The 143,308-nt window shown below is 46.8% G+C and overlaps 3 protein-coding genes and 1 long non-coding RNA gene across 8 annotated transcripts in view; 2 read left to right on the top strand and 2 right to left on the bottom strand.

The window, feature by feature from the left end:
- Positions 1-903, bottom strand: part of LOC101939240 (tubulin alpha-3 chain) — a 9,450-nt gene extending 8,547 nt beyond the window's left edge. The window contains exon 1 of one of the 2 annotated variants that reach the window (XM_005311841.5): positions 764-903. In XM_005311841.5, the coding sequence (XP_005311898.3) occupies positions 764-766 (3 nt within the window). In that variant the 5' untranslated portion in view covers positions 767-903. The remainder of the gene's footprint in view (positions 1-763) is intronic. The other variant, XM_065552415.1, reaches the window with a different exon arrangement.
- A 27,655-nt stretch (positions 904-28,558) lies between these two features.
- NET1 (neuroepithelial cell transforming 1) lies at positions 28,559-102,921 on the top strand. 3 transcript variants are annotated; one of them, XM_065552375.1, is made up of 12 exons: positions 28,559-28,808; positions 68,334-68,400; positions 72,655-72,714; positions 95,140-95,247; positions 96,123-96,290; positions 97,129-97,191; positions 97,711-97,807; positions 97,950-98,026; positions 98,526-98,783; positions 99,496-99,666; positions 100,351-100,537; positions 100,896-102,921. In XM_065552375.1, exons 1-12 carry the CDS (start codon positions 28,657-28,659, stop codon positions 101,294-101,296), a joined length of 1,809 nt encoding a protein of 602 aa, XP_065408447.1. In that variant the 5' UTR covers positions 28,559-28,656; the 3' UTR covers positions 101,297-102,921. The 3 variants fall into 3 exon arrangements, with proteins under 3 accessions (XP_065408447.1, XP_005311899.2, XP_065408457.1); XM_005311842.5 differs by lacking the exons at positions 28,559-28,808; positions 68,334-68,400; positions 72,655-72,714 and adding an exon at positions 89,091-89,353; XM_065552385.1 differs by lacking the exons at positions 28,559-28,808; positions 68,334-68,400; positions 72,655-72,714 and adding an exon at positions 89,726-89,871.
- Positions 52,123-65,944, bottom strand: LOC135972799 (uncharacterized). Its single transcript, XR_010589323.1, has 3 exons — positions 64,790-65,944; positions 57,342-57,441; positions 52,123-54,174 (listed from the first exon to the last, which is right to left on the bottom strand). It is a non-coding gene; the product is annotated as an uncharacterized LOC135972799 (long non-coding RNA).
- A 142-nt stretch (positions 102,922-103,063) lies between the features above and the next one.
- CALML3 (calmodulin like 3) lies at positions 103,064-133,876 on the top strand. Of its 2 annotated transcripts, XM_065552394.1 has the most exons (4): positions 123,420-123,973; positions 127,715-127,737; positions 128,611-128,628; positions 132,658-133,130. In XM_065552394.1, the coding sequence occupies exons 1-4, from the start codon at positions 123,552-123,554 to the stop codon at positions 133,113-133,115; spliced, it is 921 nt and encodes a 306-aa protein (XP_065408466.1). In that variant the 5' UTR covers positions 123,420-123,551; the 3' UTR covers positions 133,116-133,130. The 2 variants fall into 2 exon arrangements, with proteins under 2 accessions (XP_065408462.1, XP_065408466.1); XM_065552390.1 differs by lacking the exons at positions 123,420-123,973; positions 127,715-127,737; positions 128,611-128,628 and adding an exon at positions 103,064-109,266 and having other exon boundaries at positions 131,256-133,876.
- The last annotated feature ends 9,432 nt before the right edge of the window (positions 133,877-143,308 follow it).

Genomic DNA, 143,308 nt, shown 5'->3' with positions numbered 1-143,308 from the left:
AAAAAAGTTATTTTGAAAACTCCTTTCCTTCACATTTTACAAGATTATAACATCACATTCGACAGTCAGCATTCCACAGACTTTTTTTAGAAAAATATACTTAGAATAATACAAGTCACCTTATTGTAAACTTTCTGGGTAGTTATGTAGATTGCATGCATTTGTAAAGCTTGTATATTAAAGCATTTGAGTGTCAAAGTGTAGGCTTTTTAGAGTCAAGATTACATTAGAAATGCTAAGGGACAGTTGTAACTTTACTCATTTAACAGACAAACCCTTGGGATTACAGTAGACAAAGGGAACATGGCAGCTCATAAGGAAAAAATTATCCTCTGCAAAATCCATTAGTTTCATACATGGTTACTGTTGCTGAAGTGTTAATTTCAAGGGGAAAGACCACAAATATACTGTACTTTAAAAACTTTAGCCTGCCAGAAAACATTTGTGCCTCTATATAGACCAGTGGCAGATATAAAGAAAACCTCAACTCCTATGAAAAGTTAAACACTTAACAACTCTACAGGCACCAGCTGAAATCTTCGAGAGAAAAACCAGAGTGAGGGGGCCACTTAGAGTAATCCAAGGACTAGCTTTTACCTTATAAGGAGCAAACTGTTGGTTCAATAAACTACAAAGCAAGCAATAATTAAATGAGATAGCTACTTTGAATTAACATCCACAGAGGAAGGACTAGGTGTATAGATCAGTAGCATTTAAGAACCATGTACATTAGCACTAATACAAATAATAATGCATGCCTTACCATGATGGCTTTGTACGCTTCCTAAGATTTAAGCAACCCAGCTGCCTCCGCCTCTCTTCCTGGAACTTTATATCCCAGTAAGAACTGACTCCACCTGAATGTAAAGAAGCACTCTGCTCATTTAAAGGGGCAGAGACCCCCTTTTGGGGCTGGCCTGAAACACAATCCCTTAGGGGCCGGGTTCTGTGCTGACTTGTGCTTGGAGCAATCCCATTGATTTGAATAGGGTTGGGGGGGGGAGGTCGTTTGGCCCCAAGTGTTTTCCAAAGGGGGATTTGAATGAAAAGTAATTAAATAAATAAATAAAACATGAGGGTTTTATTCTAGCTGAAGGGAAGCTTGAGGCTGTGTCGTAAGGATAAACTAAGCACTCCCAAGCCACAGGCTGGCACACGAGCGTGCCCGGTTCTTATTATTTAACAGTTATCCACATCCTGATTAGTAACAAAGCTGTCAACGCTATCTTGTGTCCTGCCTACTGGCACGTTATTGACTTGAACTGGGACCATATAGAACATGGTTGCAACCAAAGTCCTGTAGTGGCACCAAATCTTGTATAAAGGGGGTCAAATGAGGTGTCTAAGACAAGGTTATGGCTTGCTGGTTATGATTATGCTGTCTTTATGTGTGTATCATTTTGTAGTTGGAGTTATGAATATTGGCTCTGTACTGTCTGTACTTCAAACTTATGCTATGCTTCTGGGTGACATCCCAGACAAGTTGGTGTTAGCTCTGCCTAGCCTGCTTGATGGCCCATTAAGGACCACCAGCTATACAATGGACCCATTGAGAGAAGGCAGATACGCCTTGTAACTCAGCAAAGTATGCAGGAAGGCGCCCATGTGACTCCAGACTCCATTTTGCTGTAATTTTCCACAGTGAGAACAAAGAGGTGTTCTTGAACCTGGAAAAGACTATAAAAGGCTGATGCCTCATCTCCATCTTATCTTCAATCCTGCTTCTTACTTCTGGAGGGACTTTGCTACAAACTGAAGCTCTGAACAAAGGACTGACTGACCCATCCCAGCTGGGGATGTATTCCAAAGACTTGATTTGAACCTGCAGTTTATTCTATCACTGCTACAAGCCTGAACCAAGACTTTGCCATTACTGTATGTAATTGATTCCATTTAACCAATTCTAGCTCTCATCTCTGTCTTTTTCCTTTTTTTGAATAAACCTTTAGATTTTAGATTCTAAAGGATTGGCAACAGCGTGATTTGTGAGTAAGATCTGATCTATATATTGACCTGGGTCTGGTGCTTGGTCCGTGGGGATCAGGAGAACTTTTTTTCTTTTACTGGGGTATTGGTTTTCATAACCATTCATCCCTATAATGAGTGGCACTGGTGGTGATGATGGGAAACTGGAGTGTCTGAGGGAATTGTTTGTGTGACTTGTGGTTAGCCAGTGGGGTGAGACCAAAGTCCTCTTTGTCTGGCTGGTTTGGTTTGCCTTAGAGGTGGGAAAACCCCAGCCTTGGGCTGTAACTGCCCTGTTTTAAGCAATTGGTCCTGAATTGATACTCTCAGTTGGGTCCCGCCAGAACCAGCATCGTTACACCTACTCTATGAGCATACTCCTGCAAGTCAATCTGTGCCAAGGACCCCACTGCCATCCGTGGGATTCCCACCTGGGCATAGGAGTCTGCCCGTGAGGAGTGACTTACAAGGTCAGGCCTATGTCTGTCTTATTCTGCTCCCCTTTGTGACAGCTGGTGAAATCCAGCCCTGCTTAGAGCGTTCGCACCGGCTTTGTGCGTCACCGGCGGCCCCCATCCTGCAAACATTGAACTCTGACATCCATGGAGCTGCTCCCATTAGAATGATGCATGAGCACAAGTGTTCGCAGGTCTGAATTTGAGCCCCCCAAATAGGAATAAAGTGGTGCCTAGAGCTTAGGCAGGTCCTTGGCACAGGAGTAAATTTCATCTGTCAGTAACTCCTCGCTCTGTGAACAGTCTCCTTGACTTCAATGGGCTTGTTTGCACTGTCTCTCTAGCTAAGGCACTGATCTGGCCCCCATTACCATGGTATCTGAGCATCTGACAGGATTTCATGTGCTAATCCTGCAAAAACCTTGTGAGGGAGGATGGGCCTATTACCCCCATTTTAAAGATGGGAAAACTGAGGCACACAAAGACTAAGTGACTTGCCCAAGGTCACACAGGAAGCCTGTAGCAGAGGAGAAAATGTGAACCCAGGAATCCTATATCTGAGACTAGTAGCCTAACCACTGGACTGTCCCCTTAGAACTAGCCTCAAACATTCAAACCAGTTTTAGAACTGGTGGCACAGAACAGGTGTAAACAGCCTGAAGTGTTTTTAATGAACCAGTAGCAAGACCAGTTAGTAATACTAGAGGGCCCCCTCATGTGTCCGCCCCTTTGTAACCAGTTTAGTATAAGCAGTTCAGGCTGTCTAGGTCTGGTCCTGGGCTCAGACTCTGGCTTGAGCCTAAACCCCCCTCCGTCTACACACAAGTCTCTCAGACTCAGACCTATGGGTCTTAGGACCCTGCAGGGGAGGAGAGTCTGAGCACGAGTCAAGCCAAGACCCAGGGTTCGAGCCCTATTGCTTTGCAATGTAGACGCAGGCCCCCTCCCCCAACTCGAGTCCCGGAAGTCCACCAAAAGTATCCCACAATCCCATGTGGTCCATAGCTGACGAAAACATTTGTACCAAATTCGACTGGGGTTTGAAATTTTGCACAGAAATATGGCAAGGGCGGAGTGGGGGAAGGAGGATGGCTGGGGCATTCTCTTTGTTTTCATGCAGCCATAGCTGGCTATGTCATGTGGAAGTTAACACAGTAGCCTGACGATTCCCTCATGAATTCTGACCCAATCCTGGGTGCTGAGAACTGCAAACTTTTCCCGTCGCAGGAATTCCAGACAGGTAATTTCACATTTCGGGGAGGGGCGTATTTTCCAGGGCCACCTCCCTAAGTGACCAGCCCACTCCACTCCCAGATGTGCAATTCAGTCACTATTCATTTGAATACTTCAGTTGCATATGCTGCAGGTACCCCACCAACAGCGTCGAATAACATCTCCCTTTGGGGGCGGGGCCTCAGGGAAGGGGCGGCGTGGGGGCGGGGCCTCAGGGAAGGGACAGCGTGGGGGCAGGACCTCGGGGAAGGGGCGGTGTGGGGGCGGGGCCTTGGGGAAGGGGTGGCATTGGGGCAGGGCCACGGTTTGGGCACCAGTGGCCCCCCACACACACACTTTTAGGGAGCTTCTGCCACTCCTGTGTGGAGCTATTTGAGACAATAACCCTCTGTGCATTGTCCTGTTCCAGCCCCTCGACCTCTGCTGGCTTCGGTACCTCCACAGCTCACCCACTCTGCAGCAGAAGCCTGGGCCAACGTCCCCACCTGGACCATTCCAAGAGGAAGCGTTTCTGTGATAAGCTGCTGGGTTGAAGTTCTGGACAGGGCCATCAAGCCGGTGCAGAACCAAAGAGAGAGGACTGCCGGCGAGAGGAAAGGCCTGGAGAGAGGCAAGAGGGAAGCTCAGGCTGGCTGCACACCTTGAGGAAAGTGGGAGCAGGCCTGTGCAATGGGGTGAGTGGGGAGTGTTGGGGGGCTGTAGGAAGAGGGGGTGTTGGTGGGCTGTGGGCTGGGATTTTGGGGGAAAGTGGAGGATGTTGGGGGCTGGGGCCAGTGGGGCTGAGATGCCAGGGACTGCAGCGAGCGGGATGTATGTCAGGGCTGTCATGATAAGTGGGGGCTGGCGGAGGGTTGTGCTGTACATATGGGGTGGGAGGGGCATCTGTGTGGGGTGGGGTATGTATGAGACGGAGGTGCTTTGCTAAGCAGCCCCTATTAATAGAGCCCTGCATGGATACAAAATTTGTATCCGCATCTGAGCCGTGCTCTGCAAACATGGTCTACAGATATCTGCATCCGCGGAGGTGGCGATCTGAGGATATAAAGTGGATAGCTGCAGATTTGGAGGGCTCTACCGATTCATGTCACGCAGCGCTAGCAGCAGCAGAGCTAGAACGAGATCACAGCAGCACCTCATTTGACCTAGCCACCCCTTGGAGGGTGACGGGGAGGGGCAGGAGGGTGTGGCTGGGGCTGGCTGAATCAATTTCGAAATGAAAAATCAAAAGGTACAAACTAGTTTCGTTTTGCTTTTTTTCAAAATGAACAATTTGCCCCAAATTGACACACATTCGTGAAATGTTTCGGCGTCGCTGACTCTGCATTTTTCACCCCCCAAATAGTTTGGGTTGAAAAATTTTGCCCAGCTCAACAGGTGACGCAAGAAAGTTCTACAAGCCGAACAAAGTTCTTCCAGGGAGGATTCCACGTCTCGGGGGGGCCCCCATCCCACTTTATGTATATTTTGCCGTATCAGTTCTTCTGGCCTTAGTTTGTACCTCGAGAGCCGTTCCTGGGCAGAAACCTGTTACCAGGGTGACGCTGACCTACCACGGTACAGCACCATGGATATTTAAGGTGGGATAGGAAAGATAATTCTTTTGAGAACATGATTGGAGAAAAATGGAGGTGAAGTCAAGATTGGCGGGCCATGGTGGCGCCTTTCCTTTGGTGGCAGGACCACAACTGGGATATAACAGACACACCGTGCTGGCAAGCATAGGCGGCAGGTAGGGAAGGCTGTGGGAGGCTGTGCCTCCCCAAACAGCCAGGCGTGGCCCCACCCACACTCTGCCCCCAGGGGCCCACTTCAGTGGTGCTGCTGGGCTCCAGGGGCCTGCCTTCCTGTAGCTGGGGAGACTGCAGCAGCACCGCCACACGCTCTCCCTCTCGGCTGCTGGCACTAGCCAGCCTAGGGCGGGGGCCACAGTGAGAGTGCTCTGGGTTCCAGGGGGACTCCAATGTGGAAACTACAGAACCCGAATCACCAAAAAAGAAAATCAACCTTCTGCTGAGTTCTGCTGACTCAGATGATGAAAATGAACATGCATCGGTCCGCTCTGCTTTGGATCGTTATCGAGCAGAACCCGTCATCAGCATGGAGACGTCTTCTGGAATGGTGGCTGAAGCATGAAGGGACATATGAATCTTTAGCGCATCTGGCACGTAAATATCTTGCGATGCCGGCTACAACTGTGCCATGTGAAAGCCTGTTCTCACTTTCAGGTGACATTGTAAACAAGACGTGGGCAGCATTATCTCCTGCAAATTGTAACCAAACTTGTTTGTCTGAGCGATTGGCCGAAGTAGGACTGAGTGGACTTGTAGTTTCTAAAGTTTTACATTGTTTTATTTTTGAATGCAGTTATTTGTATACATAATTCTACATTGGTAAGTTCAACTTTCATTATAAAGAGATGGCACTACAGTACTTGTATTAGGTTGTAATAAAAAATAAATATAAAATGAGCACTGTACACTTTGTATTCTGTGTTCTAATTGACATCGATATATTTGAAAATGTAGAAAACATCCAAAAATATTTAAATAAGTGGCATTCTGTTATTGTTCAACAGTGCGATTAATCACGATTAATTGTTGTGATCGCTTGACAGCCTTAGTTTTGACACAAGCTGGTGCAATTCCATTCACTTCCCTGAAGTTGAGTCCAGCTATGGCGGGACTGAATTTGCTCCTTGCTTTCGAAGGTGGTGGATCTCAGGATTCTACTTCAACTGGGCTACTCCCTTGTGTAAAGTTACTTGTGGGTGCGAGTCAGTGATGTCTGTGTCCCCAGGGGTCCACCCGCATGGATCCAGTTACAGGATTGGAGCCTTTGTCATTGACCAAATGGACTATATTAGAACCAGCATCCTAAATGTGCAAGTCTCCAAATTCCAGTGCTATCTATTTTCCCCACTATTCAAAACACTGTAAAGCAGAGCTGTGCAGAGGGTGGATGGTCTCTTTCATGAAGGATTTTGAGAGATCAAAGTTTGGCTTCATTCCACATTGGAATGAAAACCAACCATTTCAACGTTCTCGGAGAAGGAAAATGCTGAAGGAAAAAAAAATCTATTTTTGGTTAATCAAAATGTTTCAAATTCTTTTTTTTTTTTTAATTATACATGTGTATTGGACATGATATTTGCATTACAGTATCATGCAAAAATTTTAAAATTTAAACCAAAAGTCATTTCAAAACAAAAAATTGAAACATTTTGTTCTGAAAGTTGTTGGAACCATTCTTGCTGGTTTTCATCTAAAACAAAATTCTAATATAACTCAGTTTCCAAAATGTTTCAATTTTGACCTCCCCCCCCCCCCCCCCCCCCCCCCCCCCCCCGCCCCCAGCATGTTTCTGGCTTGCTCAGCCCCTATCCCCAGCAGCTGGGGCAGTGATGGGCCGCCCCCTGCCCAGGCCCTGCTGCCGGGGACAGGGGCTGAGTGAGCCAAAGCTTCCCCTCCCCCACCCTTTTTTGCTGCCCTAGGCGGTGGAAGGTCCCGCCCCTGAAATGCCGCCCCTGACAGAGGCGGTGGAAGTTCTGGGCGCCGCATTCGCCGCCCCCTCAAATGTTAGTGCCCTAGGTGACCGCCTAGGTCGCCTAATGGGTTGCGCCGGCCCTGGCTTGACCCCTGTCCTCAGCAGCTGAGCCTGGGCAGGGAGAGGGCCCTCCTAGCCAGGCTCTCTCAGGCCCGAAGCGGCTCCATCCCGCCCCCCCCCCCCCCCCCCCCCCCCCCCCCACTGCCAGAGAGAACGGCCAAACATGCTGGGGGGAAAGGCGCCGGGAGAAAAGGACAGAGCCCCTCTCCCTTCCCAGGAGGCCAAACTGGGGGGCACTTGACCCCCCACATCTCTACCCTACGCGTCACCTCTGGACTTAACTACCTTGAGTAATTTTGTATTGTCTGCAAACTTTGCCACCTCACTGTTTACCCCTTTTTCAAGATCATTTATGAATAGGTTGAACAGCACTGGTCCCAATACAGATCCTTGGGTGACCCTGCTATTTACTCTTCTCCACTATGAAAACTGATGGGAAACAAAGGGTAGGAATAAACTATCTGTTAGCCTGCTAGTGATCCATGCGAGGAATTTCCTTCTTATCCCAAGACTGCCTGCTTTGCTTAAGCGCCTTTGGTGAGGGACCTTGTTAAAGGCTTCTGAAAGCACGCTTTATCCACTGGATCACTCTTGTCCACATGCTTGACGACACCCACAAAGAATTCTAATAGATTAGTGAGGCATGATTTCCCTTTCAAAAACCTGTGACTCTTCCCCAAAAAATCATGTTCCTTTGTTTGATAATTCTGTTCTTTACTATAGTGTCAACCAATTTGCCTGGTCCTGAAGTTAAGCTTATTGGCCAGTGCTTGCCAGGGTGGCCTCTGGAGTTTTTCTTTCAAGCCACGTTACATTAGCTATCCTCCAATCGTCTGGTAGACAGGCTGATTTAATTGATAGGTTACAGATCACAGTTAGTAGTCCAGCAAGTTCATATTTGCATAGATGACTTGTGCCTCCCGATACTGAGGGGCACAATTTAAAGGGGAGGACACATGTCCTCTCCTTTAGTCTCCTCTTCCCAGTGAGAGCCTGGGGCTGCCACGCTCTCCCCACCCCACCAGAGTTACATGCAGGGTGGGGGGCTCTATCCTTCTCCTGCTGCACCTGCCCCCCGGCACACTCTGCCCCTGTTCCTGACAGACGGGATTGGGCATGGAGCAGCTTCTCATGAAGGCTGAAGCTGGTTGCTCCAAGTCGCTGCTCTGTGCAGTGCAGCGGCTGCCTGAGAGAGAACCTAGCTGGGACGGCGGCCCGCCCCGCCTGGGCCTGGATGCCTGGGACGGGTCGAGTGAGTTGGAAATGTGCCGGGAGTGAAGGGGGGCTTCAGCTTGCTCATCTCCTGTTCCCAGCAGTTGGGCCTGGGCAGCGGGCAGCCTGCCGCCACCTCCCCAGCCAGGCTCTCACAGGCAGCGGCCACGCTGCACAGAGCAGTGACCCAAAGCAGCCAGCATCAGAAGGAGCTGGTCCTGCTCCCTCTGCTCCCTGCCCGGGCTCGGCTGCCAGAGACAGGGGCCAAGCGTGATGGGGAGGCAGGCGCAGCCGGAGGCAGGAGGCGTGCTGGAGGGCAGGCAGAGCAGGAGAAGGACAGAGCCCCCCGGCAGGCCAAGCAGGAATCTAGGGTGGCACTTGACCCTGCATGCCCCCCTACGTGCCGCCTATGCATATTTTAATTCCTTCAAAACTCATGGGTGAATACCATCTGGTCCTGGTGACATATTACTGTTTAACTTATCAATTTGTTCCAAAACATCCTCTATTGACACCTCAGTCTGGGACAGTTCCTCAGATTTGCCACCTAAAAAGAATGGCTCAGGAGGGGAATCTCCTTCACATCCTCTGCAGTGACGACCAATGAAAAGAATTCATTTAGCTTCTCTGCAATGGCCTTGTCTTCCTTGAGTGCTCCTTTAGCACCTCAATCGTCCAGGGGTCCCCCTGACTGTTTGGCAGGTTTACTGCTTCTGACGTACTTTTTTAAAAAATCGCTGTTTATGTCTTTTCCTAGTTGCTCTTCAGTCTTTCTTGGCCTGCTTTATACTCTTATACTTGACTTGCCTGAGTTTGTTCCTTTCTATTTTCTTCAGTAGGATTTGACTTTGTTTTGTTTTTATCTTTTCATCTCTCACCACCTGTTATACTCTTTAGCCATGGTGGATATTTTTGGTTCTCTTACTTTTTTACTATTTGGGGTATCTGCATAGTTTGAGCCTCTATGGTGGTGGTGGTGGGTTTTTTTTTTTAAGTTTCCATGCAATTTGCAGGCATTTCATTGTTGTGACTGTTCTGTTTAATTTCCATTTAATTTGTTTCCTCTTTTTTTTTTTTTTGTGCATAGTTCCCCTCTGTGAAGATAAATGCTACAGTAGTGGCTTCTTTGGTATCCTCCCCCCTCCCCCCCCCCCCCCCCGCAACAAGAATGTTAAATTTAATTATACTACGGTCACTATTACTCATTGGTTCTGATCCATGAGGTGACTATAGCTGATCCAGTGCTCAATTTAAGCGTAAATCAAGAATTGTCTCTCCCCTTGTGGATTCCAGGACAAGCTGCTCCAAGAAGCAGTCATTAATGGTGTCTAGAAATTTTATCTCTGCATCTCTTCCTGAGGTGACACATACCCAGTCAATATGGGGATAGGTGAAATCCCCCATTATTATTGGGTTTCTGACTTTGTAGCCTCTAGTCACCCAGCTCAAAAAAGATAGATTAGAATTGGAAAAGGCCCAGAGAAGGGCAACAAAATGATCAAGGAAATGGAATAGCTTCCATATAAGGAGAGATTAAAAAGAATGGGACTCTTCAGCTTGGAAAGGAGATGACTAAGAGGGGATGTGATAGAGTTCTATAAAATTGTGAATGGTGTGATACAGTGAATCATAGAATATCAGGGTTGGAAGGGACCTCAGGAGATCATCTAGTCCAAGCCCCTGCTCAAAGAAGGAGTAATCCCCAACTAAATTCCCAAATCACCCCCTCAAGGATTGAACTCACAACTCTGGGTTTAGCAGGCCAATGCGCAAACCACTGAGCTACCCCTTCTCACCCCTCAGAGAGAAGTGTTAGTTACTCCTTCACATAACACAAGAACCAAGGGGTTCCCCAATGAAATTAATATGCAGCAGGTTTAAAACAAACATAAGGAAGTACTTCACACAATGCACAGTCAACCAGTGGAACTCATTGCCAGGGGATGTTGTGAAGGCCACTGTGGCTTTTAAATCCTAACTCTTCCATCGCCTAAAGCTTGATGACTAACTGTGGTGCTTCAGTATCAGAGGGGTAGCCATGTTAGTCTGGATCTGTAAAAGCAGCAAAAGAGTCCTGTGGCACCTTGTAGACTAACAGACGTATTGGAGCATGAGCTTTCGTGGGTGAATACCCACTTCATGAATCTGACGAAGTGGGTATTCACCCACGAAAGCTCATGCTCCAATATGTCTGTTAGTCTATAAGGTGCCACAGGGACTCTTTGCTTTAGTGCAATTCTAATTTTCATCTCAAAAAGATACTTAAGAAATAAGTGCAAGTGTTTGTTTTTTTAAAGATGAAAAATACAAGATGGCTTTTTAAATGGCCGAAATACTTAGTCACAAAAGAACTCCAATCACCTGAGCCTTTATGGCTTAGCCTTAAAGCTTTATTCACAGATTCCAAGGCCAGAAGAGATCATTGGGACCATCTACTCTGACCTCCTGTATAACACAGGCCCTAGAATGTCCCCAAAATAATTCCTAGAGCAGATCTCTGAGAAAATTGTCAGATGGCGAATCCACCACAACCTTTGGTAACCTGGTCAATGTAATTTATGACACTATAAAGGTCTAAGTTGTCTTGAATCCTCTAGATAGCAATCTTTTAAGGCAGTATAAGTGCTTAAACTACTAACATTGCCAAGTGTGTAAATTCTACAGAATTGGTTACTTTGAATCCTGAAGGCCAACAAGTGCCTACTGACAAGTGTTTTAAACTGTGTGCTTAACAATGCATATGATCTTTGTTGTAGGAGCGGCAGTGATCTGTATGCTACAGGTCTGTTACACCTTCTCCCCCTTTTGTCTCCTCTCCCTCTTTGAATACCTGTGGAGTGGCTTTCTCCCTCCCCCCACCCTGCTTGTGGGATGAATGGCTGCTTGAGCAGCTGGAAGATCAGAAGAGTTCCCAGGTAGACCAGGTGTCTGGCACTCTGATTAGGCGGCACTCACACACCCAATGCATGGACACTGCCCGAGGTGGAGTTTGACCAACCAGATGCAGCCAAGTCATCTCTAGTCGCAGGCCATGAGGAGCAGGTCCTGAAAAGGGGAAGGGGCCAAGTGCTTGGCAGTACACTCACAAGCTTGTACCTCCCATGAAGGCCCTTCACCTGGACCGCCTGGCCAGTGGTTCACCACATTGCACTTCATTGTGCCTCGGGAAGACTTACCTTCATTGCACCATCCATCGCTGTGCTGTGGGACACTTACCTTGAAGGATCCTGACATCTCCAGTGCCGTGCCTGTCCTGGGAGCGTGAGTATGTGAATATGAGTGTGTGCCCCCCACTTTTGAGCTTAGCTATCTGTATAATAAACGTGCTGCTTTCTGCCAAACTCTGGTGGGTCATTAGTCCTCCCTAAGCTTACTAGCTGGCCCAATTTCAGGTAACATTACTGGGGGAGGATGCAGTCAGCTTAGTGGAGGATTTGACCCAAGAGTAGGGGTCCCCTGGTGCCCCCTGCTAGTCTCTTGAGTGGCTCCAGCTCAAGCCTGTGTGGGGAAAAAGTAGTAGGCTAGCAACCCACTGCAGGGAGAAAAGGATGCTGCTGGTAAGTATGCCACTGTGGGGTAAGGGGGGGAGGAAATGCAAAGCAGGCCGAGCGAGAAGACACCCCCGCTTGGGGAGCGGTGCCGCCGCCCAGGGTGTTAGAATGGGCCCAAAAGAAAGGGGCAGACCCATGGACGCAGGGGCGGCTCTAGGTACCAGCAAAGCAAGCAGGTGCTTGGGGCAGCCCATTTGCAGGGGCGGCAGGGATCCAGCCTGGGAGCTGAGAACCAACAGGGGGCCCTGGGAGCTGTAGTTCCTTGGTTAGCTCCCTGCCTATAGAGCCAGCCCTGGAGCAGGGAAAGAACTACATTTCCCAGCATTCCCTTGGCCGCTACCAACAGGAAAGGGAGGGGGAGGGAGTGAGGTAGCTGAAACCTCATGCTGCAGCTTGCTGTGAATGGAGAGCTCACCGCTAGAGCGGGGTGGCCCTGGGAACGGGGAACAAGCGTGCCCAAGGAGTAGAAGGCTTTGGCCCAGCTATCCCCTTCTGAAGACATCCCCAGACTGGATTAGGGATACTGCTGTGACCTCACCTTGCAGCCCCCAAAGAAAGAATTGGGTGGACTAAATGGACAGTGCCCCTCTCTATCTGAAGCCTAGCAAGGGAGGTACGTGGATCCCACTAGAATTTAAAATGAAAAGTAAGGGAGGGGAGGTCCTGGACCTGGGCAGCTTTAGATACAGAACCAGGCACATAGGAGGATTTCCACGTCTGAGCCATGGAAGCAGAAAATGATTTGTCCTTTCCAGATTTAGCTAATATTCAGAAAGGGAATCTAGCACCTGCCCTCCAGATTTGAACACCTCAACATTCAGGAGTGCTCAAGCTCAATTCGGGCAGCTGTTATTTCATTTCTCCTAAATCAAATATACTGATCCACTGTAACTTGCTGTAGAAAAAGTAGGATAGAATTGAGCAAGAAATGCTCCCCAGTGGTTATTAGGACTGGAATTGCTATTTTCAACAGCCATTGCCTTTTTTTTTTTTTTTTAAGTTTTATTTGTTTAAAAGGAAGACAGTGATATTGCATTGGCAAATTCCCCATAGAAAGAAAGAGTGGAGCAAAAGAATAATAAAGGCACCTCAACTTTTCCTCATTTATGTAGGACAGTCTTATAATATGCTTCCAGATATCCTCCAATCACACAAGCTGAAAATTGTTCCACTTTACTGCAGTTCTGTAACCATATGGGAACCAATCCTTTCTGTGTTCTGTGCACATCCAAAATTCCTGCTCAATGACCCGCCCTGGGAGCAAGTTACCAGTGACCCAGGACTGGGGTGGAAGGAGGGTACAGTTGGCAGGGAAGAGCCCAGGGCTGGGGTGGCAGAAGGTGTGTGGGTGGGGGGCACTGGTGGGGGGGAACTCAGAGCTGGGGCAGCAGCGGGTGCGGGGGGAGGGGGGTTGTGATGGGTTGGATCACAGAAACCCCCTTGGGAGCTGCCACCAAATGTGCAAAGACTACCCCTGCTTCTGTTTTCCCTGCCAGCTCAGGACTCCAGCACCCTGTCTTGCTGAGCCAGACACCCCCATCTGGCTCCAGACACCGACCCAGGGTCTGAATCACTTGTCCCAAAGTTGCAAGTTTACCTGAAAACAGCTCACAGAAGTGTGCTTGTCTTTAGCACTCAGATGCCCAACTCCCAATGGGGTCTAAACCCAGATAAATCCGTTTTGCCCTGCATAAAGCTTATGCAGGGCAAACTCATAAATTGTTCGCCCTCTATAACCCTGATAGAGAGAGATGCACAGCTGTTTGCTCCCCCAGGTATTAATACATACCCTGAGTAAATTACTAAATAAAAAGTGATTTTATTAAATACAGACAGTAGGATTTAAGTGGTTCAAAGTAGTAACAGACAGAACAAAGTAAGTCACCAAGCAAAATAAAATAAAATGCGCAAATCTATGCCTAATCAATCTGAATACAGATAATCTCACCCTCAGAGATGCTTCAGTAAGCTTTTTCTCAGACTGGACACCTTCCAGGCCTGGGCACAATTCTTTCCCCTGGTACAGCTCTTGTTGCAGCCCAGGTGATAGCTAGGGGATTCTTCATGATGGCTCCTCTCTCCCCTTGTTCTCTTCCACCCCTTTATATATCTTTTGCATAAGGCGGGAACCCTTTGTCCCTCTGGGTTTCCACCCCCCCCCCACTGGAAAAGCACCAGGTTAAAGATGGATTCCAGTTCAGGTGACATGATCACATGTCACTGCAAGACTTCATTACTCACTTGCCAGCCCACACATATACAGGAAGACTCACAGGTAAATACAGCCATCTTCAGACAATGGGAGTCGTCAAGATTCCAAACCATCCTTAATGGCCCACGCTTTACATAATTACAATAGACCCTCAGAGTTATGTTTTATACTTCTAGTTTTAGATACAAGAGTGTTACATTTCTACAAATAGGATGATCACACTCAGTAGATTATGAGCTTTGTAATGATACCTTACAAGAGACCTTTTGCATGAAGCATATCCCAGTTACATTATATTCACTTATATTTTTATAAAACCATATAGATTGCACAACGTCACAGGGTGGAAGGAGGGTACAGTTGGCAGGGAAGAGCCCAGGGCTGGGGCGGCAGGAGGTGTGTGGGTAGGGGGCAGTGGTGGGGGGGAGCTCAGAGCTGGGGCAGCAGGGGGTGCAGGTGGGGGGTGGGGTAGAGCCCAGGGCTGGGGCAGCAGGGGGGTGGGGGGAGGCCCAGAGCTGGGGCGGCAGGGGGATGCGGGGGGGAGGCCCAGAGCTGGGGTTGGGGGCAGCCAAACATTTTTTTTGCTTGGGGCGGCAAAAAACCTAGAGCCGGCCCTGCATGGATGCCAGGGGCGGTTCCACCTGGGAGTACAATTCCTGAGCTAGAGCTCATGGTGGATAAATATGTACTGATATACAGTCCCGATAAGTTGTATAATCCAGCCAACCTCTAATAAATGACCATGGACCTAGTCCTCATTGAACAGCATGTCCTTCTACATGCCAGCTTGGTTCTTAATACTTTTCTTTCGAGTTGAGGGAGTCAACTGGCTGAAAGTTCTCCTTTGAGCAAAATCCTTTCTCTTTGCACAGAGACCAGGCATTGGGGAAACCTCAACCTACAATACTAGGTGACCCCTTATACTGCCACGTGGAACTTACGTAGCCCTGTACAAACCCTTCCCCTTCTACACACCTCTGCAGTGGCTGAATGCTGCGACTGTAAGCCTGTAATTAATGTCAGTTTTAAGACGTCAAAGTCTGAAGTTCTGGGCCTAATGCTCTTAACACAATAACGCTTCAGATCTGTAACTCAATCTCTTGTCTGACTGGCTAGAGTGATCTACTGGCTGAAGAATGGCACACAGCATAAGGATCCTCCATACTACTTGTAACTATACTCGACTTGCTAGATGGCCTTGGACAAGTCGCAACTTCTTTAGTTCCTGCTTCCTGACCCTTATAAAGGGATCGCTGTACCTACCGTTATACATGTAATGAGTTTAATGTCTATGAGCCTTGGCTTAAAGGTTCTATGTACTAAAAGCTTATTAAAATGCCATGACCTAGTAAAGACAGACTAGTAGGGGAAAATAAGTTTGCACAAATAACAGTTGGTGCTGGAGAGCACATGTCTTCACGGTATATACACGAGCCCACGTGGGAGAAATGGACTCTGCTTCCTTGTCAGGAGCTCTTCATGCATTAATGACAAGGCTCTTGCTCAAATACTCGGTTAAATGAGAAGTGGTGTCTTTCCGGTTCAACACTGGTCCACATAATTGCACTGCATGACGGCTTGGTTTTAGCCTAGGTTTAAAAGGACGAGGACTAGAATTGCTGAGGTGTGATGCCTCAAGCCTGACCTGCGAGTATGGATGGGATAGGGGAAACCAGCATAACATCAACCCTAACGTACATCTGACTCCTGTCGGTGCTGCAGATCTTCACAAGGAAGGTGTGGCTTGCTTATTCCAAAAGTGAGCCACAAACTGTGGCACTGTTGAAAGGGTGCCAGGAGATAATTACAGAAAACTAAAACAATGACAAGATTGTGGAGAATGTCTCAGGGCAGGTCTTCACTACGGGGGGTGTCGATTTAAGATAAGCAAATTCAGCTACGCGAATAGCGTAGCTGAATTCGACCTATTGGAGCCGACTTACCCCACTGTGAGGACGGCGGCAAAATCGACCTCCGCGGCTCCCCGTCGACGGCGCTTACTCCCACCTCCGCTGGTGGAGTAAGAGTGTCGATTTGGGGATCGATCGTCGCATCCCGACGAGACGCGATAATTCGATCCCCGAGAGATCGATTTCTACCTGCCGATTCAGAGGGGTAGTGTAGACCTAGCCTCACTCTTTCCTTCTCCAGTCCAGAAGGAGTGTATTTCTGTCCATATTGGCCAAGCTGGAGTCAGATGGGCAATTCTTGTTGGGAACGATACTGTCTAGAGCATGGGTTCCAGCAGCCAGATGGCAGCATTCCTAGTGATAAAGCAACTGAACAACCTGACTCTTCCTTTGGGACCTTCTTCAGTGAGACTGGATCTGGAAAGCACGTGCCTAGGGCAGTGTTCATAGACCTGGGACCACCAGCCATTGGTAAGAAAACTGCCTCTATAGAAACTCTGCCAGGATAGTTTGATCCTCTTTATGATAGGCTGGGGGCAGGGCAGAATTGCCCTCTCTGCTCTGCCACATGTAAACAGGGTCATTCATCAGTTGGAGCCACTTCTCCAGGTACAAAACAAGCTTTTTAGACTCGCCACATGGCTCAAAACAGGGGCACTCAACCTCTTCCGAAGTGTAGTCCATGTGTTGGCCAAGGTTCTGATGGCTCCTCTAGCGGGGTGGTCACCCGCTCCTGTCATAAAGGGCTTAAAACAGCCCAGGAGAGGGCTGTGGCTGGAGGCAAGCAGCCCAGGCGGCTTGGGGAAGCAGCCTCAGCTGTGGCCACACCCCAATCAGGGCCCAGCTGGCGCTTATAAGAGGGCAGTGGGCTAGGAGCAGACAGTCACTCTCTCTCGCCTTTGGAGAGGGAGGGATCTGGCTGCTGGGGAGCGTACCAAGGTACCTGAGGTGGAGCAGGGCTGGGGGAAGGCCAGAGGGGCTGGGGAGCTCTGGCTTGGAAACCCCCCAGGCTGCTGGCCTAGCCTAAGGCCAAATAGGTACTGGGGTTGCAGGGGGCAGCCCAAGGGTAAGCAGAGGCAACAGGTCCAAACCCTCCTTGCCTGTGATGAGTAGCTTATATACTACAGTCTGCCCCAGTGAATGGGTGCTAGATGGGGACTGGGCAATTGCCATATACTGAGGCAAGGTGGGGATAGGGGGTGGGGGTTTCCCTGGAAGGGGGGGGACCCAGAGACTGTGGGGTTACTGCCAGGGGGTAGCGCCCCAGTGGACAGGGGCACTGGGGTCCAGGAGGGACACAGGGGCCCAGCGGTAGTGAGACACTGGTTGACAGAGGGCATTCTGGAGGCTGGAAGCTAATTCCCTGAGAGACCAGCAGGAGGCGCCGCAGGGGTGAGTCCCACACCGTCACACTCCCTTCCCTATTGCAACTGGGTGGACTACTTCCTCTCCCTCTTAGTGTCTGGCAGGTTCTTCATGACCATTACAGCAACTAGTTACATGGGAAAACTCATGGGACAGTATCTTAAACTACAAAATCTAATGTCATAACCATGATCTGTTTTAAAAAAAACTACACCAAGTGTGCAGGGAGAAATGGAGTTAAGAGCAGTCTGTTTAATCCTCGTTCCCACTGCCAGCTGGTCCCATCACACTTTTTTCTGGTTGTCTTCTCCCACTGAACATGTTTCTCTGCTGTGTTTGGTTTTCTTCTCCCCAGGATGTGCTACATAGGTCCTAACTTTTTTTTTTCCCCCCACCCTGACCTGGGTAGCAATTTCCTTTTGCTGTGAGGGTTGGCAATTTCCCAGGGAAAAACTAATTTAGGACAGGGGGCTGGCAAATATTGGTGTAAGCCAGGAAACAGGGGGAAATAACTGCATCAGTATCCAGCAAGCATAGAACAAATCTCTTTAAACTTGGATACCTCCGCTCAAAGCTGTGGAATAGGCTCTGTCTATCCAGTTGGTCTTCTGCTACAGAATGCTACAGGACCAAGTGGCCCTGGACTGGTAGTCTGCAACTCTGATTACTTCTGATTTGCTTAATGCTTCAAGCCTACAGTTCTGCAGTATTGTCACTTTCATACATAGGCACCGACTTTGTGGGTGCTCTAGGGCTGGAGCACCCACAGGGGGAAAAAATAGTGAGAGCTCAACACCCACCCGCAGCTCCGCCGATTGGCTCCTCCCCCTCCGTCCTAGCATCTCCTGCCCTCTGAAATCACCTGTTCAGCGGCATGCAGGAGGCACTGGGGGGGAGAGAGAGGAGTGGGGGCAGGAAGGGGCAGGGGGAGGGATGGGAATGGGGCTTGGAGGAGGGGTGGAGTGGGGGCAGGGTCTGGGGCGGAATGGGGGTCAAGCACCCTCCGGAACAGAGGAAGTCGGCACCTATGCTTTCAAACATCAAATGCTTTTGACTTTTGTTTACGTAACATTGAAAACTGAAATGAGTCATCATGACATGTATAACTTCCTTTAGAAAATACCTAACCAAATGCGTCGTCCTTCTGATGTTCGATATTATAACTACATAATACGCCCACTGCAGTTTTACTTTTTGTTTGTACAGTCCTAAATCTAAAGATCTACTGCCTTATGTAACCACAACTCGAATATGCATCCGAAGAAGTGGGCTGTAGTCCACGAAAGCTTATGCTCTAATAAATTTGTTAGTCTCTAAGGTGCCACAAGTCCTCCTGTTCTTTTAACTCGAATATGTAACTGAAACTAATGAATGTAGCATACATGAATGAAACAGTTTTTAAAATAGAAAATATCTTCAAGTGGGACTGCCTAGCTTTTCCTAAGGCAGTAAAAACCAAGATTTTTGCCTGGTAAAAAAAATGCCCCTAGCAAATACCATGCCATCCTGGCTGCTGTTGGCTGATAGTAGCAGTTCCTGAAGTTAGATCCGATCTCCTCTGCACAGAGGCAGCCAGGGTTCCCTTGTTAGCATTGTGAATGCTTCTACAGGCCTCCAGGCTCTTATCCAAGTTTTTCACTGCTGCAAATACCTCCAGGTAATGGCTGACAGTAAGCAGAGCCCTGCACTGTGTCCGTGGGCCCCAGTTCGGGATCTCTGGGTTAGAATAATTAAATTGCATTTACAACTTTGCAGATGAGATTTGAACCGGGACTGATTGCTCACTGTTCCACCCTGAGCAGTTCATCACTGGCAATAGGGTGACCAGATGTCCTGATTTTGTACGGACAGGCCTGATACTTGGGGCTTTTTCTTATATAGGCTCCTATTACCCCCACCCCCCCCCTCCTGATTTTTCACACTTGCTGTCTGGTCGCCCTAACTGGCAAGGAGGAGGCTGCCAATAACTATGGGAGGGCCCTCTCCACCGTTGGGAAGGAAATCATCGATCCTGTTAGTGAGAGGGCACATAAAATGGCAAGTCGAGAATATGATTTCCTCTTCAAGTGAAAGGGGTAGGAGGAGCAGCAGTATTTCTTTCTTATCAGTCTATTATGGGGTAGTCTGCCACAGTGCTACATGTTTTCCAAAGATAGATGAAGTCTTTCCCTGCCTCATGGGTGGTGGGTATCAAAGGCCAGTAGGGTTGCCAACTTTGCAATCCCACAAAACCGAAAACCCCTGCACCAAGGTCCCGTCCTTTCCCGCCCCTTTTCCAAGGCCCCTCCCCTGCTCACTCCATTGTCTCCCCCTCCCCTCCCGTTGCTCATTCTCCCCCACCCTCACTCACTTTCACAGGGCTGGGGCAGGGGGTTGAGATGCGGAGGTGGGGCGGGTGAGGGCTCCGGCTGGGGGTGAAGGCTCTGGGCTGGGGTAGGGGGTTGAGATGTGGGGGGTATGAGCTGTGGGCTGGGGGTGCAGGCTCTGGGTAAGGCCAGAAATGAGGGGTTCAGGGTGCAGGAGAGGGTTCCGGGCTGGAGCAGGGGGTTGTTGAGGTACAGGAGGGGGTGTGGGCTCAGGGGTGGGGCTGGGGATGAGGGGTTTGGGGTGCAGAAGGGGCTTCCCGGCTGGGGCAGAGGGGTGGGGTGCAAGAGGGGGTGTGGGATCCTGGCAGCGCTTACCACGGCTCCCAGGAAGCAGTCGCCAGTCCCTGCAGCCCCTAGACGCATGGGCGGCAAAGGAGGCTCCGCGCGCTAGCCTCGCAGCTCCCATTGGTCGCGGTTCCCGGCCAATGGAGCTGCGAAGCCAGCTCTTGGGGAGGGGAGAACCTCCCTCCCCGCCCATGTGGCTAGGGGCTGCAGGGACCTGGTGACCACTTCTGGGAGCCACACGGAGCTAGGGCAGGCAGGGAGCTTAGCCCCGGGCCCCCACTACACTGCCGACCGGACTTTTAACGGCCCAGTCGGCAGTGCCGACTGGAGCCGCCAGTGTCCCTTTTCGACTGGGTGTTCTGGTCAAACACCGGACGGCTGGTAACCCTAAAGGCCAGGGCAGGCTAAACCTCCCCTGATCCAGGCCGTGGCCCTGTCCATGTTCCCTCAGGAGGCCCCACCCTCCCTCTCCCTCTCCCCTGAATCCGGCTGGGGCTCAGCTCCAGCCCACGGCTAGGAGCCAGGGCCCACTGCTGGCCAGGGCCGCAGCCCAGCCCAGGGCATGGGGGGGAGTCGGGCTAGTGGCCTGTCCTGGGGCATAGGGGCAGTCGGGGTCTCGGGCGGAAGGGGCGGAGGCACTGGGCTAGCCCCTTCCTGAAGGGGGGGGTCACCTGCCACCCATACCCTGAAGAGCATATAGCTTAAATGCAAAAACAGATGGAAGGGATGGTGGAGGAAGGAAGGTGTAACCGACACCTGAGTTTTCTTGTTGAACTGTAAGGTCAGGCTTCCCTTCCTGCTCTCCCTCCATAATTCAGCCTATTTTCCCCCTTAACCTCAGAAATTCCCAGTGTCCTTATGCTCCTCCCTCCAACCCTTCCTCTACAGAGATGAGCTGTGTAATCAGAAATTAAGTAAACAAGAGGCCTATGTCATTTTAGCTTTCTGTGGATTTTGTGAAATGGCTGCGTAAAACAGCGGTGGGCTTATACTTCAATTTGTGTTTGGTTATGAGGCCTTGGTTTGCCCTTGGAGAGTTGTTAGTTTTAACTGGATTTTGATGTGGTGACTGGAGTGGACTAATGCAATGCCTTAAAGTACTCCAGACTCTCAGAAGTTTTACACAAACATTAGCTAGTGCGTAAATGACTGAATCTCATTTTAGCTGGTCACTGGCATAGCTACCATGTAGCTGTCCTTGATTCAATAGGCCAGACAAACATGTCAGTGACAAAGGTGCAGGGACCACTGCATCGTGATGTTCTGCAGTCCAGCTTGACTGGACTGAATCAGGCAGCAGAACAGAAAATGAGTGGCACTGGAGCTGCCGCGATGGAAGGCAAACAGAATGGAGTTGCCAAGGATAGTGACAGACTGAGGAGGCTTCCCACACTGAAAGACAACAGCTGCTCAAAACTTCTCAGTAATGGCAGAAGGTAGCAGCACGGCGGAGAAATAAGGCATAAGCTGCAAAAGGGAATGGGTAGAAACAAGGTCTGAGACATCCATACAGATATGTTGGTCTGAGCAAGGAGAGGTGGAGCTGTGAACTTCAGTACATAATTCATGGGAGTAGGTGAGAGCCCCCGCCTAGGATCTGATTGCAAAGAGGAAACAAAAGGGATTTGTGGATCCCTTTGAAACACCTTCAGGGCAGGAAGAGGCTCGTCAAAGGTAAAATCTCGGAGTTCAGCAAGGCAGAAGAAGACATAAAATGTTTTTTTCACCATAATCACAGTTCCCCTCAGCCAATGGCTCGTGGGGCGGACAGTTTAGGCCCATCAGTTTCATAGACAACTGTACACAAGGGAGTGGTGTGGCCAGCTTCACATCCAACTGCATTTGACTGCCCTAACCTGATGGATCGGGTACCCATTTTGCAGCTGGGTGAATTGGAGGAGGTCCCTCAGTGTGAGATGGAGTGCCTTAACCATGCAGCCACAGCTATTGCAGGAGCCTGGGTCCTGCTAGATCACAGGTTTGAGCTGATGTACGTGAAACGGGCCTTTGTGCATTGGTATGTGGAGGAGGGGATGGAGGAGGGGGAGTTCTCTGAAGCCAGGGAGGAAATGGCTGCTCTCGAGAAGGACTATGAGGAAGGTGGGTTGGATTCTGCAGATGGGGAGGAAGTAGATGATGATGACGAATGTTAATCCTTAACTATAAAGAAAAGGGAGACTATCAAATGTTGGCTGAATGAGTCCAACCTACTGACCAACAATTAAAGTGGGAACAAAAGGCTAGATACTCCACAACCCTGCAACTTGTCATACTACAAGTCAGCAACTCAACAAAATAAGCAAAGCTGATTCTATTCTGAGTCTGTCTGATCTTCTCAAACCACATCAAGACTTGAAATCTGACTACGTGGGCTTTGCAGGAGACTTTCATGCTGACAATAAATCTGATCTATCTAATACGTTCTTCCTGCCTACCCTTCATTCCACCTCTTGCAGTAGCAGATGTCCGGATGACGTACCATCTGGCCTTTCTGTACCCCTCGAACTTTTGCTTAGACACTCAAAGTTATGTTTGCTTAGCCCTATGGTGAACTCTAACAAATAAATCCTCGTACCCCAATCTCTTGCAACAGAACATTTAACTTCATTCTGAAAACAGCTGCACATCTGTGGTGTGCTCTCTAGCAGCCTCTGACTAGTCTTGTCACTTAGCAAAAGACCCTATGCAGCAACTTACAGCACTGAGATGCATACTGTACGTGTACCTTTCCTGGGTATCAAAGTATTGTTGAACAATTCCCAAATGGAAGTGGGGACTGTCTTACAGCAGACCACATTCATCTAGTCTTCTAAAAGACTCTTCCATCATAGCACTGGTGAGAGACAGAAAGCTAGTGTTAAGGCTATCCAATCTTAGATGGAATCAACTTGCAATCCAGTCTTTATAATTTTTGTTAAACTTTTCTTTACTAATCCCAGAGTGCCCCTGTCCTCAGCTGTCCCTCAGAGGAAGGTAGTAACTGTTTTTTTCTTCTGTGTTTTTTTTTTTGTTTTTTGTTTTTTTTTTTGCTGGTATGAAGACCAGCCCAAATAGGAGCAACTGTCCCTGCAGGGGAAATGGTGAAAGTGACAGACTAAGGGCTGTCATGCCAAGACAATAACAGGGTTCAAAAAAGAAGTAGATAAATTCATGGAGGATATGTCCATCAATAGCTATTAGCCAGGATGGGCAGGGATGGTGTCCCTAGCCTGTTTGCCAGAAGCTGGGAATGAGCGACAGGGGATGGATCAATTGATGATTGCCTGTCGTGTTCATTCCCTCTGGGGCACCTGGCATTGGCCACTGTCGGAAGACAGGATACTGGGCTAGATGGACCCTTGGTCGGACCCAGTAGGGCTATTATTATAGACTCTAAGGTCAGAAGGGACCATTATGATCATCTAGTCTGACCTCCTACACAATGCAGGCCACAGAATCTCACCCACCCACTCCTGTAACAAATCCCTAATGTATGTCTGAGTTATTGAAGTCCTCAAATCGTGGTTTAAAGACCTCAAGGTGCATGTTCTTATGCGCAAACTGAAAAAGTAAATTGCTTCTTTCAACCAAAATAGCAGGTGTTTGGAATAAGAGGTGACAATGTAAGGAAGAAACGTATTAAAGTCTTCTACTTAGATCATATAAAGCACTTGCTAGTACAAGAAGCATGAGAGAAAACCATGGCAGACCTGCATAGATGGCCAAACTTGACTTCTGTTGTAAGAACTGGCTAATAACAACTCTTCAACACTAACCCAAAATAAACATCCATTGTCCTCCTGCCCTATCTGGGGAAGCTCAGGCAGGTCTACACTTAAAAAGCTGCAGGGGTGCAGCTGTGCCACTCTAGCACTTTAGTGAAGATGTTAGTAGGCCGACAGAAGAGCTTCTCCCATCAGTGTAGTTAATCCATCGTAACTCTCCCATCAACATAGCATTGTCTACACCAGGAGTTAGACTGGTATAACTGTGGTGCTCAGAATTGTGGATTTTTCACACTGCTGAATAATGTAGTTATACTGATGTAAGTTTGTAGTTTAGACAGGGCTTCAGTATCCTGTAAAACTGGGTGTCAACTAATGTAGTTTATTTTAGTGACTTTGGGCATGTTTTGACTACAAAATTAAGTCAACCTACTTTATGTCAGCATACGGCCATCACAGTAATTACATCGCTTGTGCATGTCTACAGCTTGCTCTTTGTTGGCCATGTGCATCCCCACTAGGAATGCTTGTACTGATTGTACTCTCAGAGTGGGGCATTGTGGGATGGCTTCTGAAAGCAAGTAACAGTTGACATAAGCATAGTGTCAAGTATAAGGGGTCAAGTATCAGAGGGGTAGCCGTGTTAGTCTGAATCTGTAAAAAGCAACAGAGGGTCCTGTGGCACCTTTGAGACTAACAGAAGTATTGGGAGCATAAGCTTTCATGGGTAAGAACCTCACTTCTTCAGATGCAAGTAATGGAAATCTCCAGAGGCAGGTATATATCAGTGTGGAGTTAACGAGGTTAGTTCAATCAGGGAGGGTGAGGTGCTCTGCTAGCAGTTGAGGTGTGAACACCTCAAGTATAAGGGGGTAGCTGTGTTAGTCTGTATCTACAAAAACATCTGAAGAAGTGGGGGTTTTTACCCACGAAAGCTTATGCCCAAATAAATCTGTTAGTTTTTAAGGTGCCACCGGACTCCTTGTTGACATAAGCATAATACAGTGACACTGTGTCAACCTAAATACATCGACAGTGACTATGCCTCTTGTAAAGGCGGAGTTAAGTCAACGTAACAGGGCTGTTACAGAGGTGGGAGCGAAATTTTAGTGTAGACACTTCCATAGTTAGGTTGACAAAGGAGGGTTATGTCGACCTAACTCCATAGTGTTGACCAGGCCTTAGTGGATTGAATTGCACCACGATCCTTTACATTATGCTAGAAGTCCATGAAATGGTACAGATAACCATCAGATCCCATAATATCATTGCAAAACACTTTCATTTGCCTTCTAGTAGCTTTTTTTTTTTTGCTTGTTTTTTTTGTTTCCCCTTTTTCTTCCTGTTTACAGTTTTTAAATTCTAAGCTGCATGCTAAAAGTTTTCAGTGCTAGAGGGCAAAACTTCTGATTAAAATAGTGGAAGTTGGCAACACTGATAAATCTGCAAAAAAATTTCTTAGGTGACAGGGCCTATGCTAAAACCAAAATGCCCCAGAGGGAGGAAGCAGGCTTGGTTGTGTAAAAAAATCTGTAGAGACAAAATCAGAAATGGCATTAAACATAATATTTAGCATCCTGTAGATTCTAGCAGTGTATGAAGTCAGTAGCTCAAATCCTCATGCACTAGATCAGGGGTCTCAAACACACAGCCCGCGGGCCGCATGATTTTCTGCGGCCTGTGAGCCCTCCCGCCCGTCCTCCCCCAGTGTTTACCAGAGTGGCTCCGGCCAGACATGCACCGGGGGCAGGGTATGCTCCCTAGGGTGACCAGATGACAGAAGTGAAAAATCGGGACGCGGGGGGGGGGGGGGGCGGAGCAAAAAACAACAATAAGCCCCTCCCCCGTGCGTGCCTGGACCCCCCTCCCCGCCCCCCCAGCACCAGAGGGTGCGCTCAGGCCACGTCCCCCAGCCCCCTCCCTCCACCCGCTCTCGGCCAACTGCCACTCGCCCCCTCCCGCTCTACTTGGAACGTACCAACGCTGCAGATGGGGCTGGGGAGCCGATGACCAAACACACCCCACACTGGGGCTGGACCGGCACGTGTGGGAGAACCCACCCGACAGGACGCCGGGCTACTGGCCCTTTAAAGGGACGGAGAAACGTCCGGTTCATGGCCGGATCGCGGTGCCCACAAGTGCAGCCCCATGGCCCTGCCTGAGGGCCGGCCCCGAGAGCACTGCCTCCACCGCGGCCTCCCCATGGGTCTCCCGTCCCTGCAGCATCATCACCCCACCCCGCACGGGCTACCCAGAGCAGCATCGGACCCCCCGTCCTCCCTCCCAGAGCCTGCCTGGCACAGTCCCTCCCCGCCCCCCCCCCTCCGCCTGCAGTGCTAGCCTCAGGATCCAGCAGGCAGGTCCCGTCCGGGGACCCCAGCACCCCGCACCCACTTACTGCTGCACTCTGGGTCGGTGCAGCGCTTGCACTCGGCGAAGCACCGGTCCAGGTGCTTGGCGGCCAAGCAGAGGGGCCACTGTGCGGGCAGGAGCAGGGCAACTAGGGCGAGGAGCAGGAGGGAGAAGCGGGGCCGTGCTGCAGCCATGTTCACAGGGCTGGCAGCGGGGGGAGGAGGGAGTGTCCCTCTGGCTCCTGTCCGTGTAGCTCCGGCACGGGTCAGGTTGCTGCTGGTGCCTACAAGCCCCGCCCCTGCCTTTGTGCGTGCCTGGGGAGTGGAGCTGCAGCACTCTGGAGGTGCCTGCCGGCCGGCCAGCCCAGCAGAAACTCAACTGCACTGCCCCAGGGGCCGGAAGAAGACGTGAGCAGTGCTGGCTTGCCGCGGTACCCCCGATATCGGGACAAAGTGCGTCCCGACCGATGTAAGGTCGGGACGCGGGACAAGTCCCCTAAAATCGGGACTGTCCCGATCAAATCGGGACGTCTGGTCACCCTAATGCTCCCTGCCTGCCCTGCGCAGCTCCGGGAAGAGGCTGGAACGTGGGGAGGGGGGGCGGAGAGGCTGTGTGTGGTTGTTGCTTCAGGCAGCGCCCCCAGCAGCTCCAATTGGCCGGGAACGGGGAACCATGGCCCATGGGAGCTGCTGGAGGCGGTGCCTCAAGCAACAGAAACACACAGTCCCTCCGCCCCCCCTTCCCCACGTTCCAGCCTCTTGCGGGGGCAGGGCAGGTAGGCAGGCAGGGAGCCTGCCTGGCCAGATCCTGCCCCCCGAACTCCTCTTGCAGCTGAACCCCCTGCCCTGAGCCCCCTGCCGCACCCTGCACCCCGACCCCCTGCCATACCCTGCACCCCTCCTGCACCCTGACCCCCGGCCTCACCCACACCCGTTCTGCATCCCAACCCACTGCCCTGAGCCCCAAGACGCACCCCTCCTGAGCCCTGAGCTCCCTGCCGCACCCTGCACCCCAACCCCCTGCCCTGAGCTCCCTGCCGCACCCTGCACCCCAACCCCCTGCCCTGAACCCCCTGCCACACCCCACACTCCTCTTGCACCCCAACCCACTGCCCTGAGCCCCCTGCTGCACCCTGCATTCCTCTTGCACCCCAACCCCCTGCCCTGAGCTCCCTGCTGCACCCTGAGCCCTTGCTGTACCCCACACCCCTCCTGCACCCCGAGGGGGCAGAGTTGAGGTGGGGATTTCCGGGGAAGGGGTTGGAAGGGGGGCAGGGAAGGGGTGGGAAGAGGTGGGGCCTCATGGAAGGTGTGGAGTGGGGGCGGGGCCGAGGGCGGCAGGGCCGGAGGTGTCAGTAATGCGGCCCTCGGGGCAATGCACTAGTCCTCATGTGTCCCTCATGGTCATTTGAGTTTGAGACCCCTGCACTAGATAATATCATGGCTTGCTTTTGTGCAGCCTCCTCTCCTCACTGGCTGCTTCCCCCCTCCTGTTTTAATATCCTCAGCTAACAACTAGTTTCAACACATTAAAACTTGGAACAGCACTTATACTGCAATTACAAGCAGCTCCATTGATTTCTCCTTATGTGAGCGTGGCCCTCCAAAATGATACATGCCAGGGCTAGAGCCTAGTTTCCTTAAGGCAGCAGGGTGCAAAGAAATGAGAGCTTTTGGTATGTCTACACTGCAGCTAGGTGCAAACCTCCTAGCCCCCAGGGACAGACCCATGCTAGCTGGGCTGGAGCTACTGTGCTAGAAGTAGCAGTGGGGGACTGGTGCGCTCAAGCTTTGGGGGGCAAGCGCTGAACAGCTGGAACTACACCACCCTCACTTATTTTTAGTACCCTGGCTAGAGTGCCGCTAGCGCCAGCTGGCCACCCCAGGCTGGCTCCCAGCTGCACGGCAGGCACATTACATGCCCCTTATTCCCCACCATGACCCCCCAATTCTCATGGGCTCCAGAGCACTAGGGTTATTATCAAGTCCTTGGCAGAGAGGCAGCCCTGGTTGTGGGGATGGTGGGGCAGTAGGATCATGGGTACCGGCCAGCTGAGGCAATGTGGGCAAGGGGAGGAGGGGTAAGGCACGGAGCAAAGAGACCTGAGCTGCCTCTCTCTGCCCCTCTGATACTCTCTGCCTCTGTTTCCCCTCCCCTGTCTACAGGGCTTCACAGCGCATGTGCAGCACGGAGCTGCCCCGCCCCCTGCTCCGAAGCTGAGTGCTCTCCGGCTGGCCCCGCCCACTCCACGCTGCCGCGATCTCAGCCCGGCCCCTCCCTGCCGTCTCCTAGCAACCATCGCCAGCGCTGATTGGCCCGGGGGGTGGCCGCCGCCATTTTCAAACCGCTGTGGGCCCGCCGCCGCCATTAGCCCGTGAGCTGAAGCGCCCCGGCCCGGCTCCCCCTCCTCCCGCCCCGGGGCTGCCCAGAGCCAGGCCTGGGCATGGACAGCGGGCCCGGCCCGTGTGGGGACAAGCCCCCCCGGAGGAGACGGAGCAGGGCCAGCACCAGCGCCCGGGCCAACCGCTCCCCCGCGGCGGAGACAGAGACGACCCCGGGCGGGATGGGATCGGCCTCGGCCGCCTCCTGCAGCCGGTAGGTGCAGCCGCCCCCAGCGTCCTCCTCCCCCTCCGGGCCAGGGACCCCCCACCCCCAGTTCCCGGCCGGCCCAGCGAGGGGGATCCGGGCACTCCTGGCATCTCTCTTGCCTGTGTAGCAATGGAGCGTTTCTCCTGGTCCCCGCCATCGAAGGACCCATGAAGAGGTGTCGGTGGGCAACGGAGGAAAGGCTTTAAATGCAGATCTAGCGTTGGCTGCTGGGTATTGACCCGGGCTGTGTTTCTGTTTATTACTATTATTTATTGCTTGTTTTGCAAGGCTGCCTAGAAATCCCAGTCGTGGATCTGCCGCCCCCCCCCCCCCCCATTGTGCTAGGTGCTGTACAAATTGAACAAAAAGACTGAGGCTGCTCTGAAGGTGGCCAGCCAGGGGAAAGAGAAACTTTTTTTTGCCTCTTCCTTTGTAAAAGAGGCATAAAAAATACCTGAAAGGCTTTCCCCCCTGCCTGTATTATTTAAGGTTTCAGAGTAGCAGCCGTGTTAGTCTGTATCCGCAAAAAGAAGAACAGGAGTACTTGTGGCACCTTAGAGACTAACAAATTTATTAGAGCATAAGCTTTCGTGGACTACAGCCCGAAGAAGTGGGCTGTAGTCCACGAAAGCTTATGCTCTAATAAATTTGTTAGTCTCTAAGGTGCCACAAGTACTCCTGTTCTTCTTTTTGTGTATTATTTAAAAATAACACTACACAGTGAGGTGTTTACTACACTGCCTGGATGACACCATAGTTTGCTGGAGAGCTAGAAGGATTATGCCATCTCAAACAGAAAGCAAGTGACAGGTTTCAGAGTAGCAGCCGTGTTAGTCTGTATCCGCAAAAAGAACAGGAGTACTTGTGGCACCTTAGAGACTAACAAATTTATTAGAGCATAAGCAGAAAGCAAGTGAAATCTGAGCTAGGAAGTGGTTTTTAACTGGACTTTTAACACCTAGTGTGTCTCAAGTGTTTTAGTCAAATAACTCCTTTGATATGGATTCAGTATCTCCCCCTTCCAATTAAAAGCTGAGAAATCTCGCAATTAACACTGGAAACCTGAGTCCACCAGTGAAGTCAGGACTCTGAGTCTTCTTTCCTTTGAGGGGTGGGAGGGAAGTGACCCTTAACTTTTTAAATCAGCAGGTCCAGATAACTTGTATCCAAGAGTTTTAAAAAAGCTGGTTGAGGAACTTGCGGGACTATTATATTGGTTTTCAATAAGTCTTGGAGCACTGGGGAAGTTCCAGAAGCTACAAGAAAGCTAATGTGCCAGCTTTTAAAAAGGCTGAGCAGGGATACCTAGCTAATTATAGGCCTGCCAGCCTGACATTGATCATGGGTAAGATAAATGGAGCAGCTGATATGGGAACCGATTAATAAAGAATAAAAGGAGGGTAATGTAATTCATGCAAATCAATATGGGGTTATGGAAAATAGATTCTGTCAAACCAGCTTGATATCTTTTTATGAGATTACAAGTTTGGTTGATAAAGGTAATAGTGTTGTCATACTTGGACTTCTGGAAGGCATTTGACTTGGTACTGCATTGCATTTTGATTAAAAAATTAGAATGATATAAAACTAATATTAGAGACAAGGTGGGGGAGGCAATATCTTTTATTGAACCAACTTCTGTTGGTGAGAGAGCCAAGTTTTTGAGCTACACAGCGCTCTTCCTCAGGTCTGGGAAAGATATTCTGAATATTATAGCTAAATACAAGGTCAAGCAGTTAGATAGTTCAGTGTAAGTAGTTACAAGGTCAAACAGATATAGAATATAGCTACTTATACTGAAACTATCTAACTGCTTGACCTTGTATTTAGCTGTAATACTCAGAATACCTTTCCCAGACCTCAGGAAGAGCGCTGTGTAGCTCAAAAAAAGCTCTCTCTCCAACAGAAATTGGTCCAGTAAAAGATATTGCCTCACCCACCTTGTGTCTCTAATGTCCTGGGACAGACACAGCTACAACTGCACTGCATACATAAAACAAAGATGGCACATGTAAAGGGATTAAAAACTGGCTAACTCTTGGGTCTCAAAATGTAACTGTAAATGGAGAATCCTCATCAAGCAGGTATGTTTCCAGTGGGGTCCTGCAAGGATCTGTTCTTGGCCCTATGCTATTTAACATTTTATCAATGACCTGGAAGAAAATATAAAATTATCACTGATGAAATTTGCAGATGACACACGAATTGGGGGAGTGGTAAATAATGAATAGGACAGGTTAGTGATTCAGAGCTATCTGGATCACTTGGTAAGCTGGGCGCAAGCAATGTTTTTTTGTTTGTTTTTTAATACGGGTAAATGTATATATCTGCGAACAAATAATGTAGGTCCTATTTACGGGATGGGGAACTGTATCCTGGGAAGCAGTTATTCTGAAAAAGATGTTGTGGTCATAGTGGATGATCAGCTAAACATGAGTGCCCAGTGTGATGCTGGAAAAGATTATTTTATCTCTGTTTTGGCACTGGTGTGATGGGTGCTGGAATACTGTGTCCAGTCCTGGTGCTTACAGTTCAAGATGGATGTTGATTAATTGGAGAGAGTTCAGAGAATGATTAAAGGATTAGACAACATGCCTTAGTGATAAACTGAGTAGATTGAGCAATTTGAGTCTAACAAAGAGATGATTAAGGGATCACTTGATTACAGGGCTGGTCTACACTGAAAATTTACATCAGCATAACTATGCCAACCTAAACCCTGGTGTACACAGAGCTAGGTGGACGGAAGAATTCGTCCATCGATCTCGCTACAGCCCCTCAGGGAGGTGAGGAGACCCTTTTCTGTCACTGTCGTGTCTACATTGAAGCGTGACAGTGGCACAGCTGCAGCATTGCAATTGAATTCTGGAAGCTGAAGCTAGACAAATTTCAGACTGGAAATAAGGTGCAAATTTTTAATAGTGAGAGTAACTAACTAATGGAAGGATTAACCAAGGATCATGGTGGATTCTCAATCCCTTTTAAATCAGGATTGGATATTTTTCTAAAAGATCTGCTCTAGGAATTATTTTGAGGAAGTTCTGTGGCCTGTGTTATAGAGGAGGTCAGTCTAAATCAGGGGTAGGCAACCTATGGCACGCATGCTGAAGGCGGTATGCGAGCTGATTTTCAGTGGCACTCACACTGCCAGAGTCCCGGTCACTGGTCCGTGGGGCTCTGCATTTTAATTTAATTTTAAATGAAGTTTCTTAAATATTTTAAAAATCTTATTTACTTTACATACAACAATAGTTTAGTTCTATGTTATAGACTTATAGAAAGAGATCTTCTAAAAACGTTAAAATGTATGACTGGCACGCGAAACCTTAAATTAGAGTGAAGAAATGAAGCCTCAGCATACCACTTCTGAAAGGTTGCCGACCCCTGGTCTAAATAATCACAATAGTTCCTTCTGCCCTTGGAATCTACGAATCTGACATTACAGCTAAGAGTTGTATTAATGTCTTGTTTAATCCATCATTCAACATATGTTTGTTTGTTGGTGATGTTGATTTGTCTGTTTTATAATCTGTTTTTTTCTTTTTTTTATGATTATGCTATTCTGGGGACTTGTTAAACTTTGTAGTTGTTTATATCCTGTCCGTCATAAAGATATTTGGGAACATTTACAAATCTCTTGCCAACAGTTTGTAACAAATTAGACCACTTTGTTATTACTGGTGATCCTTGTTTTCTGTGATTAAAAAACAAAATTCTTTGATTTAAAAAAGACTTCAATTGTCATTTTTCTGCAATTAAAATGACATGCTATATAGGAGGGCCACATAAACCGAAGCACAGCCTTGTGTGGGCCAAACAGATTCTGCCTTCAGAACTGGGCAGCTGAAGAGTGGCAGCTGTTGGCCAGGCACCCAGCTCTGAAGGAAGGAAGGGTGGCAATACCCAGTGCTTTATTTGTGCCAGGGCTGTGCCCCGGCACCTCTGGGCTCGATGTGTCAGTTATGAAAGTTTATATTAAAAAAAAAAAAAAAAAAAAAAGCTTGAGCTACGGCACCTTTTTCATTACAAATTAAGCCCTGGCAATACCATACTATGCCACCCTTACTTCTGCACTGCTGCAGGTGGTGGCACTGCCTTCAGAGCTATTGCTCTCCACTCTGCCTTCAGAGCTGGGCAGCTGGAGTAAAAACAAAAGATTCTCTGTAAAAATGCAAATTGTGTTTTTCCTCTAGCAAGTGGATTTCTAGGATCCCTGGTTATTACCATTCTCCCCCAGCTACTAACTCAGAGCTATGGAAAGTCAAGACAAAAATATTCAATCTGGCTTTCTCTTCTTACTACCTGTAGAGTTAGGAAATGATTTCTACAAATATACTAGCTGATGTGGAATGTGCATAATTCTAGTATTGTGTTCTGGGAGCAGTTATGGCAGTATATTTGTTTAATGTGTACACTTTAAGTTGGTGAACAGTGTCAAAGGCCCACAGAGCATCAGAAAGGTGTTTCTTTAATTGGCCAGTCTAAATCTAAATAGATAAAATATTGTTTAGAGTTATTTTAAAATGACTGGCTTTAGTAAAACATCTTCCACTCTGGATGGCACAACTGCTTATGCAAACATTTTAAAATTAATGTTAAAAACCTTATTCTACAATAAGCTGGTATGGGTCAAATTGTAGCATAGATGGGGATGACCGTGCTGAAGTCTTTAGGTTGCTGTATAAGCTGATAGAACACTTACTTACTATTTGTATTATCACAGTGCCTAGCAGCCCTATTCATGGACCAGGACTCCATTGTGCTAGTGTAAAGGCTGAATCCCCTCTCTGTCACGCCGAGTGCAGAAGTGGGGGCCCGCAAGGATTCTAAAAATTAATACTGACCACTCCAGGCTTGTATTAAACTCCCAAGGTTACAGCTTTTCTCTGACCTTGGCTTGGTAAACGCTGCCACCACCCAAATGTAAAAAAAACAACCACCTTGGACCAAGGAAGGAGCACTTGAGAATTCCTCCCTGTGGGGTACCTTCAAGCCTTTCCATGCCACTCTCCTCCCCACCTTCCCCCCCTGCCCACTCCAGGGAAGAGCTGAGAAAGAAAACAAATGAAATTATCTGTTGCCACCAGCTAATAAAACAGCACATGCACAAACCTCTTAGGACACCAAAAATCCAATCCTGTTCTTAAAAAAGGTAAACTTTATTAAAAATAAAAAGTAAAATACATCTGGAATTTAGGCTTTTGCTAGATTTTAAAAGAGCAATTCCAAAACTCAAGCACCCAAAATTGCTTGTAACCTTTAAGCTGAACCCCCAAGAAAGCTAACAAATGCATCTGGGGGTAAGCACAGAGGAGTCCGCAAGCCAATAAGAAATAACCATAATCCTGTCTTTTTAGACATTCCTTAATTTTACTTGCATATCTGAGGCTCCAGATAAGTAGGTTCGAGGTATGACTTGATAATCTATAATCATACCTGGCTTAAAGCTGTTTACAGCATTACTGCCCCATGTCCCTGCAGCCCAGAGAACAACAGACAAAGGGAAAGTTTCTTTCACAATTTGAAAAAGTTCTACCTTCCCATTGACTCTTTCAGTCAGGTGCCCACTCCTTTTCTTTTCCCTGTGGGCTTGTTAACCCTTTACAGGTAAAGCAAGCAGAGAACAGACCAAGAGGGATTTTACAGCTAGCTGAGTGTCCATCAAAGGGAGCTACTCTTCTCCCCCCGCCCCCCTTTCATGTATCACAGCTAGTTACTGTACAAACAAAATGACTGTCCCTGCGCAAGGAAATAATGCGACTATTTTGTGGACAGGCTGTGTCGTCTTGTCTTAGGCTCCAGTCCTGCAGTTTGATCCATGCAGGTGGAGTCCTGTGCACAGGCAGACCCCAAAAGGAGTTGCAGCTGGAACTCTGTCCCCACATGGAAGGTTGCACCACATCTGGCAAGTTTATGTGCTGAGTAAACTCACACTTGATGCTTTTTAGTGAAAGATAAATAAATCATTAAGAAACCAGAAAAAGGATCAGTTAACATTTCAAATGTCCTCTTATTCATGGTCAGCCATTCCCTGCAATGCTGAGACCTAAATTACATAGCACTTTTATTGTAGCAGTGCCCAGAGGCCCCAATCGGAATCAGGCCACCATTGTGCTGGGTGCTGTACAAGTACATAGGCATTTCTTGTGTAAGATGACAAGACACATGCAATGGTAGGGAAGAGAAAAAATAGTCACATGCAATTTTATATATAGCTATATTATAAATAAAGAGCAAATTGTCCTCAGTTGTTACCTGACTGACCGTCATTAACTGGATGGCTTCTTATAGGCATCACTGTTAAGAGGTCAGCCTTGAGGAGGATTAGAAAGAAAACTGTAGTGATACATGGAGTGCCCTCCCTGAACTGATCCATGAAGACAGGACAGTGTGGAGAAGAAACAGTTGTTTGTCAGCTTCTTAAGGCTGGCATCACTGATGTGAGTGGGACATATGAGGCGAGTGCTCAAGTAAGATGATGTGGCGCTATGAAGGAACTTGAAGGTGAGGACATGAAGCTTAAATTTGATGTGGTAAAACAGGAGGAGTCACAAGAATGATTCAAAGTAGTGTGTGTGTTAGATGTGGTCAGAGCAGCAGGCAAAAAAAAAATCTTAGCTGCATTCTGCATGAACTGGGGAAGGATGATGTGGTTGCTAGGAAGGCCAGAGATGGAATTACTGTAATCATGATCGAAGATAAGGGCCTGGCTGTCTGCACAGAAAGAAAAGGATGAATTTTCAGGAGAGATCTGAATGAAGAATGTCCTTCCTGAACTAGTATGTGAAGTCACTGCCTTTTTTCTCTTTTAAATCCCTCCCAAACACCCTCTTCTGCAAGTAACTCTCCATTTAACTCTTATGTTTATTCATTCTTTCCAGTTATCTCATGCTTAAAAAATCTGTTATGTTGGACTGTGATTCATCATTAACTTAGCAGCCAAGTAATACTGATGGCGATGCCATTGTCTCTTTTTTCTTCTTTTCCTTTCTCTTTAAACCCCCTTGTTGTGGCTTGTCTGAAATGAGTGTTTAAGCTCCTTCGGATAGATATTTCCTTTTATATATGTTAGGAGCTGCTACCAGCCTCTTGTAGGTTGGTAAAACAATGAGAAACAGTGCAAGGTTTTACTGACTTCGATAAAAGGAAAAACAAACTTGGTTGTACCATTAACAAATAACATAATCCATAATTTGGAAAGCTGAAGTGCAGCTTTCCAAAAATCTAGACACATTTTAAAATCTTCTGTTACAGCCACACCTTACTATATTATTTTAAGAGAATATTTAACAAGAATAGTAAATGTGAAATCCTAATTGTTTTTAATTATTTCAGAGTCTGTTACTGCACCTGAGTAGTCTTGTCAATTTTGTGATTTTTTTACAATCTTTTTGTTTTCTTTCCCTGTTACTATAAGACCCACCCTTTTTGGCCTCCTTCCATTTTCTCCCTTGGTTTCCTCCTCCTTTTCCCTGTTTTGTTTTTGTTTTTCCCCCTGCTTCCCATGCACACGGGAAAACATAACTCTAACTATCCATACAAAATGATGTGGTCTAAATTAGCTGTTACCACTCCAGAAAGAGATCTTGGAGTCATAATGGCTAGTTCCCCGTAAACATCCTCTAAATGTGCAGTGGCAGTCAAAAAAGCTAACAATATTAGGAAAGGGATAGATAAGAGCAAATATCATAATGCCACTATATGCTGTTCTGGTTGTCCCATCTCAAAAAAGATATTAGAATGGGCAAAAGAAGAGAGAGAGGTAACAAATGATTAGGGGTATGGAACAGCTTTCATACAAGAAGAGATTAAAAAGATTGGAATGTTCAGTTTAGAAAAAGAGGACTTGGGGGTGGAGGGGGGGATATGATAGTTTGTAAAAGCATGTATGGTATGGAGAAAGTGAATAGGGAAGTGTGTAACGTGAAAGGGTAAAGAACTAGGGCTCATCTGATGAAATTAATAGGCAGTAGGTTTAAAACCAACAAAAGTAATTCACACAACTTGTTGCCGGGACAGTTGTAAGGCCAAACTTACAGTTGGGTTCAAAAATAATTAGATGAGTTTATGATAAGTAGGTCAATCAATGGCTATTAGCCATGGACAAGGATGCAATCCTATGATTTGGGTGTCCCTAAACCAGGGGTTCTCAAACTGGGGGTTAGGACCCCTCAGGGGGTCGCAAGGTTATTAGATGGGGTGTTGTGAGCTGTCAGCCTCCACCCCAAACCCCGCTTTGCATCCAGCATTTATAATGGTGTTAAATATTTTTAAAAGTGTTTTTAATTTATAAGGTGGGAGGGGTGTCGCACTCAGAGGCTTGCTATGTGAAAGGGGTCACCATTACAAAAGTTTGAGTACCACTGCCCTAAATCTTCAACTGCCAGACATTGGGACTGGGCAACAAGAGATAGATCACTAGAAATTGCCCTGTTCTGTTCATTCCCTTTGAAGCATCTGGCACTCTGTCAGAAAACAGGATACTGGGCTAGATGGACCATTGGTCAGACTGAGAATGCCTGTTATGTTCTGTTGTCAACATACAGTTGCATAATCTGTTATTCATGCTACAATTGTTAATATTCTCAGGGCAACAATGTTACTGATGACTTGCAAAATACTGTATTACTGTTTTATAATTGTGTGAAACTCAGGGTGGATAAAAATGTTATCACTGCTGAAGCTAGATAATCTTAGTCCCCTGAATTAAAGGATAAGCATAGGATATTTCTCAAGTGTCAGTCTACTCAGTTAAACCCAGAGTTCCTCCTGTGAAAGAATAAATATCCAGGCACCCCTTTCACTTACCTCAGAGGACTCTCAACATACTCGCAGGCAATTCCCAAAGGAAAGGACTTTCCAGTCCTAGATAGCTCTTGCAGAGTTTCGCTGTTGAGTTAAATCCCAGATGCTGAGACAGGACTGGTTGAGCCCAAAGCAAATATAAAGATTAGGAGTGATGGGTATAAGCAATCCTGAGACCTCCAGTGGGCCATGGGGTCATGTGCTGATACTGAGGTGGCCTCCCTCTTCCTCCTGGTTTCCACTTTATATAAGTGTTACAACTATTATTAAAAATTACTACTTCAACCCCCCAATCATATCTGAGTGTAACCCTCTCCCTGATCCCCCTTCATTTAAAAAATACATCTGAATTTTTATTTTTTTAATCTGTTTAAAATTAATTTTGAGGTTGACAATTTATAGTCAGCCCTAACTGTACTATAATCTATTAATCATTTATGTATAAAATGTGTTGGCTCAACGAGCCCTCCTCAAATTGTAATGTTAAAGGATGCTGCTTTTCTAATTATATACAGAACGGGAAAGACAAAAATCTTTAACTTTTGAGGTTGCAACTTTTATAGAACTTGAGTTAATGTCATGTACTGCATTAAGTATCTATAGTTAGTAGAACCTCAGTTTTAAACACCACTTACAAATGATGAGTTATATGGAATATTTTTCCTCAGCCAGGGGAAGGAGTCACACAATGAAAGTGACATCAATGAAAACATGTTGACATCCTTTCATATTCCCATGCCTTCAGCGCTTTGGAAATCACTTTGGAATGGTTTGAAGGACAAGAAGAAATCAATGCCGTGCACCATATTACAGTTTCATGCACCGTACCTACTGTACTTCAGAGAAGTTTCATTTTATTCACTTTTTTACTTTTATGAACTCAATCACCAATTAATTGGTGTAAAATAGGGGTTCTACTATGTTTTCTTTCTTTACAATGGATACTGGTATTTGTATTTTTCCAAATACCTTTCCTCTGTTTCTGTTGTGCAGAAAAGCTTTTGCCTTGATTACTTTTGGTTTCAGTTTGTCTAGCAGATTTCTTCATTTGGATTAGTTTATTCAAAGTTGAGAAACTGATTGAGAGTTGAGAATGCAGGAAAGCTTGTTTTCCTTTTCCAATATAAGAATAAAGAATAAGTTCTACTAATTCTGAAGACTTGAAGGACATTGGGCCAGATTTTCAAAGATATTTATGCACCTAAACATGCCGATAAATGCTTAGTGGGATTTTCAAGATATCTAAGCAGGTATGGCACCTAACTCTCCTTGGTTTCAATGGGAGTTAGGCACCTAACCTTTTTATGCACTTTTGAAAATCCCAGTAGGTACCTATCTGCATCTTTAGGCATCTAACTATCTGAAAATCTGTTCCATAGCAATCGGAAACAATCTGTCACCTGTAGTAAGTGAGTTAATACTTTTTGTTTGATTAATCCATTTTAAATGCAAAACTTCCCTTGATAAACTTCAGAACATTTTAAGGTAGCTTAATTTAATAAAAATAAATTTTAAATGTGGTTTTGTACATATTTAATTGAATTTCAGTTTCCATCTAAATGCATCCTGAAACAAATCCTGATTAAAAAAGACAACCATTATCTTGCAGTAAAAAAAACATTCACTATATTCTAATGTCGTAAATGTAAAAATTAAGACTCTGAATAAATGTATGTTAAGCTATATAATTGTTTAAATATATAGATATACTGTATCTGCCTAATTGGCAAAAAGTATATTTAGTGTAAAGGCTATATTTTATTGCAAATCAACTTGTGAATTAACGTTTTTCTTTTTTCTTTGAAAATAACTGAAAAGTACAAATGCCCAAAACAAGATTGAAATCCTTGATTTAAATCAAGGTTTCCTGCTGATTCATTTAAATCATGATTACAATCTTATTTAAATTATTTTGATTTAATTCACTGCATCCTGCTGTAACTTCCACTAAAGTTGATGGTAATTATGCTTGCTGACTGAGGATAGAACTTGGCCCCAAAACTATAAATTTTGGATGGACATAAAACCACTCAACTCTTACCATTACAAATGTTACAACTGTCAATTTCATAGTACAACAGCCATTATCATGGTCATTTAATAGGATTGTAAATATAAAAGTTTCTTGTTTTGACCTTACAAAAATCAGTGACTTGTTTTAAATCAAGACATTTCTAAGATTTTAAAAATAAAATAAAAAATCAAGGGGTGGAATCCTGACCCCCAGTGAAGTCAAAGGCAAAATTGTCAATGCCTTCAATGAAATCAAAATGTTTCTGCATGTTGAAGTGAATGTAATACTCATTAAAGGTACCAGTCTATTTGACAGCCCTGGAAACTGACTTGAGGAAGTCATCGTTGAAAGTGTCAAGAGTTTAGTCCCCATTATGAATTCCTATAGGCAGCAGTAGAAGTTTATTGCTTGAGATTAAGGCAACTCTGTTCTCAGACCTCAGTTACCAGTTGGCTAATGTTACTTGTTGCCTCTTTTTCCCCTTCATCCCCTTTCCTAATGGATCCTCCACTGTATTCTATTCTTCCAGTCTAGCATCAGCCTGAACTCTACTCTTCCCTGCTCTGTGTGAAGGGCAGTGAATGTGCAGATTGGGGTAAGTGGCAAGCCACTGCATTGTGGAAAGTTTGGAGGAAAGTATAGGATCTGCACGGAAATGGAAAGTAGTGACAAGACAGCAATGAGATTAATATGTGGAAGGAAAGACTTTCTAGAAAGGAACATGATTGAGATGAACAACCATTATGAAGCAAAAGGATTGAAGGAATAAAATTTGAAACTTAACAAAGAGTGGTACAGATGAAGGCACAATGACAAAGCAACTGAACATAAGTTTAATTCCTCCACGAGAACGCGTGAGGTGTTTACAATGTTCATGACTGCTGTCTTGAGCTGAGCGGGCTCCATGCTTGCCGTGGTATGGAGTCTGCAGTGTTCACCCAGGAAAAAAGGCGCAAAATGGTTGTCTGCCGTCCATTACTTTCATGCAGGGAGGGAGGGAGGAGGTGAGGCTGTACCCAGAACCACCTGCGACGATGTTTTTTGTCCCATCAGGCACTGGGATCTCAACCCAGAATTCCAATGGGCGCGGAAGACTGCGGGAACTATGGGATAGCTATGGGATAGCTACCCACAGTGCAACGCTGCAGAAATCGACGCTAGCCCCGGTACTTGGACGCACACCGCCGAATTAATGTGCTTAGTGTGGCCGCATACATTTCGACTTTATACAGTCTGTTTCCCAAATTCGAATTATATAAATTCGGATTAATTCCGTAGTGTAGACATCCCCTAAGTACCTAAATCTCTTGTATGTTGATTCAGTTGCTTTGTCTCGTCATATTCTTGAACTTCCAAAAAGCAATTAAAATTCACAGCTTAATATAGGGCAAACTACATGTTTATCTAGATTTCCCAAATGTGCCTTCAGTTTCAATTATTATTCGGACTGTGACGGGAATTGTGTCCCTGGTTGATATGTGAGAGTAGGACTGGGCCTTCACATTTTTAGATTGCTTCAATCTGCATGCACTACTAACTACATCTGGCAAAAACTGCACAGGTCCCATGCTCTTGAACAGTTCCTGGGAGGACCCCTTGGTGTGCCAGAGCCCCTTTGTGTTACTCTTTCACTAGTGTTTCACTGCCTCCTGGACTGAACCCTGGAGCCTTCAGCACCCCTACTTCAGTGTGAGCTCCCTTCAGCAAGTCCACCTGAGTTGGACACCTAAGACACTTGTACATCCAAAGGGTGCAATGTTACCCCCCACCCTCCCAAACTGGAGTGACACTTAGTGTTGTAAAAACAGTAGGGTTAATTAGAAGTCTGGAACATTACTGTAGAAAGTCCTTGGTTAACATAGAGAACAACAAGCTACAGCATAGTCCATCTTGGTCGGTCCAGAGCACAGAGCCCTCTGGCCCTACTTTTGTCCCAGTTGAGGAGAGTCTCCCCGCTTCCAGCAGGCCACACTTAACAACCCTACCTAGCCCTCTCCTCGGTCCTTTGTTGTTGTTCCTGGGCAACCATTGTCAGCTGTTCCTCCTCCTCAGCCCTTTGTTCTCTAGCTGGTCAAAAACAAAGCTGGCTTCCTGTGGTGGGGTGGGCTATCCATAGTCATCAGTTGCTAGGTACCAAATGTCCAGGCACTTGGAGTGGCCATTGTCGTCTCAGACTCTCCATGGGCAAGGGGCCTCAGGCCCCAGAGAAGCTAGGCATCAGCTACACGTGGGCTGTAGTCCACGAAAGCTTATGCTCTAATAAATTTGTTAGTCTCTAAGGTGCCACAAGTCCTCCTGTTCTTCTTTTTATAGAAACTTGTAGCTTGATACTTACACCTTAGATCAAAGGAGCTCTAAGAACCTCAAAAACTGAGATGCCAACTCAATATAGTAATTTCACCAGCCACTGAAATGTAGCCCTCTAAGAGGAAGCATACCGGTATGGCTATTTTGCACTGTTGCACATTGCTAAGCATAGATTATGAAAAATACTGTATTGGGCTGAAACTGAAAGGGAATTTAGGTGAATTATGGATTGTTCCCCATAGCTTTGGCTGTCATAGATACTGGTATTGACTGCCTCTATTCTTGCAAAAAGTGCTATGGAAACTTTAACTGTGAGTGATAAGAACCCTTTCCTTTACACGTCCTCTGAAAGACCACCTCCCAGCAGACCAATGCCACGTGTATCATGGTGAGGGAGTGTCTCTTTACTAACTGATAGGTCTCAAAATGTAATTGTAAACCAGAATCGTCATCAAGTGGGTGTGTTTCCAGTGGGCTCCTTCAGAGACCGGTTCTTGGCCCTACGCTATTTAATGTTTTTATCAGTGACATGCACCAAAACATATAATCATTGATAAAGTTTGCAAGTGACACAAAATTGAGGGAATGGTAAATAATGAAGAGAAGCTGGAGTCAGAGCAGAGTGAGGCTGGGTAGCGCTCCTTCCTGCCCCCTATGGGGGCTGGCCCGGCCCCACCACTCCCCCTGAATGTTCCTCTACATCCCGTTTGGGGGAACCACTGGAGTAAGCAGTGGTGAAAGGTTCCTCTTCCATACCAAGGCACATTTTCATATTGCATCATAAATATATCAATCAAATAGAGAATAATAGTAAAAAGAGGAGGAATGTGGCTTCCTCTCAAACAATCCTTTAAATGGTCACTTGGATTTCTAGGGAAATTGTACCTTAATTTCCTAGCCACATAACTTCTCTAGTTCCCCGTCAGTTAACTAAAATAGAGAATAATTCTCAACCCCTCTTTTATGGTAATTCTAATTAAATATCTCCTTCAATGTGACTGGCAAAAAAAAGAAACATTGGGCTTGTCTTTTTCTCTTTTATGATGTATAAAAAAGGCCTGAAAGATGTATATAAAATATGCACATTTTCCGGTTTTGGTTCTAGCCTTGTTTTCCTGGAAGGACATCTAGAGAACTGATACATTTTTATATAAAAGTCAGCGATGTCATGCAAGTAATACCTAATTGAAGGGAGAGTTAATTGTTGTTCAGTATGTCAACTGCATTCTAACACGTTTAATGTTTAAATGTCCAAATAGTTATTGGGAGAAAAGCTGCATGTGTTAAAGTTTCAACATCTACCTTCAGTTGAAGGCTAAGAAAGTTCACAATAAACAGCTGAGCTCACCAGAAAAACAAGTGGACTTGATACTGCTGATACGTCTAAGATTAAAAAACCCAAACCCCCACACCTTTTAGGCCTTTGCACATCAAAACAAGCAAAAAGGCCATTAATTTAAGATTTCTCTTAGCAAGCCATCTTTAACACAGGCAGCTTGTCACCTCAAAGTATGCTGCTGAGAGGGCTGTTTCTGAAGCAGAGGCGCATTCACCCGCACATCTACCAATGTGATATATGCCATCATGTGCCAGCAATGCCCCTCTGCCATGTACATTGGCCAAACCGGACAGTCTCTATGCAAAAGAATAAATGGACACAAATCAGACGTCAAGAATTATAATGTTCAAAAACCAGTCGGAGAACACTTCAGTCTCTGGTCACTCAGTTACAGACCTAAAAGTCGCAATACTCCAACAAAAAAACTTTAAAAACAGACTCCAACGAGAAACTGCGGAATTGGAATTAATTTGCAAACTGGACACCATTAAATTAGGCTTGAATAAAGACTGGGAGTGGATGGGTCACTACACAAAGTAAAAACTATTTCCCCATGCTAATTTTTTCCCCCTACTGTTACTCACACTTTCTTGTCAACTGTTGCAAATAGGCCATCCTGATTATCACTACAAAAGTTTTTTTTCTCCTGCTGATAATAGCCCACCTTAATTGATTAGTCTTGTTATAGTTGGTGTGGCAACACCCATTTTTTCATATTCTGTGTGTGTGTGTGTGTGTGTATACATACACACACACATATATACACAATCTTCCTACTGTATTTTCCACTGCATGCATCTGATGAAGTGGGTTTTAGCCCATGAAAGCTTATGCCCAAATACATTTGTGAGTCTCTAAGGTGCCACAAGTACTCTGCGTTCTTTTTGCTGATACAGACTAACACGGCTACCACTCTGAAACCTGAAGTAGTTTTAGGATTTCAGAAAATGATCTAAACATAATCCCTTCCCCCCACACACTAAAAATGTGTATATAAAGAGAACATGTGCTGTTAGAGTACAGTATAGGGCATTTCAGAAAGTGACAAGTGTGATGTTCCTAAAAACTGAATGGAGCTAGAGTTAAAACTATGCAATGGGGAAGACTGTCCCATGGAAACTAAATTAAATGTATTCATGGGCCACATCAGTAGAGCCCTGTGCAGATACAAAATTTGTATCCGCATCCGATCCGCAAAAATGGTCCGTGGATACCAGCAGATGCAGATTTGCAGGGCTGTATGCATCATAGAATATTAGGGTTGGAAGAGACCTCAGGAGGTCATCTAGTCCAATCCCCTGTTCAAAGCAGGATCAAAACCAAATAAATCATCCCAGCCAAGGCTTTGTCAAGCCAGGCCTTAAAAACCTCTAAGGATGGAGATTCCACCACCTCCCTAGGTAACGCATTCCAGTGCTTCACCACCCTCCTAGTGAAACAGTGTTTCCTAATATCAAACCTAGACCTCCCCCACTGCAACTTGAGACCATTGCTTCTTGTTCTGTTATCTGCCATCTCCCCCATCAATCCTTACATATAATTAAATGGTTTCATCTCTGTTTAGTGGGAAAAGGTCCACAGAATAAAAATCATGATTGCAGTTGTTGCCGGCTGTTGATGGTGGTGACAGTCTCAGTAAAGAAGACAAATCTTGAGTGGGCCTGGAGACTGATCTCTCCTTTCCCCTTTAGAGGTAGAAGAGACAGCTTGTAGAGATGTTGCCTTTTCCCTTTTTAACAAGTACCCTGTGGAGTATGGAAAATAGTTTCCCTTGGCGTTAGTCAGAAACTTTTAATTGAAAAGTTAGAAATACCAGTTAATTATCTTTGATGAACCAAAAGACGGAAAAGGGATAAACACCTGAAATCTCATCGCCCTCCAACTCCCTTCAATTTGCAGTTCTTGTTTTTCTTTTGGAAAGTGTTGTTTTTCCTGTAACAGTTATGCAGAAACTTTTTAAAAAGCAAATACAATATCCAAATTTATTCTCAGTGCATTAGAACATCAGACAAAAGCTGCTTGTACTCGGGCACTGGTAGAACATCTAATGGAGCAAATTATGGACACAGCAGCCCACCTCTGAGAGCCGGGTTGCTGAGTCTGTAATATTTTAACCTCAAGAACTGCTATCCAAAAGTCTTCAGTTGTTCTTAACTGTTTGTAGTGGAGTGTAGGATGAGAGGCTGAGTTCTCAGGTAGTGGAGTTTTAAACCATTTAGGGTTTTAAAGATTGACATAAACAGATTGAATTGTACCTGAAAATGAACAACACTTGAGATCAAATATGGTTTCCTGAACTCCCGGCCACTTGCCCTTGCTCAGGAAGTGGGCAGTTGTATTTTGTACCAGTTGTAACTTCCTGGCTGACTTCAACGGCAACCCTAAATGGAGCACTTTGCAGTAGTCTAGCCAAGAGGTAAGAGGCAGAGATGATTAATTCAACGGCCAGAGTGGATGCAGTCTTCTAATTGAGTCATAGATGTGCACTGTGGGCCAATACTACTACTTGAGAATCCAGTAGTCCAGAGTCTGGTGAAAAGAAGACATACACCCTTAAATGGACAGAGGCAGTGTCTGCCATCACTTAAACACTTCCTACCACGCACAAGCATCATCTCCATTTTATCTGGATTGAGTCACAAACAATTCACCTTTCTCCCAGACCCTTATCATGGTCAGGCTGGGGGAAAGTACGGAGATTGTAGAATCTAGGTGAATGTACAGCTGAACATCATCTGCATTCTGATATCGCCATGCAATATATCTCAACCGTCCCTAACGGCTTGAGGTGCAAATTGAGCTGGAGGGCTGGGATCACAAATATGAGGACTCTTGGGGTAGCAGCACGGCTGTCCCCACCACATACACAATCTGTTCACAATGGATTTGGGTTTCTCATTTTCCTCCCCCATCATTTCTGCACCCCTTGCTGTAACCTCAGAGAATGCCAACTTATTACTACTCTTAATGCTATACCTCCTGCATTAGAGTAGCATCTGCCAATCCCTGTCTCAACCATGAATGTGATGGGGCTGAAATGCCAAACTATTTGAATTGGAAGTTAAACATTTAAAAAAACCAACTCTACTGAAAAGACATGTTTGAATAGGTACACTCTGTGTTCTGTCATGCTACATCTCTCTGCTTATATTCGTAAACCGAAAACAACACAACTAAAACGGGAGGGGAGACTATTGGTGTGACTAGAATATAGGGAATCTCAGAATATGCAATTTGGGTCTTTTGTTAAGACTCATATTTTTAAAGTTACTTTAGGAAAGGTGCTTGCTGTGAATTTTTAGCCACTGCATAAGGGAGAGAATGCAGTTAAATTTTCTTCCTCTGGGTGTCAGTATAAGATAGCGAGAAACTTGATATTTTAGGGTAGACTTAAAAAAAAGTAGAAACTTAGTGTTTTGTTTCTCATGTTTGCTTGTACTTTGAGCTCACTATTTATATTAAAAATTCAGCAGTTGGACTACATGTAGATTTCATTTGATTTTACTAATAAGGGGTAGTGTGTAATTAGTTTTTCCCAATATAAAAACAAAAATAGCTTCTTGAACGTAGTAGGGTGATATTTCCCTCCCCTCATTGTATGATTATTCCTTTCATGAGAGTCCTCTCTTCTGATCAGTCTCCTTCTAACCCACACAAGCTAAATCCGGTTAAAGGTGATTTGCAAAGGAAACCTGAAAATTGAGCCAAACCTAGAAATATATGTTAACCACCCTAGGCTCTTTTGTGTGTGGGGGGCTCACTGGGAGAGGAATGTAGTCAGGCATGGGGTGGTAATCATCACATAAGTCTAAGCTTTTAACATAAAAAGAAAATCTGTACATTCTGCTGGGTGGTACCAGGTTCACTGCAGATACTCCAGAATGCATCATTCTGGTTGTGGCACTGAAGAGAGTACAAAACTCCACTATTGTTACTGAGTGGCCAGAGAGATTGAAGTGTTCTACTGGTTCTCCTCCTCTCTGGCCACTCAGTAACAGACCTGAAGGTGGCAATTTTGCAACAGAAAGACTTCAAAAACAGACTCCAACGAGAAACTGCTGAGCTTGAATTGATTTGCAAATTAGGTACCATTAACTCTGGCTTGAATAGAGACTGGGAATGGCTGAGTCATTACACTACTTGAATCTATTTCCTTATGATAACTATCCTTAACCTCTTGTCAACTGTCTGTAATTGACCATCTTGATTATCACTACAAATGTGTTATTCCTGCTGATAATAGGTCATCTTAATTAGCCTCTTAAAGCTGGTATGTATGGCATCTTCTGTGTGTGTGTGTGTGTGTGTGTGTGTATATATATGTATACACACACACTCTTATTATATGTTCCATTCTATGCATCCGATGAAGTGGGCTGTAGCCCACGAAAGCTTATGCTCAAATTTGTTAGTCTCTAACGTGCTACAAGTACTCCTGTTCTTTTTATGTATTTTATGATCACACAATACTGCAAAATGTGTTCTGTTCCTGTACTATATTTGGGAGTACTAAAAACTACATTTTTGTAAAACTGTAGCTTTATTAGACAGCCAAGCTGGGTGAAGTAATACCTTTTATTGGTTCAACGTCTGTTGGTGAAAGAGACCAGCTTTTGAGCGGCACAGAGCTTTATGTATGTAGCATTTTGTATTATTATTTAAGCTTTGACCTAATTTGTAGTGCATTTCCTGTACAATTTGTAAAAGAACCTCAGTGCAGTGCTCTTCCCTCAGTTTATTCAGATTTTGTCTTTAGCTTGATTACTGCATATAAATGTGTGTGCAGCATACTGTATATTGCATTTTGTATGATCATGCATTGTAAGACTCTATTGCAATACTAATACATATGCACTAGGGGGCAGAGTTGAGGTTGCTCTGGGCCCTAGATGCATTTTCATCCCTGTAAATAATTGTTTGTGATAACGTTTAGATTAGAAGACACAGTGAAATCCTTTCGTACTAACGCACCAGAAATATTCTCTCAAGCTTGAATAACCAGTAGTAGAACAAAGCAAGGTGAATTTTTCAAAAGGGCTTTCTGTGCTCACAACTAGTGGAATCTCTCTTCTTGTTTCCCTAAGCCAGGGTCTTTTATTAATGACTTCTTGCAACTCTAAAAACACCCCCAAAACAACTCCACACTTTTTATTCAAAATAACTGAAAATACCCGTGAAGCTTTTATTACATGAAATACCTACTCTGTGATTCTACTGGAATATCAGTTTCCAAATCTCATTATTACTTCTGTAACACTTATAAAACTCTTGCCTACCTCGCCTTTAAAAATTGGAAGTCAAATCCTACTGAGGAAAATAGAAAGGAACATAACGTTGGCAAGTTAAGTGCAAAAGTATAATTTGGGTTTTTTTTGTTTTTGTTTTTTTTGCCTGCCTATGTGAAGAGCCACTAGCAAAAGACACAAACTAACAGGAATAAATAAATAAATACGCCAGAGCAGGAAGGCTGTCAAACCATCAGTGGGGCCATTGGATGATTAAGGTGCTAAAGGAGCACTCAAGGAAGACTAGGCTGGACTACACCATTGCATAGAAGCTAAATGAATGAATTCTTTGCAGGGTTCAGAGTAGCAGCCGTGTTAGTCTGTATCCGCAAAAAGAACAGGAGTACTTGTGGCACCTTAGAGACTAACACATTTATTATGCTCTAATAAATTTTAGTCTCTAAGGTGCCACAAGTACTCCTGTTCTCTTTGCAGGGTGTTCCCTGCAGAGGCTGTGAGGGAGATTCCCACACTACTAGTGCCTTTCTTTTCAGGTGACACATGTAGGGAACTGTTCCAGATCAAGGTGTCAGTAGAGGACATTTTGGAACAAATTGATAAAGTAAACAGTTATAAGTATTCACCCAAGAGTTCTGAAGAAACTAAAATGTGAAATTGCAGAACTACTAACTGTGGAAATGTACCTTATCTCTTAAATCAGGCTCTATACCAGACGACTGGAGGGTAGCTAATGTAACACTGACTTTTAAAAGAGGCTCCAGAAATTATAGTAAGGAACAGAATTATGAGATATATAGATGAACACAATATGTTCGGAAGAACAACAAGGAGTCTGGTGGCACCTTAAAGATGCCACCAGACTTTAAGGTGCCACCAGACTCCTTGTTGTTTTTGTAGATACAGACTAACACGGCTACCCCCCGATATGTTCGGAAGAGTCAATGTGGCTTTTGTAAAGGGAAATCATGCCTCACCAATCTATTAGAATTATTTGAGGGGGTCAACAAACATATGGACAAGGCTGATCTCCGTGGATATAGTGTACTTGAACTTTCAGAAAGCTTTTGCCAAGGTGTTGGAATTATTATTTATGAAGGATATTATCATGACATTAATTTAACCATAAACTCCTTTATTAACTACAAAGGCCAAATTGTATTTATACAATTGCTTTAAACATGCCTAAAAAGCCTAAATAATAAGCAATTCATGGGGATTATAAACTAGGCAGGACGTGGCGGGGGAGAGTACATTACAACCATCCTCAACCACTGAGCAGAGGATGGTTGTAAACATGCCTAAAAAGCCTAAATAATAAGCATCCAAACAGTAACAAAACATTTATTAGCATTTGATCAAGATACTTGCAAACAGGCTAAATCCACCAGGGGTGCTTAGACCCATATTAGTCAGCTCCAGTGTGGTCAGGCAGGTATTAGCAATGAACCCTTTAAGCATTTACTTCTTTATATCCTTTAACAAAGAAGTGATGTCATTGCCAGTTACTATCTTCAGCTAGAAACCAATTTGAGACAGTTCACCCTTATTTCCAGTCTTAATCCAGATAAGATTTATAACCTCCTTTCTCCCCAGGCCTTTCTTCCCTATCTCTTCCCCTCCTTACTGATCAACTGTTTTTCCTTTGCACCTGGATTCACATAGGCCCTATTCTTTGAAATAACCCTGTGGGTGTGGGATGATCCATGTTGGCTCTTTTTAAGGCAGATTCTCTGTCTTATTTAAAAACATCTGCAGTCACCCCTATCAGTCAGAGGCCATTTTAGAAATGCCCTTTATTTCATTAGTCATTCTTTGAACCAGACATCCTCCCTACTTCATTCCTTCTGGCCTTATAACTCTTTATTTTCAAGGCCTTTCTTTTACTTGCTAGTTAGGACCTTTCTTTACAACACATATTTCTTTAATTAAACTTAAGCTAACTTCACTTATCTAATTCTGGGCAAGAAACTGGCAGATGAAATTCAGTGTTGATAAATGAAAATTTATGCATGTTGGAAAACATAATCCCCAACTATACATGCAAAATGACGGGGTCTAAATTAGCTAATACCATTCAAGAAAGAGATCTTGGTGTCACTGTGGATAGTTCTCTGAAAACATCTGCTCAATGTGCAGTGGCTGTCAAAAAAGCTAACAATGTTAGGGACCATTAAGAAAGGGATAGTTAATAAGACAATGCCACTATATAAATCCATGGTTCTCCCACACCTTGAATACTGTGTGCAGTTCTGGTTGCCCCATCTCAAAAAAGATCTATTAGAATTGTATAAAGTACAGAAAAGGGCAACAAAAATGATTACGGGTATGGAACAGCTTCCATATGAGGAGAAATTTAAAAGACTGGGACTGTTGAGGTTGGAAAAGAGAATACTGAGAGGTGATATGATAGAAGTGTATGTGACGGTGTGGAGAAAGTGAATAAGGAAGTGTTATTTACCACTTCACGTAACTCAACAACCCGGGGTGACCCAATGAAATTAATAGGAGCAAATTCAGAACAAACATGAGGAAGCATTTTTTCACACAATGAACAGTCAACCTGTAGAACTTGTTGCCGGGGGACATTGTGAAGGTCAAAAGTATAACTGGGTTCAAAAAAGAATGAGAAGTTCTTGAAATATAGATCCATTAATGTCTATTAGCCAAGATAGTCAGGGACAACAACCCCATGCTCTGGGTGTCTCTAAACCTCTGACTGCTAGAAGCTGGGACTTGACAATGGGATGGATCACTACATAAATTGCCTTCTTCTGTTCAGTCCCTCTGAAGCATCTGGCGGCCACTGTCAGAGAAGAAAGGAGACTGGGCTAGATGGACCATTGGTCTGACTCAGTATGGCAATTCTTATTATCTCTCCAGACAGCTAAAACTCTTGTCCAATCCCTCCTCATTTCCCATCATGATTAATGCAGCCAACTCTTCTCTAGCCTCCCAAACAGCCATGTTGCCTTCTGTTTATCCAAAATGATCTTGGCAGCTGTCTCTTACTTGCTCATTGTCCCAGTCCCTGAATGCTTCCACTGACTCCCCACTTTATCTTACAAAGTTCAAGATTCTTGTCCTAAACTTTCAGCCCCTTCACTACTCTGCTTCTTCCTATTTTTGTTGTTTGTAAAATCTTCGTTATGATCAGGTATAGCAATGACCCCCGAGAGTGCCCACGCCAAGTTCAGGACTGGAATAGTAGATGAATGGAGTGAGTGTTGAGGAGAACGAAACCTCTAGGCATGTACAAGGAGGAAGGCTATTTGGGGAGCGAAGGGCAGCATGAAGACACAGTCACAAGTGAAATGAGGAGACTCCAATCTTGTCTAAGCATAAAGTTGCATCAGTTGCACAAAAATCTGTCTTAAACCAGTTGAATAAAAACAGTGCAAACCCTGTGTGTGGAGACACACAGGATTGCTACTGGCTTAATGATCTGTCAACAGTGACTATCTGGCAGCATCAGTTGTTTAATTGTTGACATGCAGAACTGCCTAGAAACCCAGCAGTGAGAGGAGGGTGCTTGCTTACCTTGCATTTGGTAAGAAAATAATTTAAAAGGGGCTGCCCCAATAGAAAGTAAACATAATACAATAGAAATAATTTAAATCGTAAGGCCAAGGTATATCTTTAATTCATCAGATTTTTAAAATGTGAGGTCAGTGAGTGCTGCCATGCCACCCACGCTCTAAAGTCTGTGTTTATCTTAACATCTTTTTCTTACATTGTATAGACATTACGCTTAACAGCCCCACCCAGCAATAGTTTTCTGCCCAACCGCCAAACCTCAGGCATGTATTCTCCTTGGCCTTCCATAGTATCTTCTGATTTTCGGTCTCCCTGCTTTCCCCCTGCTCTGTTTAGTTTATGGGCCCCTAATATTTTTCTACTATGCTTTCCTTAATCCACCTGCCCAAATGAAATCCCAGTTCTTCGGTGCACATTCTCTCCAGCCTCCAAAGCAATCTGGATGTTCTTTTTCCAGCCTCTCACAGGATCAGAAGGTGATTTTTTTTTCTTTCCCAGCAGGATGAGGAGGAGGGATGGCTATGCACAGCAGCATCCTGTGTGCCTCCTAATTAGGAAGGGATGATGACATGACCCTTCCCCTCCCCCCTCCAGCTGAATGCCACTGTGTACACAGAATCAATAGCCACTCAGTGCAAATAAATATTATCTGGATTGCTTTAGAGCCAAGCAATGTATTGTTTGTTTTTATACTGTGTTCTTGCTATCGTTTTGTAGCAAAGGGTAATGAGGGTTGTCTAAATACAAAAGTTATTCTATTTTAACTATACTGGTACAGTTAAAGCTACACACGCTCCCTAGCGGGGAGTTATACTGGTATACGGGTGCCTTATATTGGTATAGTTTATTCCTGTACAACAAAGGGAATACGCTATACTGTATAAGATATCTTACATCAGTTTAATTGCATCCACACTGGGGTTGTACTAGTAACTTTTTATTTATACTCGTACCACTAACAAATAGTTATACCAGTGCAAAATCTGTGTAGACCAGGCCTTAAATAAGAGAGATTCTGCACCAACCAACTTTAAAAGTGTATCTTTTGTCAACTGGTCTCTTGTGATGGCTTCTAATGTTTTTTTGGATCAAAATTTGTTCCCACAAGAACTCAAAATAGCTATCTAGCGTCGAATCTAAACATTCGCAGCTGGCATAGCACTTGGGAGTGGAAATCTTGCTCTCATGAGTTCGGGGCACATTGAATTATTTGGTCCTTGTTACTCTCCCATGAGAGCATTCAATGTAGGTATTTGAGGCTTAAGTGGAGAAAGTGACATTAAAGTACAACTAATGTCGGCTAGTTCTAGAATATGCTTTTTGCCCTCTGACTGGAAACGTTCTAGTTTGAAGTTCATTTGAAACACTGAATGAGTTTTATGCTACAAACTTGTGTTGATGCAAATTATGTTGGCACCCAGCTGTCAAAGTTTGTTTTTTGCTTGGCTGTCTGCATTGGTGCTGTGCATACTCACCAGGAATGCTTGTGTCAATACAAAGTGCAGTGCACCACCGGTTGGTATCCCAGTGTGCCATACTCCGCTGTCTGGCGCGATGCCTTTTGGAAACTTTTTGCGATTCTTAGGGGTAGAAATGAGTTGTCCAGGGATCTCTGGGAGCTAGGGGTCAAGTTCCCAGAATGTAACTTTTTCCATTCCATAATGCCATCCATATTCCATAATTGTCATGCCTTTTTAAAAAAAAAAAATCCCACAAACCCGTGTGGCACTTCTCTCTGCCTGCCGTCTCTGACAGAAGCATGATGCCCTCAGAATTCTGCACTAGTCTCACAAATGTTGTAAATACAGTACACATAATCCTCTGGTATTTGCATAGCTGCAGGAAGAACTGCAACAATGGGGGAGGTGACAATTTCTTTGAGGACAGATTGTTAAGGGATATGGTGGAAAAACAACTCAGGGTTGATGGTGGCATTTGCGGAGCAGCTGCAGATGATGGGCACAAGTCATAATGCAAGTTTGGGACAACGAGCAGTGGCTGCAGAACTTTTGGGTGCAAAAGGCCACGTTCATCGATCTATGTGCCGAGCTCGCTCTAGCCCTCCAGCCCAGAGACACCAGAATGAAAGCTCCACTGATAGATGAGAAGTGATTGCACTCTGGAAGCCTGTAATGGAAATCATTTTGGAGTTAGAAAATCCGCACTGGGGTCTGGTGTCATGCAAGTGTGTAGGGCCATTAACAGTCCTGCATAGCTGGAGATGATGACTCTCGCCAATGTGCGAGATGTCCTGGATGGATTTTCAGCAGTGGGTTCCAGTGCGGCTGCAGATGGCACGGACATCCTTATTTTGGAATCAGCCCACCTTGCCACATAGTACATCAACAGAAGGGGCTACATAGCTATGATTATGCAAGCGCTGGTGGATCACAGGAGATGTTTCACTGGATATGTATTCATTACCCGCCGGATTGGCGGGCAGCGATCGATCCAGCGGGGGTCGATTTATCGTGTCTAGTCTAGATGCGATAAATCAATCCCCGAGCGCTCTCCCGTCGACTCCTGTACTCCAACTTAGCGAGAGGCACAGGCAGAGTCGACGGGGGAGCGGCAGCAGTCGACTCACCACGGTGAAGACACCACAGTAAGTCGATCTAAGTACGTCGACTTCAGCTATGTTATTCCCCCCTCCCCCCCCCCAGTGTAGACCAGGCCACTGATATCCGTGTGGGCTGCTCAGAGAAGGTGTGTGACGCTCACATCTTTAAGAACACAGGACCGTTCTGAGAGTTGCAAGCAGGGACATTCTTTCCTGACCGGCGGATAACCATTGTCAATATTGAAACGTCAGTAGTCATTCTAGGGGACCTAGCCTATCCTTGCCCCTCTGGCTCAGGAAGGCATACACTGGCCACCTCGGCAGCACCAAAGAAGGATACAACTCTTGGCTCAGCGGGTGCAGAATGATTGTTGCAAGTGCTTTTGGTAGATTGAAGGGATGCTGGTATTGATTACTCACTACATTGGATTTCAGTGAGCGATATATCCCAATGGTTATAGCTGCATGTTGTGTACTGCATAATATCTGTGAGGCAAAGGGGGAAAGGCTGCTGCCAGCATGGACTTTTCAAAGGCAGCAAATAACTGCTCCACCTTCACCCTGGCAGCAGCTTTTCCCCCTTTGTTAACTTGCAGGTGGGCTGGGGGTCATCTTTAAATGCAAACATTGTAAGGAAAAATGCATGCACACATTTACCCAAGATTCCTTCATCCTACTCATCCATGCTTGGCTGGCAGGACTGGCTAGACTGTGGTGGAGTCTCTAACCGAAGTTCCCTGTAAGTTGTGCGGCCACGCAGCAGCCTATTTAGCGCCACGCAGATGCTTAGGGAACCCGGCCGGGGAAAGGGCACCCCTCTCCCAGCTGCAACCTAGCCCGGCCCCTAACCTGCCGCGGCCAAGGCGCCTCTATCTCAGCCCGAACCCAGCCATGGATGGGGTGATGCAGCCCGAACCCAGACAGCCTGGCTGGAATTCAGACGTGGCCGGGGTGGTGTGGCCCAGGCAGCCCGACCCAAACCCGGGCAGCTAAGGCCGGCCAGGCCCGGATCCAGCCGCAGCCTGGCCCCAACCCTGGCGGCCTGGCCCCAACCCTGGCGGCCGGTCCGACCCGAACCCGGGTGGCCCGGCCTGACCCGAACCTGGCCTGACCCAGCCGTGGCGTCCCTCCCCCGGCCAGACCTACCAGGGCTGTGAGAGGGGTGCCTATCCTGTGGCCCTAACCCCGGAAGTACCGCAGCAGGGAGAGGCGCCTCTCTCCCCCAGCCCAGGTGCTGATGGGGGGAGTCCTCTCTCCCTGTCGGAGCACCCTCCTGCACCCCAAATCCCTCATCCCTGGCCCCACCCCAGAGCTTGCAGCCCTGCCGGAGCCCTCACACCCCTGCACCCAAACCCTTTGCCCCAGCCCTGAGCCCCTCATCCCCAGCCCTACCCCAGAGCTTGCACCCCCTGCCGGAGCCCTCACACCCTTGCACTCCAACCCTCTGCTCCAGCCCTGAGCCCCCTCCCACACTCCGAACCCCTCAGCCCCACCCCCAATACATGAATTTTGTTATGTGCACCAAAATGAAGGTCATGTGTCACACACAACCTCCTTATTGGTGCACATAACAAAATTCATTCCGCACATGGGTGGGAAAAATTAGAGGGAACACGGTCTCAAATGTGTCCTGACCTGTGCCATGCCTGGCCCCCACCCCACCTCACTTCACTGCATCTCCCTCTTCCTCCTTCACAGCAGGGGGTCTTTGTCTCCAGCTCCTCCGGTATCCACAGCAATTTGTGGGGTGCCAGTAGGATATCCAACAAATATGGCATGCAGCTCACTGTAACAGCACCAGGACAATTGTTGGCCTCCCTGGCCAAGTATCCCTGATGCAGCCACTTCACTCACATGTGGCAAGGCTGCTGATCACTGTTGTACCCCTTTGTCTGCATCCCATGTGCAATCTTTTTGCAGATGTCCACTTTTCTACAGCTGGTCCATAGCTGTGCTTACACAGCCTCTTTTCCTCCCAGGCCCAGAAGATCCAATATCTCCAGTCTGCTTCAAGCAGGAGCATATCTAGTGCACGCAGACAGCATGGTCAGATGGTCCATTGCACACAGCAAGAGAGAGAGCTGCTAGATGTGATCGCCAAGGTGGGCAGTCAGGAAAAATATCTGGCAGGTTTTAGAGGGGAGGAGGAGAGGAGGCTTCTGGTCTCTGTGACCTCTGGGCAAGGGAGTTTACAATTGTGACCAGAATGGTCTCTGTTGCAGGGAATGGAGCATATGTGGGGCAGCTGCTGGAGGACCGTTAGGGTTGACACAGATCACACAATGTCTACAATTGCACTGTATCCCCCTCAGTAGGGCGACCATGGCTCCACTCTATTCGGAGAGGTGGTTTTACTGCATCACTGTAATGGAGAACTTACATCAGTTGGAGACCAATTGGAGCGTGTAGACATGTACAAATAGGTCTATGTCAGGTGACTTATGTTGATCTAACTTTGTAATGTAGACCAGGCCTCAATGGCATAAATGCTGTTTTCATAAACTTTTAATAGGAAAGTTTTTGCACCTGGGCTGTGGCTGGAATTTTTCCTTCGGAGTCCTGTATTGTTGATAGATATCTCTAAAACGTTCTCTGTCTACACCAATGGTAGAAAAGTGGATCCAGAGTAGATATGATTTAATGGGTAAGGGGGGGAGGAGTTAATGTTGGCGTGAGGGTCATTTTTAGCCATTATCCCGTGTTATAACTGAATGTTTATGCACTGTGTACAAACCTGATTGACAGTCTGGTCTGGTGCACAAAAGGCTGCTTGATTAGGGGCTGAGCGCACATAAAACCACCTCCATCAGGAGCAACACTTGTCAGCAATTATCCTGCGACAGAGAAGAGTGCATGTGTTAGCGCTGACAAATGAAATGTTCTCTGTCATCAGCTGTGCTTCTCCTCCCCACAGGTCTACTCCCTGTTGTCTAATCCCCACCACCAATTAAGCATTAAAAAACTAAGAGGAAACTACTGCACAAATAACTTCGTTACACATCCAGCATGCCTGGCACATGGTTAAACACTCAAGTCTAGAAATGCCAGGTATACATGGAATCTTAATTCTTCTCCCATATGCATCATACACTTTTATATTCGCATACTATTTCTCAATTATAAAACAATATCTACAGCTTGAGAACTGGAGCTCTCCTCCTACGGATCTTTACTCACCTCTCTCCTTGAAGACCTAAAGAGGATATCGATGAGCAATAGCAGATCTTTGCTCCTGTTCAAAGATATGCATGGACCGAGGCAAGGCCTAATATACAGCCCAGGAAATGACTGGGCCCTGGCATGGGATGCCACCAATGTGTAGAAGATGTTCAGGGCTGATGACCTGAGGAGGCACTATGCCAAACAAGCTGGCTTAAGCCCCTGCTTTGAGGTTCAGAGGGGAAGGAAAAGGTGCTCCTTTCTCTATAGACAGCAGCTCCCTTTCCCATGCTAAGGGGAAGAAAAGGAGAAGACCCTCTTGAAGCTCCAGATGGGTTTTAGTGGTGTCTCTGGTTGCTGGTCTGGTAAGATCTGGCATCTATGCAGCCTCTGTTTCCATACAACCATAGACTCTCTAGAATGTTTGTCTCCGAAAATGAAGAAGAAAATCTCTGCTCTCCGGCCAGTGAAGAAGTGGGAGATTTGCTCCTTTGGTTTTGAAGGACGTCCAGAACAACCTTACAACCCATTCATTCATCAAATATATTTTTCCAAGAGCAGAGTGCGCTACAAAACATGCCGGATGAGGTGCTGCAACAACTGTAAGCCAAAGAAACGGCCCTTGTGCACCAAACACAGTAGGTCACTCACAGCTTTGGAGCAACCAAAATAGTTTATGGATTTGGGGGTGGGGAAGGGGTGGATTGCTGAAACTGCTACTGGAAATTCATTATCATTTTTTTCCTTTGTAGAGAGGCTAGAAGCCATATCCTAGCAACAATTGTTAGGGAATATAGCATTTACTGACAGGTTTCAGAGTAGAAGAAGTGGGCTGTAGTCCACGAAAGCTTATGCTCTAATAAATTTGTTAGTCTCTAAGGTGCCACAAGTACTCCTGTTCTTCTTATAGCATTTACTAAATCTTGGCTTGGAATAGATATCCCATTGGGGAGGGAAGCCTGAAGGGAAACTGGAAGGAAGATCCTTGGACCATAGCGGAAGTCTGCAGTGAAAAGATATAAGAGAATTTAAGGGCTTGTCTTCATTACGGGCTAAATCGGTGCTGCAGCGGGATCAATTTAGAGGGTCTGTTGAAGATGCGATAAGTCATGGAAGACAGTCTCTCACCGACATAGCAAGGTGTAGACACCACTGTAAATTGATCTAAGCTATATCGACTTCAATTATGTAACTTAATTAGTGTAACTTAAATTGACTTACCTCATTAGTGTAGACAAGGCCTTAGTGATGAAATTGTGGTCAGTGTATGGGGATTGCCATATTTATTGGGAAAAGATGGCCAAGTCACAGCTATGTGGAGGTCAACTTTGCAATTATCCCAGGATAGCAGTGCCTGGTTAATCTACTCTGGCCTTATCTGCTGATATGGTCAACAGTGATAGCTAACCTCTTCAGACAAGTGGCCATAATGTTCCACCGAAACAAAAAAGCAAATTTTAAAAGAGAAAACCACAGTTCCCTCTCAGCCTACACCCTCTTTGTGGGTTAGACATGCTCAAGGTGGTTAAGGAAGCTTCCTTAAGAAACAGAATTTGTTCCAATACAGATGAACAATGTAATAGCTATTTCAGGGTGTCTGAAAAGTACAAGAAGTTTTGAGATCAGTAGTAGCAGCACAGGGTCCTATCCAAGAAGGAGTTGGATGTAGGTTTTTTTTATGTTCTCCGTTTAACCACATCATCCAGCAGACTTTTTTTTTCATGGCTTTGCTATTTGAAAGCTCAGGCTACTACTAGAATTACTAATTACTGATTCTTGCCTGCATATTTATACCTGCCTCTGGAAATTTCCATTACACGTGTCTGACAAAGTGGGTATTCACCCACAAAAGCTTATGCTCCAATATGTCTGTTAGTCTATAAGGTGCCACAGGAGTCTTTGTTGCTTGTGCCTTTTGAGATCTCAAATGAAATGTCATTCACTAGGATAATCTGTTTCAAAATGCTTGTATTCCTGTAATATACATAATCAAATAGCATTTAACTGATGTGAATGGTTTGTATTTAAACCGAAGATCAAGCTCCGGTGAAAACAAAAAAAGGTTGGGAGTGAGAGGGGAAGGAAATAAAGAATTGCTGCCCAGTCTAAAGAATTTATTTTGGATCTTTAATTGGACTTAAGGTTAAGGGAACTGCCAGATCAAAGTGTTTCTGCAGTTTCCTGGATAAGCCATGAAATGTAAGTACAAAGAATGGGTGCAGACTGACTAAATGGTGCTGACTAAGTGGTACAGATTTAAGTAAAAAAATAAAAATAAAACATGGAGGAAGAAAGCTACATGAAATACGAGTTGGAAAGAAGTTGCATTCGCCAGGATAGGTACAGGCTCCCGTGTGCTAATATACTTAAGGTTGGAAGGATTTGATTTTTATCAGTGAAGGTCAATATCACCATACACATCCAAACAAACAAAAATATTTCCATCAATAATGATAGAAATTTACAGATTGACAAAGTAAGAAAAATGCTGCTTGACAGCTTATTAGATATCCTCATTAAATAAATTATTGTCTAACACTCCCATAAGTTCCTGCAACTGTGAACATTTAAATGGATCATCAGAAAAAATACATCATCTGTCAAAATTGTTGTTGTGTTTTTTTTTTTTTAAGTTGAATTCTGCCAAGCCTATATATACTCTAGTCCAACAAATCCAAATCCAAGATGGGATGCCCATCTTGTACACCTTTTGGATTTTTACATATGCTATTCTGGTCAAACAGGATTAAAGGCATGGAGACCTGATACTCACAATATTCTATACACAGTCTTTTTTGCCCCACCCTACCCCCAACAAGACTTGAAACAAAGAAGACTTTCTTTTCAGACAGTCAAAAAATCAGTATAAACATGCATAAGTAGCCATTATGAAAATAATTTGACCAAAACATTTGGTTTTCTAAGATCCTCCTAGATGATTACAGGAACTATACTGCAGATGTACCCATCTGCAATGTCTGCGTAGCTGTCAGGCTCACAGAAATGGCTGCATGTTGCTGAGCACTAGTCTTTATCCCTTTTGTACTGGAATTTTGAAGGACATCACCTCACTTAGTTTTGAGATGAGATCGTTGGCCTAGATCAGGGGTGGCCAACCTGTGGCTCCAGAGCCACATGTGTCTCTTCAGAGGTTAATATGCGGCTCCTTGTATAGGCACCAACTCCGGGACTGGAGCTACAGGTGCCAACATTCCAGTATGCCGGGGGGTGCTCACTGCTCAACCTCTGGCTCTGCCACAGGCCCTGCCCCCACTCCAATCCACCCCTTCCTGCCCCCTCCCCTGAGCCTGCTATGCCCTCACTCCTCCCCCCTTACCCCCAGAGCCTCCTGCATGCCACAAAACAGCTGATCAGGAGGTGCGGGGAGGGAGGGGGTGCTGCTGGGTGGGAGATGCTGGGAGCGGGTAGAGGGAGCTGCTGACATATTACTGTGGCTCTTTGGCAATGTACACTGGTAAATTCTGGCTCCTTCTCAGGCTCAGGTTGGCCACCCCTGGCCTTGATGGTTTCTGCTGTTGTCTGGGCTTGAATTCTGAGGGCAAATTCTATGTTCTCATAGCTCCTGTTGACTTCAGTAGAAGCCACTTGTGTATATCAGACAGTCCTAATGTTTACTCCAGGAAGACACTGAACAATGACAATACTTCCTTAGACATGTAATCTGTCACACTTGATTGGTTCTATCTGCTAGGCTTTAATGTGAAACAATCTTCAGTGATATGTTAAATAGTAAATTGCCCAAACTTCCACCAGGAGGGTTATTGGGGCCACTTGTCTCCTCCCTGCTATGTTGCCAAACCTGGTTTGGTCCCTTTTGCCTGCTTAAATATGGGTGTCTGATTTTGTGAGTCCTTTGCGGATTACCTTTCAGATACAATGCTAACGCCCCATTTTTCCTTTCTGGATTGCATTTTGGCAATGAAGCTGCATTTTCCTTTGGCATGCAGATCAGGACTTTAGTAGGCAACACAATTTTTAATACAGAATCATATGTTTTTAAGCACTGTGGAAAAGGTAAGCATGGCAGGACTGATGGAATTATTTTTGGCTGGTTTTGGTAAGCACCTAATTTCCTTAAGCAGAGACAGGACACCAAAGCAGATTTCTCTATGCTTTTGGGGCCGTCTCAATATCCTTTCTCTAGTTTGGAGAGCTTTGCCTCCAGAGTATAGTTGCAGCTCTTACATCTGGAAAATGTTTAACTTGTTCACCTAACCTCCCCTGTTCTCCCTCCAAAGTTAATCTGAACCAAGGGAAAAAACGTTCCTTTAAAACAAAATGCTCCCTGCTATAGCCTACTAGTGGTCACTTTCCATTGTTCTTACAAGCCCCTCGTTAACTTGGAGAAAACACCTGGTGCACGTTACTTGTATGCCTGTCTTTCCTCAAACTGTATCCGCTCAGTCTATCCTGAAGGGAGGGATACTGGGAAGAACAATACAAGATAATTATCTATTAGGAGGAGTCTCCTTTCAGGAATCAGAATGAATAACTAACCACGGGTACTAGTCATTCACTTCTGGCAGGTTTCAGAGTAGCAGCCGTGTTAGTCTGTATCCGCAAAAAGAAGAACAGGAGGACTTGTGGCACCTTAGAGACTAACAGATTTATTAGAGCATAAGCTTTTGTGGACTACAGCCCACTTCTTCGGATGCATATATTCACTTCTGGGTTTCTTAAGGGGAGGGGTTACTTTTCTGCAACACTCAAGTTGTTCAGGAGAATTGGTCTCTAAGGGTCTGTCTGCACTGCCGCTGGAAGTGAGCCTCCCAGCCTGGGTAGACAGACTCCCACACTAGCTTGGCTTCAGTTAGTGTGCTAAAAACAGCAGTGTGGATGTTGCGGTTCTGGGGGAGACTCGGACCAGCCACCCAAGCTCAGATGCAGGGGGGTCAGGTGAGCTTGAGAGCCTGAGCTGCCACCCAAACCACAACATCCACACTGCTATTTTTAGTGTGCTACCTTAAGCCGAGCTAGTCTGTGTCTGTCGACCCAGCCTGGGGGCTCGTTCCCAGCTGCAGTATAGACGTACCTTAAGAGCTTGTCTGTTTGGGGATGTTATATCAGATTAGTTTGTTCACTCTAAGTGCAGCAGTTTAACTATATCAAACTGAAGTGCTTCCACCCTGCTTTGTTATGGTACCTTCCTTGTTAAGCCTTGCATCCATGCACCTCTGCGCTTGTTCAAATTAACAGTGCAGCATTCTGGGCAGATATACTATGGTGCAATGTGCTACTGTACAATTCTATGCTCTGATTTTTCTTGCCATGCATTGTGGGGTGCCTATGAAAAGCTACAGGAAATCTGGGGCTTGGGGTCAAACTAACAAACTCCCATAATTCCTCTCCTGGCATCCCATTATTAATCTATATTTTGCCAGTGCCATTTTTGAACAGCTGTCTGGCAACATGGAGAATGCATTGCTGAGCGCCACAATCCTGATCATGAACAGGGTGACACATCTGTATTGACAGTCGCTTAGGCAGATGGATTTGGCTCTGTGGCTCCATACGGCTTTGGATGCCTTATGCCGCAGCAATACAGCTGCAGGAGGAGGAGAAGCAGATAGATGAAATCAAGCCGTTACTTCTGCAGGGCATTTATCTGGAGCAGCTTTACTCAGTGGATTACCCTTTGGGCTCAGTTGACTAGCACTGGCAGGTGGGACAAGATAATGATGCAGAACTGGGATGACCAGCAGTGATGGCGGAGCTACAGAATGACAAAAGCCACTTTCCTAGAAATCTGCAGAGTTCATCTTTGAGCTTCTCCTCAGCATGGAGAAGCATGTGGCTATCGCTGTCTGGAAGCTTGCCACACCCTGTTGCTACCGGTCAGTAGCTAACCCAGTTGGCTGTTGGTAGATCAACCACTGGGGCTGTTGTCATGGATGTTTGTAAGGCTATGACAAGGGTGGTGCTATGCCATGTCATAAAGATTAACAATGCACAGGAGGTTATTGATGACTTTGCAAAGATGTGCTTCCCACACTGTATGGCGTTATTGATGGGACACGTGCCTATCCTTTGCCCCCTACACCAACCTAAAGACTTCACCAACAGGGAGGGGTATTTCTCCCAGGTACTGCAAGGCTGGGTTGATCACCATAGAAAGTTCACTGTTATTAACATGGGGTGGTCTGGAAAGGTCCAGGGTCTTTAATAACTCAGGCCTGTTTTCTGGAATGACCAAAGGAATTTTTGCACACTCCACCCCCACAGACTCTGTGGTCATTAATGGATCAGTGGGAGCAGGAGGTGGTTCCCTGTGAAACTCTTCAGCAGAGTTCTATCAAAATATATAGTGTTAACAAATGTAGCACCCTCTCTCCACCTGGTTGCCTTTAATGCCAATCTGCTTATAGGTTTTGATGGACAGGTCTGGGTTCTTCTGTATCCCGCCACCCACTCAGCAGGGTGTATCTTCTTTATTTTTCCCTATGAATTTATTTGGCGGTGCCTTCACCTACCTCGCTCCTGCCTGGCAGGGTCACCAGGGCAGCTTGGGAGGAAAATTCTAACCACAGGGTAACCCTCACTTACTTGCCAGATAGTTGGAGACTCCCAAGAAATAATCAAATACATACAATGTATTCAACACAGTAATTATATTAAACAGGAGACAACTGTAACATAACAAGGTAAAACACTATTTTTAGGGTCACCGGTGCCCATGCTGCTGATACCCCTGACTTTCCCAGTCAGGGGACCTGATGTAGCAAATGTAAGATTAGTGTCCTGTTGATATGCATACTTTGTAGGGGTCCTTGCTGACCTATGACCATGATATCTTCTCTGCAGTGGTTTAGCAGGGTGGCCGACTGGCTTCAGTATAGCCCAAAGGACTCATAAGTGGGAGAAGGTGGTAAGTCCCTCCACAGGTTTAATACACAGCAGGTTATAAAATCCCCAAACCCTCACTCCCTGGCTTGAGGACACAGTTCAGGGAGTAGGGGGTCCCCAAAACAATTTCCCTGACTAACTAGAAGATGGTTCACTCACAAACTCTATGAATGATCCTCAGGTTCAGAGCTGACTCTGGACTCCTCAGTCACTGCAGAGGGGCTTATCTCTGCTGGCAGGGATCATCTTCAGGCAGGAGTCAGGCTGCTTCAGTCCCAGGATTTCCCTTCCCCACAAAGGGGTGCAGGGCTCAAGGTGCAGGTTACACAACTACACTAACATCCAAACTGTAGTCTCCCAGCCCAGTGTCCAGACACACTGCTCACAGCAGGCCTGGACTAGCAGCCAGAGCAGAGCTGACCATGTGGTGACTTGTCTCACCTAGGGAGCTGGAGAGCTAACTCAGCCTGGCTGGGGAAGTTTCCCAGGAAAACTCTACAAACTGGGAGTCATCAGGGGAGAGGGAAAAGCCCAGCTGAGGGATCTGCTGTCAGGTCCCTAGAGGCCAGTTCTCAGGGGGAACCCTACATGCAGGCCTGGGACTCACTAGCTCCCCACACAGCCAGTCCTGCCCTTGCCCTGGCTGGCTCCAGACTGACTCAAAAATGGCTTCTCCCCTTTCCTGAACTCCCTGGGAAGGGCCTCTCACTCCCTATTGGTTTCTGGGCAGATTCTGGGTCTGCTTTGGCTCCCCCTCCCTATCAGGGACAGTGCCTCTCCCTGAGCTGCCAGCAGACAGAGCCCCAGGAATCTAGGTCATCTCCTTCGGGGTTACACAAATAACGGGGGGGAAATTACACTAATTTAAGATTTTTGCTTGGTTTTGTTTTTTGTTTTGTTTTTTAAATTCAAGACCAATGGAACTATGACATGGCCAAGTGACGGAGTGCTCACAAATTCTGTAGGTGATGCACTTCAAGGTGTTCTTCATCTCCAGAATGGTTGATTGTTGTGGGAAAGACCAGTAATTAGGATGGGGTGCAGTGCTGGACCTTTGTAACAAAGATGCTCCATCACAGCTGTTTGCCTCTGTATCATGTCTCTTTGCAGGGCCATGTGCTCCATTTTAGTCCTGTGAATGCTGCAGGAAACCATCACTCCACACGTCTGTCTTTGTGGCCCTCTGTTGGGATGCAGTCACTATTTCCTCAAAAATATCCTCTCTTGTCTTCCCCAACCCCGCTATTGGAAGTTTGTCAGTCTCTCAGTCCTTTACGCATGGACCATGGCACTGTAGGTGCTAAGGGAAATCAGAATCTGTAATAGATAGGGTTAAACATTTCAGTCCAGTGAACTGGAATTTTCTGATGAAACTATGTTTTGTCCAACATTTTCAAACTAGCTCTAGTCACAAGCTCACAAAGAAAATGCAGCACAGTAAAATCTTCCCTATTAGCTGATCAACTGGCTATGTCAGAAAGAGGGAGCAACCCATTGTTTAGGACTGGTAGTTTGAGATGCAGAAACTAAACTTGGGCAAAAGTGCCTCTTAATACAATGTCCAGAATAAATTAAATGTTGCTGGAAATGTACTTTAAATCCACCAGACTGAAATTTGGAACACAACTTGTTCGGTCAGCACAGTGCTAGTACTGTAGAATGATTTAGATTAGGGATCTCAAACTCAAATCATCTCAAGGGCCACATGAGGACTAGTACATTGGCCTGAGGGCCGCATCACTGACACCTTTTCATATAAAGGTACAAAAGCCCCCTCCTCTCCCCCCCGCTGCCCCCAGTCCCACCCCTACCCCACCCCTTCCATGAGGCCCCGCCTCTTCCCTGCCCCCATTCCAAACCCTTCGCCAAAGTCCCCACCCCAACTCCGCCCCCTCCCTGCCCCTATTCTAACCCCTTCCCCAAATCCCCGCCCCTGCCCCGCCTCTTCCCCGCCCCATTCCAAACCCTTTGCCAAAGTCCCCATCCCAACTCCGCCCCCTCCCTGCCCCTATTCTAACCCCTTCCCCAAATCCCCGCCCCTGCCACGCCTCTTCTCCGCCTCCTCCTCTAAGCGCTTGGCTCCCCACTCCGTCCTGGAAAGCGCTAAGCGCCGCCAAACAGCGGGAAGCGCCTGGAGGTAGGCAGAGGAGCAGAGACGCAGAGCGCTGGGGGGCTAAGGGGAGCGGCAGGTGCGGGGAGCTTGGTGGCCACAGGAAATAACTCCGCCATGTGTTTGAGACCCCTGACTTAGATGGATACCATGGTGGGGTGGCCATATCGGTCCCAGGATATTTTTATTTAACTTTGTTCTGAATATATTGCTTTTCGACAGTTTTGCTTTGTTGATGAGGATGACTTATTGTAAGAGCAAGCCTCAGTTCTCAGTTGCAAGTTTATGCAAAAGAGGACCTGCAGCTTCCATTCATTTCATCTCCATTGAGATTGGAAAATGAGACCGGAGGTTTTTTCTTCTCTATGTCAGGATTGGTGTGGGATGTTTAGTTTCCTAAACTTGTATAGTTAGGAAAGTTATCACTTACTGTAGCTGATCGGTTCAGATTTTGACCTGTTTAGTCATGCTGACTCATATTGTTTCATTGTGCTCCCCTGTCTATAGCCATCTGTTGTTTCTCATTTTTTACTTTGAGAGTAACCACTTTGGGGCAAGAACCATCTCTGTTCTGTTTTTATACAGCACCTATTACAATGGGGACCTGTTCCTTGAGGAGGGCTCGTGGGCACTATGGAATATAATAAATAGATGGCAAATGGGGGTGAGGTTGAGGTGCAAGAGGTGCTCCTCTTGCCCCAGACAAAATTGCTCATAAGGAGTGGAGTATTCACCCACTGGCTCTGTGGCCTGTAATCCTTTAATCCAGAAGCCCATCAGAAGAGAAGTCTGAGACCTTGTATACACTACAGATTACTTCGGTATAATTTATGTCGCTCGGGTGTGAATAATCCACACTCCTGAGCGATGTAAATTATACCAACCTAAGCACCGTTGTAGACAGAGCTATGTCAGCTGGAGAGACATAGCTACTGCTTCTCTTAGATCGTCTCCATCACAATCGCTGCTGGGTCCAGCTGAGCCGCAATAAGTGCTGTAATGTAGGTGTAGCTTGAGTCTCATGGTTGTCTTCATACGGGAAGTTTTAGGGGATTTGGCACCTGAGTTGGATTCTCAAAGTCCTGGCAGGGTCTTCTCTGATTAAGTTAAGAAGTAGCAGCCTTCTGATCTGTCAGGCAACAATCAAGGTTGTTTGGGCATCCTCTCAAATCGTAGCTCTCTTCGGGTTACAGTTGTGCCTCTGAGGGAGAATTCAGAAACAGAAGACTGAATCTCAGATGGTATCCTCCTGGTATTGGTTATTTTTTTTAGCATGGTCTACCCCCTTGGGATGGTTCTATTCCAGGCCAGGTTCCATCCATTTGGAATGAGGTACTTCATGTTGGACTTCTACTGTAAGTTGATTACCTTGAGCTGAAAAAATCCACAGGAAATGTGTTTTGTCACAGAGGTTACAAGTATTTAGAGCTGATTTGGGACACTTGCTCAAATTTGACAGGGTTAGCATGGGATGTTGTTACACCACAGGATTTTAAAACCACTAAAAGGGAAAGGGGGAATGAATTGTAGCTACTTTCTCAGTTGCTGAAACAACCCAGACTTTATTTACCTTTATACATTCTCAACTCACAGATATCCTCTGCGACGAGGCAGCTCTTTCACATTTCTAACTCCTGGGCCCCAGTGGGACTTCACTCTGGTGAGTAAAGCATGCACTGTATTTGTATATCAAAAGCTTGTTAACAATCAGAAATAATCTAAATAAATAAAAAGAAGAACAGGAGTACTTGTGGCACCTTAGAGACTAACAAATTTATTAGAGCATAAGCTTTCGTGGACTACAGCCCACTTAAGCTTATGCTCTAATAAATTTGTTAGTCTCTAAGGTGCCACAAGTACTCCTGTTCTTCTTTTTGCGGATACAGACTAACACGGCTGTTACTCTGAAACTAAATAAATAAGGTTCCTTCTTCCTCGATAAGGAAGAAAGAAACATATTGTTTGTTCTCTTTCTGGTTAGGCAAATACGAACGCTTCCTCACTGAGACATTCCGAGACTCTTGAGTAGCAAGTGAATCGTACATAATAGAGCTGATCTGCCTTGTTGGCCTTAACTTGATTGTATGCTTGTGGCTCTCTGAGTGTCAAGATGGTACTTGCTGTTGTTTTTATTTAGGCTTCAGCTTTTGCTCACTTAGCAGGGTAAATGTGACTGAGCTGGTACTCGAAACAGGATTTAGAATAGGACTACAGAAGTAACATGTTGTAATACTGAAAAGCTGTAGCTTATTTATGGGTATAATAACTGAAGCACCCATAAGCCTTACTGTGGTAACCCTTGTCCTCTATTCTCCCTATTGCCATCTTTGGTTTGCTTTACATTGGTCACTCTTCAGGGCATGGGCATTGAAGTGTCATGTATGTTTATGAGGTTGTGTTAATAATAATATAGTGAAGTAGGGGAAATAAAATGTTGACTTTTCCAAAAAAAAACTTTCTAAGGTTTTATCTGATGGTTACAGATTAACTTAATATTCATTTTTGAATCGCAACGATTAGCCCTACAAATTATATCCTCTCAAATGATCCTGCTCTAGGGTCACATATTGAAAGCATTTGACGCAATGAACTTATTTATCTCTATTGTCTATGTACGTTTTTCTCTGCTTTTTTGGCTGTTTGTATACTAATGTTTTATTCTCTAACTCTAAATTAGAGTTAGTGTTACTAGATTGCATACCCCACCAATGTAAACTGCAAAAATCAAGGAGACTGGTGTTGAATGAGTTAACTGTTTATCTGCACTCTGCCATCAGTTCCCACTATCAATCTCAATTACCTGCTCTTAATCTCAGTGCACATAGTTTCTCCTTCATCCTGAAGAGCCAAGGGGCACCCTAGAACTTCAGCTCTACTCTGGAGGCAGCTTCTCTTTCTGGCAAGCTGCTTGTGACTTGCTAGAGACAAGTTCTGGATGGATCTGAGGAAATATTTCAGACTGGGACTTTCCTCCACAGAATTATCAACTTTAAGGAGGGTTCATGTATATAGAGGACGTCCCAATTTTACTTAAGTGAGCTTGGATAGGTGACAAAAACAGCTAAAAGAGGGCATGGATAATGGAGGATGAATCCCCGAGTCCTGTTGCCCACGAGTCTCCACCCTTGCTGCAGAGTCTATGTCCACATCTACAGTTGGAAGGCTTTGCCCGTATAGTTATACCAGCAAAGTACATCTAGTGTGGATACCCGCAAAACTAATTTTATCACTAGAGTTTATTCCAGCCAAGGCCCCTCCTTCCCCAAGTGAAATAAGCTATGCTGGTGTAATTGCATCTACATGAGGGTATTTTACTGGCATACCTATATTGGTCACCACATGACACTTCATCACACCCCTGAGTGAAATAGTTATGCTGATGAAGTTTATAGTGTAGACCTGGCCTAGTTCTCTGGTTCCAGTGTGCAACAGAGCCTCCTAATTCGAACTCCTTCCATGCCTGCATTAGCCCTCCTCTTTCAAACCTTCCAGTGCCTGTACACAATCAGGGCCCAGGGGTCTGAGGGTAAGTCATATTGAAAGTTAGGTTGAACCTTGACATTGATGTGAGACCTGCTCATTGGAAACCTTCGCATGTTCTCGTGTTTGAAACCAATACTGACCATATTGTTTTTAGAGAGGCAAGTTGGGTAGGGTGACCAGATGTCCCGAGTTTATAAGGACAGTCCCGATTTTGCGGGCTTTTTCTTATATAGACACCTATTACCCCCCACCCCCGTCCCAATTTTTTACACTTGCTATCTGGTCACCCTAAAGGTGGGTGAGGTAAAAGATAAAAGATGTTACCTCACTCACCTTGGGACCAACAGGGCTACAACAACACTGCAAACAACATATTGTTTTTGTTACAAGAGACATTTGTCTGAAAACAAGGTCTTTGATCTTTGGGGAGTTTCGGTCCTGCTGCACATTCCTCACCTAAAGTTCTATTCCTCTTCTAGGACTCCCAGGTTGACAATAAGCAGCAGAAAGGAACTTTGTTCTTTAGGTATTTGCCAGCTATTTTCATGGTAATACAGAATGAGTGGGGGGAAATGGGATGACTAGAATTGTTTGCAGAGTTTTGTTTGCTTTTCTATGACATATTACTGGATCTCTACATTCCACCCCTAAGGGTTATTTAATGCTAATACTAATGGCATTCTTTTGTGTCTGTCTTTATGCTGTTTTGCTTACTTGTTTTGGAAAGACTTTTCCCTCAGAGTTTCATTTAAAAAATGCTCATGCTTTTTTCATTACCTCTGTGGTAGCCTGAATAATACTTCCTGACTTTTTTACAGTCTAATACCTTTCATAGAAATATATTTTCCACATGACCTGAGTTTCTCAAGAGGGTTTACATATCATGTCTTTGATTGTGACTATTGCTAGCCAGACACATAATGTCATAAAACAGTATTCATCATGGTTTTCCTTCTGCTATGCTGGTTAAGCCTTCTGGTTTGAGCAGTTTGAACAGGTGGGTTTTTTGGAATCTGTTTCTGTCCTGGTGCCATGTCAGAATGATACAGCTGGCTCTGTTTTGAAACTATGTTGGGCAGGGGGAAGATGGGGAACTGGGCAATGCAGTACTTATTACCCAAGTCTAGCCAGTTTAAAAACAAAACCTTGGCTTTGCTTCAGAGCCCGGGGTTGGGTCCAGAGCAGTGTATTGAAGACATTAATATACTTGACTTGCATAAAGGGAGGGGGGAATCTTGAAACCAAAAAGATGTGGTGTCTTAAAGTCTTGTATTGTTGCAAGTTCTAGTCAAAAATCTATTTTGAACTTTTTATTGAACTTAACCTAAAAAACAAATACGTACCTGCACACATTATCAAGCCAGCCAAAAATCTCTTCTGAAATAATGACATTGAGTTCCATATAAGCCTCACAAATGAAATGCTATACATAAATATTTTATAAGAAGCTTTTCCTCAATCAGCAAGTGGACCTCAGTCACCCTACTGGAGAGTTTGTGTATTGTCTTTTAGGACTAAAATATTCAGACAGAATATAATGACTGAAATCCTTGGAAACTCTAACTTCTGCTTGGTACTCTGGTTAGATTAAACTGCTGAGGAAGGTAAATACTAATGAGAGCTAATGGATTTCTGTACTTTTGTAATTAATATTTAAACATAAATTTGTCTAATATGTACTGATAAGACTTATCGGGGTGGGAAAGAGTTGCCCAGTGGTATAAATGAAAACACTGTAAAATAAAGCGTGGGGTTCTTGGAACTAGAAGATATCCTTATACCCAAGTTTTACTCTCACCAACATTGCTGGGATTTTCAGGGCCTCTTTAGGCTCCTCTGAGGAGCCCATCCATGCAGGTGGGGGTACGTCTTGGGGAATAATGGTATCATCTAAGTCCCCTTCAGGGTTCTAAAACCCCAACTCCCATTGACTTTCAGTGGGAGCTGGCACCAGCTGTAGCCCACGAAAGCTTATGCTCTAATAAATTTGTTAGTCTCTAAGGTGCCACAAGTACTCCTGTTCTTTTTGCTAACTCCCTTAGACTCCTTGCAAAATCCCAGCTATGTTATTAACTGCTGAGCTTGGAAACCATAAAAAGTATCTCATTTCATTAAGTAAATACCTGAATCCATTCAAAGTGCTAACTGCCACATGAATGCACTTCAGTCTCCATTGCTTTAGTTTTTCCTTGTTGTCTTTTGGTTCTTTCTTCACACTCCTAATTATGGAGAGCATAAAGGAACAAGTAAACTTATAAGTGTATGATTTGTGGATGCCATTGCAAAATTACTCGTGCAATTATTTTTACCCACAGTTCTGCAGGTGCAGTAAGGAGGGCATCTTTAGGTTGGTTGCAAAATCAGGCCTTGTGTATTAGCATATATATAGTATAATCAAATGGTTAGATATGACTGGTTTCTTTTATTACAGAAAAGGAAGCGGCGAGAGAAAGATGATGATGTTGTCAGTCTCTGCAGCCTTGATTTTAAGGTAAGTCGAGCATTGTATTGTTCAACGTATTGTTCTATCAGGTTCAATTGTCCTGCTATTGTAGTTTAGCTAGCCCCCAGAAATTCCCCAATGTTTAATGTCTTGTGAAAGAAACCCAAGGAAGCGTATGAACACGTTCAAGTGATGGGCACTCGAGATGTAAAATAACAGTGGTAAAAATGACCCTTCAAATTCTGCTTTAATTCATATTTCACTTAGGCACACACTATTGCACTTCAAGCAAACTGGACTTTATGATGTGTGTAACTCTTTCATATAGAAAACTTAATCTTTTATAACAGTGTGTTTAAGGTTAAAATGTGACTCAAGTAAATGTTCTGGGTGTTTAGAGTCAGAAATCTGCTTCCAGGCAAACAATCCAAGCCAATTCTTTGGAAAGGGAAGATTGCTTGTTGTAGTTTAGCTGTTCTGACTATTTGACTGTAAGCGAATTCTCAGAGTAGGGGGGAAAAGAGGGATGAAATATTCCTTCTGGGAAGTAGTAATTTTTGAGTTCATAGCTAATTAGTCTATATGGCTTTTTAATCTTGGTTTCTAGTTTTTTGGTGGGGGGTTGTTTGTCTGACCGACACTCACCTCTCTACATCCTTTGTTGCCATGATTATTTTTGTGATTGTGCACTATTTTATTAACTTCCCTATGCTGTGGTTGCGTGTCAGTCACAGCTTGCTGCTTTCCAGGAATGATCACTTCTATGCAGAAAAAGGCCTCTTCTACAGTGGAGTCACTGCTCTGGACAAGTCTCTCTCCCTATATTTTTCTGGTATTTCAGTACATGTTCCTTCAAGTCAGGGCAAGAAAGAATATCAGATAGGGCTGCTGTGTCACAATGATAGCTACACATTGGTTGAGTTTGGGGTGGGGGGGGATTCGGTACCAAATTGATGTCATTTTCTGGGCTTGTCTATGCTATGGGGACTACAGCGACATAGCTATTCTGCACCAACCCCATAGGGTAGATGAAAGATACAGCAATGATCTGTCACTATAGGTAATCCACCTCTCCAAGCATTGGTAGCTAGGTCAAAAGGAGCATTCTTCCATCAACCTAGCTGTGTCTACACCAGGCATTAGGTCGGCATAGTTTTGTCACTCAGGAGTGTGACAAACACTGTGACTCCTCAGATTTTTTAGGAGTGGTATGTTCAGTAAACGTACCAGCAGAAGGAACTTAAAAAAAAAAAAAAAAAAAAGCCTCCATTCTGCTGGATTGGATAGAAATACTCACGAATTATGAATCACATCCACAGCGGTGGATCACTGGGGAGGTGAGGGGGGAAATTGAAAATTATAGGTAATTTATTTGCCTTATAATAGTTTTAATAGAGACTTCTGCAGGAAGGGAAAAGTTCCAGAGCACAAAGAGTTAAAAGCTCATACTGTGTCTTTTGTTTAACTTGACCTTTTACCTTGTTATTTTTAAATGGTTAGGCTATCCGTGACACTCTTACTTGATAGTTCTGGAGTCGCACCTACAAAATACACTGAGGCACCTTTTTAAAACTTTATTTATAGCTCTGATACTAGTTACCGTACAGCCTGTCCATAAGTTGTGTGTATTTAATGTATGTACGTGCCTTTTAACACAATTGGCAAGGTTTAGAAAATCCTTAAAGCCATCAGAGTCAAAGCTTTAGGGCAGTGGTTCCCAATCTAGGGACGCCGCTTGTTCAGGGAAAGCTCCTGGCGGGCCAGGCCAGTTTGTTTACCTGCCGTGTCCGCAGGTTCGGCCGATTGCAGCTCCCAGTGGCCGTGGTTCGCCGTTCTCGGCCAATGGGAACTGCAGGAAGCGGCGGCCAGCACGTCCCTTGGCCCGCGCCACTTCCTGCAGCTCCCATTGGCCAAGAACGTCGAACCACAGCCACTGGGAGCTGTGATCAGCCGAATCTGCGGACGTGGCAGGTAAATAAACTGGCCTGGCCCACCAGGGGGCTTTCCCTGAACAAGCGGCGCCACTAGTTTGGGAACCACTGCTTTAGGGTAAAATTTCCAGCAGCACTTAAGCAACTTAGGTTCCTAAGTGCCTAAGCAATTTTTGAAAATGGAACTTAGGGTTTGTCTACATGTCCTGCAGTTCGGCGTAGGGGCGTGTGAATGGCAGTGCGTACCAAAGTGCTGCACTATAACTCCCCTGTGTGGATACTGTGGGAGCAAACTAAAAGGCACATAGTTCGCATTAGCATAGTCCTGTTTGAAGAGGATTCCATTAATGCGAGCTAGGAACCTTCTAGTTTGCTCCCACAGCATCCACATGGAGGAGTTATAGTGCAGCATTTTGGTGCACATTGCTATTTGCACCCCCATAAACAAAACTGAACCACAACAGCCAGTTTAGACATAGCCTGAGCCTCCTAAGTGATTCTGTAGGGTTACCATACGTCCGGATTTTCCCGGACATGTCCAGCTTTTTGGGCCTCAAATCCCAGTCCGGGAGGAAATCCCAAAAAGCCGAATATGTCCGGGAAAATAGGGAGGGGTGGGGCTTGGGCCGGCGGTGCTCGGCCAGGGGCCACCGGCCTTGGCCGGGGCCGCTTGGCCAGAACCGGGGCCTGAGCCGAGCTGGGCCAGAGCTGCCGGGGCCAGGACGGGCCGGAACCAGGGTTGGCGCCCCAGGGCCCGAGCCGAGCCGGGCGGGAGACGCCGGGGCCAGAGCCTCTTGGCCTGGGCTGACCAGCCGCCAGAGGGAGCTGCTCGGCCGGGGGGGCCGGACTGGGCCGCGTCGTGCCCCACCCCAGCTTACCTGCTGTCTCCATGTTTCAGGCTTCCCGCAAACATTTGATTCACAGGAAGCAGGGGGAGGGGGAGGAGCAGGGGGACGGAGTGTTCAGGGGAGGGGGCAGAGTTGGGACGGGGAAGGGGCGGAGTTGGGGTGGGACCGGGGCCCCGTGGAGTGTCCTCCTTTTTTTAAATTCAAATATGGTAACCCTAGCTTCTGAAAATTTTGTCTTTAGTCTCACCAAATTCATGAGCTGTTTTATCTAGATTTTGTAGCTATTACAGTGAGTAGGTAAAAATAAAAACAAACACACACACACACACACACACACAAAAACTGGCCCCATAAAACCTAGCTATGTCTGTATCATGTGAATAAATTGTAAGGCCAGATGGGACTATTAGGATCATTTAGTCTTACCTTCTGCATAACACAAGCAGTGTACTCCTATCCCCATTTTACAGAGGGGATCTGAGGCACAGAGAGACTTGCCCAAAGTCACACAGGAAGTCTGTAGTGGAGCAGAGAATTGAATCCAGGTCTCCCAAGTCCCAGGCTAGCACCCTAACCACCGGAGCGTCCTCCCTTAAATTAAGTATATATAACTTTTAATGTGGAGGAGTAATGACCATATCTTGTACAGGCAGATAATATTTAACCTGAATTTAAGGATTTAGGTGTGTCCCTTAATGTTGTTAAAAACTAAAATGTTCTTGTTCAGTGTTCTATGTGCCAATAAATATCCAGTATTCTAGATTAAATGGAGGAGCTTTTGATTTTGTTTTTATCCCTCTCACTCCCCTGAAGTTTTCCCTCAAACTTTTAAAGATAAACTTAAAATAGGCCAAGTTTAAGCTGTTCACGAATGTTATACTTCTCCCACTTTTGAGGCACACAAGAAACCCTTTGGTGACCTCAACCCTTCCCTAGCCTCTTTAGTGGGCGTAGCAACCATAGACACTGTGTTTTGTCATGCATTTTAACTGTTCCCATTACTTTTTCTGAAGTAAATCCTCTGCTTGTACAGCACGCTGCATTGTCTCTGTACTGTTCTGTAAAGGGTGGAACGATTCATTTAGAGAGCACCTAGGCTGTGGGTTCTGAAAGCATGTATTCCGATGTTTATTAGCAACCAGATTATGACCTTTCTGTATCTGATAGGGAGTAGACCAAGATTGACGGTATATCTTGCCAGAAGCAAGATGAAGCCATGCTGAGTAACATTCATGAATCAAGTCTTGCCGGGCCTACAGTTCTTTAGTGAACATGGGTTGCTAATGTTTGGGAAAATAGAGTTCTCCTTAGGTGCTTGGGTATGTGAAGGTACAGCTTTGGAAAAGGGAATTGTGCAAAGGAGATACAAATGAGCCTTATATTCCTCTCCAACCCTTACTTTTATGGGACCATCTCATGTGAGTAAATGTTACTCAATATGAGGAAGGGCAGAGCTTGTCCACACGCGCTCTAGAGCTACATCAGTATCGTCAACAGAGGGAAATTATTGCCAAGAAACTCTAGTGTAGACAGTCACGGTCTTTGAAGAAAACAGGATGGACAAGACCTGAATTTCTAATGTAGAAAACAAGCTGAAAAACAAAATCCCTTCTCAGGCCACATTCTTCTTATTCTCCAGCACTTGGAAGCTTTAAGTCATTACTGGATGTTTTTGTAAACAATATGCTGTAGTTCAACCATAAATTAATTACTGGGTTTAATGCAGGAATTACTGGGTGAAATTCTATGGCCTATATTATGTAGCCGATCAGACTAAACGATCACAGTGGTCCCTTCTGGCCTTAAAATGTATAAATCCATGTGTCATAATGATGTACAAAAGGAGCATAAATCTGATTCTTCCCCCCTCTCTCTCGCTCTCCACCCCCGCCAACTGCAGATGCGTTTTAAAAGAGAACCATATCAACTTTTGTCAGGTGTCGTAATGTAAATTCATGCAACAACTTGCCCATTCATGAGTTGAAAAAATGTGTTTGGAAATAAACGTTAAAACTAGCATTTCTGAGATTGGCTGCTAGTCAGTACCACACCTCCCTATAACATTTGAGACATGAGCAGTACAGGAGCTTATAGCAATTGTGTAAACCAATTTCTCACTTGTGGTAATACTTTGCTGTTGAGACAAATTTTATATTTCATAAATGTTACAGGCTTCTACAGTAAAGTTCTTCTAACGTTGCATCCATATTAGCGGGATGGAAACTGATTTATGATTTCATATCCTAGGATCACATACATCTAGAGTCACAAATATAAATATTGCGGTAACTGTCTGCCAACAGAGGTCTCAAATGCTAATTTTAATTAAAAATTGAAGGACAGGAAAAAAAACATCTGGTCTAGTTCACTTCTGTTGTGTGGAATATTTGTAATTGTTTATTTTTATTCAATTCCATTATAATTATAGAGCCTTCTCATCATACCAATAAAATTCAGTATTTCAGACTGCGTGTAAACACTTCATGTGACCCAGTAATCTACTGATGTGTCATGTACTACTTTTGTCTGTTTTCAAGTATACTGCTCCGAATTTTTGACATAGAATATAAATATCTGCAATGGAATGTTAAACACAGATCATGGCCAGTAAACAATTCGACTATACAGATGATGGTGGCTGACTTTGTTCAAGTTACAAAAATACAAAGAAGCATGAGATTGCTTGAATGTTAACATGAGTTTGTATTTATTCAAGTACTTGCGTGTTACGCGTGACAGTATATATGAGATGTTAAAAATAGCTAATTAAAACCAGTATTTCTTCTTCGAGATGTGTTGTTCTTGTCCATTCAACTTAGGTGTGTGTGTTCGCCACAGGCACCAGTGCTGAAAGTTTTTCCCTCAGCAGTATCCGTTTGGGAGCGGCTCTGGCGCCCCCTGGAATGGCGCGCACATGCCGCAGTATATATGGTGCTGCCGGTTCCCCTCACCCTCGGTTCCTTCTTGCCGCCAGTGATGGAGCTGGAACTGTGGCTGCTTCAGCTAGTGCTGTTGCTGCTTGTTCGTACAAACGAATTATCTCTTGTATTATAGTGTATATAGTTTTAGTGTTAGAGACTTTGTAGGTCCCAAACGGGACTTTGCCTCAAGATGGGGCATGCTCCAGTCCCCAGGTTTTAAGCCCTATGATCGCTGCAAGAGGCCCATACCCATTAGTGATCGACACAGCAGTTGTCTGCTTTGCTTGGGCGAAGGACACATTAATGAGAAGTGCAAAATGTGCAAGTCCTTCAAGCCAAGGACTAAGGAGGAGCGCGGTATTCGTTTAAGAACGCTCCTTATGGAGTCGGCCCTCACCCCAGCACCGGAGCACGCTCCGACTCGGCACCGAGTACCATGATCTACCAAGTACCATGACCTACCGGGACCCGCAGCGCCCCACCGGGACCATCCACTGGCCAGCACCGGTCCCCGTCCATGGCTCCGACCAAGAAGGTGGGGCGAGGCCGGGCTCCAACCTCCCGCAAAGGAAAGGATAAGACTGGGTGTGAGCAAGGTCCCATGCCTGGCAATTCTTCACCCACGTCAGGATCTCAAGCCCAAGCTCTGGTGGAGCAGTGTAGTCCAGCCTGCTCTCTGCCGGCCACCTCGGATAGCGACAGAGGCCTCGGTCAGCTCCGGGTACCCTCTATCCCACAGATCCTTCAGGCAGTGCAGGAGATCATGTCCCTCCTGGTCCCATCCACACAGGCTCCTGTGGTTCCCCAGTCACACTTTGGTCACCACTTCAACAGCACCATTCCCCGTCGCGGGGAACATCCCACCAGCGCTCGCCCTCCCATAGCCGCCACACATCTGACCGTGAAAGGCAGACACAGCACACCCCCATTCTGTCCCTGAACCTTGGGCACAGGCAGAGAGGCTCGAGGTGCAGCTCACCGGCCACTGGGCACAGATCTTTGGAGGCATGCGCCTCCCCTTCCTCCCCAGCAGGAGTACTGGTCCCAGCACCCAGTATCTCCGAAACCACGATACTGGTCCAGGGACCCGTCACAGGATCTATGTTACCATTCCTTGTACCGTCACCGATCCCCGAGGAAGGCATCACCGCATGCGAGTGCTTCTGGCACTGGGCCCATTCTGACTCCCATTCCCGTTTCTCATCCCAGTACCGCTTGTCAACTGTGAGATGTAGATAGCCAGCTCCAAGCCGTCATGGATCTGTCGAGCGCTACCGGTCCCTAAGACCTCACTTCAGATTGGACTCCGGGTGGAGTGACTGGCACCGGTCAGGTCAGAGCCACTGATCCGCTCTGTCCTGGTCTCCTCGGAGCGACCGCTCAGGATCCAGCCCTGGTTCAGAGTGAGGTTCCCTGACGGCGGGACAAGCTCCGGTACTGGTGATACCGGCTACATTGTCGGCACCAAAACCAGCACAGTGGCCTCGAGCACAGTGGCCGGCGCCGTGGTACCATGGAACCCGTGGGGGTTCACCCAGCCCTCCCGGGCCGCCCGCTCGGTGTTCGGAGCCTCGGAGAGACCAGCTGCCTCTCTCTCCTGCCCTCCTCCTTAAAGCCTTGGGTGTGAGGACCCCACAAGTTCAAGAGGGAGCAGGGGAACAAGCCACTGGGCCACCAGTGGTTGTGCAGAACCCTACGGCACCAACATCATCTTCGTCATTGCCAGACAAGGCTATAATGGGGCCCCCTTCCCCCGGTTCCTCCAGATGATGCTAAAGCGCACGAGGAACTACTGAAGAGGGTCTCTGCCAACCTAGGTCTTCAGGTGAAGGAGCTAGAATAGCCTTCAGACTCTCTGCAATATCCTCTGCTCCACAGCATTGGCCAGGGTGGCTCTGTCCCTTCATGATGGGGTCTCTAAGATCACTAACGCCCTGTGGCAAATTTCCTCCTCTCTGCCACCTATCTCCAAGAGGGCTGAGCGCAAGTACTTTGTGCCATCCAAAGGCCACGAGTACCTGTACACCTACCCTGCTCCCAACTCCCTAGTGATAGAAGTGGTTTAACCACAGGGAGCGACAAGGTCAACCCAGGGCTACAGCTAAGAACAAAGACTCCAAGAGACTAGACTTGTTTGGGTGTATGGTTTATTCGTCCTCCAGTCTCCAGTTGAGGGTGGCCAACCATCAAGCCCTCCTGGGACACTGATTTTAACATGTGGCAAGCCATGGCCAAGTTCAAGGGCTCTCTTCCTGAGGCTTCTAGGAAACAGTTCTGGCTATTATAGAGGAGGGCACGACTGCGGCCAGGGCGACGCTTCAAGCGGCATCGGATGCAGTGGACACTGCTGCCAGAACCATGGCCTTGGCTGTCACCATGCGCCGGGTATCCTGGCTGCTCCTCTCTGGCTCGTCCACGGAGGCTCAGCAGTCGATGTAAGACCTCCCCTTCGATGGGCAAGCCCTGTCTGTGGAATAGATGGACAATAAGCTCCATGGCCTAAAGGACTCCCGCACGACCCTTAAAATGCTGGGCCTGTATCTTCCCGGCCCTGCCTGCAAGCGATTTAAACCACAGTAGCCTCAGGGCCGGGGATCCACCCTCGCCAGCAACCTTCCCATAAGAAATCCAGAGGCTACAAGAGGTGTCCCAGCCAACAGCCTTCGCAGGCCTCTGTCGAGCTCAACCCGCAATAAGCAGGCAGGCAAGCGCTCGTTTTGAGGGTATGCCCGAGGGCGACCTACCAGACTGTTCCCAGGATCCTCCCTCCCCCATTTTTGCCAACCACCTTTCTCCTTTCCTCCCTGCGTGGGCATCTATAACATCGGACCGATGGGTCCTCAGTACGGTGGCATGGGGTTACACCCTTTAGTTACTTTCTACCCCTCCTTCCTACCCCCCCATCCCTCTTCAGGGACCCTTCTCACGAGAGTCTCCTCGCGCAGGAGGTAGAGGGGTTACTGCAGCTAGATGTGGTGGAGGTCATTTCTCCAGAGTACAGGAACAAGGGGTTCTATTCTTGCTACTTTTTAATTCCAAAGGCCAAGGGCAGTCTGCAACCTATCCTGGACTTGTGAGACTTGAACCACTTCCTAGCAAAGCTGAAGTTCCGCATGGCCTCCATCATCCCCTCCCTGGATCCAGGAGACTGGTACACCGTCCTCAATCTGAAAGATGCGTACTTTCACATCTCCATCTTCAAGGGACATAGACACTTCCTCTGGTTTATGGTAGGTCCCAACCATTATCAGTTTGCGGTCCTCCCGTTTGGCCTAGCGACAGCACTGTGGGTATTTACCAAGTGCATGTCGGTGGTGGCTGCTTACCTCAGATGTTGGGGTATCCAGATCTACCCGTACCTCAAAGACCGGCTAGTCCAGGGCAGCTCCAGGTCCGAGGTCCAAAGGCATGTCGCAATGCTGTTAGCCACCTGCCATCGCCTTGTCCTGTTGGTAAACAACAACAAAACCACATTGGTTCCAGTACAGAGGATAGAGTTCATCGGAGCAGTGCTTGACTCAACTTGCGCCAGGATGTTCCTGCTGCTGGAGAGATTCGGGGCACTGACGGACCTCATCACAGAAGTCTCCGCATTTCCCCTGACCACGGCCAGGGTTTGCCTGTGCCTACTAGGTCATATGGCAGCGTGTACATATGTGCTGCGCCACGCCAGGCTCTGGATGCAACCCCTGCAGCAATGGCTGGCAACGGTCTATTCCCAGTCTACGGACCACCTGGAAAAGGTCGTTACCATCCCCGCAACGATACTTACCTTGCTGCGATGGTGGACCGACCCCAAGAATGTCCTGGAAGGAGTTCCCTTTGTCAGCACTTCTAACTCAGTCAAGTTGGTTTTGGATGCCTTGGACCTCGGCTGGGGGGGCGGGGGTGCACCTCAGCACCCTCCAGTCCCAAGGTATGTGGTCCCCAGAGGAAACGACGCTACACATAAACATCAAAGAGGTCGGGGCGGTCCTCAGGGCATGCGCGGTCTTCCTACCTCACCTGTTGGGCAAAGTGTTCGGAGTCCTGACAGACAACACACCCTCGATGTTCTACATCAACAGACAAGGGGGGAGCGCAATCCTCGGCCCTCTGCCAAGAGGCACTCCGTCTTTGGGACTTCTGCATCGACCATGGAATCCACCTAGAAGCGTGTCACCTTCCGGGTGCCAAGAACACACTAGCAGATCACCTAAGCAGGGACTTCTCCTCTCACCATGAGTGGGTGGTCCACCCGCAGGTAACCGGCATGATCTTCCAGTGATGCAGAACTGCCCAAGTGGATTTGTTCGCCACCAGACAGAACAGGAGGTGCCACAAGTTTTGCTCAAGACGAGGTCTGGGCAAGGGCTCCCTCTCAGATGCCTTCCTCCTGACATGGGCAGGAAACCTGATGTACATGTTCCCTCCAATTCCACTCATCAGCAAAGTCCTAGCAGAAATCAAAAGAGACAAGGCTCAGGTTATCATCATCGCCCCAGCGTTGCCTCGCGAGCACTGGTTCAGGATGCTATCAAGCCTGTCAGTGATCCCTCTATGGCTCCTGCTGAACCGACCGGACCTGCTGTCACAGGATCACGGTCAACTCTTGCACCCCAACCTCGCATCCCTCCACCTTATGGCGTGGATGTTGCGTGGCTGAACCCTGAGGAACAGGCCTGTTCAGAAGGGGTCCAGAAAGCCCTTGACTAGACAGATTTACCTGGCAAAGTGGAGGAGGTTCTCCCGCTGGGCGGCTGCACGGGGCATCTCCCCTTCGCATTCTTCGGTGCAGTCGATCTTAGACTACCTGCTTCATTTGAGGAATCGGGGCCTGGCACACTCCTCTATCACAGTGCATCTGGCAGCCATTTCCACCTTTCATCCACCCATACAGGGGCAGAGTGTTCTCCCATGACATGATGGTCAGGTTCCTCAGAGGTCTCGAGAGACTTTTTCCTCAAGTTCAATCCCCAGTCCCTCAGTGGGATCTCACCTTGGCTCTCTCCATGCTCACGGGCCCGCCCTTTGAGCCTTTGGCCTCGTGCTCCCCGTCTCACCTATTATGGAAGGTAGATTTCCTGGTAGCGGTGATGTTGGCGAGGCGAGTCTCCGAGCTGCGAGCTCTGACTTCAGGACCGCCGTACACAGTCTTCTATAAGGACACAGTCCAGCTCTGGCCCCACCCAGCCTTCCTTCCCAAGGTGGTGTCTACTTTCCACGTAAGCCAGGACATCTTCCTTCCAGTCTTCTGCCCTAAGCCCCATGAGACTAGTGAAGAGAGACGCCTTCGTAAGAAGGGCCTTGGCTTTCTACCTAGATCAGACAAAGCCTTTCCGTAAATCGACTCAGCTTTTCATCTCTACAGCTGATAGGATGAAGGGCCTCCCAGTGTGCACGGGGAGGATTTTTAACTGGATCACCTCTTGCATTCGGACCTGCTACGAGTTGGTGGGAGTCCCTCCACCGCCGATCATCAGAGCCCATTCGACCAGAGTGCAGGCATCTTCACAGGCCTTCCTGGTACACTTCCCAATCCAGGACATCTGTCGAGTCGTGACGTGGTCCTTGATGCACACATTCATGGCCCACTATGCCAGCACTCAGCAGGCCAGGGACGACACTGGGTTCGGCAGAGCGGTGTTGCAGTCTACACGTCCATGAACGCCTACCCACCTCCGAGGGGTATTGCTTTGGGAGTCACCTAAATTGAATGGACATGAGCATGCACTCAAAGAAGAAAAGACAGTTACCTTTTCTGTAACTGGTGTTCTTTTAGATGTGTTGCTCATGTCCATTCCACAACCTGCCCTCCTTCCCTACTGTCAGAGTTTCTGGCAAGAAGAAACCGAGGGGGGGGGAGGGGAGGACCGGTGGCGTCCTACATAGAGTGGCATGTGTGCGCCACTCCAGAGCGGGATACTGCTGAGGGAAAAACTTAAGGCACCAGTGCATGTGGCGAGCACATACACCTAAGTTGAATGGACATGAGCAACACATCTCAAAGAACACCAGTTACGGAAAAGGTAACTGTCAATTTAGTTAGGTTTCAGCATCTAAGAATCTGAAATTAAGCTGAAAGTTATTTTTGTCGTACTTTACATTTTGAAAATGAATAAAATGTTTATTCTGCAAAAGGTTATGCATACTTCAGTGTTCCAGGAGACTTTTAAGCCAAACATGATGAAATGCCACAGGTTCTTTCTTTGAAGAAATTGGATCCAGTTGTCAATTAACAGACCGATTCACTGCTCCAACAGCATAAAGGGACCTATAAAAGCTGAAAAATCTGGCCAATGAACCCCCAGTCTTAGGGGACCCCTTTATTGCACCAGCTCCACCCACCTCCTCACAGCCACTGGTGTAATAGGTGGAACTGAGACTTATGCTCTTTGATTCTTCTCAACTGCTAGAAAGGCCTTTTGGGGTTGCTGAATGTAAGTTAAAACAGCCCTGATTTATGCTACACAGTCCTCTGACCAGACCCAGAATGTAGGGATGTCTAAAGGTGGCATTGATGATAATAATGCCTAGCTTTTAATCTGTAGCTCTCAAAGCACTTACAGTCATTTTAAGGCATTTAGCCTCAGAGCACCCCTATGAGGCAAGACAGTTCTGTTATCCCCCTTCTACAGCAATGCTAAGTGACTTGTCCAAGGTCACCCAGGAAATTTGTGGCAGAGTGGGGACTTGAACCCTTAGCTCTCAGGTCCTAGTCTAGTGTCTTAACAATTGGACTATCCTTCCTCCTAGTCTTACACTTAGGGTAGCTTGGCTGGAACTGATAATCAAGCCCACTAGGATTTATTTTAATCATATAAACTACTTAAAATGTTCTTTGGGGCATTTGAACACTTAAACTATATAAAAAATGAAATCAATCTATTAGTAACATAAACTGGAATACAGCATATTTTCTCTTCTCAATGGTACGTCTAGATCATTTATCAACCTTAAATGTACTTACACTAACTTGGTGAATGTTGGGTAAGAACATAGGCCCATGGTAATGCTGTTTTTGCCATGTTACTGTACGTCTCTCTGCTCTGCTCAATGATGAGTGCGTGGAGTTTGCCCAAGTGTTGCCGCTGCTGAGAAATATCGAAAGATATAGGTATATAGGAGGCATTCAAAAATCAGCCCATCCATTACAATGGCAACTGAGAGCTGCATGCGGTTTAACTTGTGGTATTAAAATATCAGCATTCCCCACAGAAGATCCTTAACAATGCATTGTTATAAATGAACCATATATGCCTAGAATGTTTCCCATTAATGTGCGTCATATAAGAAGGCAGGCAATGTGCCATGATAGATTTTTCCATATGTGTCACAGTAAGATCTTTACATTTCCGTAATGTAACTTACACATAATACATCAGCCTTGAGTTGCATCACCCCAAATCAGACCTAGACACAAGGTGTCATGTAGAAAGGCATGCAATTGAACAGGGATCTTCCTGCAGATGAGTCACATGCTTCAGTAAGATATGGCATCAGGTCCTTTCCCTGAGAGCTCTGTAATAAGAAATTATATTTAGCACTTGAATAACAATTATGCAATACTTTCTAAAGTGCTTTCAAGATGCAGGACATTGTGTTCTAAGCTGCTAATTAATAATTAAATACCAGTGCTCATGTGTGAGATTCCACATGCTTCCTCTTGTATGACTGTCCATATCAGAACCTTTCCTTTGTTAACTCTGTGCAGTTCTTAAACATTTAAATCAATAAACGGTAGCTTCCAGCGGGGAGAAGCTACCATTGGAATTCCACAGGAAGTGGTATCAGGACCAATAGTGTTCAATGTCCCTCACCTCCAATTCCTGACTATATTTAATCATTAAAACTTTCTGGCTACACAAAAACTACTTGGATAAGGGAGAAATTGGGGATTCTGAGACGCTTCGAAAGAGCTAATCAAACTGGATAACTGAACAAAGATGTCCGCTTGCTGCCCAGCAGCACGCTTCATTGGCAGTTTGGTTTTATAACAATGGCAAACAAAGTACGTATCTGAATGCACTAAATGGAAATAAACTACTGAAAAGGGACATTCCCATATAAAAGACTTAGATTGCATCTGGGATTGTAAAGTCCTCTAGATCCACCAGACCTACTCATCTTGGTCCCTGCTGGCTTTAGAATCTGTAATCTCTGACTCTTTAGTGAGCACAAGAATCCTTCAGTGAAGAATAGCATCTGTTCTGCTCCTGCATAAAAATGAAGCAGAGTGAAATAGGCAAGGACCTTCTGTTGAGGGGAGGAGATCTCTGTAGGGGAGTATCAAAGCGAGAGTGATGGAGGGAGTAGAACATGGAAGGGGTTTGGCCTACTGGTTGTGCTTCTAAGTTAGGAACCACGGTTGAAGCATTGCTTCCTAGGCCAGTAGGGGCTGGCAGAAAGCTCTACCATATAGCAACCACCATCTAATCTGACTGAAAAATCAGAATGATAATGGCCAGGTTTGTGCTGGAAAGGTTTGCTGGTATAGCTAATGCTGGCAAACCCTCCTAATGTAGATGCAGGATATACTGGCAAATGGGTGATTTTGCTGGTATAATTTATACCATTTCTCCAAGTGAAATAAGCTGTACTGGCAAAAAGGCATTCTTCTGTTGGTATAACACACTAGGGCTGTCACCAGTACAGAAATGTTGCCAAAAATCACCCCTAACTAACATTACTATACCAGCAAAAGCTTCTAGTGTAGACGTGGCCTAAGACGGTGGGGAACAGTTCAAGGTGACTTCAAAGTGGAGAAAAAAAGCACTTTCTTTGCTTCCTTTTGTTCTGACCTTTTAAAGTTTTTTTCCCCCCTACTTTAGAAATATCAAATCTTCCCTGTTCTCATTTGACACTTGCCTTGGAGTAGCCAAGTGAACTGGGAGCTTTCCAAGTAGTATGAAATTTTTCAGTGTTCCTCTTCCAACTGATAGGCAGGTTGGTTCAATAGCTGTTATGAGAAAGCAAATGGAAAACAGAAGTTTTTAACAGTCATAATAAAAATCCCTGCTCTCAATTGCTCAGGTTTCACTTCCTTCTGTATTGTCAGAATCCAAGTGGTTCTCCAGTTGTCCATAGAATCTGCTGTGAAAATCAGTATCAGATATGCATTTTTTAACTATTTTTGTAAAAAAATAAAAAAGGCGGGGGAGTGGGGGAGGGCAGGCTATGAAGGCAGAAAAAAAGGCCGGGGTTGAAGGGGGAAAAAAAAAAATCTTTCCAGCATTTTGTATAAACATAAAAAATGCAAACCTTCTTTCATAGCTCCACAGAAACTTCCACACAGCCTGCCACAGTGGAAAGAAACCTAGTTTCTTTCAGCTGGAGAGAGAGAGATTCCTGATGTACGGGCTCAGGGTTGGAGGTGCAAGGGGGTAAATCCTGAGAGAGACCTGGACAAAAAGAAGTGGAAGGAGAGAGTGTGACAAATAATGGAGGTTTGGCAGAAGAGGAATTCACAACAATCTCTGGGGAGGGCCAGTTTGTTTTGTTGCAATCCAATTGTTAATTGGATTGGTAGTTGAAAACAGCCAGTAATAATCACCCCTAAACTTCCCCTGCTTACCCTAGCCCAGTTTTAGAGACAAGAATTCTAGTGTGGGGAGAGACAGTGACACCAGAGAGAAAAGGAAATGATTGCTTTATGTGCCCTATATTCAACTTGTGGAATTCACTGCTGCTTGACATCAGGGGGACAGTGTAAGCAGGCTTGTAAGCAAGTGATCATAAAATCATCTAGACTAGCATTTATCTTAACTGGCACAGCTGCAATGTTAGATGGGTGCAGTCTGTTTGCCTGTGGGGGATTCACCCCTGGCCTCTTCTCCTTTATTTAGTGCAGGGGTTGGCAAACTTTCAGAAGTGGTGTGCCGAGTCTTCATTTATTCACTCTGATTTAAGGTTTCACATGCCAGTCATACATTTTAACATTTTGAGAAGGTCTCTTTCTATAAGTCTATAACATAGAACTAAACTATTGTTGTATGTAAAGTAAATAAGGTTTTTAAAATGTTTAAGAAGCTTCATTTAAAATTAAATTAAAATGCGGAGCCCCCGGACCGGTGGCCAGGACCCGGAAGTGTGAGTGCCACTGAAAATCAGCTCGCGTGCCGCCTTTGGCACGCGTGCCATAGGTTGCCTACCCCTGATTTAGTGCAAGAATATTTAGCTCTGTTGGAAGGCTTTTCTAATACCTGCTAACATTTAAATAGGGCCACACCTTTCAACTCCGTTGAAATGCATTGGATTAGGACTCGGGGCTTTTTGGGTGGAAGGGACAAAGTAGCATGCAGAGTCCCTCCAAATGGAGGCATTTGGCATGCATCCGCTTTTATTTTAATTTTCGACTAAGCTCTGAAGTATTAGGTCCTGGCTGGTATCAGAGGCAGGATCTCAGATTAGATTGCCTTGGCATAGCAATGCCTAGCTTAATTTTAGAAAGGTATTGAAAATGCTGGTCCAACTGGCTTAGATCTCTCTTCGCTTGGATCTAGGAATTACACTATTCCAGCTGAGAATTTCTCTTAAGCAAAGCATACCTATGTAGTAAAACTTGTTACACTACTTAATGTCGGAGCGGGAAGAAACCAGCTTTTCAACTCCGTGTACAAAAAGATGTCCTCCCACAGTGTGTAAACTGAGAGGCGTAGGTGTGTCAGTAACTGTCAGTTAACGAATGATACACGACTCCATGGGAGCACGCCCATGAAACATATGTTCCTGCCCCTCCCGCTGCCTTGAGGTCTGTGGGCTTTGAACTCCCAGCTCACAAGGCAGGCAGGGCTATCACATGGAAACATGAGCGAGAGCCTCCCGAAGGTTTCTGATAGCTACGGAGAGGAGTTTAGAGTAAAGTAGCAGTGGAGGACGTGGATTAAAACTCAAGCTTCTGAAGGCAGGAGACAGCATGGTGGCTCATGATGAAGTTGGAGGTCTCCTTCCTATTAAACGGACGATTCGAGTCCTAGATGCTCAGAATCAATCTTTCAGAGAACAAGAGGTAAGTTTAAAGCTGGTACTGCTGCTTGGATACTTTTATCTTTGTGTAATTTCTGGTGAACTGGTCCAAATTCTAACCGCTTTCCGTTGACTTTTTTGTCTCTTGTCAACTGTTATAAATGTATTTTGTGTTTAGAAAGATTATGGACAAACTGCTCTAGCATTTATCCTGTTTATTATGCTAACAGCGAGGGGGCAACTGAGAACAGGACCCCATTGTGCAAGGCACTGTACCAACATAGCCTCAAAGACCTAACGCGTTACAAAATAGTAATGAGCACTGAATCCAGTAGTTCTGTCCACTCTGGTTAGTTAGTCTCTGACTTCCAAATAGAAGTAGACTTCCTTCAGTTAAACCAGCGGACTTTGGAACATGCGTACCTGATACAGATAGAACACTTGTTTATTTTCTGCTGTAATTAGACTTCTGCTTTAACGACAATTTTCACAGGACTACATTCAGAAACACTTCCTTCGTAGCTGAGGTAGATCGAGAAAACAGAAAATTGCAGTGGAGAGGTCTGAACTTTTTTTATATTCTGCCAAGTTTATATTTTATACCCTTCCTCTAACAGGAAGCAGTTTAAACCCATGGTTTATCTGTCTTGGACCCTCTGCTTAGTCTGGACTTTATTTTAATTTTGACCTCAAGGAATTATATGGATAGAATTACTTTGTGGTAATGAAATATCTTTTTCTTTTTGCTGGAATACAACTAAAGACACAGGATTCAGAGTTTTTACGTATTTTTATTTTTGTTAGAGAGTAGAAAGGTTAAGGCATTCTTTTAAAAAATTCTAATAATTCTGTTTTAGCTAAAAGCTGGCATTGTGTGGTAGTTCTTCCCAATCTTTATAGTAAGTTGAAGTATTTCTGAAGTGTTGTTTAATGCTATCATGAGAGCATACAATTAAGAACTTGTGATCAGTGGTGTTTCATGTTTTTGTGTTTCTGCCAGTGATTGGTTACACTGTTTCTCTTCCATACCTTGAGAATTAGTTTTATTTTGTTTTTCATTGTTTGGTTTTAGTACAGTATTAATTTTAAAAAATCTTAAGAAAGATTTAGGACAATCTTGTAGAAACCCATAAACTTAAATCTGATAGGTAAAACTTTCAAAAGCACTTCAGTGACTTATGAACTTAAGTGATTTAGGAGTGCCTAAGTCACTTTTTAAAATGGGATTTAGGGGTCTTAGACACTTTTTGAAGATTTTATCCTAAATGTGTAAAGGCCTGATCCTGTAACAATGTTTGCCTCTGAGTAACGTTGCTCATGTGAGTAGTCCCCATGGAGTCACTGGGACTACTTGTATGAGTAAAGTTAAGTGCATGCTCGCAGGATCAGGCCCTAAACTGGGTTTGTTCCCTCCATAAGACTTTTTTTCTAAAACTCCGCTATTTAATGACTCATGCATTATTTCTTATTGGCTGTTTTGCAGATGTTTTTTCTGTTAAGGTGTTTGCTATGTGTGTAAACAAGTAAGGTTATTTTTTTTAAAAAAAAGCTTTGCAACCTTAATGTTGTGTAAGTCAGTCCCATTGCATTCCTGGAGGATTATTGCATACCTCATGTGTTGACAGAAGGCACAAGTCCAGTAATCCAGTAGAAATGTACTGCCTACGGTATCATCTTGTTAAAAGATGTACATTATAAAAAAGTCAATTCTGCCGTAAAAGTCTATTTGACACAAGACATCCTATTAGCATCAGTTTCTAAAACATTTATAATCCTGCTTTAAGTAGAGAAACTTAAATGCAACCTCAGCTAAGGAGTCACTACTGTCATTTCATAATATATAAGAAAAATTAGATGCTGAGAGCGTTGTGAAATAAACAAGGTAAAAACAGTTTAAGGAATAAATCTGTATCCTTGTATGTATTTATGTTTTAGGGTACTATTAAAATTAGGCTGTGTATTGGACATGTAATTGTTATTTTTGGTTGGGGTGTCAGTACTCCATTGCTGTCACCAGCCAGGGAAGTCCTTTATCCACCAAAGAGGTACAGCATAATGCTTCCCCCTCCACCGTTATCACCTTCTTCACTACAAGGAAGCGAGAAGGTAGTTTAATTTATGTCAGTTCAGTACTTGGCCTCTGCTGAAACTCAATTTGAGATGTGGACAACTATCTGCTAAGAACTAGACTGAGCTCAAGCAGACTCATTTCACATAAATCTTTAAATAATTCTCAGATAGCAATTACATCTTGGCACTTCTGACAGACCATATTTGAACTAGTGAGTTCAATCTCACTGGTAACATTTGGCAGTAATTTGTGCTGTGAATATTTTTTCAATTTGTCACCAACTTTTCCCATGTTTGTATGCCCTTGTATGTAGAATGTATAACTACACTTGATGACGTAGTAAATGATCCTTGTAAAAATAGTAAGAATTACTGTGGAGGAAATACTGTGCACAGTGCAGGCTCTTAACATTTTAATTCCTTTTGCACTTAAAGAAAAACGGAAACCACTTTGGACTGAATCAGCTATAAAATGTGGCTTTTTAAAATGTGACAAATTTGTATCTGTGAAGGAAAAGGACTTAGAAACTCCTAATTGTTCTCCACCTCTTCTACCTTCTGAATAGAATGTGAAAGCTTTGCTTTCACCTGAAATCTTTGCCTGCAATGTCTAGCCCAGATACTTTGTTTAAAACAAACAAACAAAAAAGGCCTTGAAAAACTGGTTTTTCAAATGGAAAGAGACATGCTGTTAACTATTGCAGCACTGACACTTAACTAAAACCCAAGAAAGTTTAATAAATGTTAATCTTTTCTTGAAACTGTAGATTTCCGTAAGTAGAGCTACCCAACATTGGACTATTTACTGTTTCCAAATGCAGTACTTTTAAATACTGGGCCAATATCATCCCTAATATAAACTCAATTGAAACTAATGGAGTTTACCCCAGGGATGAACGTGGCCTAATGTGGAGTTAAACCCAAAACTGAAATACAGATGTGAGATCATGGCAAAATGCAGTATTTATCCATTGAGGAAGGAAAACAGGTTTTTGCCAAAACTAAGTTTGTGTTATGGTGGTTTCTGTTTTGGGCGATCTTTCTCTCTCCATGTAATCAAGCCTCTCTGGCTTTGAATTCCTTGGTGGAGGGCATGTTTATCTAGAAAGCTTTCTGATTGTGCTAATTCGTTACTGGTGGTGGTTTGTGCAAAATTCTTTCTTAATGCACAGGAGTACTTTGGGGTGTATGGCTTTATTCTTGGTTTAAGGAAGAGAAGTACTTTCGCTGTTTTCACTTCACGCTAGTGTTGGCATGTATCAATGTATCTGTTCTGAAGAGTGGTAATTTATAAATCTATTCAAACAGGGAGCCCCTTTGTACTGTCTTAGCAAATGGAAAGGAATGCCTTCTGCCAGACCTTGTGCATATGCATGTGTCACTTCAGTCTTGCACAGATGTGCTGCAAAGGCATTCACATGTGTGCATTAGTGCATATAGTGTGTCATTGTATCTCAGATCTAAAAAGGCTGCTCCTTTGACCCTTTATCAGAGTGAGTTGAGAAATATTATACACACATCCCATCTGAAGCACTGAGATTTCTTACACCATTCCTTTTCAGTGCCACGTTCTTCCTTCTCATCTCATTTGTATTTCTGTTCTTGGTAGATCTGCATATTTGGTTATTGTCTGTATAAATTCTGCTTATGTTCCTCACTAACTCTCAAGCCTTTCTTAGCTTCTGTTCCCTCATTCTGGTACTTTGATATAAAGTTAAATAGAACTGTAGAATCCATCCCAATGCTCCCTTCAGAAACTTTTATCATTCATTAAGGTGCCCTCTCTTCCAAAGAATACGGGCCAGACCTTTCTAAACATTTGAATAATCTCTTTGCTGATGGACTCTGTATTTAGTACTGTTAAATCAGTCTTCCATTGCAAATAATGGTCACTGGGACCAGTGTGATCAGCATAAATGAAATGGATAACCAACTTCCTAGTCTTAATGTCATTTTGTGTGCAGCTAGGGTGAACAGATAGCAAGTGTGAAAAATCGGGACAGGAATGGGGGGTGATAGGCGCCTGTATAAGACAACGCCCTGAATATCGGGACTGTCCCTATAAAATCAGGACATCTGGTCACCCTATTTGCAGCTCTTTTCTGATGCCTATAATATCTTAGTTGTTTTAAGATTGTTAGAATGGGGCCTCAGCTATCTTATACGGTGCTGAAATTCTTTTAATCCTATAGTTGATGCCCCTGTTCCTACTGAAATTAAGTGCTGCTTTTTCCCCCTACAGCTCTAAAGACTTCATTTATATCTTCCCCTAACTCAGCTCTTGCTTAATATTGTATATGGGAAGATATGGTTGCCATTCATAGTGTGGCCTCAGTCTGATCTCCTTTACCCAGGTGTTACCCCAGTGTAACTCCTCTGCCTTCAGTGGCACTCTTCCTGAGTCCCACCATGGCAAATGTGATCGAAATCCAGTGCCATATGTTCCTTTTCTCCTTCTTTGGTTTTGTCCCTACCCTTACACAGGAGCAAAGAATGTCTATGGCTTTAGGTACTTTCTTTGCAATCTGAGACAGGAAATGGAGACTGTAGGGGCCCCCATCTCAATCACTTATGTAATCTTTTCATTCTCCACCTTTTTCTACTTACTAGGGATGAATCCACCATAATTAACCAAAAGTGGCTGATAAGACCTTGATAAAATAGCTAATTAGGTTAACTCATTACATTTGTTGTCTAAACCTTCTTTTAAAGTAAACATAACAATAGTAAACCTTAACTGAAGTATCACTGTGATCAGGCAGTCAGTTTCAGCAGTGCCATTCACTATAGATATGTAACTTGCAGTTATTTTTACTTATCCCAGAATACTTTGCCTGGTCTTGCAGTTTTTCTTCTAGCATCAAACTTTCATTCCATCCTTGCCTTACCTCCCATTGTGCATATCTTTCCTTTAGGACAGTTACTCTGGATCAGGAATCGTACGTTGGAATTACCCTCGCTTGATTCTTTTATTAAAATCATATCTGATGTTAAGAGCCAGAATTTTAAATACTTATTGACGACACTCGTTGCACAAATCAGTGTTATGCAAAATCAACAACTTTGCTTTTCAGAGTTAAATGATATGAAAGAGAATCTGTTATTTTAGAAAAATATATCCTAGGCTGAAGGCTTTAAATGTAATCAGCTGACTTCTCCCTCCATATTTACCTGTACTTCACTGGAATGTTCAGCATGTAATACATCTGCCATTTGTTATGTTAGCTACATAAAACTGCCTTGCGCTCTAGCTGTTCTTTATGCCTCCTGCCTCCAAAATAAAATAAAACAATGGAAAACATGTTCTCCTTGGGAGAAAACACACAGTTCTAACACTAAAAGGGCAGGTCCTCATCTGATGTAAATTTGCCATAGCTCAATCAATGGGGTGGTGACAAGTCACACCAGCTGAGGTGTATGTATCTCCAACTGTTCACAAGAAAAGTGAAGCCATATTGAGTCTTACCTATTTACTGTTCAAAACTAATTTTGAACACCCTGATTATAATGGATTCCATTCTCCTTGCCTCTTGCAACACTGGACAACTTGTCTGCAACTTGAGTGTGACCTTCATGTTTAAATATTGACAGTTTCAGGTTTGACTTTAAGAGGGACGACTGCTTCAAAGCACTGTGCTTTTCTCTATTTTGAAACTCTAAATCTGTTTATGCCTTAGACAAGTCTGGGCAGCATTGATACATCAAGACTAAGTAAACCGCAGTCAGTACAGTGTGTTCTTTTTTGTTTATAACTTACAGGAGCCAAGTAATAAGCGGATTCGGCCTCTAGCTCGGGTCACATCCTTGGCGAACTTGATCTCCCCTGTAAGAAATGGTGCAGTCCGGCGTTTTGGTCAGACAATACAGGTAAAGAATATATGAATATGGAAGCAATAATGCCCTGTGGAATTGATGCCATAATTTCAAGGCATCTCTTGGGAAACTGACCCATACCAAATCAGTGCACAGAAAGAAGCTGCAGGTTCCTAAACCACCCCAGCTCACGGTGTAAAAAGCTCCCTTGAATGCACACCTGATAAGTAACTCTTAAGTGCGATGAGGTCCCTAGATGCAGATCAAATCTGATGTGCTCCAGGAATGACTTCTTCTATACTCCTGAGCCACTCAAGCACATTGAGAGGGGTGAAGAGTTAAGACGGTCAATAGATTGCTTCTTCCGTTGGTTTTATTGAGGTAGTATAAAATACCCAGGTTGCTTGCAGTTTAGCAAGGGGGAAGGAATAAACCAGCTTACAAGGAGGGAGTCAATCAGTGCATATTCTAGTAATGTACATGGTCTGTATTCTATTGTGTGCGTGAACACAGAGTTACACTAGACTAGCTCTAGAACCCACATCGAGACATTGCAGATCACTAGAGCAATGCTCAATTAGCTTGTTAGCGTCACCAGAACCCAGAGGTGGAACGAGTCTTAATTTATGCGCTTCCTTGTGCCTTGTAACTAGATTTCAGTCTCCGTTTATTTCCTCCTCCAGAAGCGATTCTGGTTCACAGTGTGGTGAGGGGGATATGAGGAAAGAGTCTGGCAGTTGCAGATCATAGGGGTTTTATCACCCGTTATGAAATACTCCTTTTACTTGAGGAAAAGCGTCTCCTGAATGTGTCTTCCTGTTCTAGGCAGAAGAGGAAGGGCAAAGGGGGGATGGGAGTGGTGTATGGATGACATTAATGTACATCTGCAAGAACTAAACTTTTCATATATTTTTTTCCCCCTCCAATAGTCATTTTCCCTCCGTGGTGACAGCAAATCCCCCAGCTGTTCCCAGAAGTCATGTAGCAGATCTGCTGCTCCAACACCACCTAAAAGAAGAAACAGTGTCCTTTGGTCAGAGATGTTAGATGTCAACATGAAAGAGACTCTGAGCACCAAAGAAATTAAACGCCAGGAGGTAGGCTGTCAATCAACCAGTAGGCATTTGGTGCCTTTAGTTATCCAGTTTGGAGGAAGAGGAAGCAGATGAAGGGGGAGGGAGAAATTGTTGTTCATTAAAGTGATTGTATTCTGCGGTGTGCCCTGACTTAGGGGAAATGATCCACTTGTATTAACTTTCTGAAAATTAAGGATTCTATTGCTAAATTGATTAGTTATGTTGAGTGCCCAACTTCAGATGCCCCAAGGAAGCCTAGTTTTTCAGAAGGTGGTGCTCAGCACATCTAAAGTCATTAGTCACTTTTGAAATTTTAGACTAGAGAGTTCTTTTTTTAAGACCAGATTTCTTCCTCTAAAAGCTCTTGACAGTGTGTTAAGGGCCAAATGGTGGGGCCTTTGTATACTTAGTTTTTAGGCAGCACTCCTATTGACTAAGTAGAAATGGAGTAATGAATTTGGGGATTTTGACCTTCACGTTCTTTTCAGGTAAATCTCTGCACTTCAGATGCAAAAGTCGTGAGTAGGCAGGTTCTAGTATTTAATTTGGCTGTTAGTTTCAAAGCTTTCACAGTTACAAGTAGTGTACATTTCTCAGCACACAGGAAGAGGGAGGAATTACTTTGGATTGTAACACCGAGGCAGCCAGCAGAACCTTGCTTGTTTCAGACTGTGCAGAGACTTTGATTTGTTACTCACACTTCAAGGTTTTTATCAAAAACTGAACAGAAACAGGGTATAAAGTACATAACGTAGCCGTGTGTTCACGTTCAAAGAGCAGCTAGACTTAATTGCGCGCGTTGTGCTCTAAAATGAGGCAATAACTCAATGTCTTGCCCTCTCTCTTGCTCTCTTCCCAGGCAATATATGAACTGTCCAGAGGAGAACAGGATTTAATTGAGGATCTTAAGCTTGCCAGAAAGGTTAGTATTTTTCTTCTTTCCTTATGGTCAGTGATCACATCTAAAAGCTTAATGAGGTCATCTTCACGTGCGCAAACAGAGTGTGGATTAGCACTAGGCTTTGAACCCACTGTGTATTGCATTAACAATGGTGACGTGAACAGTCCTACAGTCGTTGTACTGGATTGTTTCATAATAAATCTGGTGGAAAAGGATACTCTGCAATAATCTAGTTCCACAACAGATATTTGTGGGGACTCTTCCCCATAGAAAAGTCAACCTGGGAGCAGTTTATGTACTAGAATCTTTTCTTCACTTTTGTGGTCCTAGTACCTGTATAGAAGGCTCAATTCTGCACTCATCGAAGTCAGTGGAATTGTTGCTGTTAGCGTCCATGCGTGCAGGGTCAGACCTGGGCTGCACATGAGACCTTCCCGCTCTTGATAACTGTAGAGCTACAAATATTTTCCCAAATATACACTGCATTTAATAACTTTCTTTGGTGGGATCTTGACGCAATTTGGCACTATTCCTTGACAGGCTTATCATGACCCCATGTTGAAACTGTCCATCATGGCGGAGGAGGAACTTACACACATATTTGGGGACTTGGATTCTTATATCCCTCTGCATGAAGGTAAGAGCAGCTACTTAATTTTCAGTGGAGTGTCTTGGACAATGGTTAAAAAAATCTGTATTTTCTCATTCAAGTCCTAAAGCCTTAATGACTCATACCTGAGACGCTTGTAGCATTTCCCATTTTTGCTTGTAAATTTCAGACTTCTTGGCAAGGCTAAGAGAAGCAACAAGACCTGATGGAACAGTGCAACAGATTGGGCCCATACTTGTGAAATGGGTGAGTATCACTTTGGTTATTTACTCTAATGAGCTGTGGAAACCAGACATAAAACTATGATGAGTTTAAATGAGGTTTGAAGTTAGAAGCTACAAAGCAACAAGCTCTTGTTGCCTTGAGTTAAAGATCTCGAGTGAAATCCCTGGCTACACTGAAATCAATGGGAGTCCATTGACACCAGTGGGACCAGAATCTCACCCCTGTGTTGACTTAAATTTGCAGTGTCTGTATTTTCTGGCCCCCTTTATAAGTGAGGTGATTGCAGGACTCTTATCACAGTTTAACCTCAAACTTCAAAGGATTAGATGCAGAACGTGAAGCTTCCATTCCCCCCACAAATTAACTGTACATATGCAATTTAAATCTTTAATTCGTTTTAAGTGAAAACCAAATATTCTGTTAAGTGATAATCCAGCTGCATAAGTGTGACATGTTCCTATGGGTCAATACTTCCCTCAAAAGAATCTAATTCATAAATGTTGCTCTGTTGTCCTTTTAGTTACCAGGACTTAATGCCTACAAAGGTTACTGCAGTAACCAATTGGCAGCCAAAGCTCTTCTGGATCAGAAGAAGCAAGACCGTAGAGTCCAGGACTTCCTTCAGCGCTGTCTTGAATCCCCTTTCAGTCGCAAGCTAGACCTCTGGAGCTTCCTAGATATTCCTCGAAGTCGGCTGGTGAAATATCCACTGCTCTTAAAAGAAATTCTTAAACATACTCCTAAAGATCACGATGATGTCAAGATTTTGGAAGAAGCAGTAAGTAATAATGAAGATATTACATAACCATATAACTCTGGGGTTATAAGAAAGCTCTTAAATCCTAAATCATGGAGGGGTATGGTTTTCACAACCGGTCCAATCCTGCAAATGGAACTCCAGTGAAATTCAGTGGGTGATTTGTCCTGAGCTCTTACACAGGGGTGGCCAACCTGAGCCTGAGAAGGAGCCAGAATTTACCAATGTACATTGCCAAAGAACCACAGTAATACGTCAGCAGCCCCCCCATCAGCTTCCCCTCCCACCCCCGGCTCCCAGCACCTCCCGCCCACAGGCAGCTCTGCCAATCAGCACTTCTCCCTCCCTCTTTCCCCACACCTCCTGATCAGCTGTTTCGTGGCTTGCAGGAGGCTCTGGGGGGGGAGGGGGTGGCGCGAGGGCACAGCAGGCTCAGGGGAGGGGGTGGGAAGGAGTGGAGTGGGGGCAGGGCCTGTGGCAGAGCCAGGGGTTGAGCAGTGAGCACCCCTCGGCACAGTGAAAAGTTGGCGCCTGTAGCTCCATCCCCAGAGTTGGTGCCTGTACAAGGAGCCGCATATTAACCTCTGAGGAGCCGCACGTGGCTCCGGAGCCACGGGTTGGCCACCCCTGGCTTACAGGATCAAAGGTAGTTATTATAGCAGAGCTTAAAGACTGGGTAAACTAAAGAATAAATCCCCTGCAATCAAACTTTTAAAACCTATTTTTTTTATAGATCTCTATAATCCAAGGAGTCCTCTCTGACATCAACTTGAAGAAGGGAGAATCGGAATGTCAGTATTACATCGACAAGCTGGACTATCTGGACGAGAAGCAAAAGGACCCTAGAATCGAAGCCAGTAAAGTGTTACTGTGCCATGGGGAGCTGAAGAATAAGAATGGGCATGTAAGTTTTGTCTGATTATTGGTGTTTTACGTTCATTTGAAAGCATGAAATTGGGAGCTTTCCTCCCGCTCCATCCCCGCCTCTGGAGAAGGCTGGATTAGAGCTGGTTGTTAGCCAGAGCAGGGCTGCAGCCAGTGTTTCTAAGGGCCTTCAGATATTGCAAAATCATTAGCCTAAAACTACCAAAGAGAGCATGCTATGCATTTAGCAGTCAATCAAAAAGGATTTCCTGTCTTAACATTTACTTTGAAGGTGTCATGACATTCCCAATGATGTAATCTGGCCCTCAGCTCTTCCAAACAAATGCTGTCTGCACAGAGCTGCTTGAGTGGAAATGAAGTGACAACGGTTTATCTTCTCCCCAAGTAATCTTAATTACAGCAGCATCTGATAGAGCTGCACTGGCTTTACAACAACACTGTATGTAGCTTTACAAAGAACAGCGGACATACGCAGAGAGCAGATTCAGGCCCACAGTCTTATAAAAATAATATCATTGTCGGGGTCATGTATTACTACGGGGGTACTATAACAGGACGTTTAACGAGGTGCATGTAGTTAGGATTGACAATGGTGTAGCCTCAAACCAGAGTGATGTGACTATTTTGAGAATGGTGTGTTTTAATCTAAGGCTATACACGCAAACATTCCAACAAGGCTTGTCTGGTTTTTTTCCTCTTTTAGAAGCTGTATGTTTTCCTCTTCCAAGACATCCTGGTTTTAACTCGGCCAGTCACTCGTAATGAGCGTCACTCTTACCAGGTGTACAGACAACCGATCCCAGTTCAGGAGCTGGTGCTGGAGGACCTGCAGGATGGCGATGTGAAAATGGGAGGGTCCTTCAGAGGGGCTTTTGGCAATTCAGATAAAGGTATAAAACAAGCCAATTAGTCCTCATTAGTAATGCACGCTTGTCAAGCCACTCAGTGTAAAGGAATTGTGTTAGTACGTAGGGAGGTCTTAGTAATTATTGTCTGCACTTTAAGACCCACTCAGAGAGCAGGCAGGAAATGTGTGTGACCTGCCTTTACACTGTCATAAGTGAATTGTGTCTGAAATGGTGAAATCAAGTGTGCAGACTAGATGCTTTGCATTCTCTGTTCAATGCACATGTTTGGAGAAATTCCTCCATAAACGTAGTTGTACAGTTGTTTAGGACAGTAGTCTCAATAGAATCCTTAAGTGTTAATTTGCAGAACTGATTTTTCTTTTCTTATGATTATCTTTAGCTAAAAATATCTTCAGGGTTCGATTCCAAGACCCCTCCTCCGGCCAGTCCCACACACTGCAGGCCAATGATATCTTCCACAAGCAGCAGTGGTTTAATTGTATCAGAACGGCCATCGCACCCTTCCAGCGGACTGCTGCTCCCACAGACCTGACAGAATTGCCCGAGCTCAGTGAAGAGTCCGAAGAGAACAACCCATCTGCCTCCAACGTCAAAGTCCAGAGGAGGCAGTCCAATATGTCTGGTATAGTTCAGATGGAACTAGACGAAAACGCATCGGAGTGTGGATCCATTATGGACACTGAGGAAACCAAGAGCGTGAAAACGCACAGAACACAATCTGGGCACAAAAGAACAAGAGAGAAGCCGTTAAGCAGCAAACGGAAAGAAACATTAGTGTAAAAGGAGCCCGGGGATTTCCTAGCAGAAGGACTGTTTATTTATAAATAATGTGTACATTTTTCTTCTTGTAACGTGAGCATAATGGGATTAATCTGCTGAAATGAGTGTATTTTGTTCAATGGCAGCTACTGGTATGCAGTTAACACTGTTGGGCTGGAGTCTGTTTTTTGAAGAAGATACGGCAACCTTGATTCAGATTTCTAGTGTGAAATAAACAATGATTCAAAAGTTCTCCTGCTTTTGACTGTTATTTAATAGCAGACATCAAGAGTAGACTTCAGTTTTCCAAAGCAGTGTTATGGTACCATATTTGAAACTGGAAAACATCAAGTAATCTGTATTGGCGATAATGTAAATCTGCTCCCTTGAGGGAAATCCAGCAAGTTTCAGGCTATGCACCATTCATAACTTTTGGATCAATGTTGCAAAAGAACTTTTAAGTTAGAACTTAAATCTGAGCAATTTTGTATTCTTACCCTGAGGAGATGCATGTTTTGCAGTGTTTGGTTATTTTATTTCATGCAATACAATGTTTTAAAAAACAGACCCCAGGTTCAATGAGTTTTTTCCATTTTACCTACTGGAACTCTTCATCTTTGTTTGCTCGCTGTACATTCCTCATGTTCATTTACATATCCTGCCAGGTATTTAATTTTTTATATTTTACAATAGGTTTTTTTAGAACTTTTTGTTTTGCGTTTTTAATTATTTCAGTGTATTGTATTTTGAGACTTTGAACTTGGCATTTTCTCTAAGTACTTGACCTTTTTTGTTCAAAAATGTCATTGTTTTTTGTGTGTGTGTGTATATATATATATATATTTTTTTTTTTTTCTATTTTTTAAAGTCGATTCAGAACTTTGCAAAATGAAACCAAGCCATAGCGTTTTGAACTGATAGGAATAAGGGAAGACAACTCACTCAGTGTAGCATTTTGAGTTGGTTATAAGCAAGTTAAATGGCTTGTGTGTGCTCTAGACTACTGAAAGAGAACTGTTAATAAGAGCTGAAGAAGGCTTTAAGAATGTCGCAGAAGGTTTGAGTGGAGAGAAGCATTGACAGTGGCAAATAGCGGAGAAGAGAAAGTTGTTTGCTTTATGTGGCAAAATGAAATGTCTTAAGTTCATTGGAATAGGAAAGACGGTTTTGGAGGCAAACATGAGGGTATATGGTATGTCATAGAAGAATGGAGAAGAGAGAGGATGTGATGTTAGGGAGAGAAGAAATGGAAAGTGATCAAGTATTTATACTTGTAATAATAACAAAGTTGACACATTTTTGGTGGCCTAATAAATCATAGGGATGAACGAAAGTAACTCAGTGAGCCTTATGCTGCAAAATGGCATAGGAACAATTGTACAAAGTGGCAACAGCTGCAATTCAAATGATAAGGTTTTTTCCTTTCATTAAGACAGTAATGAAAGCACGTAATAAGGATCCTAAAGCATTACATTAATCAGTCTTCAAGAGTCTGTAACTCCGATATAAAGAGTTGTTATGTGCAAGCTGTTGGGCTGGCAGTGGTAACAATCGGAAGAGACTGTAAATAGACAACAAAATGAATGGTTCTCTGTAAATGTACTGTACAGTTTAAAGTGCCAAGTACAATTAAACTCCTGACTGCATCTCGCTTGTATTGTGTATGTTGATGCAAGGGGGGAAGTGGAAATATCCCTGAGTAAATCCTCCTCGTCACAAATACCATGCCTCTCCGGAAGCCGTATTCTTTGTTCCAGGGTATGTTAGTGATTCAACAAACCCTCTCTCAAAGTGGACCCACCCAAAGCAATGGGACTACTTGTGTAGATTCACATGACAAAGGGGTTTTACAGAATGAGGTGCCATAAGAAGGGACAGGGCACATTGCTGTAAATCTGCAAATCCCAATGTCATTGTCAAATACACCAAGACTGAGATGTGGGCTCTGCAATTCCTGGGACCATTGCTGGTTGTGATCAAAGTCCTCTCTCCAGCTTGCAAAGAACTTCATGAAGTCTAATGCTGGGAAGGCTAAGAATGACCCAGTAGCTTTGCACCAATAACCCTAACACTTGGCTAGACACAAGCCTAGTTTTTACTGCTTTGAGATTCCAAAATGGAACTCTGACAACAGCAAGCTTCCATGCATGACACATGCAGAACTCATTTTATAAAGGGGCATACAACCCAAATTGCTCTCATTCAAGCAGTGTGTTTTTAATTTTCTCAACTCCTGGAATTACAGATGCAAAAATATCTATTTAAACCAGTGATGATGATGGTGTCAGTGCCCTCCAATAGACCCTCTATTCTTGTTTCACCCTGGCTTTTCCCTGAGATCGAAAGGCTCTGTGCATTCTGGGGTTGAACTGATAGCCTAAAATATTTTGGAACAGTCTAGGCTAATGGGTATAATTATGTTTTGCCTGGATGGGGTGGACCAGACATAGTCATTTTTAAACTTGGCTCTGTTTTAGACCAGGTGAATGCCTTGCTTAGAACAGTCTGTAAAGATATACTGTACGTGGCCCACAGAGAGAGCTTGCTTTGCCAATCAGATGTTGGAGCATTTGAAAACCATCTGTACTGACATGCTTTTTGTTAATGGGGCCAACAAAGAGAACAAACAATACTGTGTGACCATGGACAGAGTTCACTTAATTTCCCTTCTCTCCATTCCCCAAGTATCAGAGAGGTGGTAGCTTCCAGTTATCCCCCTGAAACCAGATTGGACCCAGACACATCAGAGAGAACTCTACAGACATTCCACTGAGGTGTAAAAATGATCCTGATACTGCTTTCAAACTCACCCAGTAAAAATGCGGAGGAGGGGCCAGGGGAAAATCCTTACTTGGCAAAGATTTATAAATAACTCATTTAAACAACCAGCCAAGAAATAGACACAATCTTCTAATGAAAGCCAAAGGGAGAGGTGGTGTGGCGTTCCTGAATCTCTCGGAGCATTGGGATTGATTATCTAAAAAGCAGTAATTGAGTTGCTCTACCTATGTGATCTCTGGAAAATCCGATTCAGATGGAGTAGGGCATATTCAACAAGGATTCTTGTTGAATATGACCGTGATCATCCAGTGAATAAGACAATTGGCCCTATATAACCCATACAACAGATATTGTATTGGGTAGTTAGGTTTGGGTTAATGTTTGAGTACTGCCATTGTCCTTGACCCTGTACAGAACACAAACATAGCCTGCCTTTACCTGGTTACTGACTTATCATCACTTCCTATAAAGTTCACTCCAGGCTTTTAAACACAGAGGCCTAGCCACATCAGATTATTTTTTCTTAAAATCTTCCATCATTGCTGCAGATCTACTGGTGCTATCAACAGGGGACGTTCTAGTCTAGCCAGTGGTTCTCAAACTTTCGCACTGTTGACCCCTTTCACATAGCAAGCCTCTGAGTGTGACCCCCCCTTCTAAATTAAAAACACTTTTATATATTTAACACCATTATAAATGCTGGAGGCAAAGCGGGGTTTAAGGTGGAGGCTGACAGCTTGTGAACCCCCCCATGTAATAACCTCCCGACCCCATGAGGGATCCTGACCCCCCCATTTGAGAACCCCCAAGCTAGACTGTTTGTATTTCAGCTCTCGTGTTCCCTAGATCTGCTCTGAACAGCATTGGAGGGCATGGGCAAACCATCTACTGTCCCCGGCCATGCTGCCTGGGAGGTAGCAACTGTCAGAAATGTTAGGGGGGAAAGTTTAGTGTAGACCCAGCCAGGGTGTGAGTTCTCATAAACAGGAAAGGGGGGTCTTAAGAACCAGATGGATCTATTCAAAAACAACGGTTTGGGTCCATATGCACTGCTAAGATAGATGCTCATTTTGCTGTCTTACAGATCAGAAGGATTCACTGTCCCATTTTGAAAAACAGCCACCTAGAAAGGACTCTCTTATTTTGCAATATTTTGTTAGAAACAAAGGATTACTATCTGCAAGTATCGAAGGACGAGTAAGAATAGGATACATACATGCGTGTTTGGGAGAGGGACTTAGGAACCAGTGCCTCTTTCCCCAGAACAATGTCAGGACATTTGGCAAAGAGCTTTAGCAGACATTCCAGTAATATTTCTGCCAAGTAATGCCCTAGCAGCTACCTGACCTCTGAACTACACATCTGGTAGAGGAGCTGTGAGGAGTAAGACACTTTACTCGGTGTAAGGGTGCAAAATTCAAACTCCTGGAAGCAAGTGCAAGTAACAACTGGTGTTGACTAATGTGGGAGTCTTTCCCAGTGGGGTTTTCAAGGGATGATCCTGTTCTCCAGGCAGTTCCTGTCCTGGCAGAAAGATCAACTTGTTAGCTGACAAAAACAAAACAAAGAACGCACACACTGGAAAAGTGAATGTTTTAACTCGCTGGGAATAAAGAGCTCAGCTCGCTTGCCACGTGGCTACTCTCTAAAGAGCAGGAAAATCCTGGATAGTGACTGTCAGAACAAGTAAGAGATGGCGGCTGTCTTGAGTTAGCCACAGACAGCAAATCAGTTGGGAAGAGCGAATATCATTTTCCTTTAAAGTGAATTTATCAGTAATACCCAGAGACTCAGGGGTGAAGAAGCTAGAGACTCACTGAGCACCATCACTGTGTATCTAGCTTGAAATTACAATGTGTGTGTCTCCCTCTTTACAGTACTTTAAAAACGTGGCCACTCTTGCAGGGGTGACAGCCCATTTCTTCTTGGGGCTGCTCCGACATGTTAAAGGAGAGAGCCGCATGCACACGTTGTGCTCCCGGGGTGGGAACTTTACTTTCATTCTTAGTTGTTGCTTCTCGGTCAGTAATTAAGGCTGGAAGTTTCTGGACACGTAGTTGAAGTAATAGCCATGCATGAGGGAGATGAACTAGCCACACAGCCGGTGACTGGATGAGCTGACCCGGCTCCTTGTTCAGGAGACGATAAAGGACTTAGCAGTGTCACGGGGCATTGTCCAACCGCGTCTGTTGGAGCTACACTCACTGTCCTGTCTACATCAGTGAAATGGGATTGCTCTGACCTACCCGGGGTAGGCCTCCTCCCTACCCTGAGGTCAGACTGGTGCTGGCAGGTGTTTCCCTGAACAAGCACTAACCTTACTTTCTACTGAGCCTGCTGTTCAAAGTTCATTATCTCGTCTCATGTGACCTCTCCCACCCCACAGCTGCCATGGACTTCATTTGGGGTTACGAACGCGCTGCTGAAAACTAGGCCCTGTGTGACGTGGGTCACGTGGGACGTCTGTGGTAGAGGCAAGAATGAAGTGCTGGGCTCCTGACTTCCATTCATGTGCTTTAACCACAGAGCCATCCTTCCTCTCTGCCGGCAGGAATAAAGGATACAGGATCATGTGTAGCTTCAGCCACCACCATAACCTGGGGCAAGTAGGACATGACCGGGTCAAGCCAGCAGAGCTTCTGAAAGGGAAGGTGGGTGAGGTAATAGCTTTTAGTGGACCAGAGGGACAAGCTTTCGAACGCCACACAGGTCCCGAAGAAGCACTCTGTGGAACTCGACTGCGTGTTTCTTTCCCTAACAGACGTTGGTCCAATAAAAGCTGTTACCTCACCCGCCTTGTGGCTCTAACATCCTGGGTGCGACACGGCAACACCACCACTGCAAACAACTATGGGAAATCAATACGCTTGAGCAAAGTTATTCCATGGAATAGAGTAATAAGCAGGGTGTCCTCCCGCCTGGATGCGACACGGCAACACCACCACTGCAAACAACTATGGGAAATCAATACGCTTGAGCAAAGTTATTCCGTGGAATAGAGTAATAAGCCGGGTGTCCTCCCGCCTAGCTGCTACGCCAAGTGAAGACAGGCTGAGAGTAGGTTGTAAGTTAATAGCTGTATTAATGGCTTGGATGAGGAAGTGGATTATGAGCTAGTGAAGCCGGATGAGGCGTCGTTCCTGTTGGTAAAACCCACAGAAAGTTGTGTGGGTTATTAATTAGATTCCCCTTGCAACAGCTGTTGCTGATGGCTGCCTCTTCCGCCAGCGCCAGTTCTTCAGGAAAGCAACCGGTTCAGATAAGAAACAAGGCCATTGAGGGAAGCGAATTTAGCAGGCCAGAAGCTGTCTCATTGTAATGCTCTCCCTGTATTTTTAATCCCTGTAATGTTCATCCCTGGATGAGAAGACTAATACTGACACCTAGAGCTTTTCATCCACGGCTCCCCAAGCCCTTTAGAACCCCAGTGCCCTGGCTCCCCGTCCTGTGCTATGGGACGGAGGAACTGCAAGGGCAGAGCTCGCAGAGGGAAAGACACAAAACCAGGACGCTCTCCATTCTCGCTTGAAGTGCATATAAACCCTCTACAACTGCGCAGCCAGTTTCTGCCACTACAGTTATTTGTATTACAGTTGCACCGCCCAAAGTTAGAGTCCATCAGGCGAGGCAGGATGGGCCAGTGGACTGAACTGGAAGACCTAGATTCAAGTCCCTGCTCTGCCACTGACTTTCACTGTGACCTTGGGCAGGTCACTTAGCCGCTCTGTGCCTCGGTTTCCCATCTGTAAAATGGGGATAATAGCTCTGCCTCACAGGGGCATTGTGAGGATGACTCTATTAAAGATTGGGAGGTGCTTGGACGTTATGGTAATGGGAGCCAGAGAAGTACCTCAAGGCCCGTTGTGCCCGGCACTAGGCAAACACATGAAGAATTTACAGTTTATCTAGGGACAAAAGGTAGGCAGAGTGAGCATTGTCCGTAGCTTACACTTGAGACTGAGTGACTTTCCCAAGCTCCCAGAGGAAGCCTGCGGTAGAGCCGGGTACTGAATCTACGGCCTTAACCTCAGGACCTGCCCTTTTGCTAGCATGAAACTTCGACATGAAATTAATCACATGCCCCTGGGACGGCTGAACCAGGTGCGCATGTTCAGCTAACGATTTCTTCTGCTCAAGCTAGAAACAATGCAACCTGTGAGAGCCAGTGCGAGACTGGCGTTAACGTTGCACTGGCCGTGGTCGTCCTTCAGAACCCTCTAGCAAAGACGCTAATGCAAAAAAAACCCCAAACAAACTGAACGCTAATTTGTACTAGCACGGAGCAGCCTGCAGACAACACCAGACCCAGCTAGGTTTTCCCGCGATCCTTCCATCCCCACATCTTAACTGGGTCGTGACCAATCTTGGCCTTGTTAAAATGTCAGCTCGGACATTAAGCCCAGATGACGTTTGTGCCTCTATTTATTAAGCCACCAGCTGAGCAAAGTCTCAAACACACGTCTTGATGCAAGGCTCTGTGTCTCTCTCTGGTACTTGTGTACTGTGATGGATTTTGCGCTCTGACTTTCTAAGAGGCATGTTTTTCCTATAACAACAGTGCTCGGCCTATGATTAAATAGGCTCTGCGTGAAATCCAGGACAGCCAAAGGCTGGGAGGGTTCTGAACACATGACGTGTAAATCCGTGCAATGATGTATCACTAAAGCTCCGCTGGGACTGAATTTTATTGTATCCTGCTACAGAACCTAGAGAATCTCAGAACACACTACGGCTACTGGACTCAGTAGAGTTTTCACCAACAAATGTCTCTCACATCTCCGCTTCCTTACCGTTCTTATTCATGGAATCAGTCACCCCATCTCCATTTTCCTCCACCTTCTGGCTCTCTTCCGACAGAACCCCAGATGTCTTCTGAACACATCTGCATTTGCTTTAATGACCTAATTGGTCACTGTCATAACTATAAAGGGAAGGGTAACAGCTGTCCTGTGTACAGTACTATAAAATCCCTCCTGGCCAGAGACTCCAAAATCCTTTTCCCTGTAAAGGGTTAAGAAGCTCAGGTAACCTGGCTGGCATCTGACCCACAGGACCAATAAGGGGACAAGATACTTTCAAATCTTGGAGGGGGGAAGGCTTTTGTTGGTGCTCTTTGTTTGGGAGTTGGTTCGCTCTTGGGACTGAGAGGGACCAGACATCAATCCAGGTTCTCCCCATCTTTCTAAACAAGTCTCTCCTATTTCAAACTTGTAAGTAAACAGCCAGGCAAGGCGTGTTAGTTTTCCTTTGTTTTCTCAACTTGTAAATGTACCTTTTACTAGAGTGTTTATCTTTGTTTGCTGTACTTTGAACCTAAGACTAGAGGGGAATCCTCTGAGCTCTTTAAGTTTGATTACCCTGTAAGGTTAATTTCCATACTGATTTTACAGAGATGATTTTTACCTTTTTCTTTAATTAAAAGCCGTCTTTTTAAGAACCTGATTGATTTTTCCTTGTTTTTAGATCCAAGGGGGTTGGATCTGTATTCACCAGGAGTTGGTGAAAGGAAGGAGGGGAATGGTTAATTTCTCCTTGTTTTAGATCCAAGGGGTTTGGATCTGTATTCACCAGGGAATTGGTGAAGGTCTCTCAAGGCATCCCAAGGAAGGGAACTAGCCTTGGGATGGTGGCAGCGGACCAGAGCTAAGCTGGTAGTTAAGCTTAGAAGTCTTCATGCAGGCCCCCACATTTGTACCCTAAAGTTCAAAGTGGGGATACAGCCTTGACAGTCACGTTGGAATATCTATCTATCTATCATCCATTTGTTCTGCCTAGATTTGATGTGGTTCTAAAGGACATGGTCTATAGTCAACCACAAGATATTGAGCTCTGTAGTCTAATGTTCACTTACTCTCCTCTTGGAAGGACACGGTGGAATTCTATGGCCTGGGTTATGCAGGAGGTCATAGAATCATGGAAGATTAGGGTTGGAAGAGACCTCAGGAGGTCATCTAGTCCAATCCCCTGCTCAAAGCAGGACCAACCCCAACTAAATCATAGGTCAAACTAATCATAATGGTCCCTACTGGCTTTAACATCTATCAGCCAGATATTCAACTGGTCTAAACCGAGGAGTATGGATTTTGAAACAATAGCAACGCCTTAGAAACCCATAGATTAGCTTCCACGGAGCAAGATGTTTATCAGTTTTGCAAGAAATCGTCCTGGATAAAATCAGTATCGATTGCATTCTTTCTGGCTGTTGCACTCACTTCGTATGAAACTACCAGTCATGGTGCAACCATGTCACTAAAGCATGAAATGTGCGCTGCTGTCCTAATTTTGAGCTGCTGACCTTTCTGCGTTGGACTGAGCCACTCTTTATTCAATTTCCCGTTGGGCGATGCGAATTTGCTCACCCTGTGCGCAAACTCTTTGCTCTCTGATGAGAGTGATCTCAACTCCCTGAACCATTTCCCATCAAAGCTGCCCTTAAGATCCCAAATTATCCCCATTATGTTTTTCCTGTGTCATACCCTCTGCTCCAGCAGAAAAATATCCTTTAATAAACGGGGCAGAGAAGTGTATGTGATGTTTTAAATGGAGTCCAACCAACTCTTTGTAGAGTGACTAACCTCTTTTTGTCCTTTTATAGCCCTCAGCTGACATAACTCAGTACCTTGTTAGCCTGATTGTACTGCAGCTGCACACTTGACTGAGAGTTGCAGGAATTTTCCATCTATTAACGACTCGGGTTTTGTTTGTTTTTTCCTTTGCTTTCCTGCACCTCCCCCGGATCCTCACATTTTTACGTTTTTCTGTGGGCTCTAAACTGTACATTCCATTTCCTAACCTAGTCCCTAAGAAGGGCTCTGCTCTCTTTGCATATGATTGTGCAACATCGTTCATTATCTTTATTGACACCACCACCTTCACTGGGCTGCACGTGAACTTTGTCCTCTGGCGTTCCCTGGTCCCAGCCATTTTACTAATGTATTAAGACTCGGCACTTGACAAACCCTTAACTACTGAATCCTCGTGACAGCCCTGGGACGAGGTATCTTTATCCCCATTTTACACATGGGGAAGTTGAGGCCCAGAGCTGGGATTAGAACTCAGGAGTTCTTGGTTTTCAGTCCATGGGCATTGAGCACATTGTTGCTATGTTCATGGCATACACGCAGCGAAGTTAGATGAAAACATAAAATGCCTCTTGGTGGTTGGTTGCAATATCACACTACTTTATTTCTTAGAATTCAGAACAATGACACAAGAACTGCAAAACAGAAAGAGACAAAGCAGGCTGCTCCCTAAAACAGAGAAGCACAATTTACCCCCACCTTGCTAGAAGCTGGCTCTTTGCAGACTGAGTCTGACTGCAGTGCAGAAGCCCAGACCACATGACTCCCTACAGAGTCCCCCTAACTGCCAGCAGGATCAGGAAATCACTTAAAGTGATAGCTTATATTGAAAACTGTGTTAAAATTACACCACAGTTGTCTCCCTTTCAGCTGAAGTAAGGTGACCATATGTCCCGTTTGGGCCGGGACAGTCCCCTTTATTAACTCTGTCCTGGCAGTCCCTACTTTTTCACCAAAACTGGGTATGTGTCCTAGCTGCAAGGCAAAGCGGAGAGCTGTGGCTGCTGCCCGGAGGTCAGCTGAAGGCTGTTGGCAGGCAGCACTGCCTTCAGAGCTGACCTTCCCCCCTCCCAGTGGTATGGGGTTCGGCGGGTCAGCCCGGGCGGCGTGTGGGGGGTGGGGACGGCTCAGCTCGGGCAAGCTCTGAGCCGTTCTGTTTTTACTTTAAGAAATATGGTCACCCTAAGCTGAAGCCACCCAAGAGATGTCAGAGAGACAGGATGGGCTGGAGGGAAGTGGTTTGGTGGTAGACAGAGAAAGAGAAATGTCTGAGCCACTCATATAGAGATGACAGGTGCAGCCATGTTAGTGAGATGAGATTGTCCAGAGACATGGTGGAAAGCAAAAACTGCAACGGACAGAACCCTGAGTATCCGCTCTCGTGCAGAGTGACAGAGGAAAGGAGGAGTTGAAAGAAAGTGGGAATAATTCAGAGAAGATCCCTCACAAATGGGTTAATGTGTTGGAGTGATTGATTTCTGAGGAAAAATTCAAAGACATGCATCCGAGGAAGTGGGCTGTAGTCCACGAAAGCTTATGCTCTAATAAATTTGTTAGTCTCTAAGGTGCCACAAGTACTTCGGTTCTTTTTAAAGACATCAATGTGGACAAATGATGACTAACACCACCACCATCGGTTATTCGGGGTCACTTAGTCCTCCATAAAACCAACGAGGAGTCTGGTGGCACCTTAAAGACTAACAGAATTATTTGGGCATAAGTGGGTTTTTTACCCACAAAATCCATCTGTTAGTCTTTAAGGTGCCACCGGGCTCCTCGTTGCTTTTGTGGATACAGACTAACACGGCTACCGCCTGATACTTAGTCCTCCTTGTTTGAAGGATTTAGAAACTAGGAGACATTTGCTATGTCGGGCTGCGGCATGTTCTCCGTGGGGAAGTGGCAGGATCCCCTACCACATGAGACATTTAAAACTAGACTAGACAAAGCAACGGAGAGGAGACTGCAGTGCTACACCGGCAGAGGCGTTGACTAGACCAACTCATAGGCCTTTTCTAAGAGCTGTGATTCTTACCCTCCCTTTGGGATTCTGGGTCAAAGAGCCTTGAGATCTGGCCCTCTCCCGACAGCCGCAGATCTCTTGCCCTTGCATCTCTGAAACCAAACATTGTGACTGGTCAAAGGCCAGAAAAGGAAAAAGCAAGCCTGCTCCATTTGCAAGCTCACACCACAGAAGTAGGCCCATATCCATCTCCTTCCTGCCAGGGCTCTAGGGGGAACGAATCTGTCTCTTGTCAGGCTTCATGGGCAGGCTTGATCAGTTGCTGTGTTTAGAGCTTTTACCACTGGCATTGGTAAGCTCACTACACAATCGTCTTGATTTTCTAAAGCAAAGTAAGGCCAAGTATAAACAAACCCAGGCATCTTAACATGAAAGCTACCAGAGCTCCATGGCTTTGGAATGGAATTGTCTCTGTCAGAGGGACTAAAGCAAGTCCCTTATTTTGAGCATGTTTTGCTGGGGCTTTTTCTGCAATATGGATTGTTCTGGTGCACCAGGCAATAAGAACATAAGAACGGCCAGACTGGGTCAGACCAAAGGGCCATCTAGCCCAGTATCCTGTCTACCGACAGTGGCCAATGCCAGGTGCCCCAGAGGGAATGAACAGAACAGGGTCAAGTGATCCAATCTGGCATTTTAATTCTTGGGACTGGGTGCATCTACCTTGCGATCCCCCTCCACATCTATCTATCTATCTATCTATCTATCTATCTATCTATCTATCTATCTATCTCCATCACCCCCTCTATCTAGCTATCTACCCACCCCCTTTTACTGCATTCTTGTGCTCACAATTAATTGCAGACACAAATGATACGATGCTGCCACCCAGCCGCCTGATTTGTGCAGGCAATCAGATGACATCACTAATTACCAGCACCTAAATATGGGTGCAATTAATTCTGGGCACAAAACGACACCCCCAAGTTAAAGGCTGTCTTTCACAGTTAGGCACCATGTATTCATTTGCAGATAGGGGTAGCTATCAGATTAGTTTACATGGACGATCTCCCTTCAAGTTCCATCAGTCAGTGCTGAGTTCGTGCTGTACAGTTGGACCGATTTAGGCTAATGGAAACCAGAAGAGAGTTACAGCTCATGGGGCAAGGAGAAAAGTAAATGAGCCGGAGTCCCTGGACGTCAATGGAAAGACCTCCCTTGACTCTGTTGGGCTTTGCATCAGGCTCTGCACGGCCAAGCTGCCCAAGAACTGAATGTCCACATCTTCATTGAGCAGGTAACCCTACAGACTTCATGCAACACCACCCCAACCCTGCCTTTGTTTTTCACGCTCCAACGTCCATCGCATGCCCAAGAAGCTGGCATCGTCACCCCCTTCTGTTTAATCCCTCTGGCTTTAGAGAACACATTGTTATCTGATGGCAGTTGCCTGTCTCAAGCTACTTCAATCCAGCCCTCCCTGCGATCTGCTCCGTGGCTGACTGCCAGGTGCTCTTTCGTAATAACATCGGTTAAATCTCAGTCAATACGGAGCAGGAAAGAAAATCAAGTCATTCCACTGGCAATTATAGGGCAAGTCATTGCACAAGATCAGATATAGGCATCCAGCAGCTGTCAAAGCTGGCCCCTACCTAAATATTATCTCAAGGGATGAACGTTGCTTTGTTCCTTGGCAAACAGGTTTCACCGGGCTGGCAATAAATCCAGAAAAATGGCCTGTCCAATTGATAATAATAATAGCACTTTGCACGCTTGTCATTCTTTCCAGATGAGGTTCTCAACGTGCTTTGCAAACATCACTCTGTGAGGGGCAGTATCATTCATTATCCCCAATGAAAATGAAACACTGGAGGGGGGGGGATCAAAGGCCCAGATTTTCAAGCACATCCATGCATTTGGGGTGCATTGGTTTTGGGGTGCTTAACCGGAGATGCTGATACAGGCCCCGAGTGTCAGAGCCGCTGCCTACCCCCATTCCCTGTGGATTTCAACTGCAGGTGCGGCTGCTCTGGAAATGGGGCCCCTTTCATTGTCTCAAGATGGACACCCAAAAAATTAGAGGACAATGAGGTCAAAATCCTCAAAGGGATTTAGGCACCTAATGCCCATTGGGCCTTAGTGATTTGCCCGAGTTCACACAGAAAGCCTGCAACAGACTCAGGAATAGAACCCAAGAGTCCTGCCTCTTGCTTTAGTCACAAGCCCATTCTTCTCACTATAAAACTACACCATGATTCAGTAACATGGGTCTCCCATCACAAGTGCTGACTTTTGTTTTTCCTGGTGGGTGCTCTTCCCCCCCATCCACCCTGAGGCCCCGCCCCCCACTCCACCTCTCCCCCGAGGCTTCCTCACCCATCTGCCGCATGCTCCTCTGTCCATCTTCCCCCAAGTGCCTCCCGCCAGTGACTCACTGATCCGCGGCCTGGCCCAGGCCCACCGAACAGCTGGTTGGCGGCCAGCCCCGGGGCCACCTGAACAGCTGATTGGCAGCCAGCCCCGGGGCCACGGAACCACTGTGGCTGGTGGGTGCTAAGCACCCCCTATTTTTTCACTTTCGTGGGTGTTTGGATTTGGTTGCTGTCTGATTTGCCCAGAATTTCCCAGCGTCCCGATTGCCCGCCCCAGCCTTGAGACACCAGTTTCCATTCACATGCTGCCCTCACAGCAGCCACAGAGGGCTGTGACGCCATTGCTCAGTGGAAACCGGGGCACCTGTAAGTCCCATGCCCATGGACCGCATCTTCCCCCACTTCCCAGGGAGCCGGCAGTGGAAGTGGGGTTTAACATGGCCGTCATTCACTGCTACAGGGTCCCAGGGCTCCTGGCTGGACGCTCTGGAGAACGCTGGGCATCACCATGGGGTTTTGCCCCTGGGACCCTTTCCACACTCCGCCAGGCCTCCAGACCTGAGGAACACGGCGCTGACAACGGAGGGTGGAGGGGCCAGTAGGGCTCAGGGGCTCCTCCCGATGAAAAGGACAATGAGGCCTAGCTCTTCCGCACCCAGCCTTAGGTGTCCTCAGGGAGGAGGACTTAGCATTGTCCTGCTTCCCCTCTAGCTGCAATCGCCCCACCCCTCTTGCCAGATGCTGCTCACTGTCCCATGAGGAGATGGCGCCTGGGGCGCTGTCCCGTGCCCTCTGAGGCGCCCCACGTGCTGAGCACTTGGCTCCCTTCCTACCCGCTCGGCATCTCCGGCTGGCTGCCACCTCCTGGCTTGGCCTCTCACCCTGCCCCCGCGGGGGCTGCCCGGCCTGCTGACTCCCAGCTTCCCGCCTCTCACCGGCTTCTGGGGCATCTGGCTCACACGCAAAGGGCGGGAGCTGGGGGAGGCGGGGGCAGCCGCACAAGCTCAGAAACACTCCTCAGGTTACCCCTAATGGCCTGTTTTTGGCGGGCAGCGGATGCTGAAGAGACAAGAGGGTGGAGAGGAAGGAAGAGACTTATGGGGGCCTTGCAGTTAGGCAGCGAGCTATGGGTGTAGACTGGATGAAGATGAAGGGTTTGAAGGAGAGTACAGAAATATGGGAAAGGGGGAACCAGTCCTGGGGGCCCTGAGGGAAAAAGAAGCAGTAGTGTTGTGGGGCATGCTCTTTACAAAAGATCTCCCATCCTCCTTTGTAGCAGGCCAGCACCAGCTCCACTACGTCCACGGCCTTCTCTGCCCATGGAGGGGTGGAGGGACAGGACGTGCCCCCCAGACATGAGGCCCCTCTACAGCGTTTGACTTGCTCACTCCTCTTTGCTCTCTCAGCCCTCACTTGGGCAAATCAGTCAAATCTCCTGGCAGGGTCATCCCCTTTCCCATCAGAGGGCACCTTCTGCCTTCACACGCCTTCTGCATGGATATAGGGGAAAGAGGGCATCCCACTGAATGCCTGCTTACGTTATTGCAGGGTAGGGTGACCAGATTTTGGGGTCTTTTTCTTATATCGGCTCCTAATACCCCCCACCCCCGTCCCGATTTTTCACACTTGCTGTCTGGTCACCCTATTGCAGGATTCCCCCAAAATCCCTTGGGTCAAATTCTCTGCTAGTGTAAACTGATACACTAACAGAGAATGTGGCCCCTTGTTCTACTAGCTTCCTGGCTGCATAGATCTAATTTATCTGGGAGGTACTTCAGGTACTACAGTGAAGGGCTTTACAGAAAATAGACAGACACATAGACAGGCGGATGGATGGATGGATGGATGGTTGGATCACTGAGCGGGTGGCCTCACCGTTCTTTGATTTTATACCCAGTTGTTTTCTGACAAACACAGACAACTACTAAAGCACAACATTAAAAACAAGGGTAATCTTCACTGGACCAAAAAAATGACCATGATACCCTTGTGATAAATCCCAATGCAGATAAGTCAAGCGGCCGTTGAGTTCTTCCCACCGTTCGGGGTGGAAGCTGTATGATACGTTAGAGACGATAAACCAGATTCAGTTCTCAGTTACATAGGAGCAAGTCGGCAGGAGCTGCGCCCATATAAAGAGAGCAGAGTCCAGCGCTGGCTGAGCGCATGCAAAGAGCGCCAAGGTCTGATAGGGCCCGGAGCTGTTCCTAGTCCCAGTTCTCTGTAGCTTTGTTTGAAATTGTATACTTTGGCCGCCTTCCAGGACTAAGGTAAACGGCTCTGTGCCTCGGTGGGTGGTCCTGCCTGGTGGAGAAGTGTAAAATGAAGAGAACTTGCCTTCAGAACATCAGCTCTGTGCCGGGCTTCAGCGTTGTTGAATTGGCCAGGCCCAACTGGTTGTCATGAGCTGATCTGTCATAGCCTGGGGTAGACAAGGTCAGGCTGAAGTTTGAAAGTGAGCTCTCTTTCTCCCGCTGTGAAGTTGACTCGCAAGCAGCACACTGCAAAATGTTACACAGTAGAGTACGTGCAGGGTGACAGCTGGGAACTCAAGCCCCAGAAGGCAGAAAAGGGCAGGGAAGAGGCATTATTCAGGCTTGCATTTAACAAATGAAAACAACAGTAAAAAAGAGCACAGATTGTGCGGGAATGTCGGTGCGACATTGGCTTAGAGATCACGAGCCAGATTCATTCCTCCCTGTTCCTTCTGGCTCAAGGAGCACAAAGAGGCTGGAATTTGGCCCTACCTGAGAATTCCCTTGGCAAGGGTGTAAAGTTGGTGTCGCTGGCTCCTACACCAACTGCTCCGCACAGCAGAAAGGGCATGTCAGGATCTGGGCAGAGTGCGCTTGCGCTCTGCGATTCTCAGCTGGCCTGTGGCCCCTGGGGACCTGCAGGAGACACTCGCTCTTCCTGGGTCTTAACTGTTGCACAGAGCTCGTTTTCTGCAAGCCCTCTGCAAAGGGGTGAATTTCCCCCACGTTTGCCTGCCTGATTGTCTTGCATCTGAAGAAGTGAGGTTCTTACCCACGAAAGCTTATGCTCCCAATACTTCTGTTAGTCTCAAAGGTGCCACAGGACCCTCTGCTGCCTGATTTGCGTGTGCAGTTGCTCTGACTGCCTGTGCAATTCCACACACAACTCGGGGCACCCGAATTGGTCGTGTGCCAGCCTTTGTGGCATAAACACGGAGCTGTTTTCAAAGATCAAAAAGGGTTGTGCTTTAAAAGAGATCTAGGAAAATCCAGGGGGGAAACAAACTATCTGTTTCCCTACACAAAGCAAGGGAAACTGTCTAGCCCAGCTCAGGAAATCCTTTCAATCTGCCTGGAAAATCACAGGGCGTTTTGTTTGGGATTTTTTTTACGAGTCTGCTCTATCCTTGCAGCCTCCACCTAGAGCTGTCAAATAAAGAGTGATCTCGGAAACAAAGCTGGGACGCCAGACCCCCCATTTCGCAGCTATCGCATTGTGCACAGCAACGAGTGGAGCAATGGTCTCCGTTAGGGGCCCTGCGCAGCGGCAAGCAAGCTGCTGAAGGGACCCCAGGATGCAAGCCCTGAAGATATTGCCAAAGACGCTGTGAGCGCCTGCAAGAGCCTGGGGGGGTTGCCGGTCTTTCGACTGGATCGTGGGGTTGTTTTCAGGCTCAGCAGCCGTTTGCGATAGCTGGAAGTGACGGTGCTGAGCTTGTTGCGTGGGGAAAGGATTGAGCTAAGCAATCTTCTCTGCTACCCTAGTGCAGCTGGTACAAAAAGGGGATTGAAGCACATGACTGAAGTCTGGCGCAGGTGCATACCTGGCCCCCATGATTGCAGTATCCGAACACTGCATAATCTGGAATGCATTTAGCCTCACAACCCTCCTGTGAGGCAGGGAGGTCCTATTACCCCCATTTTACAGATTGGAAACTGAGGCACGGAGAGGCTAAGTGACTTGACCAAGGGCATATAGAAAATCTGTGACAGAGCAGGAAATTGAACCTCGGTCTCCAGCATCCCTAACCACTGGACCACTCTTCTTCTCCCGAGTGATATCTCCATTGCATCTAACCCCCCCGATCTTGCAACTCTATTTGACTCAAGCTTTTACGAGCACTAGATGTTCGTGCACTACAAAGAACAGCTGACTGGAAAGCATTGTGCAGGGAATCTGATATATGCAGCTATGGAATGATGCTGCTTTTGTTGTCTGTGTACTGTGCTGCCCAACTTCTAGGAGTCTGGAGGACTGCTGGCACAGCCTCCATTTTGGGTTCAGTTCAGACACAGCCTGTCACCAAAGGAGACACACACACACTGTGCTCTCTTGCATGGAGACTTTACCTCTGTTCTTTCTTGTTTGGCTGTTTCCCTTTGATCTAAAACGAAATTCACTTCGGGTGAAACTCAGCCCACACAGAGCCATTTACCCATCCTCTTAAATTCTCTATGTAGCTAGGTAACTGCAGCACCTTTGTTTTCCGTCCCTGACATCTTTAAATCACTCAGGACTCTGCAGAATCCGTTGAGTGCACAGGAGTTACACAGAATATGCTCCCTGTTGAAGACTTTTCTCTTGATTTTCCCTGTGTGCAGTGCTTGATCTAAAATCTCAGCTCATGCCGGCAGAAAGTAGTTTTTGCCCCGTTAGCATAGAGAATAGAGCCAGCACACACACAGCAGGCATGCACGCAATCCTCGTTTCAGTTAGTGATTTGCAGGGCCCCGGGTTTCGTCTTCTCTTTTGTCTTTCTTAACGTTCCGCCAGCGAAAACTTTCTGGGCCTAGCAATCAAAGCGCCATTCACCATGCTGGGAGCTGGCATCATCCCGACGGGTGCTGCTGGCATGTAAAGCTACAGGAGAACGTGTCACACCTTCACTCACAAGACTTAGGTTTTCAGAGAGACTAGGGTTACCATACATCCGTTTTTTCCCGGACATGTCCGGCTTTTTGGTAATCAAACCCCCATCTGGGGGGAATTGCCAAAAAGCCGAACATGTCCGGGAAAAATACCGGCCGGGCACTTCCCCTCCTGGGCTCCAGCTGTGCTGGGGAAGCGCCGGCCGGGGGCGCAGGGTCTGGAGGCTGCCCGGCAAACCGTGAAGCCAGTAGCGCTCGGGCAGCCCTTTTCGCGTGGCTGGGAGGGAGGAGGGGGAGTTAGGGCGGGGACTTTGGGGAAGGGGCGGGGCTGGGGGTGGGAAAGGGGCGGGGCCAGGGCCGTGGAGTGTCCTCTTTTTTTATTTTTTAAATATGGTAACCCTAAGAGAGACCTTTGTTAGTCTGGGATATTCCAACACTTTCATTGGACGGCTTTTGCAGAGACTGTCTAGGTACCCAGCTGCAGGCCAGCCACCTCTGACAGCAGCGTATGCTCTGCACACTTGTTCACTCACTGTGCCCATCCACCTTATTCTTAAAGGGGCAGCTCCCATTTCTCTTACATAACACCACCGTTAACAAAAATATATAAATAAAAAGAAACAAAGACTCAAAATGATTATTAATACTGAACCCATTTTGGAAAGATCTCTTCCGAGCAGCTCCCAACTGCAGTGGTTTCATTTCTCGGCATCCCACTGTTTCTTGAAATGGTGAGTCAGTTACAAACAGGATGTCACTGGAATCAGTTCCTCTCGTCTGTCTCTTTCAGTGCACAAGAGCAACTTTTCGTTTCCTTTTGTGCTGGATTCAGCAGCTCACGCGCGGCGCAGACGATTGGCACGAGACTCTGATCTCATTTTCACTGGAGTAAATCCGGAGTGACACCATCGATGGCATTAAACTGGGTTTGAAACCAGTGCCCATGATTTTGAAAATGGCTTGCAGTCATGGGCACTCTTCTATAAAAGTTGCATCTGAAGAAGTGGGTTTTTTACCCACGAAAGCTTAGGCCCAAGTAAATCTGTTAGTCTTTAAGGTGCCACCGGACTCCTTGTTGTTTTTGTGGATACAGACTAACACGGCTACCCCCTGATACTTTCTATACATGTATTGCTGCTGAACAATGCCAGACAGTTCGCACCGGGGACTGAAGTGGGTAAGCTCCTTAGCGCAGGGTACATCGACGTAGCTGTTCAGGTGTTTTTAACCATAGGTGGGCTCTGTGCTGCACGGCGTTCTGTGCTCACCCAGAGCCCCGTTGAAATCAAATGTGGGCGAGGCAAGACAATTCCAGGTGCATGCATGTGGCCTGGGATTTGCTGAGCCATGAATCACCATTAGGTGAACCCAGGCTGCAAAGATGCAGTGAGGACTAGAGAGGCAGTGAAAAGACTCAGGACCGTGCCTTTAGACCAGACCTTCTAGTACTGTCATTAGCAGGAGGTTGAACTGAATGGCTGCAAGTTAATTGTGAGCTAGGGCAACTCAAGTTGCTGCCCTGTGCCTCAGTTTCCCTGCCTCTGTTGGACTTTAGATCAGGCCGTCCATTAATTATTATTATTAGCAGGAACTATAACTGAATGATTGTGAGATCATTAGTATTACACCCCTGGAGTTTATTGCCCTTCAAACAAGTCTCCACTCGGTTCGGTTGTATTTGTCTGAAATCAGAGGGCTTAATTCTCATTCGCCTTCGCACCCCTTTGCAGCTCTGGCAGGGGAAAGGGGCCCTCGGCCAAACGAGAAGCTGACCCTTTGGCAGAAGAGAAGTCAGGACAGAGATTCCCAGCTGTCCATCATCACAGCGCGTGAATGTTTGAAACCAAGCCCGGGGAGTTAGATTGTCAAATGCCAGCCCCTCGCGTGCATCCCTCTTGGCAGCAGTCCAGGGTTTGCACCTGAGCCCTAAAGGGCTAACAGCTTCTCTCATCCCAACTGGATTTCAGTGAAACAGGCCCCGTCACGCCAGTGAAGGGCCGAGATCCTTTTAAAACGTATGTCATAAAGGCCCCAAGAAGCTATCCCTTCCAACCAGCTTATTCAACTGCTGCATGCCAGCGTGAGGAAATTACCATGGTGTTACTGCCTGGGAGCTCTGAAATCTACCAGCTCTAGCATCCAGAACTTTCCATTATTATTATTGATTTGCCCTGCGGTAGCACCTAGGAGCCACGGTCGCTGACCGGGGCCCCCTTGTGCTTGGAGCTGTACAAACCCGCTCTTAGATTGGCATCGTGCCATTGGCAGATGGCACGTGTTCAGAATCTGGCTGCCTTCAGTCCAAAGAGCAAGAACCGTGATCACGGGGCTGAGCCATTGTAAAGCCTGGCGTTCTCCAGGGCTCGAGTCACCTGACCTTTCCTCCTTGCATTTGCCACCCATGGAAGATAGTCCCCTCCACCAGCTGATTTCATAGAATATCAGGGTTGGAAGGGACCTCAGGAGATCATCTAGTCCAACCCCCTGCTCAAAGCAGGACCAATCCCCAGACAGATTTTTACCCCAGTTCCCTAAATGGCCCCCTCAAGGATCGAACTCACAACCCTGGGTTTAGCAGGCCAATGCTCAAACCACTGAGCCATCCCTCCCCACGTCCCATGAGTCTCGCTGCTTGCCCTCTCCCAACCTGCAGTGCCCAGCATCTGCAGCGGCGGAGGGGAGAAATTGACCCCTCCTTTGGCTCAGCTGTGGCCCCTCTGTGCTTAGATCTTCAAAGGGATTTAGGCACCTCTGATTTCAATGGGACTGAAGTGTCTAAATACCTTTGAGGGTCTGCGCCTGGGGGGACGCATAGGCTGGCGTGGAGAGCTACAAAAGCTATGTAGCATACTCATAATATTACTTGGATAACACTTCTCCACAGAGCATCATAATCACCTGACTTGCCCCAGCTCACCGAGCCAGTCCACAGCCGAGCTGGGGAAAGAATCCTGGTCTCTTAACTCCCAGTCCTACCACAGCAGCTGCAGCTGGGAGCAACCAAGCTCTGAGACCACAGCTGTGCTCTGGGTAGACAACTTGCATGTATTCCCCGGTTTTAATCAACCATATGAATTACTGGCTGGCGTCACATTACAGAGCAGGCCAGAGTCTAGTGCAGCCCCACAGAAATCTGAGCCCTAAACCTGAAGGAGGAGAAGGAAAATCAACGGGGGAGGGAGCCACTGATTTCACCAGTTGTGACTCTTCAGTCTAGATCATGGTATGAAATCTCCCGATGGCACCTGGCCAAATAGAGGGGCCATCTCTAAATTCTCTTTTCCTATGATGAGGCAGAGTCCTGGGCACTATGCAGCTAGAGAGAGAGCCAGATGGCCGGACAGAGAGACGGATCATTGAAAATATTTAGTCCCTCTCTGATATTCTCCATGCTAATATCAATATGCCCCTTCTGCGGATACCTCCGCCCCTTCTATTAACCCCTTGTCCCCTGCAGACATGGCTGCCAGGGCTCCTGTTTACAGGGTTGTTTGCAAAGAGGATACGGGGCTTGATCCTCCCACTGACTTCACCCAGGCGTGGAAGCCTGCTCCAGGCTCTCAGGTGATGCAGAGGGTGTGGATGTTCTGATTAACAGTGAATGATGCACGTCAGGAGGCCATTCCCTGCCTGTGCCCACGCGCTGGCTGTACATGCTGAGGCAAGGCGAACCGAGCGTGCATTGCTCCAGCGAGCGGGGAAGCTGTGTGACACGGACGCTTTGAAGGCACCAGCATGGCCGACCAGCTGACGGAGGGGCAGATCGCGGAGTTCAAAGAAGCCTTCTCGCTCTTTGACAAGGACGGGGATGGGTCCATCACCACCAGCGAGCTGGGGACCGTCATGCGGTCGCTGGGGCAGAACCCCACCGAGGCCGAGCTGCAAGACATGATCGGCGAGTTGGACGCCGATGGCAGCGGCACGGTGGACTTCCCCGAATTCCTGTCCATGATGGCAAGGAAGATGAGGGACACGGACAGCGAGGAGGAGATCCGGGAAGCCTTCCGGGTGTTCGACAGGGACAAGAACGGCTACATCAGCGCGGCGGAGCTCCGGCACGTCATGACCAACCTCGGCGAGAAGCTGACGGATGAGGAGGTGGACGAGATGATCAAGGAGGCCGACAGCAACAGCGATGGGCAAGTCAACTACGAGGAGTTTGTACGGATGATGACAGAGAAGTGAAGAACTGACTTTCCTGGTACCGCGTTCACTCATTCATTTGCTTCCTTTCACTGTAACCTACCTGTCAATGGTCCCTCCCCTCATGCCCAAGGCCTATGCATGTCTCTGCTGCTCCGTTGGTTTCTTCCCCTGTATTCTATTACTTTATTCTAAAGACTGGCTGTGGCTTACCCTGCTTGTTAGCTAAGCCCTGTGGCTCATCTGAAATTTAGTGTCTCTGGTTACACATCTGGTTTATGCCTCTTGCAATAACTAGGTTTCCTTTAGACCAGGCGGCATCTGGCATTGGAGCCTACGTGTCCCAAGGACAGTCAGCAAATGGAGCCCGATCCTTCCGGCCCTTGACATCAGTGACTATCCCTAGGAGCAGGGATTCCTCAACCGGGCGGTGGTTTTGCAGGATCCCGTCCTTGGCAATTTGCACAGTCTTTCAAGCCGGATCCAGACCCTGCTTCTGCCACTGGGTCCATGCAAGCAGAGCCTCACGCTGAAGCCGGACCCTGCTGAAGTCACCGGGGCTCCAGACAGGCACTAGGGTTCACTTGCATGGATATGGATGCAGGACTGGGGCTGTCTGCTCATTATTAGTTTTTAAAAGAGGACCAAGCCACAAATCTGTGTCTTGATCTGGAACTTCCTACCCCCGGAGTTCTGGGACACCTGTTGTGAGGGTTGGGTTCACATCCACAGGCACTTGCCTAAGGGGAGTTTCATTGGGATCTTAGCTGGTGTCTGTCTGTCTGAGTTTGTCTTTGTGCAGCACAGAAGTGGGCTCTGCTGGGCTGGGTAGAAGCGTAAAATGCAGAGGCCAGATTCCATTCGAATTTGGACGCTAGACACCAGCGAACATGAGCAAAGACGAGCTTTTGGACTCCCCTAAGAGTTGCGGATCCCCGAGCCAGCTGCCTGAATTGCAAAATGAGGACTGACTGCATGAGCGTCTATGGCACTTTTCTTCACGGCATTTGTGGCCAGCACGGGAATACACCTGAAAGAAATCTTTATACTGTTGGCACTGCCTCTGTCTTATTCCAATGGTGCAAACCCTAAGGGAGGGGGAGATGATAGGCGAATAAGTTAGATGCTCATTTTCTCTCGGGGGTTATTTGCTTTTTAGGACACGGGAAATTTGTAAAGCTGCAATACTGCAAGACGGGTGTCCTGTTCGGGTACAGGGCTGGCCATTCAACCTGGGGCCCCAAGGAGAGAACGTCACAGTGGGATTCCCTGGGCTTTGACTCTCATGATCTAGGGTGACATTCCATGTGCAGAACACCACAAAAAGGCTTCTAAGTCAGGTCCCACTTGAACTCACAGGCCCTGATCCTGCAAACAATTATGCACAGGCTTTACTCACAATAGGACTTTGCTAGTCAATGGGACTAGTCGTGTGCTTAAAGTTAAGCCGGCGTGTAAATGTTTGCAGAGCGGGGTCGATAAGGCAAAACGGGATGTAAGTGGCACATAGGTCTCCGTGGAGGCCTGGAAATTCACCCCCTGGGAACACCAGGAATGCCTCCGTAATCCTAATTACCTGCCCAGCTGATAGAATCCCCCGTGTTCACCTTTTTTCTGTATACCGCCGGGCTTGTCCCAGAAAAATATTTCCTTCTCTTGTGTGTGTGCTGCTTCCATTTTCTGTAGCCGATGGTTTTCAAAAGGATCCACTTCCGGGGCAAGCTCCCCCTCCACTAGTCCACGTGGTAGCTTTGTTTTCAAATAAAAGAATGATTATTTGCTTCCAGAGAACTTTCAGTGCTTCCTTTTCTCCACTCCCATCTAGAACCCAGAAAAAGCGTTGAGCGCGTGGTACTAAGGGTGGGCTCAGGCTGCAAACTTCAAGGCTGGAGCCTGGTGACCAGGCTGCTTGGGGTAGGCCCTTTGGCCTGAGGGAATGTGCATAGGGCTGGGAGCCAGGAGCCAGAGTTGCCTGAGCCTTGTTTATTTCTACCAGTTCAATGTGGGTGTAAAATGCTACCGAAGCAGGATTTGCTCATGCAAATGACTACACATGGGGCAAGGCCACAGTGATTCAGATCCCAGGAGTTCTTACGCTCACCTCCTCCACACTCTCTAGCTAGATAGCAATGCATCTGCTAAACAATACCCCATGGGCTGATTCCCCGCACCGCAAACACTGAGGGGGTTCAAAACCCGTATCTGTGGTTGGCAAATGGCCCCTCTCTTCATAATGAACCAAACCAAATGCCCAAAAGCCAAAGAGCCGCTAACTTCAGGGCGTCTGAAATCCAGATGCAGCTCTGGAGTTGGCATCGAGGTTCCATCCCCACCTTAGAACCGGGGGTTTGGGTTGGGGGCAGCCCTATATAAAACAGAAGGAGGAAGACTAGGGATGGAAGGTTTGATGAGTTCTTCAAAATAGGCTGGTGCACTGTTCCAGTTAACAGGGTGGAGTTCAGGGCACAGAATCATAGAAATGTGAGGTGGGACGAGACCTTGAGAGGTCATCTAGTCCAGCCCCGTGTGCTGAGGCAGGACCAAATAAACCTAGACCATCGCTGACAGGTATTTGTCCAAGCAGGCTGTCCTTGAACACCTCCAGTGATGGGGATTCCACAACCTCTTTTGGACGCCTGTTCCAGAACTTAACTATCCTTGCAGCTTCAAAGTTTTGCCTACTATCTAACCTAGTTCTTCCTCGCTGCAGGTTAAGTCCATTTTGTCTTGGCCTACCTTGGGCGGACACAGAGAACAATTGATCACAGTCCCCGTTATAAGAGCCCTTCACATATTTGTTATCAAGTCCTCACCTCAGACGTCTTGTCTCAGGACTAAACATGCTCCGTTTTTTTAGCCTTTCCTCACAGGTCAGGTTTGCTAAACCGTTTATTATTTTTGTCGCTGTCCTCTGGACTCTCCCGTTTGTCCACATCTTACTAAAGTGTGACACCCAGAACCAGGAGCAGCAGAGCCTTCCCAAAAGTGGGTGGGCCGGGGCCCTGCTCCCTCCGTGGCTCTGCCCCGACCCTCCTTTCCCCCCCAAAAAAAACCCCGCCCCCCGGCCAAGCCAGAAACCGGAGCAGGGCTGGGGAGCCTGGACCCTTCCACCTACCTGAGGTGGGGGACCCAAGAGCAGCCCCTGGCCCATGTCCCCCGCCCTCCAGGCCCCCCGCCCAGGACAGGTGGAGGGTCCGCGGCTCACGCAGCTCTTACCCTGACCTGGCTCCAGCTGGGGGGCAGGGCCTTGGAGCCGCAGCTGGACTATGGGCTCCAGCTGCTGACCTGGCCGGGAGGCAGGGCCTCAGGGAGAAGAGGAGGGGCAGAGGGTGGGGCCCATGGTGAAAAGTGGATGGGCCAGGCCCGTCCACTTTCAAAAAATGGGAGGGCCATGGCTCCCTGGTCCCTCTGTTCTGGTGCCACTGCCCAGAACTGGACACAGTACTGCAGCTGGACCTCACTAGCGCTGAGTAAAGTGTGACAATTACCTCCGGTGTCTGACATACGATACTCCTGTTAATACACCCCAAAACGATGCTAGCCTTTATCCAAACCGTGTCACATTGTGGACTCCTATTCAGTTAGTGAGCCACTATTACCCCCAGATCCTTTTCAGCGGCAGTACTGCCTAGTCGGTGATTCCCTACCTTGGGTTTGCGCATAGGTTTTCCTTCCTAAATGTGGTACTTTGCACTTGTCGGACCAGTTCTGCAACTTGTCACGGTCGTTTTGAATTCTAATCCTGTCCTGCAAAGGGCTTGCAACCCCTCCCAGCTCGGTGTTAGCCACACAGTTTAGAAGCGTACTCTCCGCGCTAGTAAACAAGTCCTTAATGAAAATGTTGCATAGCACCGGACCCAAGACAGACCCTTGCAGGTAGGTCCTCTGAGTGTGACGGCAAACCATTTATAATCACTCATTGAGTATGGTCTTTCAACTGGTTATGCACCCACCTTATAGCAATTTCATCTAGACCACATTTCCCTTGTTTGCTTATGCAAATTCATGTGGGATTGGGTCAAAATTCTGACTAAAATCAAGATAAGAACATAAAAATGGCCATACTGGGTCAGACCAAAGGTCCATCTAGCCCAGTATCAGTGGCCAATGCCAGGTGCTTCAGAGGGAACGAACAGAACAGGTAATCATCAAGTGGTCCATCCCCTGTCGCCCATTCCCAGCTTCTGGCAAACAGAGGCTAGGGACACCATCCTTGTGCATCCTGGCTAATGGCCATTGATGGACCTATCCTCCATGAACCTATCTAGTTCTTTTTTGCACCCTGTTAAAGTCTTGGCCTTCACAACATCCTTTGGCAAGGAGTTCCACAGGTTGACAGTGTGGCCAATCTGTCTACTGCTCCCCCCCACTCCATCCCCGAGGCCTGAAAGCTGAAACAATCCCATGGAGAGAGCAGGCAAAGGTGAGGGAACAGACTGATGGAGATGCCATTCTGGTGAAGACCCATTCGTGTCATTTCTCTGATGGATACCAGGAGCACTGGTTAGGAGGGAAAGAGCAGATTGCAGCTAATCTGGTTTTGTGGTTAGGACACTGGCGGGAGATGCAAATTCAAGTGCTGGCTGCTGTACACGGGGGCAATGGAGCAATTTTGACTGGAAGTCATTGACCATCACTGTAAACCATGCAGTTGCTATTAGTAGTTCAAGCCAGGGGCACCACACCAAACACAGCCTTTACAAGGGCTTGTCCAGGATCTCTCACAGCCCAAGTGAGAATCACGGCCCTCCACCAAACAAGCCACTTTCCAGCTGTACAAGCTGGAGGGGTCCTGCTGCACCCACAGCACCCCTCGTTCCAGTGCTCCACGTCTGACACACTTCCTGTGAGGCCTTGCACCGGCCATTGAGGGGTAGCTTTTCAAATGCTCATGGTTGAGCTTGGAGCCCGTTTTTCCAAAGAGCTCAGCTCCCAGCATGCTAGCTGAACACTTTTGAAAACCTGGTCCTCATTCGCTCCGTGCCTCAGTTTCCCCCTCAGAAAGAGAAGGCTAATTATAGCAGACAGCCTCACCAGCCAGGTTAGGGCAACTTCATGCTTGTTTCCAAAGCACGCTGACACCTTCAGCGGAAAGAAACTATTGTTCTAATTATTGTTACCATAGGTGTAACAAGGGCAAATGACACTAGTCAGTAGCGGATCTGGGAGAGGAATAAGATCGGGAGAACAATTCCTTCTCAAGACGTTCCAAGCAGTTCATTTTCTCCTGTCCTCCCTGCTTGTAGAAGACAAAATAAAATCAATACTGATTATTACAATTAATATGGCACCCAGGAACCCTACAGAACTAACTGGAAACAGACAACCATGCACAAAGGCATCACGCTTTTAACAGCCCTGGGAGGGAGCCGGTGACTTCAAACAACATGAAACTGGCAAACAACAAAAGCAAAATGCTGCAGCATGCCTGGCTGTGCGACGCATCGAGGGATTCGCCTCCCCTCCCCCCGGTACCCTATGCAGCTGGATGGGGGAGACAGAGGCAGAGTGGAACGGCACCAGATGTCCATGTGGGTCCAGGCGCTGAGGCAGAACTGAGCAGCGCGGGGTGGCTGGGAAGGAATGCAGTGGGAGGCACGCTTTACAGCTCCTCCAGGGTGAAATTCTGCCCGTGCAAAGGGCCGGCGCAGAGTCTATGCATCGTGGGACTTAAGAACTGAGCTAGTCCTGTGGTGGGCCACTGGGCCAGTTCACCTTAAAGTCAAAGGGGGGATATGATAGAGGTCTATGAAATCATGAGTGATGTGGAGAAAGTGACTAAGGAAAAGTTATTTACTTGTTCCCATAATATAAGAACTAGGGGCCACCAAATGAAATTAATGGGCAGCAGGTTTCAAACAAATAAAAGGAAGTTCTTCTTCACACAGCGCACAGTCAACCTGTGGAACTCCTTGCCTGAGGAGGTTGTGAAGGCTAGGACTATAACAGGGTTTAAAAGAGAACTAGATAAATTCATGCAGGTTAAGTCCATTAATGGCTATTAGCCAGGATGGGTAAGGAATGGTGTCTCTAGCCTCTGTTTGTCAGAGGGTGGAGATGGATGGCAGGAGAGAGATCACTTATGTCTGTCCAGCTCCTTTTAAAGTCCTTGAAATGATTCTCATCGAGTTCACTGGGAGCTGGAGCAGCAGTGTGGTCCCCTGGCTCGGGAAGGCAGCAGACCATAGAGTATAAACTAAGGGGTCTTCTGTATGGACAATTAGCACACGGCACACTGGAGTGTAAATCCACAGCACACCAGCCTGCCGCGCGCTAACTGACCGCCTGACCGGGAGTAGTCCCAAAAGTCGAAATGTCCGTGGCACGTCCCGGTCAGTGCTACCGAGGGTCGTTCAAGGATCTCATGAAATCAGCCTCAGACCCAGGAAGATCTTGGTGGAAAATACATTACGAATGTAATTAACATCCTGATGAGAGAATGCTGGGAAACGCAACAGACCAAGGGCGGGCATCCAAAACATCTTCCACAGAGGACTCGAATGGAGACTCTCCACTGCACAGGGCCTTTGCCGGCCAGCGGCACGGGGGCGAGGTGCACCCTGTGGGAATGTCAGCGTTGAGACCCCCAATCTGTTCTTTAGTGCTGGCCAAGAGGACGCGTTGGCTTTGGTGCTGTCTGGTCCGTTGTGCAGAAAGGCCTGAGTGGCACAGCTCAGACGGGGGTTAGGAGAAAAGGGAGCGCAGTTTTCTCAAAAGACCCAGAGCCAGCTGCTATTCACCGTGTCCTGGGCTTGTACAACCCCTAGTGCAGTCGGGCTGCCGTGTGCTACCACAACACGAATAGGAAATAATAATAATCACTAGAGGGTCGCACACTTTGTTGCTTCTGCTGGCCGAGCCCATTGCACACACCAGGAGCTGTTTGTCTCTCCGCGTTCCCCACCCCCCGGGTGTCCCCTCCCGGCCCCCTCTATTTCAGGGACTCCCTGCAGCCCCTCCACCCCCGTTCCTCAGACCCCCCCCATTCTGCCTCTGTGGGCTCTCATTCCCCCCTTTCTGGCTATGATCCCCATGCCTTCCTTTCATGCCTCCACATTTCCCCCCTGCCATCCTATAGCAGGGCCCACTCTTATCTCCCCTCTGCAGGAGTTCTGTATGACCCCCCCCCAGCAATTCCCTGCCATGCTAGGGGCTCTGTAGGACCCCTAGGCCCCCGTTACTCTCCCAATCCCCCTTCCCCCCTATGCCAGGGTCCCTTACTCTGCCCTTTTCCCATGCCAGGGGTTCTGTGTGCACTCCTCTTATTTTCTTTCTTTCTCCTTTCTTTTCTTTCAGGATGCCAACATTTGAATCTCCAGGGATCCTATGGCATAGCTGAGATGGGGTGTTGCTGGATTGGAAGGTGCTAACGGCCGCCATTAACTAGTTCTTTGATCTAGACAATGACAGAGCTGGCTCTGCTAACCAGATACCGGGGGCTCCGAGTGTCCTCCATTTCTCCCTTCCTGTTTTCCCCTGACGTTCGCTCAAATCCAAAAGGTTCCTCCCCCAGATGGCTAGGACACTCCCTGAAATTTTGCAATCGATTGGAGGCAGTGTTCAAGGTATCGTGTCCCACGGTCCAGACAGACAGTGAAATACATAGGGTGAGAGTCAGGGGAACTGACCTGAACAGCTAGGGAGGAATAAACTGTCCACACTGGGAGCGATCCGGGAATAGCTCTGTCCAGTTACATTCACACCTTGCCTTATTCTGGAATAACTTCTCCCTGGAGACAAGCCCTTAGGCCTCACAAGCTTGGTCAACAATAACACACAGGCCTCTCTTAGCGTAGCTCTGTTCCCTCACAGTGATCTGCCTTAATGACCTAACTGCCCCCTCGCCCACCAGCTGCTTGGTGGAGCAGACAGCGGTGCCTGGCTGCCTCGTGAAGCCGGTGCTCGCACAAGGCAATCAGCCTTGCAATGACATGTCCCCCACGGTGCTCTGAGTGCTCCAGCCCCAGTGGGAATAACCCTTCGCTCCCTCTCAAAGCAAAGAGCTGGTGTAACCCACACACCTGCTGGGTGTGGTGCTCTGTCCCCTCTAGTGGCACCGAGACCACTTTGAGATGAATGAGTCTGCTACAGCGTTAGCTAGGGGCCAGGTGGCTTTTAGCTCATGCATTTAGCTTCAGAGGTCCCAGGTTCAATCCCACCCACTGACGACCAGGGTCTGTCGGTGTTACACTTGCAAGGGCGGGTGCGGTGTCAATGAAAGCTGAACTGACCAGGCTGGAATACAGCCAGGGGGAAATCTGGATCCCGTTCAGGCCCCGTCCTTCCAACAGCCATTGAGTGTGCAAGGCATGCAGGGGGCAGAGCTTTACTGTTTGCAATGGAAGCGATGGCTAAGGAGAAAGGCCTGAGCCATTTTTTGACCGTTGGCGTTGTGGGCACTCGTGTTTGCCTTTCTCTCCTGCGCGCACACGTCCTGTTCCAGCTTTCTCGGCTCCTGCCTGGACAGGATCCGGCACTTAGATAATGAAGAGGGTGTGGATGGTCTCATTTCTCTCCATGACTCAATGTGCACCAATGAAAAGTGTGAACCGTGTATTGCTCTCCGTCTCCAAGCCATTGTTTCATCCCTGGGCAAGGGAGTCACAGGAGACTTCCCCACGGCTTGGCTATCTGCAAACTGCAAGGAGAACTGAGTGCAGGTTGTTTTGGCGAGCACGGAGGCACGGACGCTTTGAAGGCACCAGCATGGCCGGCCAGCTGACGGAGGAGCAGATCGCGGAGTTCAAAGAAGCCTTCTCGCTCTTTGACAAGGATGGGGATGGGACCATCACCACCAGTGAGCTGGGGAGCATCATGCGGTCGCTGGGGCAGAACCCCACCGAGGCCGAGCTGCAAGACATGATCGGCGAGTTGGACCCTGACGGCAGCGGCACAATTGACTTCCCCGAATTCCTGTCCATGATGGCGAGGAAGATGAGGGACACGGACAGCGAGGAGGAGATCCGGGAAGCCTTCCGGGTGTTTGACGAGGACGGGAACGGTTACATCACCGTGACGGAGCTCCGGCACGTCATGACCAACCTCGGCGAGAAGCTGACGGACGAGGAGGCGGACGAGATGATCAAGGAGGCCAATGCAGATAGCGACGGGCGAGTCAACTACGAGGACTTTGTGAGGATGATGGCCTCAATGTGAAGATGTTTCCTACTGAACATGTTCAGTTTCTGGTGCAGGAATCATAGCTTGGCTTCTAACTTGCCCGCAGAAGCCAAAGGACTGTGGACGTACAGACACTTGAACTACAGCATATGTATTTCCTCCGTGTGTGGGAGGCAGTCTAAATCCGAGGGAGGCACGGTCACTTCGCAGTTCAAGGGAGGGGGGAGCCCTGGCTTTTAGTCCTAACTCTGCCACTAGTTTACTGGGTAGCCTTTGAGTTTCTTCATCTCTCCACGGTGTTTTGTTTTCACTGCTTGTACAAAGAGGAGAATATTGTGTACCCACCTCTGTTAGGTGGCTGTGAGAACCTGAAATGGAAGAAGTTATATATGTGCTATTATTATAGGCCTTTTCCTCCCTTTGTCTTACGATCCCTGCCCTTGTTTGCAAACATTGCTTGTGTTTTACGCTGGCTCCTGTCTCTAAAGTTAACTTGGGGGGGATCACACAGGGGAATAGCTGGGGTCCGGTTCAGGCCCAGCCACACTCAATGGTGGATTTCAACTCCATCAAAGGCAGTTGTCTGAGGGGACTCAACAGGTGCCCAGATACCATGGCGACGAGTGCAGCGGAGTAATCCCAACGGCATCGTGAGATTAGCAGGTGCATGAATGCCAGGCGGTGTGTGTCCCGTCTCTGCATTCTGGCTGGCTGGAGCAAAGCTATTGCTTGTAAATGGGGGGGCAGATAGACTTCAAATGCTGGCTCTGGTAATAGCTGGAGATCCCTCCTGAGAATATTTCCTGGCCGAAAGGCTCAACCAGGGTTTGAGCTTTCACAGGAACTCTCTCTGGGGTCAGAAACGTCCCCTAAAGAAATCTATGATGTGACGGTGAGCCCTTCCTCTGATTCCTGATGGGGCGTGGATCTCTAGGGAGCGGGAATGGAGGAGGAATAAGGCAAAGGTTCAGGATTTAGTTCTCATGGACACTACTTTAAATTCAGAGTTGCTCCACTAAACTCACTCCGGTATGCCAGTAGAAGAAAGCTCACAGAACGACTCCCCCTAGGGTGACCGGATGTCCCGATTTTTTGGTCTTTTTCTTATATAGGCTCCTATTACCCCCCGCCTCCTGTCCTGATTTTTCACATTTGCTGTCTGGTCACCCTAACTCCCCCGCCCCCTTTTTCCCCTTCTTGTTTTGTTTGATCACTTTGGGCCAAATTCTGCTCTTAGTTACACCAATAAAAACCCAGACAAATTCCACTGACGTAAATAGATTTAAACCCGTGTAGCTGAGAGCGGAACTGGGGCTTTTATGGGGCATGGAAAGTTTTTTAAACACAGCACGGGCAAAACATGCAGATAAATCAATCCCTGGTACATATCTGGGTACAAGATAGTCCTTTACTTCAGGCCCTTTGCAACTGGCTCCGTTCTGTTGACTCGGCAGGCCGTGTTCCCATAAATATTGTGTAACAATACAAAATTTAAAGTCAGACATTTGCCAAACAGGTGTAACCCCCCCAGACCTCGGTACAATTTTTAAATCTCCTACCAGAAAACGTTTCCTTCTGTTGTTCCTGAGCCGCTGACAAATCAGCTGAGATGTTTAGCTTCAAAGGAATCTGCTTAGGGCACAGTTGGCCTCAAATTCATTCCAAATTATAGCCTCGTTTCAATAAATAATTCTTTTCCCTTCTCTCCTGCAACCCCCTTTTAATCGTCTGTTTTATTCCCCACCTGCTTGCAATCAGAAAATGACATAAAAGGAAAGGCTGAAAGCTAGGTCTGGCTGGAAACTAGGGTTTGAGAGCAAAGACACGGGTCAAGATATCCAAAACCGGGTAAAGTTAACTGCTTAAATCCTCAGTTAGGTGTCTAAATAAGTAGCCTGATTTTCTGTGGTGTTGGACATTGAAGTCAGTAGAAGGTGCTCAATGCTCAGCATGTTCGAAAACCAGGCCACTTATTTAGCCGCCTAGAGGTGGAAGTAAATGGGAGTTAGGTGCCTAAATACCTTTGAGGATCTGGGCCTTGGAGCCTAACTTTAGGCAGCCATTTTGGAACATCTTGGCTACAGGCCTGTATGCTGGTTCCATTGCAATCAGTGGGGGTTTGACAGCATAGGAGAATTTACCCCAACGAAACCAGCCTAAGCAGAGTATGATCTGAGCCAGAGGAAATAAGCACAAGTGTGGGGCCAGGAGGTACAAAGGAAGACAAGGGTTGTCCTAAGGCATGGAGAGAATCATGCAGCAGCCTTTCACCAATGTTTGTCAGAGGGAATGGGAAGGAGCCGATTTTAGGTCTACAAATGTTTAAATGGATACGATGTTGCCAACTCTCACAATGTTATCACAAGTCTCACCCAGTTTGGTGGGTTTCTTAAAGCCCCAGCTCCTGGAGTCATGTGACTACATGACAATCCCTGCATTCTGTTTAAATATAGATATATATATTCTAGCCCTTTTGGTTGCAGAGAAAATCTTTAAAATGTGACCCGAGTGACCCTCAAAGGTTCCAGGAACAGAAGGCAAATAACAAGAACACCACATTTGTTGTCAACTCTCATGATTTTTAAGTCAATTGCTTGAGTTTGGGGGCATGACTCATGATTTTTGAACACTTTAGATAGATAGATAGATAGATAGATAGATAGATAGATAGATAGATAGATAGATAGATGATGGGGTGTATGGGGATAGATAGATAGATAGATAGATAGATAGATAGATAGATAGATAGATAGATAGATAGATAGATAGAAAGGGTGTACAGGGGATAGATAGATAGATAGATAGATAGATAGATAGATAGATAGATGGTACAATTTTTGTTTCAAGACCCAAAACAAGGCAAATCTAACCCAGTATGGGCTTTGGTTACAACCTGGAAACTCAAGCCAAGTTCACTTATGCAATAACCCTGGCCCCATTTTCAAGCCAACCCGAGTTAATTGATTGTTTGTCACTGAAAGTAGGTGACACCCCTAGGCACTCCGGAGTGACTTCTCCTGGCATTTGGGAGGACTGCTGAAATGCAGGGAGAGGCTGTTGTTGTTTTAATCCCAATAGCCTGTGTGAACTCCGGGATTTGCCAGGGCTCCCAGGTTCATCTCTCTTCTTTAACATTCACTATTCTGAAAATAGACTCATTGCCCATCCTCCACCCTGACCGCCCCCCCCAAAACCCTCAGCCATAAACTGCATTGAGATGAGAGTTATGAAATCCCCCCCCACCATGCATTCACAAACACTCTCCCCCGGTTTTAAGCCCCCGCTGGGATCTGCTAGGATTATACGGAGGAAGTTCACATTTTCTGGCTCCTGGGTATCTATTTTCAGCATAAAACAAACACAGCCAGCGCCTGTTTTCCCACCAGCATTCCACTGCCCGAGCACGAGCCTCCAAGCCCTGTGGCTCCTGGACTGGAAGGAAACACCATCAGGAAGTGAGTGAAGCGATAGGAAAAATCAGAAAGAGCTCCTAAGGCGACCCAAACACCCCTTGAAGTACCTGGACTGAGCGTCCAGCCCTGCTGCATACAGAATAGTTAGGCGTTACGTTGATCAGCACCTTTCATCTCGGCATGGCTGAACATTTTGCAAACGTTGGGCCTGATGCACGCACCACATGCTCTGTGCTGTCAGGGGCAGCCGTGGATACCTCCCGGGGGTGAGGTGGGGAGGGGGGAGAGCTGTGATCTTCTTCCAGGTGTGCTTTGCACTGCCAAGGCCTGTGACATGCGGCAGATTCCAGGGGCCGAGTCAAGCCCATTCATCAGGACTGCCAGCCCCCTCTCTTCTCCGCGAGGCATGTGACATTATACCCAGTAAACAACGGGCCTGAAAGGAAAGGAATGTGGCGGCCAAGAGATAAACCGTGGCCCACTCACAGGCACCAGGCTGGTTCTGATTTCGCTGGCAGCGCCCGTGTAAATCAGTTGGCGCTCCGCTGCATCCCATGGTTTTACCCTGGTGTCTAAGGGACGAGGCTGAGAGTTGGAAGTGGCAGGTCCCATTTTTAAAGGGGGGGGGTATCCCCGTTTTCCCCATTGGAAGCCCTGTGGCAGCCAGCCAGTCCTATCCAAGCAGCGCTGGGGCTGGGGTGAACAGTCCCAGCGGAAGGGGAAGCCATGCAATGCTCTTGATGCAGGTCTATAGACAAGGGGGCAAACTCGGCCCAGCTGGGACTGCTGCCGTCACGGGAGCTGCACCAGGGGTGAATTTGGCCCCTGGATAAAGCGGCATACAGACACGTCTCTGGCTGGAGAAGGGAGAATGCACTAGCCGGGCTGGGAGGTTAGGGCCAGGAAACAGAAGGCTGGAGTCTCAGGGTACGTCGGCCTTGGAAGGTGTGATTCCCAGCGTGCACAGACGTATTGCCATTAGCTCTGCTCAAGCCAGCAGGCTAAAAATAGCAGTGGAGCCAGGGTAGCAGGGGCGGTAGCTCCGGCAGGCTGCCTGACGAGGTACCCAGGGGATCGGAGTGGGTTTGCACTCAGGTAGGGTTACCAGATGGCCGGGAGCTCCCAGACATGACCGCTTTGTCAGTGTCTGCGCTCCGGCCGGGTGGATTTTTGAAATGAGTCAAAGTCGGGGGGGAGGGGGGGAGGGTTTGCAGAGCAGATGTTGCAGTTCAGAAAGAGCCCTGATTGGTCCGCTTCCTGATTGGTCCCTGCCCTGCCACTGATTGGTCCATTCCCCTTGAGCCCCAGCTCCCACACCGGGGAGAGGGCCGCACAGGGAGGTGCTGATGATGGCTGGCGCTGGGTCCTGGGCATGGGCAGCACGTGAAGCGCTGGCTAGGGGAGGCTAGCCCCCAGCCCCGCCCCTTCCACCTGAGGCCACGCCCCTTCCACCTGAGGCCACGCCCCTTCCTCACACACACCCCCGCCGGAGCCCAGAGCCCCCCTACCGCGGCCACTGGCCCCTGTCCCAGGCTAGCGCCCCGGGCCCGGAGCACCGGGAGGGCAGATGGCACAGAGCGGGAAGCAGGGGGAGGGCCTGGAGGCAGAGCATGGGCGGGGCCACGCCTGGCTGTTTGGGGAGGCACAGCCTCCCCCAGCCTATGATACCCACAGTCCATGGTCCTGGGCTTGTGTCAGGGGCCCTACCACCGTGACAGGGAGTGACACTGCCCCCTACACCTCCAGTGAGTACCCCCTACAGCACCTCCCAAATACCCCTCCCAGTACACACAAAACCCCCTCCAGCAGCCCCATGTATCTGCTCCAGTACTTCCCCAGTACACACACACCCCTGGTACATCTCCCAGTACACACACACCCCTTCTGCACCCCCCAAATACCCACTCCAGCACCCCCGACTGTATCCCCTCCAGCTGTCCCCTCCCTCCCCCCCCCCCAGTGTCCTCTTTTTGGCACCTGAAATATGGTAACCGTACACTCGGGTGACTAACCCGATCTGCTGCCCATGCTACCCTGCCGCACTGCTCTTTTTGGCCTGTCAGCTCAAGTGGGCCTAGCGCCTACCTGGGATTCACACCTTCCATCACGCTGCTCCTTAGCCTGGGACAGGAACAGGGGTGCTGCAGCTAGGGGTGCCAGGGTGGCTTGAAGTGATTTCCATCGTATGCAGGGTTTGGGTTTGGCTCAATGGCTCTCAGCACCCCCACTATACAAATTGTTCCCTGGACAGGGACAGTGTGGAGTGGGGGGCTTGACGAAACCTTCGTGTTCCTCATATTCTGAGGCTGTACAGGGGGCTGCCCAACCTTTGGTCTATTTTAGAGCAGCCTCAGAGCTGCTCTAACTTGGGCTCTATATGGCCTCCTATGGGTCCTGGGAAGCAGCGGGTAGCCATAGTGCAGTGCACTCCAGCCACCTCCCTGAAGCACCCCTGACCTGCCCCCTACACGAGGGGCTGGGGGAAACAGGTCAGTTCAGAGCTTCTATGCCGGCTCTACCAGCCAGGGGGGCTCATTTTAAGGCCCCTTTGTGCTTAAGGCCCTTAGCGTAACTGAGACTCAGACCCAACTTGTATGTAGACTCTAAAAGGAGGCCATTTCTGTAGCATGCCCACCTGCGTGGGCCCATCTCCTCCCTATGTCTGTCAGTGCCCCCCCAGGTCAGCCGGAGGCGATTGCCCATGATCCGGAGCTAGGCATGCCACCACCACAGTGGTCCCAGGACAACCCCCGGCCCACTGGCCTGAGGGTGAAGCCAGGCTGCGTTCGTCTCCTCAGTCCGCGTCCGACGTCCTGGGACGTGGGGGCTCTGCAGCTCCGAGCCAGCCCTGGTTTGAATTAACGACGCGAGCGGCTGTTGCCGGCTCATGTTACCGTGTGCGATATGAGCTAGGTCTGTGCTCAGCCGTGCAAATCCTTCGAAATCTGAGCCCTCAGCAGCCTGCGGGCAAGTCGGGGTGGGGGAGGGAGAGCAGGAAATGGGGCGCGGGGAGTCCCCTTGTTTTAAACTCCTGGCTCCCGCCGACGAAATCCCCCTCTGATTTATGGCCTGTGACAAAGCTAGGGAGGAGGGAGCTACCCCAGGGTTGACTTTGGCCCATCTGGCTCCGGCCTCCCATCTCCCGCCTCCTGCAGGACCAGCTGTGGCTGCCGGCGCCAGGTGGGTGCGGTGCCGGGCCCCTGAAGGTGTTCAGCAGGGCGGGGGCCTCCTGATCTCTGTCTGGGCGCCAGCCCCGGGCTGCTCCTCATGCCAGCATTTCGTGCTGGGGCAAGAAAACAAAACAAGCGGAGCCACCTCGCGGCGTGTCAGTGGGAGTCTGGGAAGCTGCCCAGGGCAGGCAGAGACCTCGCTGCTTTTCCTTTTATCTGCCGCGTCCTTCGGCTAAAGGCCAGCTGAATTCTGCACTGGCCACGGCTTCCTGGATAGCCCCCAGGGATCCCTTGATCTATCGCCCCCTGACTGTGCTGTCTAGGCCAGGGTGCATGCAGCTCTCCGGCCTGCAGGCGTGGACGGCCACGGCCAAGTATAGATTAGCAAGGAGACATGCTGAGTGACACTAAAGTACTTCCTTAGAGTCCAGGAACTGCAACAGATCCAATGGGACCCAGAGAGAAAGGTCCCCTTTCGCCATGAATGGGGCACCTCTACCAGTTCCACCAGTGCTTCCCCCTCTGCCAAAACGCATCCCCTCCCCTCTCATCTGGGTTGATTTCAATGGACATTAGACACCTGAATACCTTTGAGGATCCGGGTCTAGGCTCGCTGTGCCTCCACTTCCCATCCATGCCGTGGGGATAACAGCCCGGCCCTACCTCTCGCGGCGGGGGGCGGGTGGTGATAAATGCATGAACGATTGTGAGGTGCTCACTAAGGGGGACAAATATGTCTCATAGACTTGAAGGCCAGAGGGGACCATCACAATCACCGAGTCTGACCTACTGCCCACCGCAGGCCACAGAACCTCGCCCACCCACTCCTGTCACAGACCCCTAACCTTTGGATGAGTTCCCAAACTCCTCAAATCTTGAGTGAAAGACTTCAAGTTAGAGAGAATCCACCATTTACTCTCATTCAAACCAGCAACTGGCCCGTGCCGCACACTGCGGAGGAAGGCGAAAAAGCCCTCTTAGAGAGAGCCAGGTATCATCAGCACGTGGGCGAGACTGCTGCCCCAAACAGCCAATAGTCTCCCCTCCTGGCTTTACATCCTCCTGGAGCAGGAGGGTGGCTCATGGGAGCCCCGTTTGCCCAGGATTCCCCAGGGAGGAAGAGCAGCTGCCCAAACCTAGACAGAGAGCTAGGAATGGACCCACTGAAGGACCGTTCCATCCGCTCGGGCACGGTCCCCTCGGGGCCAGTGACTTGGAAGTCAGTGGAGCAATGCTGATGTACATCATGTGGGGATATTGATCATCAGGGAGGGTTATGGTTAACAGTCCATAGGTATTTCGGGAGAGGAATTATTTAGGGTGGCCCAAGGACGGGGCAACTCAAGGTAAATGGGACGAAACTGAACATGGGTAATTGTAGACAAAATATCAGGGAATATTTTATGACAGTGAGATCTACCGTACTAGACTGGGAGATCTACCGTACTAGACTGGGAGATCTGCAGTATTAGACCAGTGAAAATGGAAGAAGCCTTATCTCTTAAGTCATTTAAAACTAGATTGTACAGAGAGCTGGGGAATATACTAAGGGAACAATCTACTGACGGCGTAAAGCAGGGGAGGAGAGACCAGAGTAGGTGATCTAACGGGTCTTTTCCATCTTTCATTTCTGATTGCACGTAAGTTATTTTCTAACTGGAGAGATACTGTCGCCACACCAGTGTCTACTGTCCTAGCTGTGCTTTTGAACTAAAATTCGCCCCTGTGCAAGGAGTCAGCACCACTAAGCACTATGGACCGGTAGGATTTGAGTGGACTTGTGCTGGCCCTCTGCAGAAGGCTGAATTTTACCCTTGGTTATTTGTATGCACCTACCTCTAGAAAATAAAGACAGGATTTGCCTGTGTGAACTAAGCCAGAGGCTCATGCATGACTATTGTCTTTAGGAGCCAGAAAAGCCTCAACGTTTAGACCTTCCATAAATATAATTATTAATGGGACATTTTTGCTGCAAAACTGCACCTTTTATTTTTAGGCCTGACCTTTTATCCCTCTCTCTTGCTATTCCGGGGATGTTTAATTACCAGAATTTTCTGACCTGGCTTATTTTGAATTGTTTTTCTTCTCGATGACCTTTAATGATTCCCAGCAACTCGTGCTAACTGTGAGCAAAAGTGGTCCAAGTCCAAGGAGCTCTCGGGGTTGTTTTTGGTGGCACCAGCCCAGGCGAGGAGGTTGACTTGTGCTCTCTGCTCTGGACACGCTAATCCAGTAAGGAGCCGAAAAGGGAAACAGATTGTTTGCTTGATCTGGGGAGCGCTTTGTGTTTTCAAAGAGCCGTATTAGAAAGATCAGCCCTGCCAGGGGACTCACGCCCTGAGTCTATCTGCCATGGGTATTCACCTCTCCAAGTTGTGCTCCTCAGCGTTATCGGCCTAATGCCTCAGAAAACCACTCCCCACGTTACAGCCCTGCCTTCAGAATCCCCACCTTAGCCCCAGATTTCCTTGGATTTCCCAGTCTGCCCGTCTCTGACTTTTGGACTGTAAGCTCTGTGGGGCAGGGACTGTCCTTTCGTTCTGTGTTTGTGCAGCGCCTAGCACAGCGGGGGCCTGGGCCATGACTGAATGAAGAAGAATATTCAGAGTGAGATTCCTCACTCTCCGTTCTCACCAGGCCTATTGGCATTTCAATCAGCTAACACTACCGCAGCTGTGAGGGTCCCCAGGCCGTCTGCAGCCACCACGCGGCAGCTTGCTGGAGCCAGCAGGAAGCATGGGCTGGTGGACCCTACCTCACCACAGACACCACCCACAACGCTCCTGATTGGAGGAGACGTCTGGCCTCTCCGATTGGCTCAGATGCACTATTTAAGCCTGAAGAAGGCACAGGAAGTTCTCCCAGCAACTAGGTAGATGTCTGGCTGGCTGCTACATTGGACTCTGCCTTCTTGAGTGATGCTTGAGTGCTGCCTTGTTCCAGATCCCTGCTTCTATACCCCACCCCTGGCTACTGACTCGGGCTCCAGCCCTTGGCTTGGTTCTTGACTCTGGCTCTGTCACGCGGCTCAGGTCCCTGGCTCCTGACTCCAACTCTGACCAATAGGTCTTACCGCCCACATCCCAGTCCATGACAGCAGCCCTGAGGTGATCCTGCAAGGTCCTGAACAGCACCAGCCCAGCAAAACATCTCATGCCAGTAACCCCATTGGTTTACCTCCACCATCCCCCTAACATCCGACCATGCACACAGCATGGGGACTAGGCACACAGCAGAGGCAATGTGTGTGAAAGACTGATCAGTAAACCCCTGGCCTGTGGCTTATCTTCACTCCTTATCATCCAAGCACTCCGTGGCCTGGGCCCAGGATCTCCAAAAGATCATCTAAAGCTCCAGCGCGAAGACCGTGGTCAATAACTACGCTCCTCTGGCGATCTGAGACTGTGGAATGAGCTCCCCAAGAATTAAGAACCATCACAAACCTCACCCCCTTCCGTTCCAAGTGCAAGATGCATGTCTTTGCCCTGCCTTCTCTAATATAAACACATAGCAACGGGTATATTTATTAACTACCAAGACACTATACTGCACACGCCTCTCCTCCTGGGGAGAGGATAAGAGAACAAACAATGCATGACAGATGTTAGTCAGGTTGCTTAATGTACTAGTGGAAATGCTGGATATG

The sequence above is a fragment of the Chrysemys picta genome, chromosome 1 (genome assembly GCF_011386835.1).
Source record: "Chrysemys picta bellii isolate R12L10 chromosome 1, ASM1138683v2, whole genome shotgun sequence".
In the NCBI taxonomy this organism is placed as follows: domain Eukaryota; kingdom Metazoa; phylum Chordata; order Testudines; family Emydidae; genus Chrysemys; species Chrysemys picta.
This window is presented reverse-complemented; position numbering and strand designations above follow the sequence as displayed.

What these genes read in the sequence shown, in the direction of transcription:
- CALML3 (XM_065552394.1), top strand. Translation starts at nt 123,552, where the DNA reads ATGGCCGACCAGCTGACGGAGGGGCAGATCGCGGAGTTCAAAGAAGCC. An exon ending in GGGCAAGTCAACTACGAGGA is followed by an intron (nt 123,974 to 127,714) that starts GTTTGTACGGAT and finishes TGTCCTGCAAAG; the next exon opens with GGCTTGCAACCCCTCCCAGC.
- NET1 (XM_065552375.1), top strand. Translation starts at nt 28,657, where the DNA reads ATGGACAGCGGGCCCGGCCCGTGTGGGGACAAGCCCCCCCGGAGGAGA. An exon ending in TCTGCAGCCTTGATTTTAAG is followed by an intron (nt 72,715 to 95,139) that starts GTAAGTCGAGCA and finishes TATAACTTACAG; the next exon opens with GAGCCAAGTAATAAGCGGAT. An exon ending in TTATATCCCTCTGCATGAAG is followed by an intron (nt 97,808 to 97,949) that starts GTAAGAGCAGCT and finishes TGTAAATTTCAG; the next exon opens with ACTTCTTGGCAAGGCTAAGA.